The sequence below is a fragment of the Neomonachus schauinslandi genome, chromosome 7 (assembly GCF_002201575.2).
Source record: "Neomonachus schauinslandi chromosome 7, ASM220157v2, whole genome shotgun sequence".
Lineage (NCBI taxonomy): Eukaryota > Metazoa > Chordata > Mammalia > Carnivora > Phocidae > Neomonachus > Neomonachus schauinslandi.
Genome location: NC_058409.1, coordinates 97,695,808 through 97,839,986, shown reverse-complemented (window position 1 = coordinate 97,839,986; position 144,179 = coordinate 97,695,808). Strand labels below are relative to the sequence as shown.

Below are 144,179 nucleotides of genomic sequence, written 5' to 3'. Positions count from 1 at the left end.
AAGACATTTTTCAGAAAGCTCTGTCAAATTATTAAGTGATAAGAATGTTGGTAGAGAAAATAAATTCCTTTAGACATCTTACAGAAACTAAAGAATTAAGGAATGCTTTTTTTTTCACCCCATCTCCTCAAGGGCTGTTTTGGTTTTGATGTTCCAACACCATATTGGAAAACATTTAAACTGTGAATATAATTCTGAAAACACTTTGAGCCGTGACGATATCTGTCCTGGGCAGCCTTGTATCAAGCTGGCAAAACAGATCTTGGAAAAATAGGGAAGTATTTTTGTTATCAGAATGCTTTATATGCAATTCCCCAGAAACAGCTCAAAAAGATAGATCCTCTTTTCTAAAGGGTTGTTGTTTTAGCACTTCCCAACTTATAAAGGTTGGAATTTCCCACTGGCTCAGAGGAGAGATTTGTATCAGTTATTTTAGATTCACTTAATAGCGCATTTGTGTTTGAGATGAAGTGTGAGTCCCATCAGACAAGTAAGATTGTTCTTAAAAATTGGCCTCCTTCTCCCTCCCCGCACGTATACTCGGATCTAAAGTAGAGTCTTCTAAGTGTCCCTCCACAGCGAGGCATGACAGCCTATCTTAAAACAGCAGCTATGGCCGTTGTTTCTCTTTGTAGAGAACACGGCTGGATGTACAGCAAGTGGACCTGTGAAGACCAGTGATTTTTCAGTTCTTTAAGTGAAGCCTTGACTTTATCCCCCCCCACCCCCTCCCCCGCACTGTACCGGTAGAGATGGAAGTGAGGGTGAGGAAAGAGGTAACACATGGAAAGGTACCAACAAGGTTTGTACAAAATACAGTAACACTTGCCTAATCACACCCTCCCGCCTGTCACCTTTATTGTTTTTTTTTTAATGTAATGTATGGTGATTAACATAACATAATAAAAAAAAACACTGATGAGAAAAATTAAAGAAAACTTAAATAAATGAAGATCTATACCACAAAAAAAAAATTAAAGATTTTATTTTAGAGAGAGGCACAGCGAGAGAGGGAACACAAGCAGGGGGAGTGGGAGAGGGAGAAGCAGGCTTCCCGCGGAGCAGGGAGCCCGATGCGGGGCTTGAGCCCAGGATCCTGGGATCATGACCTGAGCTGAAGGCAGATGCTTAACTGACTGAGCCACCCAGGCACCCTGATAGTTGGTGGTTTCCTACAAAACGAAATCTACTCTTACCACACCATTCAGCAATTGCTTTCCTTGGTATTTACCCAAAGGAGTTGAAACTTACGTCCACACAAACACCTACACATGAATGTTTATAGAAGCTTTATTCGTAATTGCCAAAACTTGCAAGCAACCAAGATGTCCCTCAGTGGGTAAAAGGATAAACTATGGTATACTGAGACAATGGGATATTACGCAGTAGCAAAAAGAAATGAGGTATCAAGCCATGAAAAAACATGAAGGAACCTTAAAGTACATATTACTAAGTGAAAGAAGTCAATCTGAAAATGCTACATACTCTGTGATTCTAACTATATGACATTCTGGAAAAGGCAAAAACTACATAGGAAAAAAATCAGCAGTTGCCAAGCTTAACGTGGGCAGGGAGGGATGAATAGATAGAGCACAGATTCGTTGGGCAGTGAAAATATTCTGTGTGATACCATAATGAACAAGTCACTATACATTTGTCCGAGCCCATAGAAAGATACAACATCAAGAGTGAACCCTAAGGTAAACTATGGGCTTTGGGCGGCTATGATGTGTCAATCAATGTAGGTTTATCAATTATAACAAATGTAGCACTCTCATGGGAGATGCTGATAATGAGGAGGCTATGCAGGTTTGTGGTAGGGGGTATACAGGAAAAACTCTGTATCATCCCCTCTATTTCGCAGTGAACCTTAAACAGCTCTAAAAAAAAAAAAGTCAATTAAAAAAAAACAATAGGGATGCCTGAGTGGCTGTCGTTAAGCATCTGCTGTCAGTGTTCTGGATTTTGACCATGGTAAATAGTTGTGTGGTGGTATCATGTTCTACCTCGTTTTGCTCTTAGGTTTTACCTTCTCTGCTAGCTTACATGCTTCTTGAAGGCAAGGGATATGCATGTCTTTTTACCTTCAACCACTCCTTGTGTAATCACTTGCATGTAAAGTCACTCAGAAGTGTGCCAAAAGATTGAAGATGCTGAATGTGTTTGACTTGGTTAAGAGTTCAACTAGAAGAAGGGAAGAACTATCACTTACTGAATAAATTTGTCAGGCATTTGAAATACTTGCACTTTTCCTGTTAATCTTCACAATAGTCCTATTGAGAAAGACAAAATTATTCCCATTTTCCCCAAAATGGAGAAACTGAGGCTTAAAATAGTAAGTGAATTACTCACCATCAGTAGAGTCAGCTAGACCCGTGGTTCTAAACTGGATCCATCTGGCCTAAAGCTGATTTCATGAGGATGGGCTGCGTCTACAGTTAGAGCCAAGATCCCAATCTTAGAAGCCCATGGGCCAAGTAGACAGGGGAGGATGCTGATGGTGGGAAGGAGTTGGAGTAAAGAAGTGGGCAGCCTCTACTTACTTCTAGCCAACTATTAAACAACATTTTTAGAAACAGAGAATCCATAAATCTGCATTTTTGGGGGGGGTTGCAAAATTTTCGAAGTTTTATATTTTGGCACCTAATTTAATAATAATACTTATAAAAGTTAATATAGGTCTGTGGGCCAGATTTAGGCCACAGAGGAAAAGTTTCTAGCTGTTGTATTAAAGAAGAGTTTTAAAAAGTTGCAACTCTTTCTCCCCAAGTATGTATTGTAATCCCAAATGATGTAAAATACTGCCTGTCAAGAAAAATTTAGAGAGCTATCATTAATAGTTCACTCTTTTGTTGGTATGTAAAATGTTTATGGATACTACTTGTTAAGAAGTACTTACCTAGGGGCACCTGGGTGGCTCAGTCGTTAAGCATCTGCCTTCAGCTCAGGTCATGATCCCAGGGTCCTGGGATCGAGCCCCGCATCGGGCTCCCTGCTCGGCGGGAGGCCTGCTTCTCCCTCTCCCACTCCCCCTGCTTGTGTTCCCTCTCTCGCTGTCTCTCTCTCTGTCAAATAAATAAATTAAAAAAAAAAAAAGAAGTACTTACCTATCTACTATTCAGTGTGGAGCCCAGCTAGTGAATGAAGATGGTTATTATTTTATTCCACTTGATATGAAGTTCTGATCTAGAACTTCATGAAAATAGCAAAAACATTTATTGAGCTGTGAACTGATGCTGCATACTGAACTATCCACGATTTTCTAAGTATTTTATGCAAATATATGCACTCTCCCACAAGAAATTACAAATGACATGCATATGTAATCACATATAGCTTTGGTGTTAATTACTAGTTGCCCATTATGAGTATGTAGATGATGCCCTTTGTCAGAAGCAGCTAGAGTAGTCCCTTGTTCTTCCTCTTGGCCCTTTCTATCTATTGTTATCCTGATCCAGGTCACAAGCCTGTGTTGTCTTTGTCACTGGCCAGGGTAGTCTAGTCTCTCCTTTGACATAAATGTTGTTATGATAATCACAGAATACTCTATCTTCTGCTGCATCTCTTGAAGTTTGCATCTGCACAGAGTTTAGTTGAATTTTTATTGCTTTAACAATTTTTGTTCCTAGCAACTCTTTCAGGATGTGATATAGGGAGGTAAAGCCCCCTCACAGTCAATGTTTGAATGCCTCTAAATGTTGCCATTTGGTACTCCCTTGGAAAGATAGATTTGATGAGCCTCCATGATTTCTATGTAGAAAAAAAGAATGTCTTCTAGAATGTTGCTAAGGCTCAAATGTCTGTTCTTCAGTGATCATGCCCCACCTTTCATTGTAAATATGTCTACTTTCCTACTGCAACTATATTTCTTGTCCCTGGATTTTTCAAATTTTCCTGCTCTTTTAAAGTGGGGCATGTTCTTTTACTTTATCCTGCTTCCCTCTCTTCTTCTCTCCCTGTTTTACTCTTCCAGGGAAATCACTTTAATTAATTTAACTTATTTTAGAATTTAACATCATGCCTCTACATAACACGCTTTTACTGCTTTTTGTAGATTTTAAAATTTTAAGTGTTACCTATGCAATTTCAGATAAGAGAGGATTTAGCTCTATTTCATGCTTGATCCCTACCACAAAACAAAATCTTCCCATTTCCCTGTTTAATTGAAATTTGTTAGATTGGTATTCCTATAGTCAGTGTCTATATTATTATGGCTTTATTAGCACTATTCACAATCAAGTCATGAAGTATGCTATTATGTACTTTTTCTAATGTTCTGAAATTTCACACTGATGTGTTTTAGTGTATATATATTTTCATCCATTTTTTTTTTTAAAGATTTTATTTCTTTGACAGAGAGAGACACAGTGAGAGAGGGAACACAAGCAGGGGGAGTGGGAGAGGGAGAAGCAGGCTTCCCGCAGAGCAGGGAGCCCGACGCGGGGCTCGATCCCAGGACCCTGGGATCATGACCTGAGCCGAAGGCAGACGCTTAACGACTGAGCCACCCAGGTGCCCCTATTTTCATCCATTTTGCTGGTAACTTAATGTGCCTCTTAAATTTGGAGCTTATGTTAATAATAATAATAATAGTTCTTGTTTGGATGGTTCATTTATATATATTTCCTTCACTCTCTAATTCATCTTATGATATTGGATCTCCTGGACTATATCTCTAATGTTATTATCTTTTCTCTCCTATTTTCAATTTTTGCATCTTTATGTTCTGATTTTCTGAGAGGTCTCTTCTCTTCCCTCCCCTTCTCTCCTCTTATGCTCACTTTGAGTTTAGTTTGCTCTTTTATTTTCTAGTTTCTTAAAGTGGAAAGTTAGGTTGCTGACTTAAGATCTTTCTTCTGTTTTAATATAGGTTTTTACAGTTATAAATTTCCTTCCTAGGAATACTTCAGCTTCATCCCATAAATTTTAGTATGTTGTGTTTTTGTTTTCATTCATTTTAATGTATTTTCTCATTTTTCTTGTGATTTCTGTTAACCCATTTGTTATTTAGGACTTTATTGTGTGATTTCCACATATTTGTGAATTTCTCCAATGTCCTTCTGTTATTGATTTCTAATTACATTTCAGTGTGGTTGGAGAACACATTTTGTATGATATAAATCCTTATAAACATACTGAAACTTGTTTTATGGTCTAACACATGGTATATCCTGGGGAATATTCCACCTGCCCTTAATAATTATATTTTTCTCTTGTTGGGTGGAGAGTTCTATAGATCTCAGTGAGGTCTAGCTGGTTTATAGTGTTGTTCACCTCTTCTGTTTTCTTTTTGATATTTTGTCTTGTTATCCTACCCATTACTGAAGGTTGGGTTTTGAAGTCTGCAAGTATTTTTGTTGAATTGTGTATTTCTCATTTTAGTTATGTAAGTTTTGATTATATTTATTTTGGTGTTTTGTTAGTTGAGTATGTTTATAATCATGTTTTCTTGATGGATTGACTTTTTTATCATTATAAAATGTCTTTGTCTTTAGTAACAATTTTGTTTTAAGTTTTATTTGTTTGATATGAGTATCACTCTAACTTCTTTTGGTTACTCTTTGCATGGTATATCTTTTACTGTCCTTTTACTTTCCACCTATTTGTGTCTTTGATTCTAAAGTGTATCTCTTGTATCTCTTCATCTGTCAATCTCTGCCTTTTGATTGGAGTGTTTAATACATTTACATTTAATGCAGTCACTGCTAAGGAAGGATTTATGTCTGCAAGTTTGCTATTTATATCTCTATGTCTTTTGTCTTTTTGTTTCTCTATTCCTCCATTGCTGTTTTGCTTTGTGTTAAGTAGGTATTTCCTAGTATACCATTTGAACTCCATACGGCTGCTGGTTTCCATAGCTACTGTGTTTGTTAAACTGTTGGTTTTCAAAGCTATTGCAGAACTAGGGAGAGAGTGTTGGGAATAGGTAAGTTAGAATACCACAAACTTCATTGTCCTATGAGACTCAGATGTTTTCCCTGAATAAACACTCCTTGAATAGTTTTATGTCATTGGTTAATTTCCAAAGTTCAGAATAAGTTTGTTTTGACAATTTTTGCTAGTGTTCCATTGGTTTTTATGGGGGAGTAGATTATCAGGTATCCTTTTTCCACCATTACAGAAGTGCTCTCGGAGATTTCTTGAAGTCTATTTTCCATTCTTTCTTTTGGCCAAATTTATTCCCTGAGTACTATTTTTTTTTTTTTTAAATAAATGTCTGCTCTTGTTTCTTGGACACAATGGCCAGGATATTTTATCTCTCTGAGGATATTATTAAAAGTTAAAAAATTTTTTGCCCTACATTATCTCCATTTCTTCCAATTTGTTTTAATTTCTTCATTTTGTCCTCTCTTCTATGTTAGAACTCTCTTCAGACAACAATGGCAAATTTAGTAGCAAACATTTATTGAGCACCTACTACTATGTGGTCATCACTCTTCTAGTGGATTATACATATTAACTTACTTAATATGTATTACCTTATTTCATTCTTCTCACATTAAATATCACAGGTGACTATTGTCATTTCCTCACTTTTACAGATGAGAAGCTGAGCTATAAAGACGGTAAATAGCTTGCCTAAAGTTACATAGTATAAAATTGCAGAGTTGGAATTCAGGTGTAGTCTGACTTCTACACCCTCTTTCTCAAATAACTCATCCTTGGGTTATCTGCTTCTATGTACCAGTGGAATTGTGAACATTTTGATCATATGGGTGGGCCTTGCTGACTGTGTGGCTATCACCTGTGGGGTAAATTGGATGCTTCTTGGCTTTTCTCATTCCTACTTTCTATTGCTAGATTTTACTTGTCTGCTAGTCAGTTATCACTAGTCCATTAGCTTTTTTTTTTAAGATTTTATTTTATTAATTGACAGAGAGAGAGAACGTGTGAGAGGGAACACAGCAGGGGGAGTGGGAGAGGGAGAAGCAGACTTCCTGTGGAGCAAGGAGCCCAATGTGGTAGTCCATTAGCTTTTTATCCTCCAATTTTTTTTTCTGTTTTTGTTCTCATTTTTTTTTCTTTTTGCATCTGTGAGTTTATGCCTCAGAGAGGTAAAAGTTTTACTATCATCTTAGTAGGGCTTTGGGAAGAAGCAGAACTAAATGCATGCTTTTAATACACTGCCCTTTTAATGTATATATATATTTATATATATTAATATATGTATATATATTTAAATCTGTTATGTGAAGTTCTTGGAGGTCTTCCTTCTGTTTATCTGCTGATTTAACATGAATACTAGATTTTTCCTATTCTGCTCTATAATTTTGTTTTGCATGTACATCCTCAGTGGAAGCTTTATCTATGAGGTTTCTGTGTGGTTTGGGCTGACTTTTTCTCCATCTAGATGTTTCTCATTTACTCCTGCCAGGTGCTCCAGGATGTCTTTTTATGTTAATTTCATGCTATAGGAATACAGGACTCTGCAAAGAGAGTGTAAAATAAAACTGAAACTCATGGGAAGATGGGCTTCCAGTTAAGAATTTTTAGGGGATTTCCCCCCACTCCTCATGCCTGAAATGTAGAACTACAACAGCCTCCTTGTTACCTTTCTGTGCCAGTGAGCATATAGAACACCATTTCACTAAAAATGCAGTCCTCCAAAGATCCTAGATTAAGGATGAGGGTCTCATTTCCAACTCTCTGCTAATTATAGGTTGCAGGTCTTATGTACTATGTGTGTAGCTATTAAAATCAGAGCCCCTAGGCTGAGACCAGACCAATCCCTTCCTCAATCATCAAACTAGGACACCATGATAATATCTCACTGAGTTTCCTTTCATCTTCATTTTTGACCCCTGGGGATTTCTCTTACTTTTATTTGAGTTCAAACATGTGTTTAGAAGGATACTTGTGATATTTTAATCAGAATATCTATATGTTTTATAGCAGAAAGTTACACGTTATCTGATCTGATATTGTTGCCTGAAGTCCTAAAATTAACTTTTCTTGCTGAATTATTTCATGTATACTCCATGAATGTTATCCTCACTTTGAAAATATATGTAATTTTTCCCATGGCATTGCCGCTAAATCAAGGAATGTATTTTTTCCCCAGCTTTATTGGGATATAATTGACATATAACATTGTGTAAATTTAAGGTACATATGTGTCAAATTGATACATTTATAAATTGCAAAATGATCACCAACCACTATAGTGTTAGCTAACACACCCATCACATCACATAATTACCATGTCTTTTGTGGTGAGAACATTTAAGATCTACTCTCTTGGCAACTTTCAAGTATGTAACACAGTATTATTAACTATAATCACTATGCTGGACATTAGATCCCCAGAATTTATTCATCTTATAACTCGAAGTTTATACTTTTTACCAACATCTCCCCATTGCCCTACCACCCAGGCTCTGGTAACCACCATTATAGTCTCTGTTTCTATGAGCTTACCTTTTTTAGATTCCACTTATAAGTAATATATAATATATTTTTTTTCTGTGTGATTTATTACACTTAGCATAATAAGGTCCTTCCATGTTCTTGCAAAAGACAGGGTTTCCTTCTTTCTCACAGGTGAATAATACTCCATTGTATGTGTACCACATCTTTTTTATCCATTCATCCATTGATAGATATTTAGGTTGTTTCCATATCTTGCCTATTGTGAATAATGCTGTATCGATCACGGGTAGATATCTCTTCAATTCTTTCGGATAAATACTCAGAATGAGCTTGCTGGATCATGTGGTAGTTACATTTTCAATTTTTTTGAGGATTCTTCATACTGTTTTCTGTAGTGGCTGCACCAATTTACATTTCCACCAACAGTGTTCGGAGTTTCCCTTTTTTCCACATCCTTGCCAACACTTGTTCTATCTTGTTGTTCTGAGGCTATCCATTCTAACAGGTGTGAGATGATATTTCACTGTGGTTTTGATTTGTATTTCTGTGATGATTAGTGATATTGAGTGCCTTTCATGTTAAAGAATATATTTTTAAAGTGGCCTAATGGAATTTGAGACTGGACCAGTAGAGGTAATAGTTTCTATTCTGTGACTGTAAGACCTAACTAGAACATGGCATTGTGTTCTAGATACTGCACTTTCCAGAATAATAGACTTGTGGTGTGTTATGACAGGGACAGTTAGCATGGCAAAACATCCTCTTATAAGGATACTTGTGATTGCATTTAGAACCCACCTGGATAATCCAGGACAATCTCACTATCTCAAGATCCTTAATGTAATCATATCTGCAAAGTTCTATTTTGCCATATAAGATAATATTCACAGATTCCAGGGATTGGGGCATGGATATCTTCAGCCTACCACAGCAATCCTTGGGAACATCAAACTATCTTCTTTGCTCTAAGAACACTTTCTACAACATCTTGGGCAAGTGTCCTCCAGCCTCCCCTTGAGTAATGTCAGTGTGAGAGAGCTAATATCATCGGCCATTAGATTGTACTAAATAACTTTTAACCCTTTCCTATTTTCAAGAATCCATGGTTTTGGAGTTTTTGTTTTTACGTTCCTTTTGCAATCTCATTTATATTTGCTTACTTTCCATTTGTGCAATCTATATAAAAAAAAGAGTGTGCTAAGTTCAGGTGAATTTACCCAATCTATGCCTGAACAGTTATTGATGTTTCATAGTGACCTATAACATTTAAAGTAAGGAAAGTATATTAATCAAAATTTTATGTTTGCAAGTGTTAAAAAAATAACTGACTAAAGCAGTGACAGGAATTTACTGGCTTATGTACCAGAGAAATCCTGGAATAAATGTAGCTTCAGTGGGATCCAGGTACACAGATGGTGTCTTGGTTGCTCAGAAGTTGGTCTCTTCATCTCTTAGTTCTGTTTTTTTTTTTATTTTTTTATTTAGCAAGCTAATGCTAGGATGACAAGATGATCACCAATGACCCGGGCAACCTTGCTATCTTCTTAGACACCAGTGGAAAGAGCTCCATTAAAAAAATAATTTCTAATATTTTCATCATTGGGCTGGCCCAACCTTGAATCAAACCAGCCCCAATGACACTGCAGGGATATACAGTAAGGAGTCTCCCATGAAATATTAAAAAAGCCACTATCAGCAAAAAGGAAATACTTGTTGGTCAGGCTACAAAAACAGATGTACTATGTAAAACATCACATGTAATATGCAAAACATTACATATGCTATATGTAATCATAGTTTCAGCTGTACGTTTTGCTGGAGGCTTATGGAATCAATCCCAGTGCTCTATAGCTGTGTGTCAGGCTCTGTGTACATTTGTGTTTGTTTATATTTTAGATAAAATTTACCAGATGGGAGAAATCCATTGGTGTTGCCTAGCTGGCCTGGTGGAAGTGATCAGAGGATGTGGGTAAATTCATCTTTGAAAAAATGAATTAAATATGTACAGTAAATGGTTTAATGCCCAGCGGGAAAGTGGTGCCTAAGCATTGGGGAAGAAAGCAAAGCCAGCAGAGCAGCAAGCCTCCTGCAGTCACTCCTATGGTCAGGTCTGAGAGGTGGCGATAGCCAGGAGGCTAGCAGAGTGCTTTGTAGCACAGAGCTTGTCTGAGTGTGCAATATGTTACCTACAGCTGGGTCTGGCATAATCATCCCTGACTAACGGGAGGTGAGAGGAGGGGGTTCAAGTGCTGAATAAATAAATTACTTAATTACATATTATCAGAGAGAAGAACAGATGGTCAGCTTAGCCCATCTTCTGATGCCTTTGGCTTCAGAATGGAGAGTAGATCTCATGAGACTGGAGCAGGTTAGGCTCTTGATTCTGTTTATCTGCCAGTCCTACCAGAGGTTCATGGTGTTCAGGACTAAGCAGGCCCCATTTCCCCAAAGCTGAAGGGGACTGGGTGCTCCAGTGTCCACTCTAAACTAAAGTTGGGCAGGCCGAAACTAGTTAGCATTTTCCACTTTGTTCACTTTGGCACCAGATGGAGGTGTAAATGCATTTCACTTCCTGTAAAATGGTTGAAAAGTGATTTTCAATTGAGGATCTAATAAAATACGAAGGGCATCGTTGAGCATTTACTAAATGTGCTCAGGAGTATCTCCTTTTACTTCAGACCATACACTTGTTTTCCTTGGCTTTTGATGTCCCCATAGAAAATCCACTTTTTTCTGTGTACTGATTGCTCCAGTGTCAGAGGGAAGGGTAGCTGAAGTTGTATTCTGGAAGCACCACATTTGTTTTCAAATGCCTCAGTTTGGCATGGAAGGGTCTTCAGAGCAGGGGTTCCCAAATGCTGGTTTGGGGATGGTTGCCAGGTTGGCTGCATCAAAATCACCTATGATGTTTATTGAAGCTATTTGCTCTTTAGCTCCAAGCATAGAGATTCTGATTCATTAGGTCTTGGACAGGCTCTGGGAATCTGTTTCTAACTAGCTCTACAAATGATTATGAATTAAGTTTGGAGATCAGTGTATCAGTTGGGTAGAAGGAAACAGTAAACTCAAAGGGGTTATTAACAAAATTTTGATAATGGCTTATTTACAAATGTGTGGGCAAGTTTAAGAGGAACTTTTAAGAGATAGCGAGGCGTCTACAGCTAGCAGTCGTGGGAAATAGGTGCAAGAGGAGGAAAAAGTTATCAGACCCTGATGAGATTTGTAGGTGTAAGAGAGGACCTCTGGACAGGAACAGTGGACAGCCATTGTCAGTCCATGGTCTAGCAGGGAGAATAAAACCTCTCTCTCCTTTGCCCCTTGATCTCTTCCTGGTGCTTTTGGCCAAACCAGAAGGACCAGGGAGTCCAGGCAATGTGGTCTATAAAAGTTGGACTCCTGAGACACCAAACAAAATGGAGAAGGCTGGAGAGTGGACCTGGAGGGGCAAATAAAGAATATCTAGCACATGCTGGTACAGATGACATTTTCTAGTTACACATTTGTGTCAATATGTGAATGGCAAATATGAAGATATGTTTTGTTTTACAGACATGCTTTTTCTCTTTGTATAAAGAGAAGATCTCTTTTGGAAGATCATAACTGTCTACCTGGTTGTCAACTTTACATTTAGTAATATAGTTTTAGGATGCTCTATTTTCTATTGTTAAGTAATTATGTATCTATCATTCCATATTCTTGAGGTTACTTATACTTTATAGGAAGCTGTTTATATTTGTAACCAACAAGATCTTCATGCTGAGTATATCTCTTTAAAGAAATCACATTGTTGGGCGCCTGGGTGGCTCAGTTGGTTAAGCGACTGCCTTCAGCTCAGGTCATGATCCCAGGGTCCTAGGATCGAGTCCCGCATCGGGCTCCCTGCTCTGCGGGGAGCCTGCTTCTCCCTCTCCCACTCCCCCTGCTTGTGTTCCCTCTCTCGCTGTGTCTCTCTCTGTCAAATAAATAAACAAAATCTTAAAAAAAAAAAAAGAAATCACATTGTTATACTTCCTAAAAGACTGAATTCAGTTGTATTGCTTTCTTTTGGTTTTATTTCAAACATTTATTTCACTGTATTTTAAGCATACATTTAATGCTCATTTGTAATTATAACTCCACATCAGAAGGACTGGATTAATTTTGATTTTAGTATGTTGCCTATGAAGATTTGAGCACATTTTAAAATATAGCAGTAAAAGAAACTTATAGAAACTGTTCATGGAATCTCTCTGGAGATTTTTTCTGTAGCTTCTGTTTTAAGACTCCAGCCCCTTCCCCCAGTGAAGAAGTTTTGGCATTTAGAGTCCCCCTTCATGATAGGAACTAACAGCTCAAAAACAAAGATTTGCATTACAGAGATTCATTAGACCACGGGCATGGTAAAGAGGACAGTCCTGGTCTCACATCAAGGGAGTAATATGCATACCAATTGCCAGCATCTTTTAGTACCTACTGCATCCTAAGCACATTACATGCCGTATTAGTCCTTCCAGTTGCTCAGGCAGAAAGCTTGGAGTAAACTTTGAGTCCTTTTCCCCCACATATCTATATAAATCTGTCAACAACTCCAGAAGTCACTACTTTCAAAATATGTCCAGAATCTGGTCACTTCTCACCACCTGCAATGCAGGGCATTGGTTCAAGTCACCATCATCTCTCCCCTGGATTAGTGTAGTCACCTCCTAAATGCTTTGCCTGTGTCTCTCCCTTCTCCCTTCCATCTTTTTTTTTTTTTTAAAGATTTTATTTATTTATTTGAGAGAGAGAGAATGAGAGAGAGCAAGCACATGAGAGGGGGGAGGGTCAGAGGGAGAAGCAGACTCCCTGCCGAGTAGGGAGCCCGATGCGGAACTCGATCCAGGGACTCCAGGATCATGACCTGAGCCGAAGGCAGTCGCTTAACCAACTGAGCCACCCAGGCGCCCCCATCTTTTTTTTTTTAATAGAGCTAGCAGAGAAAGCCCTGTAAAAGATCAGATCATATAGCTCCTCTATTTATAACCCTCCAGTGGCTTCCATCTCGCTCAGAGGAAAAGCCAAAGCCATTACCAAAGCTTTAGAAGACTGAATCGTCTCTTTTCCTCAGCTCTCTCTTTGACCTCATCTCCTTTCACTCTCCCCTTCTCTCATTATATTCCAGCGACAACATGCTCCTGCTTCCCAACCTTTGCATAAGCCATTGCTTCTGCCTACTGTGTTCTTCCTCCAGTTTTTTGCCTGGCTTACGCTCTCATTTCATTCAGGTCTCTTAAAACATGACCTTCTTGGGATGCCTGGGTGGCTCAGTCAGTTAAGCGGCTGCCTTCGGCCCGGGTCATGATCCCAGGGTCATGGGATCGAGTCCTGCATCGGACTCCTTGCTCAGCAGGGAGCCTGCTTCTCCCTCTCTCTCCCTCTGCTTGTGCTCTCTCTGTCAAATAAATAAAATCTTTAAAAAACCAAAAAAACAAAAAAACATGACCTTCTAAGAGAAGCCTTCACTGAACACCATATATATATATATATAGGGCCCACCATCACTCTCTTCACTGCGTTATTTTTCCTCTTCGCGCGTATCACCACCTGACATATTTACATGTTTGTTTCATCCCCATGAGAATGAAAGCTTCTTAAGGGCCAAGATCATGGAGTTCACTGCTGTATCTCCGGCCTCTATTTTAGTACACAGCACATAGATGGTGCTCATCAAATATTGGTAAATAAATGAGTGGATTTATGAGTAAATCAGTTATTCTTTTTTTAAATTTTTTTATTTTTTTTATTTTTTAAAGATTTTATTTATTTGTTTGAGAGAGAGAGACACAGCGAGAGAGGGAACACAAGCAGGGGAAGTGGGAGAGGGAGAAGCAGGCCCCCCGCGGAGCAGGGAGCCCGATGTGAGACTCGGTCCCAGGACTCTGGGATCATGACCTGAGCCGAAGGCAGACGCTTAATGACTGAGCCACCCAGGCACCCCAAATCAGTTATTCTTAAGAAGTGTATGATCCAGCATTTAGCAAAAATAACTCATAAAATTTTCATTTTAAGTAATATTGTATTGAGTACTCATCTGATAAGCATTTTATCAGCCTTATTGCCAATGAAGGATGTTTTGGTTTACTGCAAAGGAGGGATACGCATATCACACACACACAAACACACACATATATATATACACATACATATATACATGAATGTGAATATATATATGAGTGTGTATGCTCGTATGTGTATGAGAGTGTGTAGAAGAATGTGTGTGTGTATGTGTGTGCACGAGTATGAGTGTGTTTTTATATAAAATTTTTTTGGCCCAGGAAGGAGATGGCTTACTACTCAATATCTCACTGGAAAATCTCCATCTTCTGCCTAGGAGATGATGCCAGAGGCAGACATGGAAATAGGAGACAGTGAGGCCCTGCACATGGATGAAGAGACCTGACTGTGGAGTGTTAGAGAAATTTACTAAAGGATTGGACAGTATTCTTCAGGGTCTTTGTGAAGCCTTGGACTTCCTAACTGCCAGTGCAATGTGGTATCACAAAGATAATAGCCTTTATCAGAAGTTCAGTTTTCTGAACTACCTTGGAAAGTAGTAGCTTAATAAACCTGAGTGGTCAACATTTGTGGTCCTCTTCAAATGTTGGGTACTTCCAGGACCCTTTGAAATATATGTTTTTTGAATTTAGTTTTGCTGGAAAAATCTGCATCCAATTTGAATGAAATTGAATATGTTTCAGGGCTCAAGCAGCATGTCTTCCATCTGAAGCAAAATGGAGATGAATTTCAATTAGATGTTTCCATTATAATCTGTCTCCACCTGTAGTTTTCATCAAAAATTGCTAGGAAGTGTTGTATAATGTATGATCAGGATTTGCCCACTGGAAGCAGTGTCCCATTATCTTAGTAAAAAAGCACAAAATAATTAGTCTGATGCATATAGATAGCAGCTTCTTACAGCGAGTGACTTTAATTGTGGTGAGTAATATATATGGAGTTTGGAGTATTATGTATTTCCCTCCCAAGAAGACACCAGTTACTAATTCAGTTGACAAAGTAACAATGTTTCAGAAGATTTAATGCGAACTGAACATCGTAGTCAATAGCCACTGTAAAATGTCCATTTTATGGCCTTATTTTTGCCTGAGCTTAATTTATGGTAATTTGGTAGTTGCATATAGCCTGGAAGGATGCTGTTGGCTTGAGTTAGTACTTGGGTATTGCATAAATCATAGCTGAATGTGTTGGCTTCATCTAATGTTCTTCTTTCTCCTACAATTGGAATCCTTCTTATCTTGTCATTTCTCTCTCCTCATTCCTACCTGCAAATTCGTGGGGCTTTGAGAGCTCAGTATTTAGGATATCACTTCTTCATAGTGTGGCATCTTCCAAATGCCAGATAGAGTGTTTCTGGGCTTCACAGGGAGGGAATTTAGCAAATCTTTTTTTGTGGGATGGAGTATTTGTACCATCTCACCTTAAGTGCTTTAAAGGAAGATATAATTCTCTCACCCTCCTATTTGCCTCTAAACTCTTTGCTAATATAAAAGGTGAGGTTTAAAAGTATTATATTATCTGAACTAGTTTTTTTTTTTCAGGGAAGGATTATATTAGTTTTATTTTATTTTGTTTTTTAATCTGAAACATAGAATGAATAAGCCAGCATCCTCTAGGCCCACAGGTAATCTACCTGGGGACCTAAGCAATATGAATCATCTAAGTATATGGGAGTTTAGGTGACTGGTCTTCAAAGAAATATATTGGATGTTTCAGAATTCATGAGACAATTGCCTATCTTCTCCTGTTCTTTTATACTTGTTCACAAAGATTTTGAATTTTTAGTTGTGACTAGTCATTTTCAAAAGTGATTAAAAATTTTAAGTAAATAAATGTCACATGTATAATTGTGAGCAATCTTATTCAAAATGTTGTGGGAAACTATATTTGAAAATGTAGGTTCTTGGGGCACCTGGGTGGCTCAGTCATTAAGCGTCTGCCTTCGGCTCAGGTCATGATCCTGGGGTCCTGGGATCAAGCCCCACATTGGGCTCCCTGCTCGGCGGGAAGCCTGCTTCTCTCTCTCCCACCCTCTCTGCTTGTGTTCCCTTTCTCGCTGTGTCTCTCTCTGTCAAATAAATAAATAAAATCTTTAAAAAAAAAAAGAAAATGTAGGTTCTCTCAAATCCATAAAGTCATAATATAAATATTGCCATCTATTCTTAAGTTGGATAACAATATTCTTCTAATTTAGTTACACAACTTTCTTCCTTTGCTTATCTTATAATCATAATAGTTAGCATCTGTCTATAAATAGCAAAAAACCTTTTTATGCATTACCACTTTTAACTCACATATCAATCCCATGTTGTAAACATTATTATCCACAATTTAAATGAAGAAACAAGTAATTTTAAAATGGTATATTTTCTAATTATAAAATGACAAATGTTTATCATAGGAAATCTCTGAAGTATCAAAAGTATACAGTTGTTGTTAGTAAGACTGACCAAACAAAAATATAGAAAAGATACAAATTACCAATATCAAGAATAAAATAAGTGGGTATCACAGATGAACATAGGGGAAAGGAAGGAAAAATAAAATAAGATGAAAACAGAGAGGGAGGCAAATCATAAGAGACTTAACTATAAGAAACAAACTGAGGGTAGCTGGAGGGGAGGTGGGCGGGGAGATGGGGTAATTGGGTGATGGGCATTAAGGAGGGCATGTGAAGTAATGAGCACTGGGTGTTGTAGGCAACTGATGAATCACTAAATTCTACCTCTGAAATTAAAAAAAAAGTGGGTATCACTACAGACTCCACAGACATTAAAAGGACATTAAAGAAATCTTATACACAACTCTATGCACATGAATTCAATATTCAAAAATAGGTAAAATGTACTAATTCCTTAAAAAATACAAATTACCAAACTCACTGAAGATGAAATAGGTAACTTGAATAGTCCTATCACTATTAAAAACTTGAATACATAGTTAAAAATCTGTAAAAGGAATCTATGGCCCAGGTGGTTTCATTGGTGAATTCTAGTAAACATGTAAAGAATTAACATAAATTTTATACGGTTTCTTTTTCCTTTGCCAAAAGTATAAATACATAGATCAATGGACTGGAAGAGAGTCCAGAAATAGATCAACCCAAGTTAAGTTATGTTCCCCCCTCCTTGAGGGAAGAATATGCAAATAAATCATTTGAAATTCTTCTGTGTGGAAGATTTAGCTCTTCTCCCTCTTTATTTATTAATTAATTTATTTCGATCAGTATGGACCCATGGATATTTATTTTATGGTTTATAATCCAATACTATTTTATCTTGTTGCTCAAATTCTTCCAAGTTGGAACATTGGGATCTCTTTCAGTTGGCTCCTGTTTCACTTTCATGTGCCCTGATGGTGTTTTTTGTTTTTGAAAGTATTTCCTTAATTCCTGGCACTACAAGATGCTCCTGGCATATCTTGTGTATTTCCTGATAGGCACCTCTTCTATATTTTCTATTCCAGTCCTAAAATTCCCCTTTCCCCCATTCTCCAAGAAGACCTGGTTCTTTTTCTTGGATAATAGTATTAGAAACCAAGACCTGGGCATTAGGTTTGTTCACTGCTACTGAGATGTCACTGACTCTAGGCCCTCTAAGTTGTTGGATCAAGGAAATATATGTGTGTATACTGTGTCTATACATATGTCTGTAAATATTTCAGCATGTAATCATTTTAACTTATATTAAGCTAAACATGAGTTAATAACGATGTCTCCAACTCTAATTCCATTACCATATGGATCATTCTAGCTCCGTCTCTTGCTTATCTGTAAACTCCCACTCCAATAATGAGAACTCTGGCTCCCATCATTCACCATTTATATACTTAATTATTTAATTCCAGTATACATGTATAGCTGAGTTAGATTTCTTTATCTTTTCTTGTATGGGAAAAACTTTATCAACTAGAACATAGTGTTTACACTTAATCTTAACCAAAATGATGAGAAGTGATTGAGCATAGCATTTCAGTAGAGTTTCTTTTACATTTAATTTCATAAACTCCACTAATTTCCAAAGTTACTTGGGTCAGCATTACCTCTTCCAGTGAGGTTTTTTTATACATCCGTAATACAGTCACATTCTGTATTCCATCCTGGGATCCCATGTCATCCTAAGTAATTTTTAAAATTTTGCATACATTCAGGTCCATTCTAAATTTTTATAAATTGAATAGCTTTGACAGATGCATAGTGTCGTATGTCAGGAATTTTGTATCATACAGCATAGTTACACCCCTCCCTAAAAATCCCCCGTGCTTCAACTCTCCCTTCTGAACCCCTGGCAACCCCTGATCTTTTTACTGTGTCTATGGTTTTGCCTTGCCCAGAATGCCATATACTTGTAATCAGATGGTATGTAGTCTTTTCAGACTAGCTTCTTTCACTTAAAGATATGCATTTATGATTCATCCATATCTTTTCACGACTTGATAGCCCATTCCTTTTTGCTCCTAAATAATATTCCATTATATATTTACCATTTGATTTTTACAAAGGTGCCTGAGTGATTCAATGGAAAAAGTATCGTCATTTTGACAGTGTTGGAACTATTTGAGCCCGTTTACAAAACATGACACTTAATCTTATCCTTACACCTTATATAAAAATCAACTCAAAATGAATTGCAAATCTAATTTTAAAATTATAAAACTTTTAGAAGAAAATATTCATGACCTGGGGTTAAGCCAGAGTAGTTTTAGAAGGAATTCCAAGAGCAAGATCCATAAAAGAAATTGATAAATTGGAATTCATCAAAATTGAATACCTTTGCCCTGCAACAGACTATTAAGGGAGTAAAAAGATAAACTGCAGACTGGGAGAAAACATTTGCAAACCACATGTCCAACAAAGGACTTGTATCCAAAAAAATATAAAAACTCTCAAAACTCCATAGTGAAGAAACAAGCAAACTAATTTAAAAATTGGGAAATACTTAGGTACTTCACAAAGAATATATACAGATGGCCCATGAAAAGATGTTCAACACCATTAACCAGCGGGGAAATGAAAATATGTGGTCTGGCTCCTTAATACTTCTCTGAGTTCCTCTCCCATGTTTTCCTGCCTCACTTGCTCCACATTAAGCCACACACATATCTTTGCTGTTTCTAGAATGTCCCAGATACAGTCCTGACCTCTACCTGAAATGCACTTCCCCCAAATATTCACAATGCTAGCTCTCTCAACTTTTTTAAGCTTTGCTAAATGTCACCACCCTAATGAGGTTTACTATCTCCATCGTGTCTAAATTGCATTCCCTGTCCCTGCACTCTCAACTCCTTTCTGTTTTACTTTTTCTTTTTTTTTTTTAAAGATTTTATTTATTTATTTGAGAGAGCGAGAATGAGAGAGAGTACATGAGAGGGGGGAGGGTCAGAGAGAGAAGCAGGCTCCTCGCTGAGCAGGGAGCCCGATGCGGGACTCGATCCCGGGACTCCAGGATCATGACCTGAGCCGAAGGCAGTCGCTTAACCAACTGAGCCACCCAGGCGCCCTGTTTTACTTTTTCATAGCATTTGTCATCTTTCAACAGCTCGTATAATGTACTGATTATATTTATTATTTATTGATTACCTTTATCTACTAACATCTAAATTTTATGGAGACAGGGATTCCAGTGGCTTGCATACAGATTAACAATAAATATGTATTGCTTTTATTAAAGAAATAAAGTTGTTGCCCACCATTTGATAGAATTTTGATATTGTGATTTGAATATCAAACATCATTTCTATGTGCTTTATTTTTTTTATGTTATGTTAATCACCATACATTACATTATTAGTTTTTGATGTAGTGTTCCATTATTCATTGTTTGCGTATAACACCCAGTGCTCCATGCAGTACGTGCCCTCTTTAATACCCATCACCAGGCTAACCCATCCCTCCACCCCCCTCCCCTCTAGAACCCTCAGTTTGTTTCTCAGAGTCCATAGTCTCTCATGGTTCGTCTCCCCCTCCGATTTCCTTATTAATTTAGAGGTTAGTTGTAGGGGGTAATTGTGTATAATACTATTACATTTTCCTGTATCTGCATTAGAATGACATGATGATTTCACAGAGAATCCCTACTACAAAGACTTATGACTGAGTGCTTTCTCAATGTTGCTTTGTCTTTCTGTCTTTCTATATCTTTCTTTTTTTTGGTTTCCTTTTTTGCTTTCTATATCTTTCTGTCTTTCCTTCTTTCTTGTTATTTTTTCATGGGAATTTATAATTTGGGTAGATTGGTGGTATTCTTTTATTCTTTTTCCTCAAGTATGAAGTAATGCTTTTTTAAAAGCTTGGGAGTTTATGGTAGTGTTATTAAATACATTTATAAAAATAGTTTATTTTTTTGTAGGAAGGCATGATGTTGCAACAGAGCAAGGCTTTGCCTTTTTATTTACTTAAAATATGGAATTGGTACCAAGGAATCCAAGTAGAACCTATCACAAGTAAACAAGTAGATATTCACTTTCACTAAACAAATAAGGTACGCTCATGGAAGCAGTAGATTGACTAGTTGCATTTTTACCTTTTTTTTTTTTAAAGATTTTATTTATTTATTTGACAGAGAGAGACAGCAAGAGAGGGAACACAAGCAGCAGGCAGAGGGAGAGGGAGAAGCAGGCTTCCCACTGAGCAGAGAGCCCACATGGGGCTCGATCCCAGGACCCTGGGATCATGACCTGAGCCAAAGGCAGATGCTTAATGACTGAGCCACCCAGGCGCTCCGCATTTTTACCTTTTGTTTATGTCCACAGTCAAGCTCTTTGGATATACCTTCAATGAGAAGAAAGACCAAAGTTTTTGGTTTTGCAAAGTGTTGCTCAAAACATGGATTATGGATGTCTCAGCTCTTCGTTCAGTTCTTAGCTCAAACTCATGCTTGAAAGAACTGATGTTATTATTTCTCCTATATAAAATGAAACAAATGGCGTAGGTTTAAAAAACGTATACAGGCAGACTTTATATTAAGAGCTGTCTAGGTTTAAATGGTTATCTGTTCTTTGACAAATCGGTCCAGAAAGCAGTAGAATGAGCACTAGCTTTGGAACCAGAAAGTGCTGGGATTCAAGAAGTGAGAAAAGCAAATTCCCTGGCTTCCTAGTGAGTACAGCCTAGTGGAGGGAGATGGGTATTTAATAAAATAATCAATCTCAGTGACATGTAACTACAAACCAGAAGAGCTTCAAAAGTAGAGTAAAAGGAACGATAGTGAGGATTAGAGAGTGGTGGACCTGTCTGAGAAGCACAAGGCATGTATCCCTAGATGTTTGAGTTTATATGAAAGCTGAAAGTTTAGTAGGTGAAATAAGATGTGGTTGGGAAGAATTTCCAGTCTGAGACAACAGTTTTAAAAAAATCCCCAAGGCAGAAAGAACCATGGCATGTTGGCAGAACAGAATAAAGGCCAATAGGACTAAAGTATGGAGAATGGGGTAGGGTGGAGGAACACTGTTCTTAGATAAGAGCTAGGCAAAGGCTAGATCAGGCGTCACCTTAAGGTGCCAATAGGAATCTTGACCTCTACTAAATAGTTTCTAACAGCTTTGGGAAATCATAAAAAGGTTTTATACAAAACTCAGGTGTTTAGAATTCAGTTTCAGAATGTCACTTCACATGCCCAAATGTGGAAAATCAACTGGGGTAAAGGGAACTGGACTGGAAATAGGTTAGTTAGGAGGCCCATTTAGTATTAGTAATAATCAGGTGAGTGATAGTTTGGACTAAAGCGGTTTCCACTAGATCAGTCAGGAGGCTCCTGTAGTAATATAGGCAGGAGATGAGGGTGATTTGGACTAGAGTGGTTGTGCAGGGGTTGAAGAGGGACAAATGCGTTCTCCATAGCTGTCTTGTTTCTTCAATGTCATATGGACCAGTATAGGTCATCCATGTAATTGATGCAATGGATTAACTGCCTAATGCCAGTTGATAGGATATTTGCAGGTGTGGCTATGGTTTAATGGATCTGTCTGGATGCAGTTTTTTTTTTTTTTTTAAAGGACTGAGATTTCCATCAGGATCGTCCTACAGTTTTAAGAAAGATGGCATGATGTTGTTGGGAATAACAGTACAGATAATCTGTCAAAGCTCTAAGAAAACACCAGGAGAGGAGGGTCCCTTGATTCAGGAACTGCTGCAATGGCTGGCAGCTAACACAGGAGCAGAAGGTAGGGAGGTGACAGACACGCAAGGCAGATGTTCTACTGAGCTCCTCCATCTGTATGGGGCTTTTTGGTTCTACCGCTCTTTCCCAGCTATGCAGGAAGCAAGTGCCAATGATGCATCTTCATTAGGATGAACAGGACTTTGGATAGAGGAAAAGCAATTGTCATTTGCTGAAAGCCCAGGGTCAATGAGAACCCAAATATGGTACTGATAGCATTGTGGGAAAGTGACAGGGCCATCATCTATTCAGCAAGTGTCTTCTTTTGAAAGAGGAATTATTGGCAATATGAAGGGAAACCATCTATCCCAACCTGCATCAACAATACAGGGATGAAATATGTCAGGAATAGCTATGCTTTGATTAGTCACTCTGTGCCAGACTCTCTATGATCTGCTTCCATTCCTTTCCCCTTATTTCTTAGATCTCATTTCCTCCCTAATCTCCCCATTGACCACTGTATACCAGCCACAATGACCTCCTCATTATTCCTTGAAGATCTCAAGAAGTTGCCATCTCTCTGGAATTTGCACTTCCTATTCTCTGTCTAGAATTCTCTGCATGTCTGCACATGGCTTATTCTGTCACTTTAATAGGTTTCCACTCATATTAATCTCCAAAGAGAGGTCTTGCCTGGCCACCCTATCCCCAATAGTACCTTTTGTCACTCTCTAGCCTTCCACACTACTTTTGTTTCTCTACAAAGTTCTCTGCACTGCCTAACTGTAAAGTGCACATATTTGCTTATCACATTGATTAGAATGGAAGCTCAGTGATGTGGAGATTTTGACAGTCTTCTTCACTGTGTTATCCTGAGTGTGTAGTACGATATCTGCACAGAGTAGGCCCTCAAGAAGTACTGGGAGGGATCACCAAATGGCTCTTATTTAGTATCCACAGCACAATCTGAGAAGTAGGTATTATTGTTACCTCATATGACAGAGGAGGAAACAAGATTAAGCATTTTATATGAAATAAAAAAGATGCTGATTTCAAAATATGATCTTTTTACTTAAACCATTTTGTCCCATTTTAATCTTTGATTTCCCTGAATCATATATGCTGAAGAGAAAGATCAGAAAATACTACTTACCTTTGTTAACAAAACTGTCCTTTGCCAGGCCAGGGAGCATAATACAAAGAGAGAGTGATGGTGTGGATAGCATCTAGTGATAATGAAAGTGGGAACAGATAGAAAAATTGTTATGGACTAAATATTTGTGTCCTGCCAAAATTCCTATGTTGAAACCCTAACCCAAATATGACAGTATAGGAGGTAGGGCCTTTGGGAGGTACTTAGGTTTAGATGAGGTCAGGAGGGTAGAGTCCTTATATGAGATTAAGAGCGCTTATAAGAAGAGACCAAACAGAGTGATCTCTCTCTCACCCTCTCTCTCTCTCTCTCCAGTGTGAAGACACAGCAAGAAGGCAGCAATCTGCAAGAGGGCTTTCACCAGGAACCAAATCTGCCTGTACCTTGATCTTGGATTTTTCTAGCCTCCAGAACTGTGAAAAATAATGTTTGTTGTTGAAGCCACCTAGTCTATTGTATTCTGTTGTAGCAACCCAACTTAAGACAAGAATATTCTCCAAGCATTTATGCTCAAGGTTGCCTCTTTTGCGGGTTTCACAAGAGAATTTATATATATATGTCTCAAAGAAAAGGCTTGGCATGATGCTTCTGAGGAGCAGATGATGACCTTTCTGGAAAGGACAAATGAGAGAAACTGAAGACAAATATCCAGGAGAGTCTCAGCCTCTAGCCAGGGTTCCCTAGGAAGGAAAGTTGTAACCTCTCAGTCTCCTGAAGATGAAGCTCTGAAACACCATTTCCTTATTTAGCATTCTGTGTGGCCAGAGGCAGAGAGTGGCAGCACTGATGAGGATTTAATGATGTGAGGTTATATTTGTATAAATAACTGTGGGAAATCCCAAAGTTTACAAGTGGTAATGACCACAGACTCCAGCTCCCTAAAGCCAGGTGTGCAGATGTCCTGATATCTTTTCGCACATGTCCTGATCTACCTCATGTTGAATGCTTTTGGTGAGTGCCATTATATTAAATTTCCTTCCTATTTCTCAATTCTGGGTTAGTTTGTATGGAAAACCAGACACTTTCCTCACAGAAAGAACTAAGCTGCTGAACTTCTTTGTGAACTTTTATTATGAGTATGTCCTTGAGTGGTTATTTTTTGTGTTACCAGCTGTGGAAATGTGTCTTGTTTTTGTTAACAAGCACATTACTCAATTATATGCATTTTCAATGATTTTGCCAACATAAAAAATTAGAACTGAGGACGTGATAAGCAATATGGCAAGCGCAAAATCAGGACATAGTAATAAGACTTGGATAAACTTGAATGCTGGGTTATTCTGGATAATTAAATTTTTAAACATTTTTGGTTAGCTGAGAGTTAGGCAACTTCTTCTTCTTTTTTTTCCCCGCAACTCTGGAAATCTTGAATAATGTGTGGGTTCACTCCCCTGTCATTAAAAACAGTATATTAAACCAAATGAGAGCCACTTTTAATTAAAAATCTAATAGTGCACTAGGTAAACCCTTCCAATTTATCAATTTTCATTGATTATTGTAGATAGAAGATTGGCCTAAACGTTGGTTGATTACCAACCATATCTAGAGTTCTTAAAAGTCACCTTTATAACTCTGAAAAACAAACTGAGGGTTCTAGAGGGGAGGGGGGTGGGAGGATGGGTTAGCCTGGTGATGGGTATTGAGGAGGGCACGTTCTGCGTGGAGCACTGGGTGTTATGCACAAACAATGAATCATGGAACACTACATCTAAAACTAATGATGTAATGTATGGGGATTAACATAACAATAAAAATTTTTTTTAAAAAGTCACCTTTATAAATAGGACTTTTCAAAGGCACAAGGATGTTATAGATGCTCCTTAACAAGTAAGGTGCCAGGGTGCCTGGGTGGCTCAGATGGTTAAGCGTCTGCCTTCAGCTCAGGTCATGATCTCAGGGTCCTGGGATCGAGTCCCGCATTGGGCTCCCTGCTCCTTGGGAGCCTGTTTCTCCCTCTGCCTTTCTCTCTCGCTCTGTCTCTCATAAAAAAAAAAAAAAATCTTAAAAAAACCCCCAAAAAACAAAAAAAACAAGTAAGGTGCCAGATTAAAATAGCCTATTTAAAGGGGAGGACTCTTCCAGTCAAATGGGAAAACCCTAGTGAGTGGAAAGTTTGGTAGTTTGAATTTCAAAACTCCACTATATTTTTATATTTTCTCCATGAAAGATTTATATTTCTCAGTTCCCTTCCTTTCTTTTTAAATATCAATTTAATATCTCCACAATCTTACAATATCTTGATTTGAGTGCTGTTCCCAAACTTCTTTTTTTTTTTTTAAAGATTTTATTTATTTATTTGAGAGAGAGAGAATGAGAGACAGACAGCATGAGAGGGAGGAGGGTCAGAGGGAGAAGCAGACTCCCTGCCGAGCAGAGAGCCCGATGCGGGACTCGATCCCGGGACTCCAGGATCATGACCTGAGCCGAAGGCAGTCGCTTAACCAACTGAGCCACTCAGGCGCCCTGTTCCCAAACTTCTAAAGTGTACTGGACCGTCAACTTTAATTGTAGTTGTTACATTGGCTCATTTGATTTAAGCAACTTTAAAATGTAATTGAAGTTTCTTCCCCCCTTTTTGAATGTGATAAAGAAAATAAAAATGATTGGTTTAGGAGAGGAAAAACAAGTGAAATATCCAAATAAAACAAAATACACAATTTATACTATTTATTATTGTGATCTTAATGTGTGTTACCATACTATTTTTATTTAACAAATCTTTATGTAGAGCTCACTATATTCCAGGCACTATTCTAAGGGCTACCTGGATATTAAGTCTCTTCATTAATCCTTGTAACACCCCTATGAAGTAGTTACTGTTATTCCTCTTTTACCCATCAGGAAATGAGACACAGAGAAGTTATACAACTTTTCCAAGGTCACAACACTATTAAATGAAAGAATTGTGATGTGAAACCCTCAGATTATGTGCTTTCAACTATTATACTATGCTGTCAGTCTTGGTTGCATGAAAGACAGAAGCGTTCAAAATGTCAACTTCCAGGACCCATCACTGTTTGGGGCTATTAATATCTGGAAATAAATGAATTTTATGACCTATCTCTCTTACCTCAGGAATATATAATGAATATTTTATAAGTATGCATTTATGCATGTCACATACACACACACACTACAATAAAAATACACTTCTAACTATGTCATAGTTCTGGCATTTCCTTATAATTTGTCCTCTCCAAAGATTTGGGCATTTCCAGATAATCCCAGAATATGCTAATGGAAATGTCCCAGCCCTCATCATTTTGTAGTTATTACTTTTTGTCCTGCTTCACCTTTGGGTGCTGATCATCTCTGTGTTCCATGCTTTTCCACATTCTACGCGAATCCATGATACACTCATGCATAACTTATATCATGGTTGATTTATGACAGTCAAAAATATTGAGTAGCCTGCAGTTACTCAACCTTCCCTCTGAAATAAAATCAGAAAAGTCAGAATTCTCATTATGACTCAGATGTGAATAAACATATAGCTTTTTTTTGTTTTCCAAAACCAATTTCATACTGCGCTCATGTTTTTCTTTTAGTTATTCCCTCTAGTAGAAGAAAAAAACTCCACAAACTTGCCAGTCACATGTTAACTGGGACTCTTCTAGTTTGAAACCATCTCTTGTAGATACAAAGGAGTCAATTCAGTGTTGGCACTAACCTCTTGGGGCTATTTGTCCCGGGCTGATTGCCATGGTGTTAAATTGCTGCTTTGGTCCCCCAAATGCTAGCATCCGCCTCGATCACCATGGATCCTATCCTTGTCTTTGGTTGTGAGGTCCCTCCTCTGTGAAGTCTCCTTGTCCTGAGCACTGCTCTTCTTCTGTTCCCCTAGACCTATTAATACCTAGAACAGAACGTTGCAGTAGGATCTTTCAAAGGCACAAGGATGTTATAGATGCTCCTTAACTAAGTAAGGTGCCAGATTAAAATAGCTCTTTAAAGGACAGAAATCTTTCAGTCAAATCAAAATTGTAGAAAGGTGTCAAAATACTGACAGGAGAGGATTTGGTGAAGAGATTTCCTTTAGAGAATGTTATGCCACACCCTGTATTAGTCAGGTTTCTCCAGGTAAACAAAACCAAGAGGATGTGTGTTTGTGTATGCACGTGTGTGTGTGAGTGTGTGTGTATGTGTGCGTGTGGATGAAGAGATTTATTTTAAGAAATTGGCTCATGCAACTGGGAGGGTTGTTAGGAGAGCCTACAACGGGGACCTCTGTGGACTTTGGGAACTCAGTCATGTCAGAAAGAGCTACAGAAGCCTAAGTAAAAGCAGAGAGAGCTCCTGGAAGACCGCATTTAGGGAATAACTACATGTCCACTAACAGCCGAACAGATAGTGCATCTTTTCCATGGAGCAAATGTGGGCCACATCCAGATCAGACCTGTCTCTGAACTGCTTTCGGTTCTACCCAGGGGGAGGGCAAAGGGCTTCCAATTGTGAAAGTCTGTGTATAGAGTGGCCACTGGAGAACCACACTGAAGGAGAAATCTCATCCATGTCATTGGAACTGCCCAGAAGGCAAGGAGGCTCTGAAAGGCCCACAAAAGTACCTAGTTTAAATATCTGCTAGGCTCAGAGGGCTTGATGTTGCTCTATGACTTTCATGCTACGTGGGATGTAGTGCTGTGATGTGCACTTACTTTGGCTCTTCTGAGATGCTTCTGGCTTCCTCAGCTATACCCGTGGAAATGGGGCACCCGCTCCCAGTGTTCTTAAATTCCAACAACACTATGTGGATATTTCTGTGCCTTTTCCACCCTGAAGGATGTAGGTGGCTGGGTTGTTCCCATCTTTCCCTTTCTTTCTTTTATTTCTTCCTTTCTTCCCAGCACTGGAAAGGTTCTCTGTTCATCCTCCTGTCTGGCAGGAATTTGTGCCTTATATTATGGTGTATTATTTTTCTACTCCTTATTAGTGGCATAATCTTAATGCAAGAAAAGGATGCAGGGAACCAAGTGTATTTTAGCGAAACCAAAAAAATATTTAGAGAGATTATCTTATGGCTGTTTCTTGTTCTGCTGCTATCAGTAGAATTTTATGGACTTACCTTGCTTATGGATGTTTGGGTAGAACCCTCACTGCACTAAGAACCTTAACTCAATTACGCAACCAATTTCTCCCTCTATCTAGCTACAGATCCCTTTTGTTCTCTTCCTTTTTTTATACTTAATAATCATAAGGTTACTTTTCCAGCCTGGATTAGAGAAGAATTATAATAACCCTATTTCAGTGTTTTACTCTCTTTCTTATAAGTTGTTTGTACAAGCCAGGATCAGTCATTGGATTCAAAGGAATGGATAAATTGGAAAATAACTATATTAAACTTTGTTTAAAGGTGCATGCAGGAAATAAAATCTTGAATTTTCTTTAGACGAAAAAATACATGAATATTCAATCATGGTGATTTCTAATAATTTCAGCATTTTGTCTCAATAGATGGTGGAGTGATTTTCTTTTTTCTAGTGGGGGGATAGAGGCATATTTTCAGTAAAGATTTTAATTGTGTAATTTGACTTTTTAAAAATAGGATGCTAAATGTAATGTCTGTATATGCATTTTCATTAAACATTCTTTTCAATCAGGTATATTAAAGATTCTTGTTTGGGTTAAGTCAGATTTGTCAGCTCTTCAATCAGTTTGTAGTACATTGTAAAAGAATATACTCAAAACAGAGCTAAGCTGTCAAGCTGTGACAACTTTGAATGAGGAAGATTTTCAAAAATTATGAGTGAGATATTTTAAATGTCTCCTTGACATCCACAGAACTATTCAAAATACTTCATCAGAGGCATGTGCTTTAAAAATGTACTTGAAAATTAATGTGAAGAGTGCAATTTGTCAGTCTTTGTCTTAGCAAACGCATCACTGACAGTCACAGAACACTGACAGTAATACAGCCCTGAATCTCTCTACCTAGGTACTGCTGGAATGGGGGAGAGATGGAGTGACCCATTCAAGGGGCAGTTAGAAGGGCCTCAAGCAAAGCAGAAACATAAGAGGCTTGGTGCCAAGTCCTGTTGATACCTGTTTGAGCCGGTGGCGAATGGCAAACTCCATTTGTCCTTTGCCAGGAGGATTTTGTGATTTAGTGATTCCTCAAAGGAGCCATTTCATCCTTAGCTGTGAGTCAGGGACATGAGCTATTTGTCCTGACCTCAGCTCATAATAAGGAAGGCTATGGCAAAGAGACAAAGCCTTGGTTATTTATTTTATTTTATTTTATTTTTTTAAAAGATTTTATTTATTCATTTGAGACAGAGAGCTACAGAGAGAGAGAGAGCATGAGCAGGGGAGAAGCAGAGGGAGAGGGAGAAGCAGGCTTCCCGCTGAGCCAGGAGCCAGACATGGGGCTCAATCCCAGGACCCTGGGATCATGACCTGAGCCGAAGGCAGACGCTTTCAACGACTGAGCCACTCAGGTGCCCCTGGCTATTTATTTTAAATAAGTCTCTTAAGGGGTGAAGAAAAATCACAGGCCTGGGGCTGTCCTAAGTTAGCTTCTTCTAAATTCAAGGAAACCTTTCCAACACCTGACCTGGAAGAACCCTCCAGGGACACCACTTAATTGGTGAAGGGGCTTAAGAATGGATCTCATCGAGCCATGGACCTTCATGTTTCTTTTCACTGCTTCTCAGTACCTGTCAAATGCATGTGTTGTATGCTTATCTGTTGCCAAAGTTTAAGAAATTCAGGTGGGGAAGGCATATGGTGCTGGATATTGAAGAGAAAAACTTCAAATAGATTTAAAGGTGATCCTGTCTTCCATTTGCATAGTGTCCTTGGTCTTTTAAGGTGTCTCCGAAGGGACATTCACAGTAAAGATTCATGGCAGTGTCACAGAACTCATACTTAGGAAGGTCAGGTTCCAAGAGCCAGAAGAAGCACAGGTGGCTGTTTTCTCTCTGAACACGGTGGCTTCTCTTCTGTGTGTCTGCCTCTCTCTCTCTCTCTCCCTACAGAGAAAAGGAGATGTTTCAAGAAAGGAGAATGCTTCTGAGGCATTGTCGTAGAACAATAGGGGCTGTGTAAATGGCCTTTGGGCTTAGTGACAATGGTGACCTTAAGGAGAGCTGTTTAAGTGGAGTGGGGAGGCAATAAGCCATGACGGAGTGGGTTGAGAAGTGTGTGAGAGGTAAGAATATGGTGGTGAGACATCTATTTGATACTTTACATATGCTTATTATTCCATAGCTAACCAACTAGGTTAAAAGGGTTTCAGAAAGTTTCAGTACTTTATTTATTTATTTTTAAAGATTATTTATTTATTTATTCGAGAAAGAGAGCACAAGCAGGGCGAGTGGCAGAGGGAGACGGAGAAGCAGACTCCCCGCTGAGCAGGGAGCCCAATGCGGGACTCGATCCCAGGACCCCGGGATCATGACCTGAGCCGAAGGCAGACGCTTAACCGACTGAGCCACCCAGGCGCCCCAAGGTTCAGTACTTTAAATGGGATTATACATCTAATGAGAGTGGCAGACACAGGATTCAAACATATAAATGTCTGCCCTGCAGCACTGTACTCTTAACTGCAGTTAATTTTTCTACCACTTTCATCAGGGCCATGGGTATGTGGTTACCCATGGAATAGAGAGCCGTCTTGGTCCCAGGGCATGTTGAGTACATTTGTGGCCACAGATACTGTACAGAAGAGATTATGTCACAACACAGGGAAGGAGTTTATGTTCTTAACCCACTTATTAAGCTAGACTTACTATCACATAATTGTCTAATTTGTTCCAACCTTCCAATATCACTTGCTGTAAATATACTATTTTGGTGGCCTACTGTCCCTTATCAGGGCACCTATAATGATACAGTATTTTGTTATTTGAATTGTACGTTCTATCTGTAGCATTTAGAATAAAAGAATAATAGAGACAATTAGTTCTGCTAAATGCATCTTGGAGCCATGTGTTAGCTTATCTATGGATTTTCTCCTTAGATGTTTAAATATTCCCCCTGCAATTTAGGTTTCATCAAACAAAGGAGATCTGATTTAAGATAATTCTCTTGGTAAGAAAGCAATTGCTGCCGCAATCTGCCATTCACCCAGAGCCATTGATCCCAGGATAAACATTCATTTATCAGAGAATTCAAAATAAAACACAACATTTGCTGTCGTTTACAACAAATTGATGGATAGAATTCTGCATTCTTTCTAGGTCCTCCTATCTAAGCATTGTTTCATTCATTTGGTGAAAATTACTGTAAAATATCAGTTTTTATCTCCTTTTGGCATTATTCTTAATTCAAACTACAAGCTGGTTATTTTTTTTAATAAAGCCGGCCCATTATCTTAACCTTGTTGTACTATTATGTTTATTTAAAATTGTCTTTTCAAAGCATTTTTATTAGGATATTTAAAAATGGCCTCTTTTATAAGCCACTCCATTGGTTGGGGCTGTTCAGTCGGCAGTGTGCTAGTAAGGTGCTTAGGAGGAGTTTAGGTATCTGGATTGTTCCTCTGGCCTTGTGTGGTGACTTTCTTGCAGCAACCATATAATCATCTTCTGAAAGCTTCAGTCCAGGTATAACGAGGTTGTGGCCATGAAGACATGCTTTTCATTAGACTTGTTATTGAGTTTTGCAATCTGCATATAGCGGGCAAAATGACCATGAGATGATAATTAAGTGGTACCTTTATTATTTCAGAGAGGAAAAATAGTTCACAATTCTGGTGATTGCAAAGCCTCCGAATTAGAGATTTTTTTAAGAAAACCAAAAAACATAAAACACTTGTGTGAACACAGATTCCCTCCTTTTATTTTTTAAATGTAGATGATATTTTTTTTTTCTTGAATAATGAGTATCTTGTAGGACAAGAGGCTCTTGACTGATGGTTGGCATTAAAATACTTGCTATCTAACAGCAGTATAAGCAGATTGTACAAAGGAGACCACTGTTTAATCACTGAAGTTCAAAACCAAGGTTTCTCTCTGCAAAGGGTGTTTGGTGCCTCGAAAAAATGCAACAGATGGGTACCTCAAATTTAAATTCTTTTGATAATGATTAAGGATTTTCTGCTTAAAAATGATGAAAATAAAACTTTCACTGACAGTCTTTGAAGATGACAGGAGAAGATCTATCAGGAAATTATAAATTTTTTGTGGGATTCATTTTAAAGTAAATGGTTTTTGCTTCTCTGTACTGTATGATCTGACTTTTCTGCATTTTAATAAGTTTTCACTTGAGCTCACATAAAACTCAGAAAGAAGCTATAGTTATAAATAAGAGTGTGTGTATTATTTCTTGTACTTTTACTAGATTGAAAAACTTGAAAAAAATTTTAATCTCTGGTGCAAAAAAATAGAGATGGTCGATGGTCTCAACTGAACTGTAACTGTTAAATTATTTATCTTTCTTCTCTTGGTCATTGTATAGAATATCACCACCTCAAACAAACAAAAACTACCCATGACCTATGTGACACAATTGTGCTGTTCATATAGTTGTCCGCTAGTTTTCTCATCTGCAATCTGGATGGGATTATGTAAAATTCCATAAACATCAATAATGAATATATTTTTAATATATTTTAATTTAATATATTACAATTTAATATATTTATTCTAATATAATTTAATATATTCATATTAATATTATTTATATTATATAATATACCATTATTTAATGTGTAAAATATATTTATATTATATTTATGTATTATAATTTAATATATTATAATTTAATGTAATTTAATTTAATATATTTTTATTACTATATTTAATATATTTTAATGTCTAACAAATTAATAATAAATAAATAATAAATAAATTCTTAAATTGCTTTCCCATACCATTCAGGAGTTGTTCTGAAAACTTTCCAATGTAGTAGGTCCTTCAAGCACTTCTGGGGAATTGCGATCCCATGGTTTTAATGTGGACAGGAAGGCTGTCTTGAAGATATTTATCTTTAATTAAGCTTAACATAGAGACTAACATGATGTTTATTGTGTCTCCTCATAAAATTTGCTGTTTTGGTAGTATACCAGTGCTTTGTTAATTTGATAGCCTCATATCTAATAAATTAATTCCATATCTTTATAGAATCTCAAAAAGCCATTGTGTACTATACTTTGCTAGTATGTGGAGGAAAACTTTTCACGTTATAAACTATCAACAGTTATTGATTGGACTAGAGAAGGTTGAGGAATTCTGGAGTGGCAAATTTGTACTAAGGACACATGAAACATCATACAGAATCATAGAAGATTTCTTAAGCTCCGGAAGGGACTTTTTATATCATCAGTATATTTTGTAGTTTGGATAGCATACTGAATACGGATGAAAAAAATCAATATTAAATGCATTTTATTTAAATTAAAAAATATACATCATATTCAAATGCAACAGCTCAATGGTTACACAGAACAATCTAAAAGTTGTTAATTCCACAGCATGAAGCCCTATATATGCAAAATGAGATGAAATCTACTATGTGCCAGAGCTCCAGATTGCTGGCTGCCTTTGCCTTCTGATATATGTGAAAGCTCAGTAAAATATGCGATGTGAGAAAAGAAATCAGTGGGTTTATATTATTATTTCTAGTAGAAAAGGCTTCATTTCTTTGTTTATTAAAAACTTGAGAGGTCCATTGTTCGTTTTTCTTTTCTTTTTATTTTATATTATAAAGTCCTCTTAGAATTTAGGGGTGTTTAAAAAAATTTTTTTAAATCATTACCTTTAAGGAACTAGTCATAAATCTACATATATTAGGCTTCTTAAAGCTGCATTTGCATAACTGATTTGAAAGTAACATTTGTTATAAGCTTAAGTCTTGATGCTATTATCCCATGGCAATTAATTCCAACCCCTGTGAAATGTCAAGGATGATCTGTTTATAGTGTGACCCTGGTTCTTTTCCCTTGCCAAAATAGAAGACATTGGATAAACACTTAGATTCTAAGAAGTTTAGGAATAGGCATTTAATATGCCTGATGGTTGGTTATTCTTTACCCTAGTCCCCATGGAATTAAAGGCATGCCCCAGCTACTGGGTGCCTCCACTCTTTTCTCCCTTTGGTACTTCCTATTGGCTGCTACTAAGGCTAAATCCTAAAGTGCTCATCTGTTTATGGATCTTCATTGCCTCAAATTTATATACTTAGGCCTTCCTCAACCACCCAATCTACAGCTGCAGCTTTTGTAACATATTTCTCAAATGGTATACTTTGTTTCATACTTATTTCATTTATCCTTACCTGATATTATATTGTTTGTTTGTTTCTACACAGAACAATTTTCATAGTTCCCCTACTAGAATGTAATGTCCACGAGGGCAGGAGCCTTGTTTCCTATCCTGAGGATTGTACCTGGCACATAGTAGGTGCTCAGTAAACATTTTTTTTAAACAAATGAATACATTTTCTTTTTCTTTTCTTTTTTTTTTAAGCTTTTATTTGTTTGACAGAGAGAGAGAGCGAGAGAGGGAACACAAGCAGGGGGAGTGGGAGAGGGAGAAGCAGGCTTCCCGCTGAGCAGGGAGCCCAATGCGGGGCTGGATCCCAGGACCCCGGGATCATGACCTGAGCTGAAGGCAGACACTTAACGACTGAGCCACCCAGGCGCCCTGAATACATTTTCTTTAAAGGCAAATTATATCTCAACATTCCCTTCTGCAGTCTTGTGGTTCTACTGTTGGACCATAGCAGTGTATGTTATTCCCCATTTATTATCCCAAATAAAATATTTTTCTGATTGGAGATGATGTGTGATATATTTATTGTCTACTTGGAGATCTCCTGGTTAAAGATGTATTTATGAGAAATAATCAATACAAATGACAATATTTGTGTTAAGCTCTTTTTTCCCCATGAAATAATTTCTTTAGAAATTTTGCTTCCTCTAATCTTTCCAATCTGCCATAAGATTATCTGTGAAATTGCTACAAGATTTGCTTGTGGTCTCAGGGTGTAGGGACTGCAGCATGAAAATTACACTAGAGTATTTTAGAAAAGTACATCGGGATTAATTTGTTGTTGTTTTTGTTCTGATCTATAAGCAGTTTAAATTCATAGTAGCCTCTGCTGTGTATGGGAGAGATCCACAGATAATATGTGCTTTTAATGATAAAGGTTCTCACAATTCTTTACATGAATGTACTGACAGAAAAGACAAAATTGCCTTTTTGCCACTTAGAAATGCAGGACAAAGCAGCTGACAAATGTCATCTGGAATTTTAGATCATACAAACATATACTCCCTGTGTCTGCAAGTGTATGCCTATATGATTTCAGCAGTTTCCTTCCAGTTTCTCCAAAAATAATGGGTTAGTTCACATAAAACAGTCTCAAGATTATTGATATAATCACAAATTGAAATGGGACCCTGAGCTCTCTGTTCACAGAAAAGCTTGCCTGGCTCTCTCTGTATTTGAAGTGATTAATGATGCTGCAGCATTATGGGAAAATGATATGTCTATAATTATATGAAACCACAAGAGGGAGAAACCCTTTCTGATACTGGTCTTTGAAGCCACCCAAGTTATCTGAGTTCGAGCCATTAGGGGGAAAAACAAGTCGAAAAAATAAGACAAATATAAGAAAAGAAGAGAAAATCAGAATATGTAGTAGTGATAAAGGTTTAGGCAAAGACTGTGTGTGAGAAAGAAAAAAAATCGGGTTTGGCCATGAAAAGCTAATTACAGGAGGAGATATTGTTTTAGCGGTTAAACAAGCCAATATAAAGTCATAGAACACTTACGTGTTCTCTGAGTAATTATCTTCCTATTGTTCCTATCATGTCACCCTCTTTTTAAATCTGTAATACAGAGATAGTATTTCTCACCATCTTTGTGGGCACAATGACACAAACAGACTTTACTAAAAAGCTAAAATGCTATGTAAATATTATACACAATGATAAGGACTAGGTCCCCATGGCTGTTCCCTATCCTCCCACCCCCATCCCCGGTATGTGTGTTCATGAAAACATAAGCCTCCTTAAAATTAGGATAATTTAAGGCTTATGTGAGTTTCAGAATCAGATTGAAATGTCAGAGGTATGTGGGGCTCCGTTTTCCTCCTCAGCCTCGGTCACCTGCTCTGAGAAGATGGACTGCCACGTCTGGCTGCCTGGAAACCGTTGGATTGGCATGCCTGCAGCCTGGCCAGAGGATGTGAATACAAACTGGCAGCCCAATTCCCTTCCTGACCACTTGGTGCCGCTCTAGCTTTAAGAACTGCTCAGCCGCTGCCAAATCCTGGGAAACCGCTTTCTCCTAGGTTGGCTTCTGGTTTCAAAGACAGTCATTGTTTTGAAGAAGGTCATTTGGAGAGTTCGATGGCTGATGTGATTAGAATGTGTACAGCGAGTCGCATTCCAGGTGCTTTGTGTGCTAACACTTAGGTGTTATTACCAGCATTAATTATCCAAGGGACATGTAGCAAACACAGGTGGGCCCTTGTTGGTTCATTAAAAAGGCAAGGCTCTGCAGAATGCAAACCACCAGGTAGCCACCCAGGCCTTTAACTTGGAGTTTAATTTGGGAATAGGCTGGCACCCATCATACCTAGTCTATTTATAGATTGGACGTTATAAAAAGAAAATGTGTTCAATATTAGCTCCTCCTGATATATGTTACACACACACACACACACACACACACACACACACACACCCCTATAGCGAAAATAGAAAGGACTTGAAAATGCTGTTAAGTATGCTTCCTGACATAATGATAGTTTAGGGTTTTTTTTTTTTTTTTGTCCATCTCCACCCTCTTTACTTGCATAACTTTTTATTTATCAATAAAAAGGACATTTTTCTTTACAGAAAGAACCATCTTTCACATAAGTTAACTGCCTCTAGTGTTATCCAAAACGTTACCCAAATGACATGTTATCCAAGTCACACATCTTCATCTATTTCCCCACCTCTTTTTTTCTTCTGGGACCAAAGAGGATTCGAGGAAGGAATCTGTGCAAAGGCATTTACAGCTTTGAGATGACTTTCTGAATTGGAGGACATTGCAGCATTTAGCTGAAGGTCCTGTGTTCTGTTTTAATGGGAGCCCAGGAGGGGGGCTTGCCCACTTCTAAAGATGCTATTGAGAGCAGTGCTTTTCTGACTCATTAATTTGGAAAGCCAAGAGAAGGCTGCCATTAAGAAATGTCTTTGCAATTAATTGCATGTAAAATCTCAAGTTTTTTTTTCTGACACAGTTGTAGAAGGTGCTTTGCCTTGTTTATGTCAGGGTACTACTGTGGCTTTAGCATGAGTGGAACTGGCCCTAGGAAAAATTGAGTGGCTGGCAGTCTGTTTCTGAGCCCCTTCTGATTTCATTGCTTATTCTTCCCTTCTCTGAACCTAAAACTTCTTTCCATTTCCCCTTAAACCTTATTAGTTTTTAATTTAACTGCCTCCGGCATTTGGCTTACCAACTTTGGGTTGTCCTTGGGTTTGGGAGTCTGGGAGCTCTGTTAAGATCTCGATTCTGCCATTTCCTTGTTGTGTAAATTTGAGCAAATTATTTAACTTTCTTGCATTTCATGTCCCCATCTGTAAGTAGGGCTATTTTGAGCAATAAATGAAACACCACTTATTAAGCTCTGTGTCTGGCATCAGAAGAGTCAAGCATTTAAGGTGCTTGTTAAAAATAAAGTTTTCTGAATATTATTCTAGACAACTGACTCAGAATCTTGAGGGAAAGGCCCAGGAATCTGTACTTTTAAGAGACCTCTTACACTCACAAAACCTCTGAGAATTCCTGGCTTAAGGAATAAATCTTCTGAAGAGTAACTGATGTTAGGAAGGTATAAGGGGAAATAGCATAACCAAAAGGAGGGGATGAGTAACTGAAGGACCCCGGGTTTAGCTGGGGAGAGATTTGATCAGGGCTGTCCTGAATCCTACACAGAATGGAAAACGTGGACCATTTATTCAGGATAAACGCTGAGGTTGCTGAGGTAAAGTATACAGCGCCTTTGTTCTAAAGTGAAGCTGCTAAATCCACCTACTTTACTACTGTAATTTGTCACTTTTTCCCAGCTTGGTTTTGTTTTGAGTATCCACATGTGTGTAATTGAGGCAGGGATTATTTCCCCTCTGCTTCTGCTCGTTAGCAGACTCTTGTTCACTAGACTGTAGGCTCTGCAAGGGTAGACACCATGATTTCATGCTCCTTTAGGGCTTTGGGGTCTAGTACAGAGCACATGTATAGGGTAGGCATCTGGTTAATGAGGACATGAGTTGGGTAGGAAATCAGTTTCTTAACCTAACACATACTAATTAACCTCCCCCTTTTCTCCTGTTCAAATTCACACACATACTTAAAGCTTAATCAGATTCAGGTTCTTTGAGTAATAGAATCATTTTGGGGGAGCGGACACTCTGATGAAACTAGGTCATATTAACTGAAAATTAGGGATGACCAAATATATGGAATACAGATTTTAAGGGAAATTAATTCAATATTGGCTTGCTGCTGCGGCCATCTTTCTAGTTCAGATCATCTAGGAGATTAAAGATCCACTGACCCAATACGAGCCTGATTTGCAGAGGTTATTGACCATGTGGGAAATTGAGCGATGGAAAGCAAGTTGCTGCCTGCTGGGCTTTGTTGTTGACCCTAATATGTAATGCCTGGTCAGAACATTTTAAGAAGTGACAATGGAAGGGTTGTTTTGGACATAGTTAATATTTCCTGGGGCATTCAGAGCTGTCTAATTTTTATCAAAATTCAATGTAATAGGAGAAATGCAGATTTCTGCGTCCTACTCCAGATCAAATCTACATATTGCAAGCAGGTGTGAAGAAGGGTGCAGGAGAAACTCAGGTGATTCAATTGAATTTTGTCTGGAAAAAGCGGTTCATGAGGTCCAGGCCATCCCAAGTTATCCCCACTCTGCCATTCTGGGCACTAAGGGGAACCATAGCTGATAACTGTAATGTATTTACTGCTCTCCATGTGCAGAACTCTGGTGTGGGAGTAAGCACATTCTTTGGTCTATATATCCTGCAGCCTTTGACTCCAGGCCTTAGCCTTGCCACTTCTTGTATAACCAAGGGCCACGTAACTTTTTGTTGTTGTTGTTGTTATTAGAGCAGTTTTAGGTTCACAGCAAAATTGAGGGGAAGTTTCAGAGATTTTTCACATACCCCTTGCTGGGCACATGAGCAGCCTGTCCCATTACCAACATCTACAACCAGAGTAGTATATTTGTTACAATGGATGAACCTACATTGACATATCATTATCACTGAAAGTCCATAGTTTACCTTGGAATCCACATAACTTTTTTAAAAGATTTTTAAAAATTTATTCAATTGAGAGAGAAAGAGAAAGAGAGAGCATGAGCAGGGGGAGGGGCAGAGGGAGAGGGAGAGGGAGAAGCAGCTCCCTGCTGAGCAGGGAGCCTGACGATGAAGGGCTTGATCCTAAGACCCTGGGATCTTGACCAGAGCCAAAGGCAGACACTTAACCGACTGAGCCACCCAGGTGCCCCCACATAACTTTTTTGAACCTCATTTGCTTCACCTGTAAAATGGTTTAATTGAGAAAACTTCTCTCATGTGCTTGGATGTTCCTGTCTCCATGTTTTAAGTAGGTAACAAGACAAGTTTTGTAGATTATTCTTGTTGTTAACTTTGAACTCCTTAGATTATATGGCTAGAAGCCCTACTTGTTCTTTTAGTTTAGAGTAGTGATTCTCAAAATGTCCCTAAGCCAGCAGTATCAGCATCCCTGGAGGAATCTTGTAGAAATGTCAATTCTTGGGCCTTACCCAAGATCTACTAAATCAAATGCTGGGGTGGAGTCCAGCAAGCTGTTTTAATCAGCCACTCAAACAGTTCTAATGCTGCAGTAGTCTGAGAGTCACTGGACTTTAGGGAAATGTTGCTCATTGGCTTAAAATTTTAATGAGCACTAATTTGGCTGAGTGGATAATCCTTCATACAGTGGCATTTAAGGAAAATAGAAAAAGGCCAGTCTGAGGCTCTGTGTGGTGAGGTGAGGGCAAGACAGTACCATGGATCAGCTACATCACAGTCACCTTTATTTTTTTGGCTAGGGCTCACCCTATGCATATGTTTAAAAAAAATTACTTAACCTCTGGCTTCACGGTCCTTGTTTGTACATTTGGGCAATGATGAGAATCTTATTTCACCTGATTGTTGTGGGGTTAAGTGAGGATGCAGATTGAGTGCCTCCTGCAGTCTGGTGTATGGTAGGTGTTCGGTGATGTTCCCTTTGCTGCGGTCCCTGAAGACAGTGCACCATGCGTGATTACACTAGCCTGTAAGGCCAGGGAGGGGCAGGACCTGCGTCTCCAATGGTCCTTGTTGGAAGTCCTAGCAACTTGCACAGTTTCTGGCTCAGAATTTGCTAAAAAATATTGGGTGTATAAACAAATATGAATGGGTCAATGCAAAAATAATGAATGAATACGGACAGTTTTATTTGATATGTTGGCTGATACAATATAAATGTGAGGACATTTTACTTTTTGAGACAAAGGTTAGATCGTAAGAAAATTAAGGGTCAATTCTGAGGTCCGGCTCAGAAGCACTCACACCTGGAGTCAGGTGGGGGCTGGAGGAAGGTAAGGGTGGAAATTTAGAACTCCCACTCCCAGCACAGCCAGGCTCTACGTGTGCACAACCACTCCGCTGCCCAATTTCCTCCTCCCAGCAATGGGGTTTGTCCTCCGGAGCACGAAATCCCCGGAGTTGGCCCCGCCCAGCATCCAGGAAGGGGCGGGCACGTGGGCGTGGCCTGTCCCCTTCCTTGTCCACGCCCCGTAAGCGGCCGCATCATGTGGGCCCTGGCGCAGTGACGCAGGGTATCCGTTGCATCTCCATAGCTGTGGAGGCCGAAGAGACAATGGGGTCCCTTCAGGAGTTCCCTGCACATCATGAGATGCTCCTGGATTTACTGCGTCAAGAGGGAGAGCAGGACCAGGTTACTGTATCATCGTGATTGTCAAGGGACACCGTTTTAAGGCCCATCAGGCTGTTTGGGCTGCTTGCAGTAAGTTCTAAAATTCTTTCAGAAGTTTACTCAGGAACCTTTGGCAGAGTTAGAAGGTGTTAGTAAAATGGCCTTTCGTCGTTTTATTGAGTTCACGTATGCGGCGAAATGATAGTAGGAGAAGAAGAAACCGTTGTATGGAAAGCAGCAGAGTTTATACAAATGCTGGAAACTCTCAAGGCCCTTGAAGTCAGACACAGGTGATTAGTGTTTTTTCACATTTCCAGTATGCAAGTATTTTTTGGAATAGAGTGTAAACTTTTTGAATGACTGAAAAAAATATCAGGGCCTTATTTTGTTTTGCTGGAATTGCATCATTGCTTATTTAAAACTGTGTATGAGAAGGTTCTTTTTACTTGTTAGAAAGCAGTAGTTACCTTACAGATTTTTTTGTTCTCAGCCTATTGAGGTATAATTTCATCTAATATAGGGGCGCCTGGGTGGCTCAGTCGGTTAAGCGTCTGCCTTCCTCTCAGGTCGTGATTCCGGAGTCTTGGGATCCATCGAGTCCCGCCTCGGGCTCCCTGCTCAGTGGAGAGTCTGCTTCTCTCTCTCTCTCTCTGCCTACCGCTCCCCCTGCTTGTGCTTTCTCTCTCTGTCAAATGAATAAATAAATCTTTAAAAATAATTTCATATAATACAAATCACCCATTTTAGTGTAGAGTTTGAATTTTGGTAACTGGATACTGTGGTGTAACTACCACCACAATCAAGATGTAGGAACATTTCATCACCCTTGTTTTCTTAGGACTCTGCAAGTTGACCCTGATCCCCATCCCCAGGTAACCACTGATCTGATTTTTATCGCTGTAATTTTATTTACAATGACGGCACTAAGTGGACACCTACAGTGTGTAGTCTTTTGTGTTTGACTTTTTTCACTTAGCATTATGTTACAGAGATTTGTCCATGTGGTGGCTATTACTGTTTTGTTCTTTTTATTGCTGAGTAGTATTCCATTGTATGAATATACCTACCTGTTGATGAACATTTAGGTTGTTTCCAGTTTTTGCTTTTACAAATAAAGTGGCTATGAACATTTGTGTACAGGAAAAAAATTTAAGGGCTGTACAAGCACTTTTCATATCATTAAGTATAAGGAGAATAGGGGCCTCTCCCTAAAATATAAGGGCAATTAAATTAGTATAGTTGTTAACAGTCTGTATTTCAAGCTGTGAAACATAATGTAGACATCTACTGCCAAAAATGTTTAGACAGACCAGAAGCCAGTATAGATCAATTTTGAAACACTTTTTGTCTCCTTTGGTTTCCTAGTGATCCATTCTTTTTTTTTTTTGACTCTCTTCAAACCAAGGTTGCCAAAAAAAAAAAAAAAAAAATCTGTAATGAAATTCTGCCTTACATTCACTTAGTCTCCTTTTCTTCTTTGTCTTCTATTTTCGTAACCATCCCATCTCTTATTTGACTTCTAACTCTATGCCAGCTGTACTAAACACCTTATCAACTTTATCAAATTAATATTCTTAACAACCATGTTGTTATCACCCCATTTTACAGATGGAAAGACTAAGACTTTGAAATTTAAGTAACATAAGCAATGCCAGGACTAGAAGTTAAGACTGATTTTTCAGCCTTGATCTTTCTACTGTAGCACCTGGTACAGAGAAACTTCTTTACATTTGTTTCTGGCTGGATGTGATTACCTGTTACTCCTACACTTAGTGATATAGGTGAGCTTACTGATTCTTAGAAGACTTGCAGGTAGTAAAAGAATGAAGAGAGAATTCCCAGCGCATGAGCCATTGGAGAAGGGAGGATAGCTTTTCTCTCCAACTAAGAAGTGGATGTTCAAGTATCAGGATGGAAAAAACTTAGGAGGGAAAGGCTTTGGTGATCTTAGATTTGGACGAAAAAGTGGTCTTAGTGCTCTTTGCTGCTTCCTTATTAACACTGGGTTGCTTCTATTCCAGGTTCCATGATTTGAGCTTCATTTTTTCCTGGCTTCTGACATTGGTTGCCTGTGCTCTCTCTTGCTTTCTCTTCATTTATAGAAACTTGAATTGTCTTTCAAGTTATTTCTGACCAGTCTAGGAACAGTGATCTCTCCTCTCAGTTCATGATTCTGTTTGACATTTATTAGGTTCTTAATTACATATTGCTTTATGGTAGCAATAAATTATCTAAATAAGAGCTATTTAAAATTGGATAAGTATACTGTTCCTCAACCACGATTGGATTGTAGAGGTCCCATTAAAAAATAGTAAGCATTTAAAATAACAATAAAAATGAAATAATAGCTAATATTTATTGAAAACATTTACTGTGTATCATTATTTCATCTGTTTTTCATATGAACTTTATGAGATGGATACTATTATTATTATTCATGCTTTATAAATGAGGAAATGGAGGTGTAGAGAGATTAATTTGCCTATGTTGATATAGCTGGAAAATATAGCCCAAAAGGGAAAATAAAAACATAATCTTACCATCCAACGATGACTACGTACTCTTAAATTTTAAATAGACTGAGGACAGAGACCCTTTTTTTTTTTATAAACTTAAAGTGCTTAACAAAGTGCTAGTCAAATAATAAATACTCAAGGTACCTTTATTGAATAATCAAGTGCATTCCACAAAAATACCATTGAATAAACTTAACAGAGGAGTTGAATCATATTTTCTTGCCTGTTTAATTCAGCTTTCCCTTTTCTTCTTACACAGCTCACTGTCCAATATGAAGTTTTCTACCCACTGATGTCAAAGACTGTTGTTATGGAGCAATTCTAATCATAAGAAAAATCACACTTCCCTAGCCCTGCCCTTTACCGTTTTAAAAGAAACCAGAAAGAATAAAGTCCCATACTTACATAAAGCTTCCAGGCTCTAACAAGTTGCACTTTTAGAAAAATATTACCCAACTTTAATCCCTTGTGGTTCTGTAATGTCCTCTGGAGAAAAATATCTTGAAACAGCTGTGGCTCTTTGTCTCTGAAAAAATTGTTCTCTTCTTTGGTCTGTGAAGGATTAATTTATAAGTTAATTTTTAAAAATCGTAGCTTTGACCAGATTTTCCTTTCCTGTTGAATTCTTGGTCTTTTATGATAAAAAGATTCATGCTTTTCTCTGGATCTTTCCCTTTCACTTTTCTTAGCCTTTCTTCAAAATGTTTGTTATGCCAGTAATCTTGACTGGGAGTGCCACAGAAAGTAGTGGCTGAGAGCTCCAGATTTTGGAATTTCAAATACCCATCACTTTTTAGCTCTGTGAGCTTGGGCAAGTTATGTAACTGCCTTGGGCAAGTTACATAATTGCCTCAGTTTTCTTATCTGGAAAATGGCAACAATAATATTATCTACCCTACAGGGTTATTCTGAGGATTTTATATAAAAGACACTGCGTATAAGATTCTTAGCGTACTGTCTGATTGATGTTTAAACACAAGAAAGGCTTTCTTTTCCCCAAAATATTATCCTCTAGAAGATTGAATGGCATTTAATAAAAAGTCCTTATGAAGCCTCTCATAAGGAATGCATTCTAAAGTAGTGTCAAAGTTTGTGGAAAACACGTAAGTCCTGATGACCTCAGTGAATGCTAGTTACTTAAAAAGATCATCTGACATCATAGCTTTAAAAAAGGAGCAAAAAAATTTAACACAGCCATAGGAATTGTTCCCAGAGGTTTGGCCTCAGACTTTTACTGTATATCACTGTAAACAAAACTTTTGAAGAGTCTTGAAGGGAGGAAAATTCTGTATTTGGGTTTGTGGACATTAGGAATATATTCCTACAGGATGGTAAGTGTAAGTGCCCTAATGTAATGTTGATGAGCACTGCAGGCATGGGTAGTATTGTTATTGATTGCATATATACAAATTCAGACAATTCAGGCGGAAGTGAACATGATGAGCTCTAGAAGACTGTTAAGGTATCTCAGTGTGAATTCATGGTTAATAAAGATGTGATGACAAGGATGCATTTGAAGAACTTTAATAAAATTATTTCAAGTAACATGAAGGTAGTAAAGTGGAGTAATTCTGAATTATATTTCATATAATATGTGATTTTAAGGCTGAGTATAAAAATTTGGAAAACAAGTCATTAGAAGTATATACTTAAGTCTTCTGCTTAATGGAAAAGTTTATATACTCAAATTGGCTAAAAACATTTTATGAATCTTTTTATTGAGAAAACGGGAAATTTTATGCTGCATCACCATCTATTTTGATAGATATGGTAATGAGTTCTAAAAAATAAGCCATAATAATATCAGTAACAATATTTTTTTAAAAAGACCCGATCTTCTTAAAGTAATCAACTTGATAATTTGAAATCGTTCATTCAGTTTTTTTTGTCCCTACAAGGACTTTTTTTCCTCTTAATTTACCATTACCCATTCTGTTAATCTTTTAAGTTCTTAAATCACATCTTCTTCCTTGGGCACTAGAGTCTACAGTGATGTCTTCCTCAAAACACAGACTGTGACTGAAATTAAAACTCTCAATGTTCATTTTCTTCCCATTTTAACCTGCCAATGTTAAGTACAAACATAATTATACACACACATATCCCTTCATATTGTAAAATTGAAAAAAACAGAATTCATGATGATTTATCTTATGGTAGAGTTTTATTCATAATTCTGTTTAGCATGTGCCAAGTACTGTTTTAAAAACCATACAGTCGTTTCCCATTTAGTCCTCACAACTGCTTTCTCAGATAGATGTTACTGTAACTCCTTTTTAAAGATGAACACCTGAGGCACAGAGTAGTTGAACAGTTTTCTCTAGGTCACATAGCTAATAAGCTACAGAGTCAGAATTTGAACTCTGAGTGTGACTTCAGAGTCCAGGCCTATAACGACTTTGATATAGCCCTACACTGGCTAGGTGCTCTTGTTTATGCTTACCTAAAGAAAATAATTTTTTTAATTATAAAAAAGTAATACCTGCTAATCATTAATGACAACAAAAATATATTAAGTTGTTAGAACCTCCAACAATGGTAAGATTGATAAAATTGATAATGATAGTCTCCCCTCACCTACCAGTTTCCAGAGAGATAGCTACCATTAAAGTTTGTTATATATTATTTCAGATAATATGTGTATATATAGTGACATCACAGTAAACATTTTTTAACTTGTGACTAACTTAATTATGTGTTATGGATGTCTTTCCATAAAAGGATGTGTGTCTATCTTAATTTATTTTACTGGCTACATAGTATGAATATACCATAATTTACTTGACAATTTTAAATCATTGATATTTAGATTATTTGTAATTGTGGGAAAATAGGAATCTATATGGAAATGAGTATCCTAGTCTTTCCTATCTCATTTTTCATTTTTCAGTTGAGGCACCAAACCTAGGTGTTGTCCTTGATACCTCTCTTTTTGTAATACCCCATGTCCAATTCATCAGCAAATCCTATTGATTTTATTTTTTAAATATATGTAGATAGTAGCCATTCACTACACCTCTTACCACCACCATTCAGTCCAGACCATCATTGCCTTTTATCTGGATTAATGTCATCATCTTCTAGCAGTCTCTCTACTTGTAAGAGTAATCTTTTAAAACGCAGGTAAAAATTACTCTGTTCAAAGCTCTTCAGTGACTCCGCCTCTAACTCATTATAATCCAAAGTGTTTGCTGTGGTCTTTAAGACCCCCCCACCCCACGAGCCGGCATCTTACTATTTTTCTGACCTTGACCTCTACTACTTTCTTTCCTATTCACTGCACACTAGCCATATTAAAATATTTGCTATCTCTTGAATGTAATAAGTATGGTTTCTTCTTAGGGTTTTTGCATTTGTTCTCACTGCCTAGAAACCTTTAGGCCTTCCCTCCTTACCCATATTTGTCTGACTTACTCCTGCATTTCTTCTTTAGATGTCTGTTCAAATGTTGCCTTATCATATTTGTCAAATGAGTGTTGAATGAACATACCTTTTTTAAAAATTTTTTTATTTTTTAAAATTTTATTATGTTATGTTAATCACCATACATTACATCATTAGTTTTTGATGTAGTGTTCCATGATTCATTGTTTGCATATAACACCCAGTGCTCCATTCAGTACGTGTCCTCTTTAATACCCATCACCAGGCTAACCCATCCCCCCACCCCCCTCCTCTCCAGAACCCTCAGTTTGTTTCTCAGAGTCCATAGTCTCTCACGGTTCATCTCCTCCTCCGATTTCTCCCCTTCATCTTTCCCTTCCTACTATCTTCTTTTTTTTTTTTTTTTTAACATATAATGTATTATTTGTTTCAGAGGTACAGGTCTGTGATTCAACAGTCTTACACAATTCAGAGTGTTCACCATAGCACATACCCTCCCAATGTCTATCACCCAGCCACCCCATCCCCCCCCCCCCCCACCACTCCAGCAACCCTCAGTTTGTTTCCTGAGATTAAGAATTCCTCATATCAGTGAGATCATATGATACATGAACATCTTTATCAACTTGAATAAGTGCTTGCGTAGAATAAATTTCTAGAACTGAGATTGCTTACTTTTGCACTGAGTGCAGTTCTTTTTAAAAAATCCTTTATTAGACTCCCCCCTCCATACCCATGCCTATTTATTTTGGTATTATCATGCCCCTCTTCAAAGTGGTTCTGTGGGTCTTTTGCTGCTCTTTCTACTGTGGAAGGCTGGCCTGCTTTCTCTCCCTCCTGGGAGCTCTGGAGGAAAAGCAGGCACTAGGCAGCTGGTCTGATCCCCATGGGCCTCTTCACAAGGCTGTGATTTCAGGAGTGACCTTGGGGTATGACTGATATGTCATTAAACAATTTAATAGATGAAAGAATTTCCTCTTCATCCTTCAGCCACATTTATTTTTCCCAAATGTCTGGCACTAAGTTGTAAATACTCAGTACCACAAAGAAAAGTTACAAAAAAGATCAATTAATTGTATGGCTTTAAAATTTCTAGTATATTGAAATTGGGTTAATCAGAGAGATATCCTATGATTTTAGTTGTGAAATAAAATCCCTGTCCATGTGTATCTTTAAAAAATTAAAGCACTTTTGCTTATCTTTACTACCTTCCTTTTAAGACAATAGTATAAACACTGTCAGTTGTCAAGTAATTTGTGATTTGCATTGTCTCCTGTGTCACTAGGATAACAAGGATAACATGAGTAATTGGAATCATAAAATTATGGACCTTTTGAATTCGAAGAGCTCATTTGTTTAATCCCCTGATTTTACGAAAAGGAAAACAGAAGTCTGTAGAGGTTGGGTGTCTTACTCAAGGTCACACAGCTAGTTAATGGTACAGGTGGGTCTTCTGACTCCCCAAATAGTGCTCAGTAGCATCCTTTGGACAGTGTCTCTGAACCAAGCTCTGTGCTAAATGAAGTTCTACCCAATAGATAATTCCTGTTCCTTCCAATTGTCCTGACACCCTGCAGTTTATTTAGATTACGTGATTTGGCCTCATATTTCTTCTGGAGTTAGTGGGATGAGGAACATCCTATTAGGGTGCTTAATTTTGTGCTAATGATCCTTCTTTCTGTCTGAAGTCTTCAGGTTACAGTTTCTTCAAAGGAACTCTGTGCCGCTTGTCCTTTTCTGCTTGCTGCATGATGTGCACATCAGTGCCTCCTGCAGCCTTCCACTTTTTAATTGCCTCTCCTTCCTAATGAAGCCTGTATCAGCTCCAGTGCTAATTGAACTTCGTCCTTCATTCAGACTGTGTTATTAAACAAATAGTCACAGTGTTTGGTCTCACTTTAATAGGAGCATTGATGTTTGCTTAACATCAAAAACTTATTAGTAATCCATTGAAAAGGCAATTAATGGAGGACATGTGGGTAAGGAAATTGAACTAGTCTGCGGCACAGGACAAAGAATGGCAAAGACACTCTGGCACTCTAAGGTTTAACTGTGTGTATCCTGGTGGTTGCACACTGATTGTTAACTTCTGGACTCATAACCCAAATCTGTGAAGTTATCATTTATATGAAGTTGCATTTACATGTCTGATATTAAACTGAAGGGCAAATTGATTGTCTCTTGATCCCATGCACCCCCCCTCTTTAAAGCACTTTTTCTGAGCCTTTTAGCATATAGAATTATATTTATCATTATAGAAAATACTGACAGGTAAAAAGAAGCAAATACCTCATCTGCAGTCTTATCACCCAGAAATAACCACTGGTAAGATTTTAGTGTATACTCTTCTGTGATTCATTTTAACATGTGTGTAAAGACATAAAATTGGATCACATACCATGCTGATCTATTTTTTCATTGGTAATATGTCCTGGATAATAAATCGAGATCTGTATGTCATGTTTAATGGCTTTGACATATCCTGGTGGATAGATAGGCTGTACGTTATTATATTGTTGAAGGCTTAGGAACTTAAAACATTTCTTTTATTTGTTTGTCTGCCCTAAATGAACATTGTTACTTGGATAAGTAATATTAATATTAGGAAATCAAATTGATATCCTTCTGTCTTATAAAACAGTCGTCCTCTGTTGTGTGAATATATGCAGTATTTGCTGTTATTAGACTACAGACTTACATCCTATATAATAACTTCTGTATTGTATGTCCTGTACTTGTAATTATGCCAATAAAATAAGGAAGAACAGGAGGCTAATCAAGAAATATTCTTAAGATAATGGCTTTAGGTGTAGGTTTCTTTCCACCTGTGAACTCATAAATGATAAGTGGATTCAAAGAGAAAACAAACTCTAAAAATATTAACCTGTTGGTATTTGGTAATTGAGTAAGGCATAGCAGACCAAATTCTTTTTATTATCCATGTTAAATAGTTATGAGGAGAGAAGAGCCAATAATGGGTTACTCCGTTTGTTCCACAGACCTTGGATATGACTGAAACTCCCATCTGCATTAATAAGATTCATGCATGGCTAGGTCCCCAGGCAATATTTAGTAAATGAATGGTGTTAGTGCCTGGCAGAGACCCTTTTAGAAAGTGCTGTTGTTGAGAGAACCTAAATAGATATATATACTCTGGTTTAGTGAGGATTATGATGCATAAAATGTTGGTAATAGGTTTAAAAGATTAGCATAGACTGACTTTCCATGACATCGTTTCTTATATATAAAAAATTAAATGTTATTTCTAATGTCATCATAAAAGTAAGGCTGGAGGATTATCGATTTTTGGAGGCTTTTACTAGATAGCTTGATAATTGACTCTCTTAAGTTTTTAGCACTTGGCCCTGGGTTTGCTGTTTACCTTGCTCAAGCAATTTGGTGTAATTAATTTTAATAGCTGTATTTACTTTTAGGGTTTATACTTTGGTGGGAAGATATCTCTAGTCAAAATCTCATAGAATTATTTTCTCTTTGAATTAAAAAATACAATAATTTAAAATAAGAATCTCCTCTATAAATTTAAATGAGGAGAGCAGAATGCACAATCTTTTAACATATTTACAACCCCTTGAGATGGAAATGTCTGTTGATGAGGATTGAAAAGAAACAAAAATGAAAGCAGTTGATTTGTTAGATGGTAAAGTTGATGCATGTTTTTAGGAAAGAATAAATAAAAATGGAGGAAAAGAGGGCTTTAGGGAAGATCTTTTTTTGAATGCTTCAAAAAAGCTGTGAGTTGATGCTCATCTATCAAAAAATTTGGCTGCAAAGTAGTCATTTATCATATTGACTGATAAAATGTAATCAGTCAGAAATCACAGGTTGTTCCATAGGCTTCTAAGACAAAAGGAAAGAAACAATGAGTGAAGGCTGTAAAATGTTTTGTTCTCTAGCATTCCTCCTCTTCCCTTCTGTTTGCATCCACAAGCTTGTTGGTAGTTGGCCTTTATGGGGTATGTTTTCATATGATATGGGATCTCTCACTATCTCTTAGGCCAACACCCTATTCCTTCTAATCCGATCATTTTAAGGCAGATACAAAAACACACAACAGTTTTGGTCAGAGGACTTTATTTTTTCTTGTTAAAAAGATTTTTCTTAAACATTTTTTCCTCCTAAATCTCAATTTTATTTGTAATTTATGCAGTCTGTTTCCTTATTGTTGGAATTGTTTAATATTTTTTTAACGATTTCTAAACTCTGAATTTTATATGCAGTGCATGTTGATTGAAAAAAATTGGAAATACAAATAAAGTAAAAACAAGAATAATCGACATTTCCCCCATTCAGAGATATGTCAATGTTAAATAGTTTTATTTAATTCCAGTCTTTTTTTTTTTTTTTCTTTCCATCATGGGTACGTGTATGTGTATTTTTACTACTATGATAGAATAATGCTGTGATAAACCCTTCTGTACATACATTTTCTATACAGTCCTGATTGTTTCCTTAGGATGAATTAAGAGTACGGTAAATTCCTCTGAAATTTAAAGTCACCATGGGGGATGGGGCTGGAGATAGGGATTTGGGGATATTGAAGCTGTTGGTTGGAGGAGGGCAGAAGCCATGCTCTTTAAGTATTTTCTTCCCTTCTAGTAATCTCTCCCAGCTGTGTGGGGATGCAGGGAATCGTTTCTGGCTAGATTATGGTTCTGAGGGCCCCTAGTTGATATTTTGGGTATATGGGAAGAAAAAATTAGGAAAGATTCTTACGCATGTAGGTCACTCCTTAAAAATGTAGAAGAATGAAAGGTTATTTGAGATTATTGTATGCTATAAATATTCTGATCTGTTATTTTGATTTTTTTTTCATTGGGGAAAATATGAATCACAGAGTATCTTGAGTATTCTTTCTTTAAAGGAGAACATGGTTCAATAATGGAGACTCACAAATGGAGGGATAAGAGAAATATGCAGTTTTCCTTTTGCAAAAATACTGAAGTGGAAAATAGAAAAGCTGAAATCAACAACAATAACAACAACAACAAAAAGCCACATCCATTTGGACTAAACTACATGTATATATAACACAACTTTCCAAGCATAAAAAGAAAACTCTAGCCAAGGGAATGAAAGAAATGCCTTTGAAAAACTGCTGAAATAGGTCTGTTGTTGAAATAGTTTTATTTCCCCTTTAGAAGATCTATTTACTACAATTCTGGGAATGAGAAGGATGATTTTGAATAAAGAATCGAGCCATTTAAGATACTGTGCACAGTACCAGAATTTATGAAGACTGGTTCGAATTAAAACTAAATGTCACCAGCGAATAGAAGCTAACGGAAATGTACATTTCATTTATTGTATTGGGAATTGGGGAGGGGAGCAGGAATGGGCTTACTCTTACAGGACTTTTTTTATATGGCACTAATTTTATGGGGAGGACTTAGACCTTATAAAAGAATGTATTTCTCTCAAATCTTCTTAGCTGTTGAGATTAATTCATTAATTGGCAAGAGTTGGAATCATACCTCCTACTTGGATCTAGCATGAGGGAGAAAATTCAAATGTTTAATGTAATCATTCATGTGGCAGATTTGTATTACGCACCTAATCTTTGCCAGGTGTTGCTTCTGCCACTGTTGAGTACATTGGTAAAGCAGACAGGTCCTTATCTTTGGAATCTTCTAAAATTGGGGGAAGGGTAATACATAGCAGGAGAGAGATGAGTGCTCTGCCAACAATTAAAATTAGGCGATTGGGAGATGGTGGGGGGCACATTTCAGGTTGATTGGTCAGGGAAGTCCTCTGTGCCACATTTGAGAGGGCCTTCCAAGATAATTCTGCAAGCCTGCTCCTTTCTTCCTGCAGTTTGGAGTATCTGTCTTTCCTCTTTCTGTGTCCTTTACCTTCTTGTAGAGGACTTTACTATTATGATTTGCTTTGAAGAACTGTAAAACTGAAATAAAGATGCAATCTAAAAAAAGAGCTGTAAATGCATTTTTTTATAAATCAGAGGCTCAGGTGCGCCATCATTTTTCCAGCTCCAAGAAAATCATAAATTATTTTTTATTAGAGGGAATTACTGCAGCTCCAGATCTTAATGATTGCTGAACAGGAGCTCTTTTTTTTTCCCCCTAAATATCAAGTAGCTGCCAGTTTTAATTTTCTTTTAGAATTTACTCATTCAAAACATTGTTTTAGCTGTTGAACAAAACTGTCTCTTATATCCAAGGGACAGTGCCAGAGTATGAAATGTGCATCTTGGTTTGATTTCTTCCCCTCCAGTCTGATACATAAGTAAAAACCAGCCTTGCATTTTATGATTAGAGGGCTAGTGTTCAGTATTAATAACTATGGAAAGAATCAAATTCCAGCATTACCCTTTAGTATCTCCATGCCCAGAAATTGTATAATTAGGAATTTGAGAAAGTTGACCATGTTCCTGGGATCTTTACTTGATGGTACCAAGTGGTTCTTTAGAACAGATTATTAGTGCAATAAATCTGACACCTAGGATTTCAAGGACCAATAAAATGGGAAAAAATTAACAAATATGTATTCAGCATTGTTATATGTCAGACACTGTTTTAGGGGATGGAGAAACAGTAGTAAATAAAAAGAGAAAAGAAATAGGCAGAAATTGCTGCCATCATGTAGAGTACATTCAGATGGGGAGAGGTATTAGACAATCCATAAACAAATAATGCCAGATGGTGATAGATACTAAGAAGAATTGCAGAGAAGGGATAAAGGGACAGTCAGGGTGGGGGTGAGGCTTACAATTTTAGAAAGAAAAAAGATTGGCTTGGGAAAATTCTCACTGACCTGGTAACTTTTGAGTATAGAGGGGAAGGAGGTGAGAGAGCAAGCCAATGTGAATGTCTGAGTAGGTGAAGCAGCAAGTGCAAAGGCCCTGAGGCACGTGCATACTTAGCATGGTCTAGGAGCAGTAGGGAAACCATTGTAGCTAGAGTAAGGGGAGAGGAAGGAAGAGTTATAGGAGATACGCTGAGAGAAGATTAGGGAACCAGATCACATAGATTGTTATAATCCATTATAAAGACCCTTTGGCTTTTAGTTGGAATCAAGGGAGGAGTTATTTCAGAATTGTGACCACAGGAATATTGTGATTTGACCTCACAAGAACACACTAAAGGAAAGCAAGGGAGGAAGTAGAGTCTAGACCAATTAGGAGACCGTTTCAATAATTCAGGCAAGAGGAGATGGTGGTTTGGACTAGAGCAGTAGCTGTAAAGGCAGTGTAAAGTTGTCTGATTCTTCATGTTTTGAAATTAGAGCCAACAGGTTTTACTCTCAGGATGAATGAGGGGTGTAAGATAATGTGAAGAGTTGTGGATGAGTCCAAGGTTTTTGGCTGGAGCAATTGGAAGGATAAAGTTGCTATTTGCAGAGAGTGGGAGGATGGTGGCTGGCAAGGGTGCAGGTTTTGGGGGAGGATCAGGAGCTTGGTTTTGTATATATTGGGTTTGAGATTCTTGCCCATTAGATATCCAATAGAGATAATAAGCAAGATACTGGGAATGGGTGGCTCAGGTTGGAGGTATAAATTTGGGAGCAATCAGAGCCAGATTATGTGTTCTCTCTTTTGTGCACACTGCCTTCTGTGCTGTGCAGTTTGTGACTTGCATAAAAATTATGTTTGCAATACCCTAGAATTGTAACCTGGGTTAAAGCGAGGCCTCTCAAATTGTATCTCTTGCTTAATTCTGAATTGGAAGTGATTCTGTGTTTAGTTTTGGTTTTATTAATACCCCCCCCCCCACCCCAGTCACAACTAAGTAGCTTCTTCTTCTTCTGTAAAGGATGTGGGTGAGGGGCAAAGGGTCAGAAGGTGATATCTCAACCACAGGAAGGGGATACCTTTTTGAAATTCTTCTGAAAGGAGGCTTTTTTTGAGAGACTTTTTGTTACTTTTCCAATTAACCCATTTTAGAGTTGATTATGATTTTAAGCTTCATGATGGAATAATCTGTTACATTTATATGGTGCCCTCATCTCTTTCCAAGTACTTTGTGAACATTTGTTAATTGCTTTCCCTATTACCCCAGGAGGCAGGTGGAGACATATTTGCATTCATTGTAGGATGTGACTGCCCATCAAACACCTGGCCAGTCAGGGATAGAAGGATTCATAATGCAAGTAATGATGATGACTTATCTCCATTAATTATTATTATTTTAGTACCTGCAGCGTTCTCATAAAAGAGCCCCAAATGAAAGAGGTGTTTTCTTTCTTTTCTTTCCCTAGAGATCACAACTGATACCACAAACTTGATGAACAGATGGGAGATATTAAGTACCAAGAAGATAAATGAGGAGGTGGGCTGAAGTTGCCTTAAACACTTCTAATTATGGAACAGAGGACTGCTACCCCAGAGGACTTTAAAGCAGTACTCAGTAATCTGGTAGAGTAATAGTAGGATTACTTGACTGACTTGTTCATTCAACTTTTTATTTTCTTTTTTTAAAACTTCACTCACTGACAAATTTATTGATATGTCCTCTATGACAGACATTTCACAGGCTCGAAGGGATAGAGCAGTGTATAAAAGAGACGAATGTGGGGCACCTGGATGGCTCAATTGGTTAAGTGTCCAACTTTTGATTTTGGCTCAGGTCATGATCTCAGGGTTGTGAGATCAAGCCCCATGTTGGGCTCCACGCTGGGCACAGAGCCTGGTTAAGACTCTATCTCTCCCTCTGCCCCCTCCTCCCTAAAACAAAACGAAGCAAAACAAAAAAGGAGACTAACCTTTCCAGGGGTGGGGAAAATGAAATTAATATTTATTGAATGCTTACCATGTGCTAAACCCTCTTCTTTGACTACAGTTAACAAATCATTCAGTAATAATAACCCTATTATTATCCACATTTTACAGAGAATAAAATTAAGATACAGAGAGAATAAGTTACTTGCTAGAAGGCGGAGTTAGGACATGGTAGGGCTTTAGTCCAAAGAGAACCACTGTGCTTTAGTGTTGTTTTCTACATGAAGTATTGGAGATGAAGGGGGTTGCTGGTATGAGCAATTCACCATCACTACTTAAAATGGTAAGATCCAACATATTGATCTTAAATTTTTAGGAGCCAAAATGCATGCATCCAGAATTATGTCACAGGTCAGAGAAAAAAAAATGGTCTCACATTGTTTTTCTCCCAAGTTTTTGCCTTGGGCAAGTAGGACTTGGGTTATTCCATTCTCACATATTCTCTTTCCTGTTCATCTGTATTTAATGAAGACTTGTTCTTTGAGATAGGTCTTATTTCTAGGATACGTGGAGGTGATAATTCAGGGCCGGCCTTGGCAAAATTGTAAAGTATGTTGAGTTAGAAATCTTAGATATTCTCAGTCTTGCACTATCTTCTGACCCTCTTTTTACTTACTCATACAACTCTTTCCCCATTTTTTTTCCTACAAATAAAATGAGTAAAAATGACTTAAATTTAACCCTTTCTTTCCACACAATAGCTTTACTTTTATGTATTTCAAGAGGGATTCTACTTTTTATGATGAAATGTCATGCAAACATTAAATTATAGTCAAAGGCCTTAGAGGACGTTCAGAATACTTTTTAATATCTTCAAAGAATTAAGTATGATGCAGTGGAAAGAAAACAGCTTTCATGTTGGATAGACTTGGGTATTAATTCTCACTCAGTCATTTACAAAATGTGGGATGCTGGGCAAGATATTTCAGTCACTGGAGCCTCATTTTTATAATCTTTTTTTTTTTTTTAAAGATTTTATTTATTTATTTGACAGAGAGAGACCAGCGAGAGAGGGAACACAAGCAGGGGGAGAGGGAGAAGCAGGCTGCCCGCAGAGCAGGGAGTCCGATGCGGGGCTCGATCCCAGGACCCTGGGATCATGACCTGAGCCGAAGGCAGACGCTTAACGACTGAGCCACCCAGGCGCCCCTCATTTTTATAATCTTAATAGCATGACATAATTTCTAATATATGTGAAGTGACTTTTTCTGTTTAGTGTTTGATAGGTGCTTAATAAATGGTTGCTGTTTGCTAATTTTCATTCAACTGATGTTTAAATACTTATGTATGGGCTAGGTACTGGGAAGAGAAATTATGGTGCAAGGCAAATATTGTGCATACTAATAAAAAAAAAGATAATGAAACCTAGTATCACTTTGAGCCTCAGTCATTGGAGTAGGTGCCCTCCCTTCTTTCTCTTCCTCCCCTACTCCCTGCCTTTTCACTGGTGAGTACTCTGATAACTTAAACACTCTTCTTAGTGCCCATCAGAGCCCTTATTTGATAAGAATTATCTCTACCTGTCATTTTTCTCTTTGTTCTAAGCTTCAAGAGACTGGCCATGAATGTTACTCCTTCTCTTCCTGTGGGTTCCTCATTGCTGCTGCTTTCCTGCTGTGCTCCTCTGTCAGGTGAGGAATTTGGGCATTTTGATTGCAGTGCCTAGACTTTTAACGTCTGTCCTGCACTGCCTCCCTGAAATAGTGATGACCTGAATCATTCTCTAGTGGGAGTAGAGTAGAGGAGTGGATTCCAAAACTAAGTATTAGTAGGAAGCAAAGGAGAGGAAATTGTTTTGCAAAGTCTAAACTAGCAAGAAGAGCAGTGTCATTAACCAAAGTGATGAGTCCAGAAGGAGGGAGAAGAGAAAGGTGACAGGTCGGGACAATAGGAAGATGGTTTCATCTTTAGACTTACCAAGTTGACATATTTGGTATTTATCAAAAAAAGGTATTCTGTAGTTATGTTAATAGAGATTTTTGGAAGCAGAAACATGGTTGTATATATTTCTCAGAGTATACTTTTACTTACCATAGTACACAGTGACTGAATGAAAGTTGAATAGATCAGGAAAGAGACTAGAATATGATAGAGGAGTATGGGTTGGGAAGAGAGAAGTGAGATATGGATCAGAGAGTTTTCTGCATGTGATGGTATTTAAAGCTATGAGACTGGATTAAAATATCAAGAAATGGAAAGAGGTTAGGTGGAGAAGTGAAGAGAACAGAGAAGAGCATCAGGAACTCACATTTAGTGAAGGAGCTGCAGGAGGACCTGCATTGAATCAGACACACAGGAGAATAATGGTCTCATGAGGTAAGAGAGTTATGGAAGTTAAGTTATCAAGACTATGAATGGCTGCATAGGGATTGAAGAGAAGGAGGTTTGAGAAATAGATTTAGGATTCTTTGTGATGAAGTGGTCATTAAAAACCTTCAGGGGAGTGGTTTGGGCATGATAGTTGCCATACATTGCTGTGGATTAAGTGGTAGGGTCAAGTATGAGCTATTCTTTCAAGCTTTTGGATGGTGAAGAGAGGAAGGGAGGCAGAAAGCAAAAGTAGACTTGAGTGATGGGGCTCATGGTAGGTAGATTAAGAAACAACTTTAGGTTGGAAGAGAAGGTGTAAGTGGGAAGAGAGAGAGAAAAAAGCTTTAGTCTTTTTAGAAAATACTGGTAGTTCTTCTAAGACTAGTGAGAAGAACATAGATTAGTTATGGATAAATGCTGAGGTGGTTGAAATAATGTTTAGGATTTAAGGAGGAGCTAAGACTTGATACAGGCATTTTGGGGGCTGTTAGTTTATGTTTGAATAGTAATCGTTCCAGATGAGGATAGGAGATATTTGTACTGGAACACATCACCTACATTTCACAGTTTTCTCCAGTAATGCTGATGGGCATGTATGTCTATAACATTAAAGTTTTAACAGTTTAATTGATAATAGGATCTTCAGTATAGAAATTTGTGGCTTTATTTCTGAATGTATCATTGTTATTACCTTAAATATATAGAATTGATTTTCTATTTTCTATGTCTATTCACACACTATTTTAATCACATTTTGTGATAAAAAATAGGTTTTTAAGAACTGAAAGTATTTAAGGGACATACTATATAACTCATTAGGTTGATTTCAACTTATTAGCAGCTAACAGTTTTATATCCCTTGTGTTTTATTGAGAATATGACCCTTCTTAGGATGATGAGATAATCCTATTTCTATAGCTCTGTCTCTAGAGAGATAGGTAGAGAGCTGATATTTAGGAAAGCCCAGTTATTTTTCATGTGGCTTTAGTTTCTTCTCATGTCGTAGGGCTTAATAATCTCTGTCTCATGTGTCTTTCAAAACATATGTGAGAAATCAGAATTAAAAACATTCTTTGAATACTTAAAATGCATAAAGGTCTGTTTTTAATATGTTAGTCATAGGCCCTGGAGAAACCCCATTGGTTTATTTGGAAGATCAATATTTTACAAGTTTTAAACTGTGTTATTTCTAAGACTTGATATTTTAGTTTAAAAAGAAAGATTTTAAAGAAGCTATTAATTTAGTATTTGGTATATTTAAGTACTAAATATAAATTTAACATTCTGTGTTTACCATGCTATCCATTATCTAGGTAGATGATAGAGTGATAGTTTTAAAAGTATTTACCAAGACTCTACTATATGTCAGGTGTTTCATGCTATATTTGGAAATGAGATTGGGAAATAAAATTAATTGTGAAATGATCAAAATACTAATGTGTGTAGCTCAGATATATATGTAGAGTTTAAGAGAAGGGAAAATCCATATGGGTTGTCATAGTTTGAGACAACTCCCTTAAAAAGGAGGCTCAAGGTACATCCTGAACGATGGGAAGAATTTGAGGTTAAGTGGAAAGGTAAATACGAAGTTTCCACTAGAAATTGTCCATGGTATTATTTATTTTAACTTGAAATTACACATTGTTTAAAACAAATTATGTCTCAGACTTTAATCATTAGCTGTCATGCCAATATCAGCATTCAGACCGACTTCCACATACATATACAGCTCTGCACACATAGTTCATAGGTAGTGAAGTGCTGAAAAGTTCAGGAGGAGGCAGCTTTAGTTAGACTTGTATGATGGGGGGCCTACTTCAGCTCTAGTTGGGAGGGAGTGACCCAGGGAAATTCCTTTTATTTCTCCAAGTAATAAAAAACGCTATCTTTGAGGGACTAAGATAAACTATTAACTTACAGTACAGTAAAAACAATCAACTAGTTGAATTGGATGATACAAAAGCTTTGTTTGAATGGTTAATTTACACAGTGGTGAGGGCATTGGCCCAGTGGAAGAGGACCAAGTCTCCCAAAGCATGTTGTTTCTGGAAGAAGGGAAGGGTACTAGGAAGACACAACAGCAAATATCCACTACTCTGTATTTGAAGACTATGTTCATTGTATCCCCTGATATTCCCTACATAATTTTTCCTTCTGAGTTTGGTACTTGTAAAAATGCTTTGTTCTGCAAGTCACAGAATATTCAAATTTTAACAGCATGCCTATTGCATTAACAAAAGTACACAGAGAGGCTGCTTTGATAGCTCATTGATGTCAGTAAAGGGGCTTTATATCTTTTTTGCATCTTCTCTATAATTCCCCAGTTCCTTTCTGAGGTATATTACCTCCTGGTCACAAATGGCTGCCAAATGTACAGAAATAAAGTCCTGACCACGTTCAAGGTAGGAAGTAGAGGATCTGCCAGAATGGCAAGGGAGACAGATTGCCTTATGTTCTCCTGGCTTTTTGTTAGGCACAAAACACTCAGGAACTCTAGAACATTTAGTTTATTTTTTAAATATTTATTTATTTTTAAATATTTATTTATTTATTTTAGACAGACCATGAGTAGGAGGGACAGAGGGAGAGGGATAGAGAGTCTCATGCAGGCTCCATGCCAAGCGTGAAGCCCCATGAGGGGCTTGATCCCATCATCTTGGATTGGATCACGACCTGAGCCGAAACCAAGAGTCCAATGCTTAACTGACTGTGCCACCCAGGCACCCCTTATTTTATTTTATTTTTTTTAAATTTATTTATTTGGGGGAGAGAGAATGAGAGAGAGAGAGCCTGAGAGGGGGGAGGGTCAGAGGAAGAAGCAGACTCCCCGCTGAGAAGGGAGTCTGATGAAGGACATCCCGGGACTCCAGGATCATGACCTGAGCCAAAGGCAGTCGCTTAACCAACTGAGCCACTCAGGCGCCCAGGGTTATTTTATTTTTAAAAATCAGCTTTATTGAGTTATAATTTAGCAAATTTAAGGGTGCAAATTAAATTTTGACAGTGTGTATAGTCATGTAATGAACACCATAATCATGACACAGAATCTTTACATCACGCCAAAAAGTTGAGATGTTTCTTCTTAATGGATCCAGGTAGAGTACAGTTTTTTAACTGGCAGTCTTAAAATCCTCTGTCCTTGATGATATTTTCATAATCCTGATCCTGAGATCTTAATGAAAGCTGACATTATAGTGATAGGTAATGTTTATTAAGTGTTTCCGTGTGCTAGTTACTACACTATTTGACATATTTAACTGTTTTTAACCTCCATATATATTTGACATACATAGTTTAATTCTTGAAACAACAGGATGGGATAGGCTCTATCAACAGGACTGCTTCTAGTCTATACGGTGCCTTTGTGTGAAGTAGAAAAAGAAAGCCCCTCTAAACTGAACCCCTTTATGGAGTATGTCAGCCTTGCATCTGGATGAGCCAGCCTTGTCAGTTGTTTCCATTTTATGATATGAAAACGTCAGCTTTGAGGAGTGAGTTGACCTGTTCATAGTTATATAGCTGGGGGAATATCTTGGCTTTTGACAATAGGATTTTATTCACTAACAACTTTGGTAGGTTTAGTCATTGACTAAACAATTCCTTGAATTTCCTTGTCAAGTTTTGCTTCCTTCCTGTTATCTGTTTATGCATTCTCATATACTTATTCAGGTTTATCTCTCATTGATTTATTCACGTATAGTAATTTTCTCAGTTATTACACTATTAACAATTATTGCAATTACTGTTTGTTCATGGAACCTTGTATAATTATATTTATCTTTTTAGTGGAAATTAGGTTTAGATGATAATTATTACATTAATTTTTAATTGACTGGTTATTAGCAAACTGTATGAATGAGTTTATTCGTATTCAGACACATAAAAAGCTCATATGTATGAGGTTTTTGTTTCTGATAAAATCATTCTTCATAAAAAAAATCTCAAACCTCTTTGAATAATTATGTATCTTGTTTTATGAGTCATGGAAGGTTATTAGGTTCTATTAAATTGCTTGATGATGCCATAATTTAAAATGACAAATCTGGTTTACATTATATGTCTTGTACAATTTTTATATAATTTTATGATTTTAAAGCTGTCATGGAAAATCCCAGGGGAAATATCTTTGGGAATTGCAAAACAATTGTTTTGAAATAAATTGTTTAGTTGTCAGTCTGTACTGTATTTTGTGAATGTAATTTGTAATTGGAATTTTCTTCTTTTTCCTGTCATTGAGAGCAAGTAAGTTAAAATCAGATGTTCATTTCTTGCTATTTAAGTCCATGGTTTACTCATTTTGTCTCCTGAAAAATAGGTATAATTAGATCTCTTGCATAATTTACTAAATATTCTATAAAATGCCATATACAGATTAGTAAAAAACTAGAAATGTTGACAGAAAAAACTCCCAATTAGAAAATGATTGATTAGTTTGTTAAGGTTGATACAGTATTAGTGTCATTAATATTCAGATTCTAAGACTGTAAAGCAAGTAACTTAACCTGGAGTGTCTACTGTGTGTTAAAATCAAAGAGCCTGCCGGTTCTTTAGATACACTACTTTTTGGAGTAAACTTGTGTCACTATTTCTTCAATTTTGTTTTTGTTTCTCAAAGATAATGCTTCTCCATGAAATATCACAAGAGCTCTTTCAAGGGAAAGAAGATTTGTTGTTGTTGTTGTTGTTACATGCCAATTCAAGGTATAAATCTGGGACAGCACATTACTTTAGAGCAGTGGTTCTCAAAGTGTGGTTCTCAGATCAGTAGCATCTGCATCACCTGAAATCTGGTTTGAAATGTGAATTCTAGGGCTCCATCCCTAGATGATCTGCTGGATCAGAAACTCTGGGATGAGCCCAGGGATCTGTCTGTGCTTTACGAATTTCCCAAGGGATTCTGATGCATGCTAGGATTTGAGAACTACTGTTTTAAAGTAAATTTAGTGTAGCCAAATTACCTAGGTTGTATTAATTATTTAAAATATTTTACTCCTGGGAGTAGAACTGCTAAGTCACAGGGTATGGACATCCTCAACTTTACTAGGTAATGCTAAATAGTTTTATAAACACTTTTTGGGGTGCCTGGGTGGCTCAGTCAGGTGTCTGCCTTCAGCTCAGGTCATGTTCCTGGGGTCCTGGGATCAAACCCTGCATTGGGGTTCCCTTCTTAGCAGGGAGCCTGCTTCTCTCTGCTCCTCCCCTGCTTGTGCTCTTTAGATAAATAAATATTTTTTTTTTTTTAAAGAAAACAGATAAGATACTGGACAAGAGGAGAGTAAGGTAGGGTTGGATAACTGATCACCTTCCAAATTCCAAGGGAAGCTTATTAAAATACTGATTAACAAAGCATAAAGTTAAATATACATGTTAAACTTTAATATTTTAGTGAAAGCTCTAAAAAAAGTAGAGTGCCCATTTTTCACACCAGTTTTTTATATTTTTTAAGATTTTATTTATTTATTTGACAGACAGAGACATAGCGAGAGAGGGAACACAAGCGGGGGGAGCGGCAGGCAGAGGGAGAAGCAGGCTTCCTGCTGAGCAGGGATCCTGATGTGGGGCTCGATCCCAGGATCCTGGGATCATGACCTGAGCCAAAGGCAGATGCTTAACGACGGAGCCACCCAGGCGCCCCTCACACCAGTTTTTAAGTAATTTTAGTATCATCTCAGAACATGACAGAACTATCACTGCATTTAATAAGGAAATTTTTTACCTTAATAAGGAAATTTTTTACCTTATTCAATTACCTTATTCAATATGTTACTATACACATATACAAATACCTAAAATTAATAAGACTGGCAATACCAAGTGTTGATGAGAATGTGAAGTAATTGGAATTCTCATACATGGCTGGTGGTAACACAAAAATATACAACTACTTTGAAAACCGTTTGGCAGTTTTTGTAAAGTTAAACATAAATTTACCTCTCCTAGATATTTTCCTAAGATAAACATATGTCCACAAAATGACTTAAATACAAATGTTCATAGCAGCTTTATCCACAATGGTCAGAAAACTGGAAACAGTTCATCATCAGGTAAGTAGATACCCACATTGTAGAATAGCCACACAACAGAAGGGAATAGGACTCAGCAGAAAAGAAAAAAAGAAACCAACTACTGCTATATACAACAACACCGATAAATCTCAGATACATTTTGCTGCATGAAAGAAGCCAGATGCAAAATCATACATACTGTATGGTTCCATTTATAGGAGATTCTAGAAAAGATAAAACTAATCTCTAGTGGGCGCCTGGGTGGCTCAGTCGGTTAAGCGACTGCCTTCGGCTCAGGTCATGATCCTGGAGTCCCGGGATCGAGTCCCGCATGGGGCTCCCTGCTCGGCGGGGAGCCTGCTTCTCCCTCTGACCCTCCCCCCTCCCATGTGCTCTCTCTCTCTCATTCTCTCTGTCTCAAATAAATAAATAAAATCTTAAAAAAAAAAAAAAAACCCAAACTAATCTCTAGTTATAGAACAGATCTGTGGTTGAGCTGGAGGGACTAACAGCAAAGAGACACAAGGGAATTTTGTGAGGTGATGAAAATGTTCTACATCTTGATTATGGTGGTGGTTAAATAAGTGTACACTTTTGTCAAAACCCAAACTGCATACTTTAAATGGGTATATTTTCTTTTATGTGAATTATACCACAACAAAATGTATGTAGGTATGTGTATATATAATTTTAATATGAATTAAAAACTTAAATTTTTTTTTAAGATTTTATTTATTTATTTGAGAGAGAGAATGGGTGAGAGAGAGAGAGAATGAGTGCACAAGCCGGCGGGGAGAGGCAGAGGGACAAGCAGACTCCCCACTGCGCATGGAGCCTGATTCAGGGCTCGATCCCAGGACCCTGGGATCATGACCCGAGCCAAAGGCAGACACTTAACTGACTGACCCACCCAGGCATCTCTAAAAACTTAAATGTTAAAGACAAAACATTAAACACCTTCTGGGAGAAAAATACCAGAAAATAGTTCTGTGTTTTCTGGGTAGAAAAGCATTTTTTAAACAAATCATAGAAATAAAAATTACAAGTGAAAAGATGAATGAATTTGACTACATTAAAATTATGAGCTCCCTTTCTTCTAAGATGCATCAGAGTGATAAGAAAAATTATAACCAACAAAAAGATATTTGAAATATAAAATTAGAAAATATTAGTATCCAGAATATTTTAAAACTGTGAATCAAAAAAGACAACCCAGTCAAGTAATGGGCAAAGATAAAAATAAGCAATTCACTTAAGTGCAAACATGACTGGTCAATAAATATATAAAATGATGTTAAAACTAATTAGAGATATTCAAATTAAATCTAAGACTTGATACCATTTCACATCTACCAGATTTGTAGAAATTAATGTGCCTGACAAAGTTAGGTACAAGGACAGTAAGACTTACAGTAAGACTGGTGACATGATAATCTCAATGGGAACAAATGTTTATTAATTTTTTTTTTTTTAGATTTTATTTATTTATTTGACAGAGCTGGACATAGGGCTTGATCCCATGACAGAGCTGGGATCATGCATGACCTGAGCCAAAGGCAGATGCTTAACCGACTGAGCCACCCAGGTGTCCCTATTTTCTTTTAAAAAAATTCTTAGTCATAAATTTTAAAAAGCGATCTTTTTTTTTTTTTTTAGTAAAAGGTGAAAGATTTAAAAAGCAATCTTTTTTTAAAAAAATATTTTATCTAGAATTTTAAGTGGTCTGGTGTTAGTAGTTGAAGTCCTTTTGTTTTGCTTTTAAGGTTTATTCTCCCTCTGAGTAAAAAAGAAGTATATTCCCATGGAAGAGAATTGCAAAAATATATAAAAGTATGAAGGAGAAAATAAGATATCTCATGTAATCTTACTTCCCAGACACAACTATAATCTGGATTTTTGTTTCTCTATTTGATTTTCAAAATTATACATATAAATATATGGAAATAACATATTTTAGGATAATTTAGCATTAAAAATGTTTAGCTCTTCTCAGTCCCCATTCTTTTTTTTTTTTTTAAGATTTTTATTTATTTATCTGAGAGAGAGAGACAGCGAGAGAGGGAACACAAGCAGAGGGGGAGTGGGAGAGGGAGAAGAAGGCTTCCCACTGAACAGGGAGCCTGATGTTGGGCTCGATCCCAGGACCCTGGGACCATGACCTGAGCCCAAGCCAGATGCTTAACCGACTGAGCCACCCAGGCGCTCCTCAATCCCCATTTTTTCATATATCCTTTAACATTAAGTATATAGTGTGTTCTAGAACCCTTTTAAGAGTTTTGTTTGACTAGTGTTAAATTATAAAAATAAAACCTACTAAAAGGTAGGTTTTATTAAATGCAATGTAAATTGCATTTACATTGTTGTGACTGTATATTTGAGAATAATTTTATGAAAATATTTTAAAACAGAAGTACAATAAAATATATGTAACTATAATCACAATTAAGAAAATGTGTTCTAAAGTATAGCAAGATTGAAATATTATTTGACCTGAGTACCATGTTTGATCTTGCTCTGAGTCAAGGATGTTAAATTGTATTAATGTTTTGCTTTCTCTGTTTTTATGGAAACCCTATAGTGAGGTAAGTAGTGCAAACTGAATTCATCTATTTTCATGTTTTTCCTGACAAAATTTATGTTTTCATCACGAAAGCAGAAGCTTCAAATTTATTTTCTGATATTTAAATTCCCTAGTTAAGGTCAGAGACAAGATTTAAAATGTCTAATCTTGGGGCGCCTGAGTGGCTCAGTCGTTAAGCATCTGCCTTCAGCTCAGGTCATGATCCCAGGGTCCTGGGATCGAGCCCCGCATTGGGCTGCCTGCTCTCAGTGGGAGATTGCTTCTCCTTCTCCCACTCCCCCTGCTTGTGTTCCCTCTCTTGCTGTCTCTCTCTGTCAAATAAATAAATAAAATCTTTAAAAAAAAAAAAAAAAGTCTAATCTCTTAGGGCTTAAAAATACAAGCAATTATGGTATGTTGGATTTATTACTTTTGTAGATTAAAATCAATGGGATTTTAGCAATTAATGACAGAATTGCATATAATGGTTTTAGGGTATAAATAGTCTTAGTAAGCCATCTGTAGCAGTTTTTAATTCTCAACATAATTGCATAGAGTAGTTTATGTTTTCTAAGGAAAAGTCTCTAGACAAACTGTGCCTTATTTTACTTCTATTTTAGGCTTATCCCCTGAATGAATCTGGTATCTGTGAGCTATTCCTCTTTGGAGATTTGGGAGTTTGCAGAAGTAGAGAGATAATAAAATCATGATTTGAAAAACTGCGTACTATTTAGAGATGGCAGCTTTTTTCTAAGCCACTATCAGTTCTTCTTTTGCATGTGGTGGGTGGGGGAGAAGGGAGAAATAACATTCTCCCCTTCTGTTTAGATGTGCAAGTTTATCATTTGGGCCTAAGAATGTCCAACCTGGAAATCAGATGGGTGGAATGGAATCTGTCAGTTGGCATTTAGTTATAGGATGCAGATGGTCATTTCTAATATGTGGATATGTGCCTGAGGATGAGGCCCATAGATCATTTTGTTTTTCTTAGTGTGAACTTCAGGTGCAAGAATTGAGTTAATCTTTTTTTTTTTTTTTTAAAGATTTTATTTATTTATTTGAGAGAGAGAGAATGAGAGACAGATAGCAAGAGAGGGAAGAGGGTCAGAGGGAGAAGCAGACCCCCCGCCGAGCAGGGAGCCCGATGTGGGACTCGATCCCAGGACTCCAGGATCATGACCTGAGCCGAAGGCAGTCGCTTAACCAACTGAGCCACCCAGGCGCCCGAATTGAGTTAATCTTAATCATTCATGGCAATCTCATCACTACTTAATATCTTTTGTCTTCTTTTGTGATCTCCCCCCTTTATCTTCATTACTTACAATCATTTCACTGTGTCTATAAGCACCCATTTTTTTGAATTTAACATATGCCTTTTTAAAAAAAGATTTAAATTCATTTGAGAGAGAGAGAGAGAGCACAAGCAGAGGGAGAGGCAGAGTGAGAGGGAGAAGCAGACTCCCCGCTGAGCGGGGAGCCCGACGTGGGGCTCGATCCCAGGACCTGGAGATTATGACCTGAGCCGAAGGCAGACGCTTAACCATCTGAGCCACCCAGGTGCCCCTAACATATGCCTTTTTAATCTTATGTTCATATTCCATAACAAACATGCTGCTATTTGTGTGTGTGTGTGTGTGTGTGTGTGAGTTTCTAGTTTATGTAGATGGTGTTATGCTATACAGTGCACTCCTAATTTTCCCCTTCAGCATTTAAAAAATATTTTGTTATTAAAGTATATTGTTTTTTTGTTTTCATCATACACATTTATTACATTTCATTTACCCATTCTTTTATTGATGGAAACCTTAGAGCCTCCGCCATCTTGGTATGAGAAACAGTGCTTCAACAATTATCTCTGTAGGTGTTCGCTTGAGGACAGGGTTGGGTGTCAGGATGTATTCATACCTAATGTTCTTCCACCAACAGTTCATGAGGCTTTTACCAATTGGTATTATCTGATCTTTTAAATTTTACTATTCAAATGTAGCTGAAGTGTCATCTCACCCTTTTAATTTGCATTTCTCTGATTATTAATGAGGTCAAACATCGTATGCTTATTAGCCATTGAAGGTTTTCCTTTTTATAAATTGTATTCATAGTCTTGCCCATTTTACCTATAGATTTCCAGTTTTGGGGGGATGATTTATAGGGATTCCCTGTACATTATTATAATTAATCCTTGACTGTCTTTATTGGGAATACCTTCCCTCAATCTGTCATTCATAATTTGTGAAATTCTCATTGAACAGGAATATTTTATGAAATTTACATTAAAATTAATTTTTTTCTTATGGCATGAAATTTTGACTATTTTAAAAAATGATTTCCTACTCTACCCCCATGGTCTCAAATACCAAATCCTACATCTTTTTTCTTTAGCTTTATATTTTTGCATTGCTCTTGTCTCTACACTGAGGCACTGTCCCATACAATTTACCCCAGAATGCATCCCAAACCTACTAATTTATGATATCTATTACAAAGCTCCTCTATTCTTTTCCAATGGCCTAATTGTCTGTTCTTGCGCTCATTAATTACTGTCTGTCTGTCTCTCTGCATATCTATCTGTCTCATCTCTCTGTCATTTATCTTTATCTCTTTGGCTTTATAATATTTGCTAGAGCAAGTCCTCCATTTTTTTCTTATTTTTCTAAATTGTCCTACCTACTTACGATTCTGTTTTTCATTATAAATTATAGAAAGCACCTAACAAATTGCATTCAGTTTTACTCAGTATTTCTTGGCATGACATGAAATTTGTATAGTAGTCTGGGGGACAGTTGGTATCTTTTAACTATTTGTTTCATCCATGAACATAATATGACTTTTTACTCAGTTTTTTTTTTTTTTTAAAGATTTTATTTATTTATTTGACAGAGACACAGTGAGAGAGGGAACACAAGCAGGGGGAGCAGGAGCGGGAGAGGGAGAAGCAGGCTTCCCGCGGAGCAGGGAGCCCGATGCGGGGCTGGATCCCAGGACCCCGGGACCATGACCTGAGCCGAAGGCAGACGCTTAACGACTGAGCCACCCAGGCGCCCTTTACTCAGTTTTAAACATTTTTAATAGAGTTGTTATTTTTTCCTGCAAATGTCCTTTTACTTTAGGGTATTGCCTAGATAATTGATAGGTACTTTGTAAAGGCTGTTGCTAGTATCTTGTTTTCTTTACATTAGTTAGTTATTGTTACAGACCTATCTGTATTTTCATGGTAATATTTTATTTGCAACCTTTTCTCAACTCTTAGTTATAAAAGTATTTTGTTGATTTTCTTGGGTTGGCAATGCAAGAGATAATATTATTTGTAAAAAATAGCATTTTGATTTTCTTTAAAATCCTCGTACTTCTGTTTCTTTTCTTTGGCTTATGACATTGACTTATGGCTTTTTTATGGTTTATGGCCTTTAATATATGTTTAAGAGTGACAGTGTTTCTGATATTATAGGGAATATGTCTAAACTTGTGCCATTGATTATGTGTTTTCTGTGGAATTTGGGCAGATATATATCAAGTTAAGAAAGGCCTCTTCTGTTTCTGGTTTACTAAATTTTTTTTTCCTTTTTAATGATCTATTGAGATTTGTGTAATGCCTGTTCTGCATCTATTGAAATGATCAGGTCTTTTTTTCTGTTTTAGTCCATTAATGTACATTATGGTGATTAGATCTTTTGATGTTATAGTTGCTACATTCCTGTGATAAACCCTGTTTGGTCATGATATAGAGTAGTTAGTTTATATTTTATTTAGGATTTTAGGATCTATGTTTATATGTTGAAATGATCCTATAATGTCATTTCTTGTATCCAGATTGGGTTTTAGGTTAATACTTAGCTTTGCAGTATAATCAGGGAGTTTACGTTCTTTTTATACTGTCTAGAATTTCTTTTCTTTTTTTATAAGTTTTTTATTTTGATTTCAGTATAGTTAACAACCGTGTTCTATTAGTTTCAGCCACTGTGGAAAACAGTATGGAGGTTCCTCAGAAGGTTAAAAATAGAACTACTTTACGATCCTGTAATCACACTACAGGGTATTTACTTCCTAGAATTTCATGAATGAGTTCATCATTGCTTTCAATGCATCAGACAGTGGGCTGAGGGGTTACTCTCGATTAGCAGGGAACCCATTGACACTTTTCTGTCTGTTACAGTGTTGTGCTGAAAATATTTAACAACAGGCTGGGGCAAAGGAGGGGGAGCTTACTGATTTAAGTGTTTGCCAATTTCAGTGGTGTAAATATTGCCACCATGTTTGATTTAAAGCTACCAATATGAAGTCTTCATATTTGAAGTTGTGAAGAAATATGCATAATCAGCTCCTGTGAACTGGCACAGGCTGGTTCCAGCATACCACTAGTCTGTCACCACATCTGACTATGACAACCTTCAGAGAGTAATGGCAGCTGCTTCATTTCTGCCTTCCAAATCTTTTACACATTTCTCTTTTGGCCAGCTTAAACTCAACTATTCAGGGAAGATGATTCTGGGACTCTTATTTCTAGCTTAACACATCATATTTAGCTTAACTTAAAATAAACTGCCATAGGGGTGCCTGCCTGGCTCAGTCAGTAGAGTGTTGGAACTCCTGATCTCAGGGTTGTGAAGCCTACTTAAAAAAATAAATAAGTAAAATAAACTGCCATAACTACCACTTTTAAGTTATATGATGGCTGTTGGTCTGCTCAACTTTCCTATTTTGATATTTTATATATTTCCAAAATATATATTTTCTGTCTAGGTTTCAATTTGTTACCCTATAGTTTTCCATAGCATTTAAAAATTTTTAAATACTGTCATATTGTAATTTACCCACTTTAATTCTAATATACACATTTTTAATTCTTTTTCTTGATTTGTCTTTCCAGAGGTTTGTTAACTTACTAGCTTTTGGCTTTACCAACCATCTCTATTTCATTGATCTCTTTTTTTTTTTTTTTAAGATTTTATTTTTAAGTAATCTCTCTACCCAATGTGGGGCTCGAACTCACAACCCTGAGATCAAGAGTCGCATGCTCCCCCAACTGAGCCAGCCGGGCACCCCTCTATTTCATTGATTTCTATCCTTATCTTTATTATTTCTTTCCTTCTGTTATTCCTTCTTTTATGACTTTTTTCTTGTTTTATTTTTTAATTTTTTTTAAATTTTATTATGTTATGTTAATCACCATACATCACATCATTAGTTTTTGATGTAGCATTCCATGATTCATTGTTTGCGTATAACAAACAGTGCTCCATTCAGTACGTGCCCTCTTTAATACCCATCACCAGGCTAACCCATCCCCCTACCCCCATCCCTTCTAGAACCCTCAGTTTGTTTCTCAGAGTTCATAGTCTCTCATGGTTCGTCTCCCCCTTTGATTCCCCCCTTTCATTTTTCCCTTCCTACTATTTTCTTTTTAAACATATAATGTATTATTTGTTTCAGAGGTACAGGTCTGTGATTCAACAGTCTTACACAATTCACAGTGCTCACCATAGCATGTTTTTTTCTTGTTTTAATCTTTTACTCCTATAGCCTGTTTATACTATCCCTTTTTTGTCCCTTAGGATTTTTTCCCCTTAAGGTGTGTGGTTAAGGTGTGTGTTGTTTTATATAAATTTGTTTCCCTGATTTTATTTAGTTTTATAGTTAGTTACTTGATGTATCCAACTTTATTCTTTTTGTTTCTTTTTATCAGAGTTCATTTGCATTTATTATGAATAACAAGAGGTTGGATTTATTTCTGCAATTTCATTTAACAAGTAAGTCTGTCTTTTTACAAACATTACAAGGACTTAAAGATACTTCAACATATACTGCCCACTCTCAATTAATATATTATTTATCAAGTATTTTACTTCTGTGTTGTTTTTCCAGCCACACGTAGATGACATCATCATCATCACTACCTCTTAGAATAAATTTTTATCCATAGTTACTACCCCCCCCTTTTTTTTTTAACATTTCTTCTTAGATTTTCGACTTTTCTCTAGCAGTCTTTGTTGTGTTTCTCAAACACAAGTATTATTATCCTAAAGCAACCTTAAATGTTCTCATCTAAATGTTTTCTCTCCTCTGCTTTCCCCATTTTTTCTGGAATACAAAATTTGTGTTGGAATTTACACCTTATCTTCTCTCTTCTAACTTTTTATTTTGTTTCTCTTTGACTCTGTGTACTTCATTCTGAGTTAGTTCTTCAGTTCTGTCTTTTTTAGTTCATAAATCACCTCTTCAGAGGTGTCTGTTTAACTGATCCAATGTATTTTAAATTTTACTTATATTTTCTGTTTCTGACACTTCTCTTTGATTCTTTTTCAAGTGTTCTTGATGTTTTTAATAGTCTTTTTTTCCTCTGCTTCCAATTCCCTTTTTTTAGTTCCTTAAACACATTATTCTTTTCTTTTTAAAGATTTATTTATTTGAGAGAGAGAGAAAGAGAATGTGTGAGTGAGCACGGGGGGAGGGGCAGAGAGAGAATCTCAAGCTCACTCCCTCCTGAGCATGGAGCCTTATGTGGGCTTGATCCCATGACCCTGAGATCATGACCTAAGCCAAAATCAAGAGTGCGACGTTCAACCAACTGGGCCACCCAAACGCCCCTAAACATTCTTAATTTATATTTTAGATCATATGATTCCAGTCTTGACAGTCTTCAAATGTATGCTTTCATTTAATCCTCACCACAATTATGTCACTCTATAACACTCCATATTCTTACTTCTGGATAAGGAAACTGGGGCTGGGAATACCAAATAATCCATCCAAATCACAGATTTAATAAGTGTGTAGGCTGAGATTTTAATGATGGTCTGTTTGACCTCAGAAATGCCATTGATGTGATCAAACTTCATTTTACCATTCACTATTTATTGGGCTACTGATATATGTTCCATTAGATAGCATACTAGACTCTGAGTGCATTGAGGATGGGAATAATGTAACCTAATATTCAATACTGTATCGCAAACATTTGTTGCAGAGCAGAAAAAAATGGACAAACTCAGTTAATATTTGTAGGATTACATAGTTATTGCCATAGGATTTCATTACTGCATCTCTTATGAGTGCAGATGCAGTAAGTTTAGAGGATCAATATATTTGCCTCAGTAACCCCAGACTGCCTCTGTAGTAGGATGTGAGGGCTAGTTCTGTATTATCTTTGTTGTCTATACTTATATTTACTTCCATTCCACCACTTTAGGTGGTAGTGGTGGATTGTGGGTATCTTCCTGTACCTTTGCTTATTTGGACTTTTGTCTTAATTTATTCACTAATGCTAGTCTCTTTTTTCCAGTCCATCCTGAATACCACCAACACATTCTTTCTGAAGTAGGCTCTTATTATAAAATTGCTTGACTCAGAAACTTTCAGTATTACCTCTCTCTTTCCTTTAGTACATTATTTAAACTCTTCTCTGTGGCATTCACACCAGTCTTCAGTATGGGCCCAACCTTCATTTTCAGGCTTATCTTCCACTACTTCCCCACATAAAAACAATAGTTATTAATAACAGTTAATGCACTTTCTATGTGCCTGGTGTCATCTTAAGAGCTTGACATATATTATGTCATGTAATCTTTGAAACAAATCTAGGGATATGTACCAGTATCCTTATTTTATAGATGAGGACACTGAGGTTTAGAGGGCTTTAATTTGTGCAAGTTCAGACAGCCTAACAAGGGGTGAAGCTGTAATTTGAATCCAGATAGCCTTTCTCCAAAGATGATACTGCAGATCACCACTTTGCATTGTAAATCAAGCACATTGCTTACCTGTACCCTATTCTGAAACCAAAATCAAGCTTTTGTTGTGTCCCAAACCTACATTATACTGTTTTGCTTCTATTCTTTTGTTTACACTCTTCTGCAATGCCTCATGGGTCACATGTTACAGTCTACCATGGGCCCAACTTAAATTTCATTTCTTGCAGATCTTCCCTTATTTCTCAACTCCTAAGGTACTGCATGTGCTCTTCCTTATAGCACTGTTGCAGACATATTTATTACCGTGGTCTTTATCTGTGCTCTTTCTCCCTGGTTCAGGGATCAGTTTTTGGAGGGTAGATGATGTCTTTATTTCTTCTGCAAGAACTTGTGTGGGGATTCGTATGAGCAGAAGTTTAGATGCTGCTTCTGCCACTTGGTAGGTGTGTGATCTTGAGCAACCTGCTTAATGCTCAGTGTGGTGTCTGTTTCCTCTCTTGTAAAATGAAGATGACAGCCTACTTCACAGGGCTATAAGGAGAGAGAAATAAGGTAACACACGTAAAGGTGCTGGCACTTAAGTGGTGTTCATCCATTGCTATATCCTGTTCTCTTCCCACTTCATACGAGTGCAGGACCTTGAATATATTGCGTATTTGGTAGAAGATGTTGAAAGTGTGAATGAATGCCCATTGTGTCTGTCATTGGTGGACTTTACCAGTGTGTTCTGCAATTATCTTCTTTGATTGGGATTTTCTTGATGTTGCCCCCTCCTCCTCTCAAATAAAAGCTGCCAGCCTCATGGTATATTTTTCAGGTTATCTTACTTTTTTAGGTAATAGTGGCTTTAATTGGTTCAAGAGATAAACTAATCCTTTCTATTGAATTAGTTGTCTTATGTTTCTTTCTTTGAGGACAAGTAAGTCTTAATCCATTTCAGTGCAGAGACTCCTATAAATAATGAATCCTTTGTGGGAGTTTCTTGTTGGGTTTAAAGAGAGTTACTTTGGATATATGGGCTTTTTTTTTTAAGGATCCACCATGGCTGCTGTTCTCCTTATTCATGGGACTAAGCCTACTTCCATTTTTCCTCCTGTTGCTATGAGCAATGGTATAGGGTTTGTCATTTAGATAACAGGGGAATTTGAAACAGAATTTCTTCATTGCTGAGATCACTTTCAACATAACAAATGAGAAGTGAAAGCCTCTTTCCTTTGTGGGTGTCATATGGAATCAGTATGATCAGCAGATCACAACGGGTCCTGCCACACTGGATATAGGTTTCCATCTTTCCACTCAGTATCATTGCCTGCCTGCTGTCTGAGCAAGATTCAAGGAAATTTGTTTTGTTTTGTTTTTCAAGGAAGTTTTCTTGTTGTTAGCCTCTGAAGTAAATCCAGGATCCTTCAGGATATTCTTCATAGACATTATTCCATGTCTGTTTTTGTTTAGAAGATGGATTGAAATTTTTTTTTTTGGAGTCCACATATGGGCTCCAAAATAAAATGTTTTAAAAGGCATTGAGTATGTGTGTGTGTGTGTGTGTGTATATATATATATGTATGTATATGTAGCCTCTAAAGACCTAATTTTATTTGCATATTAGTTTTCTTATACTCTGCTTATCTGACCCAGATTTAATAATAAGAACAGCTTTTACGAATGAATACCCTTAGAAAAAGAAAACGAAACTATCATTTTGGATGCTTTGTAATAGCTACACAATGCATACTTTTTCTACAAATGTTATCAAGTGAAGCAGTCTTTTATACAAAGCAAAATAAAGCTGTTGCTGTAATTAGTGTGAACATTCCAAACAAAACAAGGCTAATTACTGGATGGACAAAAAAAAAGTGAATTTTGTGAAATAGGCCATCTTCCTTACAAGGTAGGTTTTTCTTTCTTTCTTTTTTTTTTTCCCTTTCTGTTCCTTCAACTCTGGAGAATAGGAATTTTGATGACATTAACACAGCTTATTAATGATCATTGTAAGTCACTCCATCCACCTAATTAAATCATCAGTTACAATTGGTTACAAGGGAGTATAATTTAAATGGAACTGTTCTGGCAAACTAGATGCCACTTCACTCCTAAATATTTAATATTCCCTGTGGTTAGATTAATCGGAAGGTTTAAGGAGCCATTTAGCCAGGTCTTTCAAAGGCAAGTGACAGACATTTTTGACGCCTTTTTGGAAAAGGACAAATTAATTATAAATAAATTTCTGCTTAAACTCTTGTGTCATTGGGTATCATGCAGACTGAGAAATTATAATTAAAACAGTTTTTAAATTTCATTAGTAAGATAGCTGAGCCTCTGAAGGAAAATTGATTTAAGTACTTTATTAAGACCAGGAAGTAGAGTTAAAAAAATATACATCTGGTTGCATTAAAATAGTTCAGAAACTAGATAAGAGGCATAAATATTTTATCACTCAAGAAGTCTGTTAACTGAGCATTTACTATGTAATAGCACTAAGGTAGGTTGTGGGGATTTAGTTAACAAAATGGAATGATCCCTGCAATATTATAGCAGGAAACAGATCTTAATAATTACAAGTGTAATGAGTGCTACAAAGAAGAAAAAGGAATTGACAAATTTTTTTAAAAAGATTTATTTATTTCAGTGAGAGAGAGAGAGAGAGAGAACACAGCGGGGAGGGGCAGAGGAAGGGGAGAGAGAAACCCACACAGAGCTGGATGTGGGGCCTGATCTCAGAACCCTGAGATCAGACCTGAGCCGAAACCAAGAGTCAGACGCTTAACTGACTGCCCCACGCAGGTGCCCCTACAAAATTTTTAATTTGACACTTACCTATTCTAGGTCCTAAAAGGGAGAAAAGCCATGTAAAATTATGCCCGCCTTTCTTCTACTACTTGCCCTTTTTTTAATAAGTACTTGTTTGCCAAGTGGCTAGGTATAATTTTCGTATTTTTTTTTTCTTGATTTTATCCCTTTAGACAAGTTTGAATTATGTTTCCTCTATGGACTTGTGGGAAACAAAAGTATTGGTGTCCACTTCCTGGCACTTAAACAAGAAAAGGGCATACAGATTCTGCAGTGTCTGCTACCAGTAACAGTCCTTACTTGTAGTTGTTAGGGTCAATTTCATAGTTTCAGCAGACTGGAAGCTTCCACCTCAAATGGCCCCTAGGCTCTTAATTTGTTATTTCCATTGCTTCTCTAGTTGCAAACCGGAGCAAAGGAGCTTTTGGGCTCTAGGTGGGGGAAAAACTTGGTTGGCATCAAAAGTGAAACTGAGGAGGGAATAGGAAGTTAACATTTTATAACATTAGTACCTCTTCTTTACCTCTTGTTGAATTTCTCACTGTTTGCATTATGAATGGGGGCTATTTTTCTGTTGATTCCTAGCGAATTCAAAGAAAGATTAGATATGCCACTCTGCTCTTTCTGGATGGCTTTTGTTATGAGATAGGTCTTGTGGATTGCCTCAGACAGAAAAGAAAGTATCAGATAAGTGAAAATTGGGGAGAGTTTTTCTGGCAGTAGAACAGCATGTCCAGAATTTTAGGAACTGTCATCCTTGAAGATTGAAAAGAAGTCCAATATGGTTAGAAGGGAGAAAAAGTTGTTTGAGATGAGCTTGGGGAAGTAAGATAAGCTTTATTTTTCCTTGCTTTGGACAAATGTAGAGATTATAGGTTCATGGTTGCCAAAAAATATCCCTTTTAATAAGTTTTTCAAAAAAAGTTTTAAATTTTAGAATAGTTTTAGATTTGTAGAAGTTTGCAAAGATTGTACAGAGTTCTGCCTCATACCCACTTTCCCCTATTATTAACATGTTATACATTGGTATGGTGAATTTGTTACAATTAATAAATCAATATTGATATATTATTACTCATTAAATTTATAGTTTATTCAGATTTTCTTAGTTTTTACTAATGCTCTTTTTTCTTGTTCCAGTATCCTATCAAGGATACCATATTGTATTTAGTGTTATGTCTCTTTAGTTCCTTCTGGTTTTGACAGTTTCTCAGACTTTTTTTGTTTTGATGACCTTGACAGTTTTGAGGAGCACTGATTAGGTACTTTGTAGATTGTCCCTCAAATGGAATTTGTCTGGTGCTTTTCTCATGATTGGACTAGAGTTATGGGTTCTGGGGAAGAAGAGTACAGAGACTATAAAGTGCCATTCTCATTACATTATGAAAAGGCACATACTTTGAACATGACTTTTCACTGCTGATATTATCTTTTATCTTCTGGCTAAAATAGTGTCTGTCAGGTTTCTCCATTGTGTAGTTACTCTTTTCCCCCCTTTACATACTGTCCTCTTTGGAAAGTAGCCTACACTTGAGAAATGGGAGTTATGCTTTACTTTATGAGGGTAGAATATCGTACATAAGGTATTTAGAATTCTTCTGCATGGAAGATTTATTCCTTTCCCCCCATTTATTTGACTTTATTTATAAATTTTGTTGCTCAAACTTTTCCAGCTTTGACCATTGGGAGCCCTTTCAGTTGGCTTCTGTCCTTTGACTTGCCCTTATTATTATGTTCTTTTGTTTTTACTTTTGTTTGTTTGTTTGCTTTTAGCACTTTATCTTCTGGCACTGTAAGATTCTTCAGGCTCATCTTGTGTATTCCCTACTTTGGCTCTTGAGGCAGTCATTTCTCCAAGGATTGTTTGTTCCATTTTTTGAAGAATGGCATTAGAAACAAAGATCTGAGCCTTAGATTCACTCATTGCTACAGGGATGTTCTTGCTTCTAGGCCTTCTTAGCTGACAGAGTAAGAAAATAATATGTGTATATACTAACTGTGTATACATACATATCTGTAAGTACTTCTATATGTATCTATTAATATTATGTCAAGGTAAACATGTTAATACTGAGGTCTCCAACTGCAATCCATTACTACATGATCATTCTGGTCTCTATTTGTAACCTCGCATTTGTACAGTGACAGACTTGGCTTCTACCATGTGCCATCTATTTACTGAATTGTTCAATTCCAGTATACATGCATGGTGGTTTAAGAATCATCCCTGCTGTCCCCCCTCTCCTGTTTTCTTGATGCAGAGGACATGTATTTGAAGGTGGCTTGAGTTGAATCTTCAAACGCCTGCCTCCCTTCTTTCCTTCCTTTTCTCCATCCACTCATCCATCCATTCATTTGCCCATTTATCCAGTAAATACATACTTATAGAGCTAAGTAAAGCACATTGACTCTAAGAGACAGTGTTGCAAATGGTAGATTTGGGTAAACTAGTGCTATTTATTATAGTAGACTATTTCTTAACCTGATTCTATTAGCTGACTTGCCAGATTAGTCTGACTTCCATTCTTGTAATATTCACTGTAAGTTCTTTTGCTTCCTGAAGGCTCTCAGGAAGCCGTCAATTCTTTATTATACTTGTGTCTATTTACTCCCACCACTTGAATTTTGTACAATAAAAGACAGTTGTTTTTATTTCTAAATCTGTTTGACATTTTTCATTTTATTGTAATTATATAATTTAACAAATATTACACAAATTAATTAAATTAGACAGTAAGAGTTAAAAACTACATTGGATATTTTATAAAATCTCAAGAGAATATATAAAGAGGTCTATTAAATTGGGGTGGGCAAGATGACTACAGAATATTGGGAAAATTTATTAAAAATCTAGAAGTGTTCTATGCCGGCAGTGCTACACAAGTGTTTTCAAGTTCTCATACAATTTTAAAGAAACAAATACAAGGAAACAAAGGTGATGTGCTATGGGAGCCGTTTATGAAGGAAAGACCATGTGCATTTCAGTTGTTTGTAGACTCACACCAAAGAAAAGGTGTTGGTTCTTTACCAAAGATTCACAATTAATGTATGTGTATAAGCTAAGTTAACATAATAATCCTTTACTTTACTGACTTTTTGTGATTTATTTCTCAACATTTATCCCAACTGCTTTGGAGGAGAGGGTTACCACTACAGTTTTATTCTTGAGGTATGTTTGAATGTAATAGACTTTTGTGGCTTAGTTGCAAAAAACAGTCACCACTAAAAATTTGTATTCAGAATTATAAACAATAGTGGTGAACATTTGAGTTAGCACCTTTGCAATTTGTGCTGGACATCTTGCATCTGCTCCTTTCAATCCACTCTCCAAGTTTCGTTCCTCTGTGTCTAGGAGACTAATCTATAGAGATTATATCAGTAGTGATCCCTTGCCCTCTGGCTTCCAGCTGGATTAGGCTAATGTAGTCTTTCTGTAGGAGACTGGAGAGCTGGAGAAGAATGAGGCCTGAGGAGTGGTTCTTCTGGCTTCCTTCTTGCAAGGTCGCCTTCAGCTAGGTATGTCCCCCAAATACAGGTCACTCAAGAAGGATTCTGCTACATCACCCTCTTTTCTTCCAGGTTTTGGCAACTGCTCCCAATCCTTCTTTGACCTGAGGGTGGTAATATCTCCATCTGCTTTTAGATCCAGGTTTAGATCCAGTAGTAGATCCAGGTTACTACTCTTCTCCTTCTGTATATCCACATCTCTGTGCAGCAACCCTTTATAAATAAATATTCTTCAAATTATTCTGAGCTCATCCATAATGCATATACTGTAGTCTGAAATACAATATAATGAAAAATAGGTAGGAATTGGTGGGAGTAGGCATTGGAAAAAGTAGTTCAATTAATCATTGAACTTTTCTCAATTTTTGTTTCTTCTTAACCTACCAAAGGATCTAAGAGAAGTATTATACATTTGGAAGGGGAAATGCAACTCTTCCTCTCCTAAGTCTTCATTCAGGTAGGGAAATTAAAGAGAACTAGCATTTGTTGATCACATACCAGGCATTGTATCAAGCATCTTGTTTCACTCTTACAAAACCCCATGATATGTGGTGTTAGTCCTATCTCACCATTGGTGAAACTGAGACTCAAAGCTACTAGGCTAGTCATACAACTAAACTATCAGTTGTCTTAATTTATGGCTGTATCTCCAGTACAGCTCAATGTTCAGCAGAGGTTGGTGTTTATTAATGTTTGCAGGAAGAATGGGTATGGGGAAAGGTAGAGAAAGGGAGGCAGCTTTTGGATCCAGGTCTCAGTGACTTCAAAACACACTGTACTGTAGTTAAGAAAACAGTAATTTTAATTTTTTTAAATTTAACATTAAGTAAATGATCTAAAATCCTTTTTATGGTTTTATCAAGGTATACTTAATATATATTAGTTTCAAGTATATAGCACATTGATTCAGTATTTGAATACATTGTGAAATGATTGCCACAATAAGTCTAACTAGACTTATCTCTCATCATACAGAGTTACAGAATATTTTTCTTGTGATGAGAACTTTTAAGATTTACTCTCTTACAACTTTCAAATGTGCAATACAGTGTTATTAACTATAGTTGTCATGCTGTACCTTATATCCTCATGACTTACTTATTTTATAACTGGAATTTTGTATCTTCTGGCTCCCTTCACCCATTTCTCCCACCCCAGTTCCCTGCTTGTAGGAACTACCAATCTGTTCTCTGTCATATTATAATCCTCACAGTCTAGAGTGATGTTGCTAGTAGAGCCCAAGAAATGGTTGGACCTACTTAGTGTTCTTGACTTACATGAACTTTTTTTTTTAAGATTTATTTATTTGAGAGAGAGTACAAGCAAGGGGAGGGGCGGAGGGAGAGGGAGAGAAAAAGTCTCAAGCAGACTCCCCGCTGAGCACAGAACCCGTCGTCGCAGGGCTGATCCCAGGACCCGGAGATCACTACCTGAGCCAAAACCAAGAGTCGGACACTTAAACCAGGCGCCCCTCAACTTAAATAATAGACATCACATTTTCCTTAATATACATTTCTTGATCTGTTTTTCTTGAATAGATTTATGTTTTTTTGTTTTTTTTTCTGGTTGGGGAGGAGGTAGTGATTTTCCTGTTATTACATCCTTTGTGAAGTAACGCTTTTATTTTTCAAGCACTTAAGCCATTTACATTTCAATATTGTTTTTTTTTTTCTTTAGCATTTTGAAATTAAATGACTCTATTACCTTATACATACCTTTGATTTAAAAAGTTTTGGTCAAGTCCTTTTACAGCATTGCAAAGCAAGTCAAGTTGTGCAGGCAATGCTCACATGGCAATCTCTTCATCTGTCTAGATGGTTACAATATGGAGAAATAAGATGAGCATCACATTGTTTGCTGCTGAGGGCATTTGAAGTGGATGACTTCTAGGATTTGGCTTGTTGCTTATGTTAATAGACAAAATTACTATCATGTAGAGGTTAGTCATTTTCTTTAACACCATGTATGTATAAAACACACGTGTGAGTAGACGTGTATGTATATGTGTGTGTATGTGTGTATTTGTATTTCATCCTGTTACTGTTAAGTCACTTGCCGAAAAGTAATTTCATCTCTCTTGTGCAGGTGCTGTGGTAGCCTGGGTAAAGATAAACCAAGGTGGGTTCAAAGGACCTTTGTTGGTGAATGTGAAAATCTAATGGATCAACTGTAATGACTATCCTGCCCTTTTTATTCTGAATTTTACTTGGGCCAAGGACTTGGGAGCTTGATAGCAGTTAGAAACTTCAGACAGATCTTATAAGTGTTGGGTCTGTAGGGAAGTTCCAAGCCAAACACCATAAACATTGACAAATTTATGTTTTAGTTCTGTTGCATTTACATGATGGATTGTGAAAAAAAAAGGGTATGAATGTGATAGTTTAGTTTCATATTAATCAGATACTGTTTTATTGCCATTACAAAAACTTCTGGGGTCATGATCCTGGGGGTCTGTGATTCAGAGTCTCATAAATATGATTTTATAATGTCTGTGTGAAATTATTAATATTAATTGCTTGTGGTTTTCCCTTGGTGTTAAATTCTTCATTGCTATTTGTGGTTTATTCTGAATTCTGTGGTTAGATTTCGTGGTGTTCCTGAGATTGTGCACTGAGATGGATTTTTGAGTTGCTGTGTCCCATATTGAGAGGCATACTGGCTTTGCCTCTGAGCAATTGTCCAGAAACAGAAATGCTTAGTATTTAATTTTTTCCCCTTGTGCCCATAAATTTTCCTCTCTGGGGATTTCTTGGGCCACTTTCTTAACCTAAGGCTCAGTTTCTTTCTGTAAAGCAAAGATAATAGCAGTACCTACTTTGTAGGGTTGTTGTGAAGATTAAATACGCTAATGTTTGTAAGGGAATGAATCTGATGTGTGGCATTTAGTAAGTGCTAAATAAATGTCATCCACAAAAGCCATTGGTACTCTCAGAATTAGATGATAGGCTATAGCAAAACTCATTGTCATTTTAATTTGCCAATGTGAGCATTTGTGTTTCTGTACCTTTTTTTTTTTTTTTTTTCACTCAGACATGCTTAGCCCTAGACATCAGCATCAGGTAATAAATAGCAACCCTGAAAGGTCTATTAATTTTTAGAGGCCATGTATGCACCACTGAGTAAACTGGCTCTCTTTGGCTCTCTGAATGATATCCTTGGGGAGGTAACACTTTCTTTCCAAAAGGAAAAAGTGGTTTATTCCTTTCTCACTACTATTTTCAGACCCATTAAACTCTAAGTAATGGTAAGGCTTCCATGATGGCTTTGAGGAATACAATATACTTTCTATTTTCCCTCCAAAGTGCCTATTACAGGTCTATCACTGGGTTGTTTGTTCTTTGATTTCATCAAAGAGACTAATTCCATCGAGGCTAACAAAGTCCTCTTTCTCTCATAGTGTCTTTCTGTTACCTCACTTAACATTTACTGTTTATAAAAAAGTTAAATCACGAAAGTGTTTAATAAAATAGTTAAATATAAGAATTAGATAAGATGAAAAGCATAGCATCTGTCAAAGGCTTAAAGGGCATGTTGGATTTTTTTTTTTTTCCAGTGTATACAGCTAGAAGAAATACCAATTTTCAGGATAACTCCTGGATTGTGATTAGGAAGGAGGAGGAGAGAAAGGGAAGGGAACTGTCCTTCAGGTGGAATGAATTTTCAGGATATCTAGTCTGCCATATTGCTGGCAATGAAATGTATGAAAACAAAAAGGCAAGTTATGCCTTATGAATTTTAGTAACTAAGATTAAATACTAAACATGGGCTGTAGTCTGTCTGCCTGTTTATTTTCATGGGTAATATTTCTTTCTTACTTCACCTGTCACTTCACCTGTGAAATGATGGGAGAACCTTTTCACAAATTCACAGCTCTTTAAAAGGACAGGTGTGTTGACCACAGCTAGTAAAGGCTAGCATTTAGTGGTTCACCTTGCCCCCATTTGTGTTGGTCACTGATTTTCGACAAGTGGACAATTGTCTGGTAATTAATGAATTCACACTCAGATTTCTAGGTAGAGTTTTACCAGTGACCTTCATCTTAGAGCTCTTTTGTATGAAAACTTCAGGATTAATATGATGCTTGCACTGAACCCTGGGTGGAAGAGGGACTTACTTTGGGTCTACTAAAACTTCTGAATGATACCGAGGGAGGTCACTTGTCAATGCTGATTATGATTTTACTTACAAAAACTTTGATTTACAGTAAAACGTGCTAAATCTTGGAGAACCCAACCCTTTAAAGACTGCTGCAAGTAGAGGATATTGTGACATGTCTGCAGAAGGTTTTGCTCAAGGTCCTCCATTACTCTGGAAAATGCTTATTTTATTTTATTTTGGTCTTTTCTAGTTACACCTGATCTTGGTGAGGTTTCTTTTTCTCTGCTCCTGGCCAGGCTGCCATGCTCTACATCATTAACCCTAAACTCTGGGGAACTGATCCCCTGGAAGCCTCTTTGATATTAGATTAGATTCCTTCCAGGCTGCATTTAATTGACTGAGTTCCTAGGGGGAATAGCTGGTTCCTGTTTCCTCTGTCTGTTTTACTTGGCCACTCTTCTTTAGTAGCTGGCTTGCAAATTCACTGTGCCTCCGTGAAGAAGGAAGTGTGACAGATGAAACAAATGCCTATGATTCTGAATTCTCCTTCCCCCTCCTTCTAGTAACATGTCTACAGTTAGACCTGTCAATGAGCATCTTTGTTCTTTTTGAATCCTCTTCCTCCAAGTAATAAGAAAATGACTTCTTTCTTTTCTCTTATGTCCTTTGCATTGCACCTTATCTATTTTTCTGAAAATGAAAGAAGAGAATACTGGTAATTAGAACATCAGTTCTTTTTCCTTAGCTCAGATGTCTTCACTTCTGTTTTTAAACTTTTAAAATCTTTTCCTTTTTTTTTTTTTTAGATGTATATTTCTTTTCTTTTTTTTTTTTTTAAAGATTTTCTTTATTTTATTTATTTGACAGAGAGAGCAGGAACACAAGCAGGGGGAGCGGGAGAGGGAGAAGCAGGCTTCCCGCCGAGCAGGGAGCCCGATGTGGGACTCGATCCCAGGACCCTGGGATCATGACCTGAGCTGAATGCAGACGCTTAACTACTGAGCCACCCAGGCACCTGGAAATCTTTTCCTTTTTTAGATGACTCTAATATTGTTAACATTTTTGCTGATCTTTCGTTTTCTTGCAGTGATCAAAAAATTAAAACCGGGCGCCTGGGTGGCTCAGTTGGTTAGGCGACTGCCTTCGGCTCAGGTCATGATCCTGGAGTCCCGGGATCGAGTCCCGCATCGGGCTCCCTGCTCGGCAGGGAGTCTGCTTCTCCCTCTCCCACTCCCCGTTTGTGTTCCCTCTCTCGCTGTGTCTTTCTCTGTCAAATAAATAAATAAAATCTTTAAAAAAAAAAAAAAAATTAAAACCACCTTGTTTTCTCCCAAATTTAAAAATAATATGTGCTCAATCTCAAAAATTCAAACATTATAGAAATGTATAATAAGGAAAATAAAAAATACCCATAATAATAACACTCTTTTCCTCCCCCAAAACTTAATCTTTATTTTTTGATGTCTAATTCTCCTGATTTATGTGTGTGTACACATATTATATATTATAGGATATATATTATATATACAATGTTGATTTTTAATGGTAATACTATCACCTTCCAACAAATTAAAATAAGTCTGGGGGAGTGGGTAGTTAAAATTCATGCTTACTTCTCCTCTAAGACATATCTGGAGGCCCTTAAGCAAACACCCTGGAGTCTAGTTTGAATTGAAGATTTATAATTGGTTGAAATATTTAAAATGTGGTTGAGTCACTGAAACCCCTCTTTCTAAGTCCCTTCCATCACCCAGTAGAGCTCTGAAATGTTATACATGTTCCCTGATGTCACCAGCTGCTGATGTCAGCCTCTTTATTCTCCGCCCTTGGCCTTCATTCTGTCTGGTGTGTCTCCCTTTGATATGATAGTTCAGGGTTAAGACCAAACTGATTGTTGAGTTTGGACTTTACTACATCTGTGGCCCTGAGAACATGTCTTGATCTACAAAATGGGAAGAATGTCAGTTATTATGGTTAATTTTTGAATTTCTCACTGTGTCTGAATAATCACAATTGAGAGTTTATGAGAGACCCATTTGCAAAGCACTAGTTCGCCTTCTCCTTAAGAAAGAAACAAGCTTTGAGGTAGGGATAAGCTGGGCAATGATTAGATGTACCTCTCAACTCCCCAAACTGTGTTCACCCTAAAACCAAACTGTTTAAGCTCACTTTGCCTCCCCACCATGCCCAATGTTACAATAAATTTTGTAATTTGTTTTTTCTCCTGATAAAATGAATTAGTTATACTTCAGGCCCAGGGCTTTTGATGGTGACTTTGCAGATATACCAATGAATTAAAAATAATTTTGTGTCAGTCAATAACTGCCAGAGTGATGCTTTTAAGTTTTTTTCCTGAATCTCTAAGTAAGATAAAGTAGCTGAGCCAATAATAACAGCCTCTCTTTTTCTTGGGTCTTGGCATGAAATAACCCCATGAGGAATTTTCCTTACACTTCATTCTGGTGTGTAATCCTTGGAGGAAAGGCACAGGGAGAAGCTGGTCCTGCTCAAGTGAACATAAATTGTGAGAGGATCTTTAAATTCTCTGAACTCTAGATACAGACTAGAGCTGTTGAAATTCATCTATGACATCAAGAAAAAGCCCCAAGACCTAGTAGGATCTTGATATCATTTGGATCCCAAATCTGCTCAAGTCCTGTAGCTCCTCCAGGGATGGGAAAGATGTTTCTAGAAGAATCATAACATCAGGCACACTGTAAGCTACATCTATCCCAAAGCATGACATGCATGATTCTTGAAACCAAGGATGGACAAATAGATGAAGGGGGCTTGGAGATTGGTGATTACCATCTTTTTTCTCCTTTGTTCTAACATAGCAAATAAATGAGCTCTGTGTGTATGTGTCCCATTTCAAAACTGCATAATTTGCATAAGCCATGTGGGGTAGCTAAGAAAAGTTAAGAGAGGTGGGAAATGAATGGAATTAGCCCACACAAGTCGTTCTACAACACCTGTAGTACTGTGTACCTGCAAACACTTACAAAAATGATTGCTGTCATGGTGGTAGATGGTTCTGGCACCTTTCAGAGGCTTCTTGTTTCTTTATTCATATCCTTTTCCTGATTCTAATGGATCCCTGTCACTCCATTACACTATAAGTTATCATCATCTTCATCTGTGGTGACCTCTTTATTCCCAAAGCTAATGATACCGAGTCCCTGAGGTGGGGAGGAGAGGAATGCTCTATTCACAAGAATTAACCCTTTTAATTTGGCTCTTTGAAAGTTGCAATGTTTGATTTGCTTTTTAAATTTCTAATTGCCCCAACCTTGAAAAAAATTGAGAATAAATCTTTTTAGGGACTCTGTTGGAGGGTAACTCAAATAGCATTCACCCAATTTCATATTTAAAATTCTTTCCCTCTTTATGCTAATCAGAGACTCAGGATTGGGTTAAACACTTTAGTTCTTTTTATTTTTAGATGACTTTATAACTTACTAAAATATATTTATGTCATGTCTATTTTATGCCAGGTATTCTTTTAACATTGAGAAAATATAATTTCTATGTGCTAATGAAGTGCTTGTATCAGTGGGAGAAATAGGAAATAGAGTTCCAAGTGGAGGACAGAAAGTATAGGACCAAGCCAGGAATAAGTCTAGAAGGCCAGGGAGACTGGAGAAGAGTGAATAGCGAGCAGGGTGGCCCAGAAGAAACCAGATTGTATAGAGCTCTGTAGGCCATGGCAAAGAGTGTGGATTCTAAATCTACTGAGGACCATTCCTGTTTAAGAACTATCCCAAAGTTATCAGGACTTGTCTCATTGTCACTTCTCCCTGGAGATCTTTCAGGGCTTCTCATACACCATATTGCATTCATTGTAAGATGAAATTTTTAAAAATATTTTTTATATCTCTGAATTTGGGATATGACCAGCGATCGAGAATGTCTTAGCATAGTGTCATAGTTTATTTGATATCATTTGTCTTTCCTGGTGGTAAATAAAATAATGGGGCATCTTATAATTGGTGATGTCTTTGGTTTGGTGAAATATGGTATGTCTAGGTTTCTAAAATGATTTACCGTTGACCTCTTTTTCATCTCCCTAGCTTCATAGTGACCTGATAGAATAGCGGCACCATCAGAAGCTTTTAAGTATTAAGGCATTTTCTTACAGTGAGAATGGATGCCTTTTAACCATACACACTTGAGAATTAGTCCTCCTAATTGTGCATTTTCATGATGATTGACTGGAAATAGGAATGTAGCTTATAGCTCTGGGACAGAGTTTGTCACATGCAGAGCTAACTGGGCCACAAAGTAAATGAATCCACTATCTTGACTTTGTTGCTAGTTTGCACTAACTGAGCTAAGCAAATAATAATAAACGATCTGTGGATTTGGCATGTTTTCTGAATTTGTGTTTAACTTTGATGATTCTTGCATTTCCTTTTGAGGTTTTTATTTTTTTATTTTATTTATTTATTTTTTTAAGATTTTATTTATTTGACAGAGAGAGATAGCGAGAGCAGGAACACAAGCAGGGGGAAGTGGGAGAAGCAGGCTTCTTGCCGAGCAGGGAGCCCGATGTAGGGCTTGATCCCAGGGCCTGGGATTATGACCTGAGCCCGAAGGCAGATGCTTAATGATTGAGCCACGCAGGCGCCCCTCCCTCTTGAGGTTTTTAAACTGTGTACGGGATCCCTTTTTTTTTGGTGACTGGACCCATGGAGTTCCCCTATTAAAATAATTGGTTGCTTTCTTTCTCTGCTACAGATTCTGAGCTCCCTGAGGGCAGGGACTATACCATTCATTTCTGTATTTTTAGTGCCTACTAGAATGCCTTGCTCATGGTAGGTATTCAATAAAAAATGATTAAGTGGATGAAAGGACTCACAGTTCACGACTTCATGTAGCTTATGGTCTGAGGAATAGCTTGCTTCTTAACTTACTGAAAACTTAAAGAGATTCCTAGTTTAGTAGGGCCACACATGTGTGCTGCAACTCACACATAAAAATAAAGTGGCTCTCTTTATGATATATATAATTGATCTCATCTTATTCTTGGACTCCCATTTCTGTTGACAACAGAAAATATTTAAACTTCATGTTTAAAATTAATCTCTTCCAGTATAAAACAGTCTTTGGGTAAATAGCTCAAAGTTCAGGAACTTATCAAGTCTATTCCTTTCTTTTTTTTAAAGGTTTTTTATTTATTCATTTTGAGAGAGACAGCGAGAGCACAAGCAGGGGAGAGGGGCAGAGGGAGAGGGAGGGGCAGGTTCCCCACTGAGCAGGGAGCCTGACACAGGGCTCTATCCCAGGACCCTGAGATCATGACCTGAGCCGTGTTTTTTGGGGGGACCGACATCATATTCGTCCCAAACTGCCATGGTGTGAGGAATCCCAAGCCAAACAAAGAAGCCATGCATGTGTTTCCAGCTGACATGAACTACAGCTGACTTCTCTAGTTGATAGCTACCACTGACAGCCAGACATCTGAGTGAGTCTTCAAATGCTTCTAGATCTCATCTCTGAAGTCTTCCAGCAGAGACTTCAGCCAACAGGTAGCAGAGCCAAGTTGGCCATGTTGTGTCCTAAGTTTCTGACCCACAGAATACATGAACATAACAAATGGTTGTTTTAGGCCACTGAATTTTGGTATAATTTGCTATGTAATTCTAGTTATACAGCCCTTTCTCCCCCCTCTTTCTTCTCCCTCCCTCTCTTCCTTCAAAATACAAATTTCTTCAAAGATTCAGAATATTTGAAAGATAATCTTAAAAACAAGGGGTATTACTTCAGGACCATAATTAATGAGTATTTTAGTCATGGGGTATTTTGAAAATGTGTGTTATGAAAAAGCATTCACTTTTTTTTAAAAGACTTTTGTTAGAGCCAAATTATATGAAATTTTTTGTTTTTTTTTTAAGCTCAGGACAGTACCACCAGCCTCACCCCAGGCCAGAAGCAATTTTCATTAGAGAAAAAAATGCTTTTCATTTCCTCAAATGGTAATATGTGCACCCAAGTAAGTACAAAGTTGAAAGTCAAAAGTTGTGATACAGCTGGCTGCATTACTTGATCTCTATCTTTATGTTAGTCGCATGATTATTGGAGTTCGTTGTCACAGCAGGGCGGGGAAAGGACATGGCAGCATCAAAAGGAAATTACATTTGCTAAAAAATATGGGTGAAAATGTCTTCAGCAATTACCACAGGTCATCTGTGCTGCACACAGCAAATGGCAGAGAAAAAGGGCTTCCTGTGGGAAGGAGCAGAGAGGAGGATTAGAATTGGGCTATTGTGCTGTGCAGAATCAAAAGAGACCCCCTGTGATGCAGGCTTGGAGTAAACAGCGATATTAGTATAATGGGCTGTAATAAATTACTAGTGGTTTTAAGATTTCTGTTTCATTCTTTCAGGTCAGCAAAAATGCCATTGTCTTTCCTTGCTTTGTGTCATCTGCCACTACCCTTTTAGACCCAGATGATTCCCATTCTATTCCAGCTGGCTGCCTTTAGATTTTTGAATTAGCACTCAATATATTTTAATTCAGTTTGGAAACTAATGGATGCCTGAACTTATTTAGTCCATCCATTCAAGCATCTTGAAGTGCAATTCTGATTGAGGCAATTTTTCTAATTACAATTTTAATTCTTCATTTTTCTATCTCTCAAAAAAATTAAACTCTGCTCTATTGGTGACTGTAAAACTCTAGGTAAGCAGTATAGGGAAGTAGAATCTAAGTGGTTCTTCTAAATTTTTTTCTGGTCAAGTGGAAAGATAAGTATTAAATAATGTTAGATTTATGTCAATTGTAACAGTCTTGTGTATAACTCAGCTTCTTTTTACCCAGATTTTAGGGGTGGTGTGGAGGTCAAATTGTGATTCTCCATCAGAAAAAATGAAATAAAGACCTAAATTGACAGGGTTAACCAATCAGAGAGGTGTTTCTCTTGTAACCTAGTTTCCAGGGGTTTTAAAAGAGTTCAGATATTTGCATTTTAAGGACAAATTCAGCATCTTTCTGCTTCAATAAGCTAAGTATATATTCTCCATGTCCCTTTGTTTTGCTTTTTGAAAAGCTCGCTCTTCACAGTGGGTGAGAATGCTGGAAGCCAGAACAGAAAGTGAGTTACCGCTCTTTCCTCCTCCTCCTCCTCTTCCTCCTCCTCCTCCTCCTCCTCCTCCTCCACCACCACCACCACCACCACCACCACCACCGAATGTTATTTTCCTGTGTTAGCAAGGATAAAGTATCTGGACAGCCTTTTAGTTGAGCAATGTTTAATCAACTAGAGTATATGGTGGTAGCTCTTTTCTGGTCTGTTCATCAAGCTTTTCCATCTCTCCTTTTTGGGTAGTTTACCAAGCTTGGCCCTTGAATAGAGGAGTGGCTGGAATTATGGTCAGGGTTTGGTTCTTTTATCTATCTCCCTTGCAACAGAAATTAGTCCTAAGCATGGACTCATGAACCATGCAAAGACCAGCAGAGTTTTTAAATGATAATTGGTACACAGACACTGGGACAGAGAGGCTCACATTTTCTGATAAGAGTACTTGTTTTGGTTGTGGTTCCCATGTTTTCTGCCATTCTAATTTTAGAAAAAGTGACACATAAATGCAAAGAGAAACAGTGTTGCAGTGATGGACGATGGATAAGAGAGAACATGTGTATCCAACAGACGATGGATAAGAGAGAACATGTGTATCTCAACAGCTTTTTTTCCTCCAGGTCCTAGATTTCTGCAGCCTTTCCATTAATTTCATAATGTACTCCAGTATTCAGCTACATTACCAACATGTTTCTCTTGTGCAAAGGTTCTGTGACCTGTAACGAAGTCATTTTTAAATTGCCTTGCACAGGAAGGGATGTGCATTACCTTCTGTCATGAGAGATACATGGGACTGGCCATTCCTATTACCTTTTTTTAATACTCTTATCCTCTTTCTAGAAATTAATTCAGGAGATCTTTTTTAACAACCTACTGTGTATTGTTTATTGAGATTGTGAAGACCATAAGAAAAGAATTCTACTCTTAATGAGCACACAGACTCTTTAGGGAGACCGACATGTAGATAATCACAAAATAGGCCATATTACCTAAAATATTCTGCAGAGCACTGGCCCTACAAATTATTTTGTGAAGAATGGGATTCCTGGCTCCAAGACTTTCATGACTGTACAAATTTGAAAAATATATTAAACTATAATCTCTTTTTAAGTTTCACAGTACATATATGATCTCAGAAATATTACAGAAATGCTATCTCTTTAGCTAAATATTTCACAACTTAATGAAAATGAAAACCCTTGGTACCTAAATGACCTATTGATATTCCATGCGACTAGAACTCCTCAGAAAGTATTTGAATAGAGATAGTTATGGGAGAGTGGAGATGGGAGAATTAATTCGCCTTTGGAGGGGATGGAAATGGCTTCAGAGAGGAGGTAAGAATTTGAATTGGGAATTAATGAGTGAGTTCACCAGCTTAGTAAAGGGAAAAGGTATTGTGAAAAAAGTTACAAGATGTGAAGAGGCAGAGATATAAAAATAAAACTATGGTTTACTGGGAATATATAACATCCCACGGGACTCCAAAGGGTATAGAACAGAATAATAACCAGACAGAGATAAGAAAGGAAAAGAAGATTGGGAAATGTAGAGTGTCAAGACAGTTGGAACTCATGCTGTAGTGAAGAGCTACTGAACATTCTTCTGTGGGGCATGCATTTTATTTCAGTCATAGCCCTTAAAATTTTGGGAAAAAAAATTTTTTTTATTATCTAGGGCATTTTTCCCTACTGAAGTATTTAAAATTTTGCTTATTGGCAGAGTGAACAGACTAAAATGGAGGGATCTGGTTTAGAGAGAATGAGTTTTTTTTGTTTTTTTTTTTAAGATTTATTTATTTGAGAGAACTAGAGAGAGAGAGCGTGCAGTGGGGAGGGGCAAAGGGAGACTGAGAGCAAGAATCTCAAGCAGACTCCCCGCTGAGCACAGAGCCCTATTAGGGGCTTGAGATTCATGATCTGAGCCAAAATTAAGAGTCAAACGCTTAACCAACTGAGGCACCCGGGCACCCCTGAGTTTTGTTTTCTTCTAGTCTCTAAAAGTTTATCCCTCCAATATTCTATCTTATTTATATAAAACCTGGTTTTAAATTGGAACATGCTTGGTGATAAACAATTAATACCTTCTGGTGTGAACCATTAAGGATATTTGCATTTTAATAAGCTCTATTTAAGATAAAAATGATTCTCAAGTCCCCTCCATTCCATTATACCAGTTTAAATTCCTCTGAAACTGATTTAGAATTCCATCTCCTCCCTAACATCTTTCTCATCAAGTCTACCCACGCATTCATTTAATAAGTGTTGTCTGAGTGCTTGATGTCTGTTAGAATCTGTTGGGTCCTAAAAATATACAGTGGGAGAGCTCCCAGTCTCAGTGATCTCTGAGTCTAATGGAGAGACAGAGAAGCAGACAGAATTCCAATATGATATATGATTAGGGTAGATATAATAACCAGAGGAGTAGTTAGGTAGAATACCTACTAGGTTTGTGGTATACATCTCTTCCTTCTGTTTGTGTGAGGGGTCAGAGAGGGCTTCATGGAAGAAATGACATCTAAAGCTGAATGCAGAAGGATGAACAGGAATAATCCAGGCATAAGAAAATGAATGAGCATGAGGTCATTCTGAGCAGAGAGAAGAGAATATACTAAAGACTGGACAGGAGACCTAAGTGTTCAGTTTGGCCTTGAATACAGGGAGGATTTGAAGGAGATTAAGACTGAAGAGGCAGGCAGAGAACGAAGGACTCTCATATTATTTAAAGTCATTTGATTTTTATCCTGAAGTCTATGGGGCATCATCAAAGTGGTTTAAGCACGGATTTGATTTGTATTAAAAAACACTAATCCAGGATAAGTATTGGGGGTGGGGGCAAGGAAGGAAGCTTCAAAGCCTCCTGACGTAGTCAGGGCTAGAGATGTTGGTGCCCCCACCCAGGGGAGAGGCAGTGGTGATGGAAGGAATGAGTTGAAGAGAGATGGAGAAGGGGGAGAAGATGGGATTTGGTGTTTGATTGGATATAGATATGAAGGGGAGGGAGGTGTGGAGATCTGAGAGGATTTTTTATCATGTAAAGTTAGTAGTCTTTGAATTTATTGAGTGTCTGATAAGTAAAAATATTTGTCTCATAGTTACTCATCCTCTCTTTTTGTTTGTCTTCTTTTACCATCTAAGCATAAGCCTCATAGGGGACAAGTTTGTGTTATATGTAGCATCACAGAAAGCACATAGTGGATGCTAAAAAGAAAAATTGTGAATACTTACATTTTTTTCTGAAGAAAGAATTACATTTGCTTTCATCTTTTTTGTTGGAGTAAAAGCATTAAGTGTTATTTGCCACATTTTTTTCTATTTAAGTACAAATTAATAGCATTTAATCAGATTATTGAACTTCTTTATTACTTTATCTGGATGTTTTAAAAGTATTTTTGGTTATTCCATTTTCTCTTCCAGTTGCCCTCTACTGTCAGAGTGCTTTTTCTCCTCTCACTAATCATTGCTATCATCTCTGGCAGTTAGCACTGATATTCTCACTTCTAGGTTAACTTTGTCTTGTGGAAACAAACTAGGTGTGGAGTATCTGATCTGGGCCTTCTAAAATATAAATGACCAAAGGGAGGAATGCTTTTGGCATATAAATACACCCTAGCCACAGCACCACTGAGCTTTGCACACTCATTAATCAGAACAGGGAGTCTTGGAACCTTCATTGCTGGCTGCTTCCAAAGTATATGCCTTGTTCTGAAAGTCTAGCTAAGCAGAGATCCTGGGGTGTGGGCAGAAGTGGGAAAGAAAGACCTGCCATTTGTTTGGTACTTGCTATGTGGCAATCAATGTGCCAGCCACCTGCTGGATTAGATGTCTATTTCCACTTTATAAATGAGTAAACTGATGCTTAGAAATTTATCCATCCTGCTCAAAGCCAGACAAATAGCAAAAGAAACAGGTAGGACTGAAACCCAGGTCTATCCATCACTAGTTGCTGCCTTTATTCTTTGCAGTTGTTAAAGTAATCAGGTTAGGCCCAAGACAGAGTTGTTCATGCTAAACCCCATGCCAGCAAACCACAATTTAACTAAATTTCTATGCTCTGCTCTCCCAGAAAAGGAAGGCCTAGGCTAACCAATGAACACTTGCCTCCTCAGCCCAAGTTACCTGACCCGGTTCCAAGACTTCCCTTTGCTCTATATAAGGAAAGTAGCCCTACTTTAATCAGCACAAATGCCTAATATAACTTCCTTGTTCCATGTCACCTTGGTCGATAAAAATCTCTCACCTTTTCAGAGCTCCTTTCTATCTGCTAAATTTGATGCTGCCTGATTCATGAATTGCTGAATAAAGCCAGTAAGATGTTTAAAATTTACTCAGTTGAATTTTGTTCTTTAACATAGTTGATGGGTAAAAACATGATGCAGATATTTATAGTACTGTGAGTTTGTGAGCAGCCCTGTGGTGAGGAAAAGGAGAAGATTGAATTGTCCCTTATACTGTTACGGACATTTGGAGACTGTGATTGTGGTTCTATCTCTGTTGCTTTCCTGGTCTCTTGATTTTGAGCAGTTCATGAAACTAACTTGGGCTTTCCTTAGGGCTGCTGTTTCTGATTGTAGAGTTGCTGCACTGGGCTGAGAGGATGACTATGATTCTCAGTTCTGAAACAAGGCTGCATTTGCCCGGAGGTGCATACCGGCTAGCCGACTAGGTAAAATCCTCAATGAGGAATACTTATCTTTTAGATTAAGTTTAAAAACCAGTTGTATTCCCAGTAACATCTTATAGAACTCTCTTGCCACTTTCTTGGACCAGTGTCCTCAGTGAGGAAATGTTCTTCGAGATATTATGACAGCGAGAATGAGTACTACATCTTTGAATTTTATAGAATGAAGATTTGATTCCTAGCTCAACCACTTCCTAATTTTATGACCTTGGGCAGGTCATAAACCTGAAATCCTTTGTGAAATGGAGGTGATGATAATGCCTACCTCACAGGCTTGTGAAGTTTAAATGATTTAATAGATGTAAAGTTTTCGGCAGCATCTGACAGAGCTCACATTTACTGAGTACTTACCACTGTGACTTATTTATCTTTTGTATCTCTCTGTCTGCCTCCCCAAAAGAGCTTGACTTGAAAACAGTAAATAAATGGTCAGTTTTGACTTTTCACCATTGGGTATGGTATGTGATTTCCCTGTAATATTTTTTTCTGTTAGCAGGACTTTTTATCATTCAGCCCAAATTGACTTAAGCAGAAAAAAAAAAAAGTTGGGGGTGGTGGCGCAGATTGCTGTTACATACAACTAATCCAGAGCTTCAAACGATGTTAGAGGGACTTTCTTTCCATTAAGTAATTCTGTTTTCCTCTCTATTGGCTTCATGATTAGGCGGGCTTTTTCTACTCTGTAGACCCATTAGCTCCTGGCTCACATCCTCTTGTTAATCTTCAAATCCAGCAGAAGTCTTATTTTTTCTTCCCAAGCAATCTAACAGAAGTCCCTGAACTGAGTCTGTTTGCCTTCTTGGAACATGTGTTTATCCCTGAATCAGACTCCGTGGCCACAGTGGGAATGCTTTGATTGGCCAGGTCTGCTGGGACATCTGCTTTTTCCTGGAGCTGGGGGAGGGGATGGAGTCATATAACGTTCAGAATGGGGGACGGGTAGTTCCTCAAAGGAAAATCAGGGTGCTGTTGTCAGAAACATGTTCATCATATTCCCCCTGCCCTTTTATTTTACTTTTGGCTTTTGAAATCTATGAAAAAAATGGACCATTTTACAATAATAATCCTTTAACCTGTGTGGTAAATTGATATACAATCTAGTTTGGATAATATATAAAGTAGTAGACGAAACAGTGATTTGGGATTTTTCTAATTGTACATCTGCCTTAAATGAGTTGTGTGACCACTGACAAACACTTGTCTTAAAATTGAGGAGGCTGGGATAAATCTTTAAGTATGCTTTCAGCTCTAATGTTCTATGATGTTCATGAAATTATACCCATTATTGCCAGTCACTGTTAACTTTTTCTTTTTTTCCATCTGAAAGAGGAGAATGGTATATGTATGCCTTGACAAACTTTGAAATATCGTAAAATCTTTGATCTGTCACTTAAAAAAAAAAAAGAACACTGATAAAAGATGCCAGCTTTTCTGTAAATTCTCCTAGAATAAAACCCCCAGTTCCTTAATAGAACATGTTATATTAGAAGAAAGTCAGGTTTTATCTTTTGCTCCCATCTTTCACCTCTGTTCCCCCTTGCCTTCATGTACAAGGAACAGGAGAAAGGAACTAATATTTGACTAGGATAGAGTTACTCTCAGGGTGACCTTGGAAGTTACATACTGAAGATGCAGAGCCATGCACCTTGGCTTTCTGAATGATTGTATGATATGTGACCTCTCCTGCCTCTCCACACATCATCAGTCCCCACCCATGATTTGAATCTGCCATGGACAGTTATATGAGCATGAAATAATCCTCTGTTGTATTGTGACACTAGGCATTTGGTTTAATTTCCTACTGCAGCCCAATACAGCCTAATACAAAGTGTTTTGGATTTTGGACGGGGATAATACCGGTTTGACATCACAAACTACAGCTGTACGTGTTAGCACACACTGTGTTTGTTTTATTTTCATTGAATTTCTTGCCAATTAATTTTATAAAATGCAAATTTCTTAAAAAATTAGAAGAATTTAGCATTTCTTCCGCAAAATTAGAGGAACTGACAATGCTGAGACTTCATTTCCCTGTGAAGGTAGTTTTCTGGAGCAGAGTAGCAGTTGCCCTTATCCATGCCCCTATGGGGCTGAGCTCTCAAGTTTTCTACACTCTCCACCATTGCTTTATAGTCCCTGACCTGGCTGGCTTCACTCATTGATTTTTCTTGACCTCTGTAGGTATTTGGATTTATATCCCTAATCTAAAGGATGAGCCACTCCACCAAATGCTCAGAGGTTGACACTAAAACATAGTGACCATGAATACAAAAACTCGGGAACCTGCCTCGCTTAGGAATAAATTCTGCTGTGGTATTTTAAAAGTTATATGTATAAAACTTGGTGGTTGGGGAGAAAACAGTCCTAATGCTCAGAAGCAGCTACGTTATAGAATTCGGTGTGGGTCCTTTCCCAGAATTTTCTGTCAGAGAATTTGAAAATGGGAAATGTGAGTGGTGATAAAGAAATTTGTGGTCCCAGCCAAGCTAAATCTGAGCAATCTGCCTCATGCTGTAGGCAGGACAAAAGTCAAGGTGTGTGGTGGGCCTTCACTGAGAGGGAATTTCTATCGCATGATTACATAGCAGGGACAAGTGCCAAGCAGCATGTGTTAACTTCTGTACTTTTCCTGTGTGGAGGAAAATAATGCTCTGTCCTGCTGTTCCTGGCACACTGAGCTTCAGTTCTTCTTAATTTAAATCCTATTAAATGTTTGGAGAAAAGACTGTGGAAACCTTCAGTCATTTGCCATCAAGAGTATCAAGATGGTAGGGAAGCACTAGGAGAAGAGCCCCTTGGGCATACCACCTTTCTACCCAGCTGCCTGCAAGAAACATTTACTTTTTCTCAAACAGAGAGAGCATCTAAATAGTAGTGGAGGGGGCAGTGGAGATTATTCAGAAGAGGCAGCAGGAAGACAATAACCTTATATATGTTCTGTTGTTGTTTAGATATGATCTTCTGGTCGGAAAGTACTCAGAATTCTGCCTTCTCTGTCTTTCTCCTGTCTCCTTGTCACCTAGACCACTCTACAGCACAATTCCCAGTCTCCCTGTCCAGCCTGGCTGTGGGGCTGCTCCCTTGGCTGTACCACAGAATATCCTGCCAGGCCCGCAGTATACGCTTGTTTGTGTTTGTGTGCACTTCTCACTTATTACTCTCTTAAATTCAATTAGTGCCCTCATGCCATGGGAGGCCAGCGTGCTCTCTGAGAGCAAGAAGGAAACAGCCCCTGAGCTTGTCTGTGGCTCTGTCTTGGCATATTCACGGAGTCCTTACCTCCTTCCCAATTTAAATTCAGTTCACAGTTAGGGTCACAAATCAGCAGTTGTTAGAATGTATTATGAAGAAATAAACATTTATCAAATTGCTTTTCGAGAAGGTGAATAATTTAGCAAAAGAAAAAAAAGTACCACCACCATCACAATAAAATTGTGCTGCTGCTGACTGACAATTTATTTTATTCCTCTGAGATGCTAGGAGCTGAAGCATGCTGAGTGAATATTGATTAGCTGGATGCAGATAAATGAATTCTTTGTGATTCTTGGGTTACTAACTTGTTGCCAATTAAGAGCCAAAAGTACCATTTAAATGCTCCCACAGTAGTAGTACAGACCCTAGGATTTGCTGATGACCAGTGTTGCTGGCTTGTTATTGCCAGCTTACTCTTTAATCACCATAGAACCACGAGTTTTTGCCGGAGTACTCAAGAGAGGCTTTTCTCTTTAGTCTGTTTGTGTGAGGCTGGATTCCTTCCTGGGGAATGTTTTTCCAAATATGTATTATTATTGTGTTTCCTAATCTTTATTGAGTGCTTGAACTGGGTAGGCACCGTAGTATCTTTTTTATATAACTGATGTAATTTGGTCCTCTTAACAATGGGCTATGGTAGATTTTATTATTTTCCTTTTACTCATTGAGAAACTGATGCTCAGAGAGGGAAATTCGCCTGCCCAGGGTCATTCAGCCTGTGAGTGGTAAAGGAAAGGCTTGTATACACTCATTCTAATTGCAAAATTGTTCATACAACTGTATTCCCTATTATTTAAAACACGAGCCACTCATGACTGGCTCTAAAACTATCTTCAATGAAAGTTCATGATTTAGTGAGTCCATTAACAGCATCTCTCTTTTCAACAAATGGGAAATAAGTAGGACTTTTTCTAAACCTAAACAGAATCAGTAGCCTCTAGAAATTCACATAGGGAGACCTTCACATGTGAACAGAACCAGGCTGCTTATTTAACATTACATCTAACTCATTGGTTGCACATTAAGCACCTACTATGAATTCATGTGTGAGGGTGAAGGCAGGATATTCAGAGGTTGTGGGCATGGCATCAATTGCACGGTGTTGAAGTTGGAATATAGAATCCATCACTTATTAGATATCTAACTTTGGTTAAGTGTCCTCAACTGCCAGCCTAAGTCTCCTGAAGTCAGTGGGGTTGATGGTACTGACTGTGCCAGATATTTGCCTATTTGCTCTCAGAGGCATTCTTCAGCCTTCCACTGCTCTGCCCAAAATCACAGTGGGGACTGACCCCTGCAAGCTCCCTTGTTAGTAGGCTTGTTCTGGGGTTGGCCCATGGGAAGCACTGGTGGGAGAGCAGAGGTTTGGAGGAAGGGAAAAGTGAGAGTGTTTCTACCTCCCTCTGCTTCTTTGAGTCCCTGTAGCAGCTGCTGCTTCTCTTCCACGGCTCCTGTTCCCCCCTTGACAAGTCAGTTATGGCTTCAGCTTCCATCACTGGTGTTGACCCGTGGATTCTAGTGACATGCCTTCTTCCTTGTCTCTCTGGCCCTAAGGTAATAGCTTCCTGTTTTGGCTAAATTCTTGGTAGCCTTAACATCCCTGTTAGGCTTTGCAACTCTCTTACCACCTTTGTTAAGTTATTTTCTAGGTCAAATACACTTGATTTGAAACACGTAGAGTGGTTTTTGTTTTCCTGACTAGATTGTGACTAATAAATCTGCTCTTTAGCACTCCTAGGATTAAGTAAAGAATGCATTTAAAGCACCTAGCATATAAGAGATGCTTAGTAAGCCTCAAAATGCTTAGGGATACAGGGATAGTAAGGAAGGTAAAAAAATAATAGAATTAAGACAAAGGAGATTTGTAACTGAGATAGTAGAAAGTGCTTTAGGTGAGAGCCTGGACACTGGCTTTTTTTTTTTTTTTAATTTCTGCCTCTGCATTTAGCTATCTATGAGAGATTAGGGACCTTAAGTCCTAAGGCCTTAGCTTACCTATGTGTTCAGTAAGACATTTGGAAAATAAAAGATTTCTCAGCAACAAAAAGATAGTCAGATGAGGATAAATGGTAAAGATCAGGGAGAACTTCATGAAGGAGGGGCAATTTGTCCGAGTCCTGAAGGATGACTAACCCAGAGGCACAGCCGGACTTGAAAGCTGGTCGGAGTATAAACATTCTAGGTAAGGGCATTAGAAAATACCACATTACAAGGCCACACAGCTCTTTTTTTTTTTTTTTAATTTTATTTTATTATGTTATATTAATCACCATACATTACCTCATTAGTTTTTGATGTAGTGTTCCATGATTCATTGTTTGCGTATAACACCCAGTGCTCCATTCAGTACGTGCCCTCTTTAATACCCATCACCAGGCTAACCCATCCCCCCATCCCCCTCCCCTCTAGAACCCTCAAGTTGTTTCTCAGAGTCCATAGTCTCTCATGGTTCGTCTCCCCCTCCGATTCCCCCCCTTCATTTTTCCTATCCTACTATCTTTTTTTTTTTTTAACATATAATGTATTATTTGTTTCAGAGGTACAGGTCTGTGATTCATCAGTCTTTTTTTTTTTTTTTTAAAGATTTTATTTATTTTTTTGACAGAGAGAGAGATAGCGAGAGCAGGAACATAAGCAGGGGGAGTGGGAGAGGGAGAAGCAGGCCTCCCGCCGAGCAAGGAGCCCGATGTGGGACTCGATCCCAGGACCCTGGGATCATGACCTGAGCCGAAGGCAGACGCTTAATGACTGAGCCACTCAGGTGCCCTGTGATTCATCAGTCTTACACAATTCACAGTGCTCACCATAGCACATACTCTCCCCAATGTCTATCACCCAGCCACCCCATCCCTCCCACCCCCCACCACTCCAGCAACCCTCAGTTTGTTTCCTGAGATTAAGAATTCCTCATATCAGTGAGATCATATGATACATGTCTTTCTCTGATTGACTTATTTTGCTTAGCATAATACCCTCTAGTTCCATCCATGTCATTGCAAATGGCAAGATTTTGTCTTTTTTTTTTTTTAAAGATTTTATTTATTTATTTGAGAGAGAGAGAGAGAAACAGCATGAGAGGGGATAGGGTCAGAGGGAGAAGCAGGCTCCCCGCCGAGCCGGGAGCCCGATGTGGGACTCGATCCCAGGACTCCGGGATCATGACCTGAGCCGAAGGCAGTCGCTTAACCAACTGAGCCACCCAGGCGCCCGATTTTGTCTTTTTTTGATGGCTGCAGGAAACGACAGATGTTGGCGAGGATGTGGAGAAAGGGGAAGCCTCCTACACTGTTGGTGGGAATGCAAGCTGGTGCAGCCACTCTGGAAAACAGTATGGAGGTGCCACACAGCTCTTGACAGGTGCCAAGGAGGAGCAAGTCCATTGCAGATGTTTAAAAATCATCAATCAGGAGACAAGGAATAAGATGTGATAACATCCCCCAATTCCTCTCATACCCTTTCCTTATCTTTCGCTTGTCACAAGCCCTAATCTTAGGAGTTGCTAACAAGAAATAACCATGAGGATTTCCAGCAAGTTGACTTCTTTGATTTCTTTGTTAGGAAACTTGTCCTGTACTTCTGCTACTTATTGGATAGTTTGGCATTCCAAAAGGACTCTCAAAAGAGATCATTCTTTGTATCCTGAATCAAATGGGAGTCTTGGTGGGTCATTGGATATTCAGACTTCTAGGTTGTATTTGTAACCTAAAGGGGACCCATGATAATAGCCTTTGCAGATATTCACAGAACCTTTTTAGTTAAGCAAGAAACTACAGTTGTCCCTCCTCAGCTGTGGTTTCTCTTTCTGTGGTTTCAGTTATCCACGGTCAGCTGTAATCTGGTTTGGAAGTAGATGATCCTCCTTCTGATGCATTGTCAGAAGGTCAGTAATAGTCTAATGCTATGTCACAATGCCCACATCATTTACCTCACTTCATTTCATTATATGGGCATTTTGTCATCTCATATCACAAGAAGGGTGAGTACAGTAGAATAAGATATTTTAAGGGAGCAAGAGACTATCTTCACATAACTTTTATTATAATATATTATTATAATTGTTCTATGTTATTATTGTAATCTCTTATTATTCCTTAATTTATAAATTAAACTTTATGATAGGTATGTATGTGTAGGAAAAACCAGTATGTAGAGTGGCCTGTACTCTTTGGGGTTTCGGGCATTCAACGGGGGTCTTAGGACATATCTTCCATGGATTAGCAGGGACTCTTGTATAAGCAGACATGTTTGGATTCGTGGGATAGAGATCTTCCTCTGGTGTTTTGACTTATTTTAATGTCCTGAGATGTATTTGAGTAAAAAACTCCAAACAACTCACAAGTCGAGAGATTGGCCTAGGATAGTTGTTTGGAAAACTCTTCCTGTATTATCTTGGATGAATTAAAAATTTTGGTATTTGCAGTGGCCGTAGGCTAAGAAAATATATATGTGGTTGCAGAACATTTTTGCATCTGCAAGTGAAACCTGTCAGGTGTTGGATGCTGGTGTTTTCCCCTGTGGGCGTTCTCTCATGGTATTAATGAGGAAGGAGTTAAGTTAGAATGAGTGGGACTGAAGAAATGAGAACACACATTTCCAAAGAGCTGTTGGCACTTTTCCATTTGAGCTTCCACTGCCAGATAACTTGGCAGGCACCAGCAACAGCTACTGCAGGACCAGAAAGTTACATGAATACCAGAGGGAAAAAACTGATTTGCTCACTAGGAGGCTCTATTAAGTGAACATCTGTTAACTGTAAAAATCCCATGCACCAAATGGGAAAATATAATGAAATTCAGAGTTTATGAGCAAATTAAAATCATAAAATACCAGTGTGTAGAAATCACTGTGTGTTTCACTATTCTGAAATTTACATGGAAACTTGGAACAAGGCAAAACAAAGTGGAAACACTTAAGATTATTTACTGTGGGTATAGAATAGAATTATCCTTTGCTTTGGGAGAAAGCAGGCAGTTGGGAGGAAAATGTGCTCTGTGAGGAAGTTCATATGAAAAGCTCCCCAGCTAATAACTGTTGACACAGTAAAAGATTGTGGCTCTGCAGTAGGAGGGTTCTTGTCAGAACAAGGAAAGTCTGGGACTTGGCTCTATCCTTTGCAGAGTTGGGGACTGTTAGAGATTTGTGCTGTCCAGATGCTACTGAAATCCTAAAGGAGGGAAGGGAAGGAGCAGGGAATGTATGGTTTTTCCATATGGTGTGTGCCCAAGAAAAATGCATTAGTAATGTGGTGTGTGGAGGAATTACATTTAAAATGCTCATATCCTTTGGTGCATTGAATACAAAGAACAATGCCGGGGCAAGCTTCACATTGGGAATTTTGTGCATGCCCACAGTTGTGGAAATTCCGTTAGCTGTTTCCTTGGTTGTTTTGAATTGTAACCATCCTAGACTAGGTAACAAGAGAAAAACACAGGTTAACTAGAAAGAACAGATCTATGTCAAAGATAGTGTGAGGTCAGTTTAATTTCAATACTACATAAATCCCTGTGGCCCCTTGGGTGTTTGTTATATTAATGGCTTTGAACATTTTAGCAGTGGCATTGGAGTTATTTAATCTTGTGATTATCTTCGCTGATTTCCTATGGGAGCAAAGGAGGGGTAGGGAGTTAACAAGGGGATGTGAAGCATAACAGAGGGGTCAAAGGTACGCAGCACAAGAGAAAAATTTTGATTATTGTCAGGTGCATATAAATGGAATGGGCTTCTGGAAAAATGTGCTTTGCCCCACGTTTTGCTGAGCTCTAATTGGAGACCTAGCTTCCCTAATTGTGTGGTGAGGTCTAGTTACTGTAGTTAAGAGGGAAGCTGTATATCAGAGGGCAGAGGGTAAAGCTTTTAAATAAGGCTTCTTTCCCAAATGCCTAAGCAAGAAATTGGAACAAATATACTGTAGAGCTAAAAAGTCTTAAAGTGCCTCTTAAATCTTTACTACAATTACCATAATATAGAATAATAGAGCTGATACTATTTTTAAAAGCTTTTGAAGGTTGCAAGTAGCAGCCATAAATTGTGGGCTGCAGAAAATCTGTAACTGTAGTTTTTCAGAGGCTTTTTATTTTAATGAAAGAGAAAAGGTTTTAATAAAACCGGAGAGAACTAATAGGAGACATTGAGAGGTAATGGGAATGTCTACTTAGCTCTAAAAGTGCAAAGGAGTCTAAATGATTGGCGAGTGTGTGCTTATTTAAAAAAAAAAATCAGATTCTCTTTCATGGCCACATTTGGGGACATTCAGGTAAGTTTGATTTATTAAGTCAACAAGGTGGAGGTAGCCAAGCATGAGAGCAAGAAATAATCTGACACTAGCTGAAATGTAAGTAGTTTGGAGAAAATGAGGCAGATATTCTGGCTCCTTTTTGAAGGAAAGCACAAAATGCCGTTAGGATACTTTGCTGTGAAGAGAAACTGAGTACCAATGACCTGATTGGCCTGGAGAAAATTGTTTCCAAGTCTGTTGAGATTTGTTATGGGTGGGAGTTCTGGAAGAAAAACTTTTAGTCATGATAGGATGTTTACAGATGGCTTCCCTCCCCTACACATTTCTACAAATAGAAGAAATAAGGGAGGGAATAAAGAAACCTCACGCAATACATTTTCCTGCCTCTACATTTTTTGCTGTCATCACAGCAAGTTGAGCTGGTAAGACACCATTTGAGGCTCCATGTACCAAATTTCCTTAACAAACCCATTTGCTAGTAATAACATTGTTCTCTCAACTGTCAACTTATCATTGACTTTCAGTTGATGTATTATGGGTACATCAGGCATTAATCACTGATATCAGAAAGGAGTGTTGTTCTTGATTAGGTATCTAATTGTGATACATAGTGAGAGTGGTGGTGCTGGTGGTTCTGCTGGTGCTGGTTATGATGATGGTGGTGGTTGGGGCAGGGAGCACCCACCCAGAGCATCTCAGGTAGCAGGAGATATTAATTTACCTGAAAAAAGTGACTTCTAAGTGGAGTTTTGTTGGGATGAGTTGGATAGGGATGAAAGGAGGGTGGGGAGAGGGTGATAGTGAGGAAGGAAGAAGGATGGAGGGCTAAGACATGGCATGTGTGGTTGGGAAAAGAAACATTTGAGGTGGAAAGGTGAGGAGAAGTCAGATCATAAAGGTGGTGAACTGATGATGCCCAGGAAGGTGCCTGATGCCCAGGATCTTTTAAGAAATATTTACTGGAAGAGTTAGTATCTGGCCAGTTGTTGGGTTTTAATTACTAAATATAGTAATCAGAAGCATCTCAGTTTCATCCAAGTTTTGCCATTTTCATTTTTACTGATAATGTTAAAGTATACATATATTTCTTTCTTTTACTCATGCTATTCTTTATCCACATATTTTTTTCCAAACCATCTTTTTAGACAGTACCGGCACTATCTTTTCCACAGAGCTTTCTCTGGTATTCCCTATAGGATGTAAATATTCTCTCATCTTCTATGATGGACTCTTGGTATCATTCGTGCGTCTTTTCTCTTATGATCTTGTTAGTGCAGTTATTTATGATTCTCTCTTTTCCCTTATGTGATTTTAATCTCTGTGAGAGAAGATAATTGGATTTTTTTATTTCTCCAACTACCTAGCACAAGATTGAAGCTTAATATATATTTATTTAAATAAATAAAAATTGGTTAGTAGATCTCATCAAAGGATCTTGTATAAGGAGGGTCCCTGTTTTTTCCCCCTGTTTTCTCATTTCTGTTAATTGCATGCTATTATTTTGAAAAAAGTACATTAGTAACTCACTCACCTAGCATGTATTTATGTGAACATCTGTGTGTCTGTGCTGAGATACAAAGATGAGTAAGAGTAAGATGTGGTCTGTGGACTCTAAGGTCCCACATTTAAGCAAGACAAGAAAGAGGGGCATTTAATAATTAAAATGAGAAGCACTAAAAAAAGAGACATGTACGGTGTGTTTTCGGAAGACAAAGAAAGGACTAAATCTGCCTGGAAAAGACATCATAGCAGATGCACAGGTATTTGTGACTCACTATTTCTTGTATTATCCCTTTATTTATGAACTCCAAAGTTAAAGGGCAAACAGTATTTTTTTTTAAATTTTATTTTATTATGTTATGTTAATCACCATACATTACCTCATTAGTTTTTGATGTAGTGTTCCATGATTCATTGTTTGCATGTAACACCCAGTGCTCCATTCAGTACGTGCCCTCTTTAATACCCATCACCAGGCTAACCCATCCCCCCATCCCCCTCCCCTCTAGAACCCTCAAGTTGTTTCTCAGAGTCCATAGTCTCTCATGGTTCGTCTCCCCCTCCGATTACCCCCCCTTCATTTTACCCTTCCTACTATCTTCTTTCTTTTCTTTTCTTTTTTTTTTTTTTTAACATATAATGTATTATTTGTTTCAGACATACAGGTCTGTGATTCATCAGTGTTACATAATTCATAGCCCTCACCATGGCACATACCCTCCCCAGTGTCTATTACCCAGCCACCCCATCCCTCCCACTCCCCACCACTCCAGCAACCTTCAGTTTGTTTCCTGAGATTAAGAATTCCTCATATCAGTGAGATCATATGATACATGTTTTTCTCTGATTGACTTATTTCGCTCAGCATAATACCCTCCAGTTCCATCCACGTTGTTGCAAATGGCAAGATTTTGATTTTTCCTTGATGGCTGCATAATATTCCATTGTATATATATGCCACATCTTCTTTATCCATTCATCTGTCGATGGACATCTTGGCTCTTTCCACAGTTTGGCTATTGTGGACATTGCTGCTGTAAACATTGGGGTGCACGTACCCCTTCAGATCTCTACATTTGTATCTTTGGGGTAAAAACCCAGTAGTGCAATTGCTGGGTCGTAGGGTAGCTCTATTTTCAACTTTTTGAGGAACCTCCCTACTGTTTTCCAGAGTGGCTGCACCAGCTTGCATTCCCACCAACAGTGGAGGAGGGTTGTCCTTTCTCCGCATCCCCGCCAACATCTGTCGTTTCCTGACTTGTTAATTTTAGCCATTCTGACTGGTGTGAGGTGGTATCTCATTGAGGTTTTGATTTGGATTTCCCTGATGCAGAGCGATGTTGAGCACTTTTTCATGTGTCTGTTGGCCATTCGGATGTCTTCTTTGGAAAAATGTCTGTTCATATCTTCTGCCCATTTCTTGATTGGATTATTTGTTCTTTGGGTGTTGAGTTTGATAAGTTCTTTATAGATTTTGGATACTAGCCCTTTATCTGATATGTCATTTGCAAATATCTTCTCCCATTCTGTTGGTTGTCTTTTGGTTTTGTTGACTGTTTCTTTTGTGGTGCAAAAGCTTTTTATCTTGATGAACTCCCAGTAGTTCATTTTTGCCCTTGCTTCCCTTGCCTTTGGTGATGTTTCTAGGAAGAAATTGCTGCGGCTGAGGTTGAAGAGGTTGCTGCCTGTGTTCTCCTCTAGGATTTTGATGGACTCCTGTCTCACATTGAGGTCTTTCAACCATTTTGAGAGAGAGAGGGAGAGAAAGCGCCGGGGAGGAGCAGAGGGAGAGGGACAAGCAGACTCTGTGCTGAGCATGGAGCCCGATGTGGGGCCAAATCCCACAACCCTGAGATCATGACCTGACTGAAATCAAGACTCAGACACATAACTGACTGAGCCATCCAGGCGCCCCAAGAAATGTTAATAGGTTTTTAACTTATTCTTCCTACCCTCAGTATTTTTATTATTTTGTAAAACCCAATTTGTACACCTCTGGACTAGAGAATAAATCCCATATTCTATTGTATATAGAGTTCAAAGCCTTCTGAGATCTCACTTCTATTTGATGGCTCACCTGTAATTTTCTATCTTGTAGATTTTTTCATATTATTCATTCTACATAGAATACTCTTCTCCCTCCTTTCCTCGGTTTTTCCTCATCTGGTTTTCAAAATTCCACTCATCCTTCAAGTCATAAGACCTGACTGAATAGCAAATGTTGGTTGATTGGAAGATCTTCTGTTCATTTCTTTTGGTGTACCTTTCTTTTCTTTTCTTTTTTTTTAAGATTTTTATTTATTTATTTGTCAGAGAGATAGAGAGCACAAACAAGGGAAGCAGCAGGCAGAGGGAGAAGCAGGCTCCCTGCTGAGCAAGGAGCCCGATGCGGGACTTGATGCCAGGACCCTGGGGTCATGACCTGAACCAAAGGCAGACATTTAACCGACTGAGCCACCCAGGCGTCCCATTGGTGTACCTTTCTTAACTTGTAATTATATATCCATGTATTTGTTGACCTGTTTATTTGTATTTATGACTAGACCAAGACCCACAAATGGGGACTGCCACCATTAAATATATGTTTGCACCTAGGTCAATGACTAGCATAAAATAAGTGCTTTATAACCGTTTATCAGATGATTCATCATCCCACCTAGCTGTAATTAATATTTTCCTTTTCTGTTCTCAAAATCTGTATTTATATAGAGTAGGTACTCAATAACTGTTGAATTAGAATAAGGTTCAGTAAGTAGCTCAGGCTTTTTGTTGTTTTTTGTTTTTTGTTTTTTGCTTTGTTGTTAGATCTGACCCAGTGGTAAAGGCGCAAGTGGAATTTTGATTGCTGGAGTGTCGTATAGTTGCGATGGAAAGTTATTTGGAAGTGTGCCTGATGCTGAGCATCAAATCTTTAGTTGTTCACTTACCACTGTCATGTCTGTATATGTTATTTCACAGCAATGTGCAAATTGCTTATGACTGTACCCAGTAGAATGGTACTCTATCTGAGCTCATTTGCAGCAGTTTAAAAACAAACTCAGAGCCCAATATCACAACTGTTTTCTTCCTTTTTGATCTTACCTCATTAGGGGGACAGGGTAAGGGTTGTATAATGTGCTGAAATCTGTCAATACTTTGTGTTTCTTATTCATTAAAACCTTCAGATGCTGTTTTCCTAGTGGCTCCATTTACCAGGGAGGGCGAGGAGAAAAACACTAAACAGGTGTTCTTGACTTGAAAAACAGCAATTTCAAGCAACTCACAAGGGGGGAAGTTGGAAATTTTCAGATTCTGAAGTTGTCACTGGGAGATAAATTTGGGTTACACATTCGCCTCTCATAAACAGACTTTCTTTAACGTAATTTCTGCAGTGCATGAGACACCTGATTTCTCTGGGGGCAGACATGCTTCACGGAGCAATCGTGCTGCAAAGAGATAGTGTATATTTTCCTAGCCTTCTTCCAAATGCACAAAAATGAGCTGGAGGAGTAATATGCTGAGCTGCTAATATGGAATTCTAGCTTCCCCTGGCAGGCAGTAGAATACCTATGGTAAATATTTGGCTTGATTGATGGGAAAGTGTCTGAATTTTGAGTAACCTAAATTCAAGCTTAAATGTTTCTGTAATACCATAAGAAGATTATTTGTCAAATAAACAATGAGGTACATTAGGTATCGTATACAGAAGATTGCATAGTACTGTGTTTGCTTCTGAGGTAGCAGCTATCTGAAGCAAGGGGAAAGTTGAAAGAGATAATTCTTATAGCACTTTTTCTTAAAACGTGGTCCCCAAGCCAGTTGCATTAGCACTACATGGTAGCTTATTAGAAATGCGTATTCCTGGGGTGCCTGGGTGGCTTAGTGGGTTAAGCTTTCCGCTCAGGTCTTGATCCCAGGATTCTGGGATTGAGCCCTGCGTCACTTCCCTGCTCAGTGTGGAGTCTGTTTCTCCCTCTATTGCTCCCCCAGCTTGTGCTCGCTCCCTCTCTCTCTCAAGTAAAATAAAATCTTAAGAAAAATGCATATTCCTGAGCCACAGTCTAGAAATATTGAATCAGAAATTCTGGGAATGGAGTCTAGCAATCTGTTTTAGCAAGTGCTTCAGGGAATTTTGATACATGCAAAAGTTGGAGAACCATTGTTCTGCCAGCATTTGATCCATTAATTCATTCAACAAATATGTATTGGGTATCTAATAAATTCTAGACTTTCTTTTTAGGCACTAATAGTACCGCAGCGTGAACAAATAGTCAAACTCTTGTTTTCTTGCAGCTTATAGTCTGGTGAGCAATCTGGGAAAGTCAAAGGAAACGAGGAATTAATGAGTTTGTGTATATTATTTTGGGTTCTGCAGGATGCCCTTTTTAGTGACCATGATGTTTGAGGCAGGCTTGACAGAATTTGCAGTGTAAGCATTTGGGAACTGAAATGAACTTCATTTTATAGGTTAACTACTTTCCCTTTCATGGCCAGCTCTCCTGGGACTGGTTTAAAAATCTCTATCTAGATGTTCAAGATCCATGACTTACCTAAATGGGTAGCTGATCTATTTGTTAATTATCTCTCTGTGCTTGGCTTTCTACTCTGGGCAGTATGAATTGACTGGCATGATTTCCAACATCTGGGCTCTTACTTTACATAGGATTATCATTGAACCAAATGGTATAAAGGACATACAACAGACATATAGCAGTTAATAGAAGGATGCCTTAGATTATTAAATAAGTATGAGTAAACATTCTTATCATGAAAAATTGGAGGAATAGTGGGTCCTGAGCATTTGGTATTAGGTAGGCAGGAACCAGTAGGAATTCGTTACCTTTCGTCAAAAGTTTTTTTTCCCCAACTTTGAAGATTTTCATAATAAAACATGCAAATAAGTCAAAAGACAAGTACAATGAACACCTATATAATATCCTTTAAGATTTACCATCTATACTTCCTCTTTCTCTCTCTCCCTACATACACACACACAGTTTTGCCATCCCATTTGAAAGCTTAAGTTGCACAGATTAAAAAATTTCACTCATTAACAATTCTGTCTGGATCTCTTAAGACTAAAGACATTTGCCTAAGTTACTACAATGTCATTATCATTCCTAAGAAAATAACAGTTCCATAAATCAGAATCTCCCCACTTTCTTTTCTCCACAACATTGACTTATTGAAGAGTTCAAGTCAATTGCTATGTATTATCTTCCAGATTCTTGATTTGCCTTGATTTCCTCTTGGTGTTATTTAATGTGTACCTCTATTCTCTGAATTTACTGTGCACCAAAATTTAGGTCTAGAGGCTTGATTGGATTTCATCTAATGGTTGTTTGAATGTCTGTAATGTGCCAGTCACAGCTCACTGAGCTAAACAGACAGTCTTGCTCACATGAAGCTCAAATTCTATTTAGGGAAGACATATATTAAACAGACATATTAGAAACCTATATAAAGATAATTTCCTTTAATGGTAAATGCTTTGATGAAAATTAAATATGATGATGTGACAGTGACTTAGTAACAGTTGGTGACAGGGGATAACCATGCAAGACCGCTTTGTGGAGACGATATTTGAGCTGTGATCTGAATGGAAATAACAGGAAGTGGGGGAGAGGGGCAAAGAATGTCAATTTGCTAAACCCACTGAAGGAAACAGAGATTTCCTGGAGGATGCTGAATTTCATGAGGTTGTTGAATGAAGGAAGGGAAATCTTTGGAAATATTTGACAATTTTAGGAGGATAATCATATGAGTCATTGGACAGGGGTTCGTGAGAAGTCTTGATCAATCAGATAATAATTCCAGTGAATTGTGGAGCCTATTCCCTTTTGTTAGTAACTGCACATATATACCTGGCTGGCTGCAGTGATGCCAACACAATGGACACAAAGAGAAAGTAAAAAAAGTCATCAGGAAACATAATTCAAATTTGTTGAGTACTGTTGATAATGTTTATCCTTGCAAGTTCCTGAAATGCCATACAGAACTACATTGGGACTTGTATGCCAGAAAAATCCAGTGTTGCACTGTGGATAGTAGGGAAGGTTGGAATTATTCTTAGTTCTTCTGCCGTGTTTATCATTCTTCCTTTCTCTTCAAAATGTGTGTCCTTCTATTATTCAGGTCTGTTTTTATGACTTGCTGGAGTCCACTCTGGATGCATTTATGAATGTAACTGTATTAAACATATGCAGATAAATATGAGTAATGACATTTATAGTGAATACAGAGGGGAACTGAAGAAGGTGTTTTTCTGAACAGTTTTCATTTGGCTTCTTGGCAGAAAAGCAGTATAAAACTGGGTATTCAAGTGCCCTTGTATGCCATAATAGTGCAGTGCATAATTGTCTCAGATGAAATATCCACCTACCTACATAGTACACATCTAGTAGGAGATATCTGGTCCATGGTTGATTTCTTAGCTAGCATTTGACATGGCCCATGGGTGAGGTTTTTGACACCTTTCAGAGAGATTAAAGGAAATGCTATCTCCAGAAGTACATCGAGAGGGAGCCGACTAAGCTCTGGCTGTTGAAAAGAGAATCCTCAGAGAGAGAAACGCTGGAGCAACTGACATTCCTCATAGCTGTTCCTCATAACTGTTCCTCACAATAGGCCTCAGTCTGCCCGTCTGTGAAACCCATCTGTGAAATGTATTTATCGAAAATGCTTGATGAATTGATGTGTCAGGAAAAACAACTAAAAAAGAAGACATTCACTAATCATGTAGTATTTCTAGGGATTTGTAATCAATGCTTATGGTTCTGTGCAAGTTGAATTTTGTTTTTGATTTATGTCTTTCTCAGCAAAATGCTGTATGTGTGCATGCATGTAGGTACTTGTGCTTACCCTTGAGAAGGACCAAAGAGGATGAATACATTATTCCATTATAATACAAACACATTTCAGAAGAATTTACATACTTTCAAAAGGCCATAGTATGAAGCATTGCTGTCCAATAAAATTTCAGGGATTATGGAAATATTCTATATATGCATTGTCCTGTACAGTAGCCACTATTCACATGTGGCTGTGGAGCACTTGAAATGTGGCTGGTATGAAGGAGGAACTGAATTTTTAACTTAATTTAATTAATTTAAATAGCCACATATAGTTGGTGCCTAACATTTTAGACAGAATAGGTTTAAAGAGCTGTTGAAATGCTTTTAAAAGTCAGCAACTGGGGCGCCTGGGTGGCTCAGTCGTTAAGCATCTACCCTTGGCTCGGGTCATGGTCCCATGGTCCTGGGATCAAGCCCCACATCGGGCTCCCTGCTCTGCAGGAAGCCTGCTTCTCCCTCTCCCACTCCCCCTGCTTGTGTTCCCTCTCTTGCTATGTCTCTGTCAAATAAAATCTTAAAAAAATAAAATAAAAGTCAGCAACTGGTTATTCAGTCTGCCAGCTTGATTTTTTTATTCTTGGATTCTGGTTATTAGTATATTTTCTTGTGTTTAAATGTGCACCAGTTCCCACTCCGCTGCCACTTCCTTTGCCCTCCTGGTTTTACACACACCCACACCCACACCCCCCCCCCCACACACTTCCTTATTGCTAAGCATTACATTTGTTTTATATCCACAGTTCTTGAGGCAGTGCTATGTACATATTATGCTGCATCAAAGTTTTCAGCATTTGTTCTCCTTTAAAATTGAGAACAGGTTGTTAACCCTGATTTAGATTCTCAGAGGTAATTGATGTCTTCCATGGTGGCCAAACCCTACTCCTTAACCTTCTGGTACTATCTCCACCATTATCAGCCCTTGCCTTAAGATTGCTCTTTAGCCTCTTTGTTGCTGCAATATCTTGAGTGTCTTTTTCCATTGGTCTTTTTCTCTTTTTTCCAGTGTCCTTCAACATTATGGATATTTCCTACAGCTCAGATTTACTCTCCTGGATTCAGCCAAAAGCTCTGATTAAGTTTTTTTTAAGGAAATATATCTAATCCTGATATCTTCAGTGGTCTGTCTGAAAATCTCACACTTTCTCCTTGAATTTTCTTGTTTGATGTGTAAAAATCCAAGTTTAATATTAAAACTACTTATAATTTGATTAATAATCAAAATTAACCCCCCATTCTGTGTTGAAAATGCACCACTATGTTTCCTGTTACCCAAAGTTGAAGGCTTGGTCATCCTTGCTTTCCACATTTTTTTATTCTCCCTCTCAATTAGGTCAACATATGCTGGCAATTCTTCCTTTTTTTTTTAATAAAATATGTAATGTTTCATGAATTTGCATGTCATCCTTGCTGAGCAGCCATGCTAATCTCTGTATCATTCTAATTTTAGTGTGTACTCCTGAAGCAAGTACAGTTTTTCCTTCCTAATGGATGTTGGGTTATAACTAGTTTCCTTTTCCACTGCCCATATCTTGGCTTAGGTCTTCTTTGGCTTTTGTGTGAATTATTTCAGTCCCCTAATTGGACTGAATTACCTTCAGTCTCAATTGAGGTTGTACTAACTATTCTATTTCTATCTTATCTGCTTTTTCTGCATGATCCTACCCTCTGGGTATGTTAGTTTAACCCACTCTTGCAGAATCATTCTTACTTTTCCAACAATATGCTTTTGCTTAATACTACTAGCTCTGCCAAAAGTTGAATTTTCTTATTTGTGTATTTAGATCCTCCTTGCCTACGTCTTTTAAGGTTTGTTCTGTTTTTCATACATTATTTACCATGCATGCTTTTGCAGGCATGAGCTTCGGGCTTAACTCATAATAAGAGAATCTCTGCTTTCAGGGAGCATAATAACATTGTAATGGGGAATCTGACAAGTAAATAAGCAGTTATGGTACAGTATGATAAACTTTCATCTCATCATCATCTAGAAACCATCCCAAACCACTTGCTTCTCTGAACTCATAGAGATTATTCCTTGGCCACTTAATTACATTACTCATTTTTGTCTTGTCACCTGTTGATTTTACTATTATGTTTTAATCTTATTTCCTCTGTTAGATTATAAACTCCTTGAGGGCAGAGAATAGATCATACCACTGAATATACCTTATAGCCCCTACCCCATAATATTTCATATAAAAAGTACATATTAAGTACCTGGGAATTTATAAGAGAGCTGAATTTTACCTTTGGGAATCTTTGCACTACATAGCCATCTTTCTGTCTATATAAAATTACAGAAATGTGGGGAGAGACCGTGAGGTTTGTTTGTACTCACTTTATATTGAATGATGGTTTTAACCCTGGAAATTGAATTTCTTATGCTATGTAAAGCATCATCTGTATTACAAAATGTTAGGTGCTTATACTTAAGATTTCTCCGATACAAAATACTTAATAAAAATGAAGTATATAAATTAGAATTGTATTTTCAAACTAGTATGAAATTTATGAAATATATGTTAATACTCAGAAGCCAAGAGTAAAATATTATAATTGTTAGGCTGTAAAACCAGATGTTGATTTTGTAAAAAAAAAAAAAAAATAGTTTTGGGGGCGCCTGGGTGGCTCAGTTGTTAAGCGTCTGCCTTCATTCAGCTCAGGTCATGATCCCAGGGTCCTGGGATCGAGCCCAGCATCGGGCTCCCTGCTCCGTGGGGAAGCCTGCTTCTCCCTCTCCCACTCCCCCTGCTTGTGTTCCCTCTCTCGCTGTGTCTCTCTCTGTCAAATAAATAAATAAAATCTTAAAAAAAAATTTTTTTATTAATGTATTTGGACTTATGAAACCCTAATTGGATGAAGCAGATTTTTGTAACAGAGTAATCTTTAAAAGTAAATGTAAGTAAATTATAGCCTTTCAACATTTTCATCAATTAAAAAAATTATTGGATTTTAATCTAATTCTGGTTATTTCCAGATGTTGATTATAATACTTACTGGTAAGTTAACTTTCCATAGGAACTTTTCCTCTTTGCTTTTGGTCAATTTTAAAAATAACTTCATTAAAGCATAATTGACTTAAACCACATATTTAAAGTATAAAACTTGATACCTTGGGATGTATACATATATACATATATATATATGCGCCAGAGAAGCCATCACAACTGAGATAATGAAAATATTCATCACTCTTAAAAATTTCCTCATTCCTGTAATTCCTCTAACCCCTCTCCTTTTCCCCACACCCCCAAAGGCAGACATGAATCTGTTTTCTGTCAGTATATATTTGCCTTTTTAGAAGTTTATGTAAATGAAATCATATAGTATATGCACTTTCTTGTCTGGTTTCTTTCCTTAGCATATTTGTTTTAAGATTTATCCATATTATAGTGTTAACACTAGTTAACTACTTTTTATTGTTGAGTAGAAACACATCTGATTTTTATATATCAGTTGTGTGTCCTGCAACTTTACAGAATTTGTTGACTAGGTCTACCAGTTGTTTTGATGGAGTCTTTATGATGTATATAATATCATATTTACAAATAGAGACAGTTTTACTTCTTCTTTTCCAATTTGGATTCCTTTTGTTTCTTTTTCTTACCTAATTATTCTGGCTGGGACTTCAGTACTATGTTGAATTGCTTAGTTTTCAATGTATAGATCTTTTTACACCTTTGGTCATATTTATCCTTAAATAGTCCATACTTTTTATGCTATTGTAAATGGTATTTTTTAAATGTCAGATTCTGATCATTTGTTGATAGTATATAAAAATACAATTGGTTTTTACATATTGATCTTTTATCCTGCACTTCAATAAACTCATAAATTTATTAGTTGTAGTAGCTTTTTGTAGATTTCATTAGATATTTTTGTATATGTGATCATGTTGACTGAATAGTTTTATTTGTTTTTTTTCCATAATCTTGATGCTTTTATTTCTTTCCTTTCCCTGACTGCACTGTCTAGAACCCCTAGTACACTGATGAATAGAAATAATGAGAATGGACATCCTTGTCTTATTCCTCATCTGAGGAGGAGAGCATTTGGTCTTTCACTATTAAGTGTAATGTTAGCTGCAGGTTATTTGTAGTTGCTCTTGAAAATGTGGAGGAAGTTGTCTGTTCAGTTTTTATTTGAAGTGGATGTTGGGTTTTGCCAAATGATTTTTCTGCATCAGTTGTTAAGATCATGTGTTCTTATTGTTGTTCTTCATAAGGTTAATATGGTAGGTTACGTTGATTGATTTGTGAACATTAAGAGTAGTGCATTTGGTCATGTCTGTTACTCTTTTTATATATTGTGGGAATTGATATACTGTGTTGAGGATTTTTGCGTCTATGATCGTGAGAGATATTGGTCTATAATTTCCTTTTCTTAAAATGTCTTTCAGGTTTTGGTATCAGGGAGTACTGACCTCATAATGTGAGCTGTGAAGATTCCTTCTTGTTTAATTTTTTGAAGGTTTTATGGAGAATTTTTATTGTTTGTTCCTTAATTTCTTGGTACAGTTTACCAAAGAAGCTATCTGTGACTAGTGTTTACTGTCTGGGTAGATTTTTAACTACAGATTAAATTTCTTTAACAGATTACTGAAGTCATCTATTCTTGAGTGAGTTTTGTTAGTTTTGTTAGATACTTTCATCACTTACATACAACACACAGTGCTCATCACAAGTGCCCTTCTTAATCTCCATCACCCATTTAACCCATCCCTCCACTCACCTCCCCTCTTGGTAACCATCAGTATGTTCTCTATAGTTACAAGTCTGTTTTGTGGTTTATCTCTTTTTTTCTTTGTTCATTTGTTTTTTTTCTTAAATTCCATATATGAGTGAAATCATATGGTATTTGTCTGTCTCTGACTGGCTTATTTTATTTAGCATTATACTCTAGGTCCATCCATGTTGTTTCAAATGGCAAGATTTCATTCTTACGGCTGAATTCCATTGTATGTATGTATGTATGTATGTATGTGTGTGTGTGTGTGTGTGTATCTCACATCTTCTTTATCCATTCATCTATTGATGGATACTTGGGCTGCTTCTATAACTTGGCTGTTGTAAATAATGCTGCAGTTAACATAGGAGTGCATATATCCTTTAGAATTAGTGTTTTTGTATTCTTTGGGTAAATACCCAGTAGTGTGATCATAGGGTAGCTCTATTTTTAATTTTTTAAGGAACCTCCATCCTGTCTTCCTCACTGGCTGCACCAGTTTGTGTTCCCATCAAGAGTGCACAAGTGTTCCTTTCTCTCCACATCCTTGCCACACTTGTTGTTTCTTGTGTTTTTTATTTTAGCCATTCTGACAGGTATGATGTGATAGCTCATTGTAGTTTTGATTTGCATTTCCCTGATGATCAGTAATGTTGAGCATCTTTTCATGTGCCTGTTGGTTATCTGTATGTCTTCTTTGGAGAAATATCTGTGTGTCTCTTCTGCCCATTTTTTTTTAAAGATTTTATTTATTTATTTGACAGAGAGAGAGAGAGCACATGCAGGGGGAGCAGCAGGCAGAGGGAGAGGGAGAAGCAGGCTCACCGAGCAGGGAGCCCAATACGGGGCTCAGTCCCAGGACCCTGGGATCATGACCTGAGCCAAAGGCAGACTCTTAACGACTAAGCCACCCAGGCACCCCTCTTCTGCCCATTTTTTAATTGGATTATTTGTTTTTGGGTGTTGAGTTTTATAAGTTCCTTAAATATTTTGGATACTAACCCTTCATCGGATATGTCATTTGTAAATATTTCGTCCCACTCAGCAGGTTGTCTTAGGTTTGTTGCTTGTTTCCTTTGCTGTGCAAAAGCTTCTTATTTTGATGTAGTTCCAATAGTTTATTTTTGCTTTTGTTTCCCTTGCCTCAGGAGACCTATCTAGAAAAATGTTGCTGTGGCTGATGTCAGAGAAATTACTGTCTGTACTCTCTTCTCAGATTTTTATGGTTTCAGGTCTCACATTTAGATCATTAATCCATTTTAGGTTCATTTTTGTGTGTGGTTCAAGAAAGTGGTCCAGTTTCATTCTTTTGCATGCATCTGTCCAGTTTTCCCAGCACTATTTGTTGAAGAGACTGTCTTTTTCCTATTGGATAGTCTTGTTTCCTTTGTTGAAGATTAATTGACCATATAATTGTGGGTTTATTTCTGGGTTCTCTGTTCTGTTCTTTTGATCTCTGTGTCTATTTTTGCACCAGTACAATATTATTTTGATTATTACAGCTTTGTAATGTAACTTGAAGTTCAGAATTGTGATGCCTTCAGCTTAGCTTTGCTTTTCTTTTATGATTGCTTTAGCTATCCAGGGTCTTATGTGGTTCCATACAAATTCTAAGATTGTTCACTCTAGTTCTGTGAAAAATGCTGTTGGTATTTTGATAGGGATTTGCATTAAATCTGTAGATTGCTTTGGGCAGTAGGGACATTTTAACAGTATTTGTTCTTCCAGTCTATGAGCATGGAATATCATTCTATTTGTTTGTGTTGTCTTCAATTTCTTTCATCAGCATTTTATAGCTTCCAGAATATAGGTCTTTCACCTCTTTGGTTAAGTTTATTCCTAGATATTTTATTATTTTTGGTGTAATTGTAAATAGGATTGTTTTCTTAATTTCTCCTTCTGCCACTTCATTATTAGTATATAGAAATGCAGTAGATTTTGTATATTGATTTTATATCTGGTGCTTTTAACTTATTAATGTCTTTTTAAAAAATATTTATTTATTTGAGAGAGAGAGACAGAGGGGAGAGTGCATACAGGGGGAGGGGCAGAGGGAGAGGGAGAGGGAGAGAGAGAATCTCAAGCAGACTCTGCTCTAAGCATAGAGCCTGATGCGGGGCTTGATCTCAACGACCATCAGCCAAAAATCAAGAGTCAGACACTTAGCTGTCTGAGCCACCCAGGTGCCCCTAACTTATTAGTGTCTTTATATTTGAAGTGCATTTCCTATAAGAAGCACATAATTGAGTTTTGCTTTGGTCTCCAATCTGACAAAACTTGCCTTTTAATTGGAGTATTTAGGACATTTATACCTTCTTTTTTGGGGGGGGGCATTTATACCTTATGTTATTGTTGATAAAGTTTAAATAAAGATTTTATTTATTTATTTGAGAGAGAGAGAATGAGAGAGAGCACATGAGAGGGGGGAGGGTCAGAGGGAGAAGCAGACTCCCTGCCGAGCAGGGAGCCCGATGCGGGACTCGATCCAGGGACTCCAGGATCATGACCTGAGCCGAAGGCAGTCGCTTAACGAACTGAGCCACCCAGGCGCCCTAAATGTACCAGTTTTTAAAAGATTTTATTTATTTATTTATTTGACAGAGAGGGGGAGAGAGAGAGGGCACAAGCTGGGGGAGCAGCAGAAAGAGTGGGAGAAGCAGACTCCCTGCTGAGCAGGGAGCCCAACTTGGGGCTCCATCCCAGGACCCCAGGATCATGACCTGAGCTGAAGGCAGATGCTTAACTGACTGAGCCACCCAGGCGCCCCTAAATGTACCGTCTTCCCCTTGTCCCACCTATTCTTTCTTTCCCTATATAGAATGTATGATTCTCACTTGTCTCCTTTGTTGACGTATTAGCTATGGTTCTTTGCTTTATTATTTTAATGGTTACTTTAGGATTTATGATATCCATATTTAATCACAGTCTACCTTCAAGTGATATTATACCACTTCACATATAATATAGGAACCTTATAATAGTGTATTTCCATTTTTGATTCCCAGCCTTTGCGATATTTTTGGTCATATCTTTTACTTTTTTAGTATATTATTAATCCCATGCTGCATTGGTAAATATTATTTTTGTTTAGGCAGTCAGTTATTCTCTATATAGATAATAATAGGCGATTGCCTGTTTATCCATGTAGCTATCATTTCTGGTATTTTTCATTCATTTGTGTAGTAGATTCTCCTTCCATCTGGTATCATTTACCAGTATATCTGCCTGAAAGATTTTCTTTAACATTTCTTCTAGTACAGTTTTGTTGGTGATAAATTCTTTCAACTGTTGTATGTCTGAAAAAGTCTTCGTTTGCTTTTTTAAAAAATTAAATAGACTTTACTATTTAGAACAGTTTTAGGTTCACAACAAAATTGAGAGGAAGGTTCAGGGTTTCTCATATACCTCTTGCACTAAATGTGTAGAGGGATACATGTCCTACAAGTAATGAACCTATATTGACACATCATTATCACCCAGAATCCTTAGTTTACATTAGGGTTCACTCTTGATGTTGCAGATTCTGTGGGCTTAGACAAATGTGTAATGACATGGTGTGTAATGACATGTATCCATCATTTGCAGTATCATGCAGAGTAGTTTCACTGCCCTAGAAATCCTGTGTCCTGCATATTTACCCCTCCATTCCCCAACCCCTGCCTACCACCTATCTTTTTACTGTCTCCATATTTTGCCTTTTTCAAAATGTCATGTAGTTGGAATCTTGCAGTATGTAGGCTTTTCAGACTGGTTTCTTTCACTTAGTAAGATGCATTTAAGGTCTTTCATGCATTTTCATTGCTTGATAGCTCATTTCTTTTCTTTCTTTCTTTTTTTTTTTTTTAAGATTTTATTTATTTATTTGACAGAGAGAAAGAGCACAAGCAGGGGGAGCAGCAGGCAGAGGGAGGAGCAGGCTCCCTGTAGAGCAAGGAGCCTGATGCAGGACTCAGCCCTAGCATCCTGGGATCATGACCTGAGCCAAAGGCAGACGCTTAACTGACTGAGCCACCTGGGCATCCCAGCTCATTTCTTTTTAGCACTGAGTAATATTCCATTATCTGGATATACCATAGTTTATTTATCCTTCCATCTACTGAAGGACATAATGGTTGCTTCCAAGTTTTGAATAAAACTGTTGTAAATATACATGTGCAAGTTTTTGTGTGGACATAAGATTTTACCTTCTTTGAGTGTGATTGTTCTTCATATTCAGAGGCTGTGGCCATTTTATAGGAGATGCCCCAACTTGTACCTTTGATCCACCTTTTCCAGTCCTAGCCTCCTGCTATCTTACTGCTGGGGTCTAATCTCTTGATTATTCTATCTCTTATCCAGTGTTGACATTTATTAAATACTGTTTAATACGATTTTAAGGTTGATTCATCTTGTCTTTGGATTATGGATTGAAAGTTTTAAACTGTAATGTATATAATTTTCTAAAAGCCTATAACTTCTTAACTATAATTACCAAGTGTTTTTAGCCATTTATTTTATTCCTTAATTTCACACTTTGGGACTCTCACAGATCATCAGTATAATGGAAGTGAGAAATAATTTTGGTTAAATATATTTTTTCTGTTTGTATCTTTAAGAAATAATACTATGACTATACATTTATTATTTTAATGTCTTAAAATCTCTTAAAATATATTTGACTATATTTGCCTACTTTGCCTATATTTGCTTAATAAGGATCTCTGAATTCTAAAAACTAAATGTATCACATATCAAACATACAGAAACATGCAGAAAGCTCACTTTTATTGAACTGGATTTCTTAAACATGAAGGATTTTAAGGCTGAGTTATATGGATTTAGTTATTACATATAATAAAATGTGGTTATCATGTGGACTAACTTTACTAGCCATTATAAATATATGAGGAATTACATGGCAGAAAGTTTTGGGATTATTTTCAATTTGCCAGTATAGGAAAAATTCTTAAGGCTGACCTGATGGCAGTATGTCCAATTGGATAGGATGACTGTGGAAAATTCTGCCTTGAACAGAACTACGGTAATCATGCCATATGAGGTTGATAATCATCTTATCTTCCATAATTATAAATCTTTGGTTGTCTGAAAGGTACTTTGCAAAATCCAAATTTCACCACCTGTTATCCCTGATGGCTAAGATTATTAATTATTTTTATTCTTCCTCCCCGCCCGCCCCTGCTTTGCTATATTTGTGTATAATGCACATTGGAGTTTTTCTGTAGATTTTTTAAAAAATAATTTAAAACCCTTTGGCTTACAGAATCTGTTTTCTAAATTTGCAATTGATATATTAATATAGTTCAACTAACTATAGACTTTTGCTTTAGAAGATTTTAAATACGATCATTTCATTAATCAAAGGATGATTTGGGTAAGTTTATCATTGGTTTAAATGGAGAAATAGCAGAGATATATAAACAGGACATACTTTATTAATTACTGGCAATGGCCCCATCCTGTCTTTCCTATCACCAGTAGTTAACGTACATTAAATGTGGCACTTCAGATTGCCATATCTTTAAAGAGAATTAACTTCTACAGGACCTAAATTTCAAGGGCTTGGTGACAGTAGTTTATTTTGCTGTCAGCAAGATAAGTATCTCAGCATTCCAGACCCCATAGAATTCCTATAGCCATTGCTGGGAGCTGACTATATTGACATCTGGTCACTTGGCAGTTACGGCCTTCGCATGAGAAGCTGCTGTCCAAGGTGATTGGTATTTCTTTCTCACGCATTCTAAAACAAGGAATACCAGGGCTGATTCAGAGCTCCTGTCAAATTCTCTAGACTCTTGACATGTGACCATTGGTCAATAGTTTCAAGTTAGCATTTTCAGTGTACCTCCAGACTTCAAGTTTTTCTGTGGGGCTTCTAGAGCTGGAAAGGTGGCCTGGAGGTGAGACGGTAGGGAGAAGGCAGACAATATTCTGTTAATAAACCTGAAAGTAATTGGGGTTGGTTTAAAAATTATTTTTGTAAGAAGCAAAATTGCCCATTCATCTGATTCTGTGATCTTGGGCCCAAGAAAAGTGGACAAAGAAACCTTGTTAAATTTGCATAGGAGTATAATTCTCACTTTTTTCTAGTAAACATTGGGAGTGTTTTTTGGGGGTTTTCACATCATATCTCACAAAGTCAAAAAACTAAGGAGGCTGATTGTTTATAAGCTAAGACTATAATCATCCATGGCATGAAAATTTCCTTGGGCTGTTTTTTTGACAGCAGTAAGATGAATAGTTTAATGATGTATACTAATTATAAATTACAAGTATGCCTTTGATTGCTGTCATAGAAATTATCTCATGTATTGGGGAGTCACAATAGATGTGTTCATGTAAATGAAAGACAGTTGATACAGGATTAGATTTTTTTAAAGATTTTATTTATTTATTTGAGAGAGAGGGAGAGTGCATTGGGGGAAGGAGCAGAGGGGGAGGGAGAGGAAGAGGAAAAAAATCTCAAGCAGACTGTGAGCTGAGCACGGAGCCGGACACGGCGCTTGATCTCACGACTCTGAAATCATGATCTGAGCCAAAACCAAGAGTCAGTGGCTTAATCGACTGAGCCACCCAGGCGCCCCTGCAGGATTAGATTTATTTAATGTTGTTTTAGGAGTAAAAACTAAGGTCATTGACTAAAACTTACAGAAATGGAAGGAAGGATTTACCAGGAAATGGAATTATTTAAAAAAACCATGGAATTAGCTCTCCCTCTAGGTAGTGAATTGCTTGTTGCTAAATTGGGTGGTCAGTATTGGGGCAGGTAACCTCTGATATCATTCTCATTTATTGAATATTTGATGTGTATCTACATTATAGTAACAAACTCATAAGCTTCCCGGGACAGATAAACTCAGCTTAAGGCAGTGGAATGGTGGTGCCAGTGGCAAACTGAAAATGCCTTCTGTGCTTAAACTTATTTAAATTCAAATAAAAATAAAGTCCATTTTGCTGGCCAAACAAAACTTGTCATTTGGCTAACCACTGCATCTATTGTAGTAGGCATATTCATATGCAGAATTTTTATTTTATCATTAAAATCAATACAACATTATTCTTATTTTATAAATAAAGGACCCGAGATTAAGGGAAGTTGGGTAATTCATCTATTTGATAGTTACTATTCAGTGGAAGAGTTTAGGATTAAACTCCCAAATACACTGTATCATGGTTAATTCATTTGATCTTCCTGATGACACAGACATCAGGAAGTTATATCATTTACCTAACGGTTCCAGGTAGTTTTTGAAAAAGCCCAAGCTGGTACAGTGACCACTCTCTTTATTCCAAGTCAGTTTGGATTCTTTCATTGACATCTTTTGATGCCAGTGCCATTGTATAGATGAGACAATGGGTCCTTGGGGAGGGTTAGTTATATATAATTTCAGGTTTCGTGTCACAAGGAAAATGAGAGAGGGAGACACAAATGAGTCAGATGCTTATTTAAATAAATAATATATAGTTGATCACAAATAAGGTATGGTGAGTGTAGTGGGTCAGTTAGTGTCCCCCCAAAATTCACATCCACCGAGAACCTCAGAATGTGACCTTATTTGGAAATAGGAACTTTGTAGTTATAATTAGTTAAGGATCTAGAAATATTAATGAGTTAAGCATCTAAGGATGAAATCATCCTAAAATTAGGGTGGGCCCTAAATCCGACTGTTACCCTTGTAAGAGCAGAGGACACAGAGACAGAGGACAGGCACAAAGGAGGTAGAGGTATAGAGAAGGCCATGTAAAACTGGAGGCAGATACTGGACTTAAGTGCTGCTGCAAGCCAGGTGATGCTAAGTGGTGCCAAGGATTTGTGACAGCCACCAGAAGCTAGGATAAAGGTAAGGGACAAATTGCTCCTGAGGGCCTCTGGAAAGAACTAACCTCGCTGATTCCTTGATTTCAGACTTGTAGCCTTCATAAATGTGAAAGAGTAGATTTCTATTGTTTTAAGCCACACAGTTTTGTGGTATTTGGTTATAACAGCCTCAGGAAACTAAATGGTGAGATACTTTAGATAAAATCTGCCTTTCCCACCCTCCCCCTCCCACTCACCCATATATGTGTATGCTTTATAGCTTTGGGTCCCTGAAAATAACACCACTAGAAATCTTTTGAAGTATATTCTTAATAGATTCCTATCAAAATAAAAATATGTTACCTGGGAAGAGTAACATATCAAGTATTAACGTAATAGAATTCTCTAAAAAAATGATTACTTTTAATATCTTAGTATAGAAGCTCTTATGCTGATTCAGACAGTATTTTAACTGGATCTGAATGAGGATATTTGAAGGTAAAAGTCAAGTGCTTCTGGCTATTAGTTTCTGAGAGTTGCAATTATTATAAATCATGGATATATCTTTAAAGCATATTTTATATCATATTAATGTACTGAAACTCATGGTGATATAGAATATTTGATTATAGTTTGCAGCCCAAAGGAAGGTATTTTAAAAGTAGTAGATTTAAATTTGGTATTGAATGTGTTCTCTATTTTTCAAGTATAGTAGGACTGCAAATTCTTGTGCTAGCTGAAAATCTGTGAAGATAATTAAGCCTATATTTCTTACCCCTTTAGGTTACTTGGAAGGGTAAATATTTTAATGGGTACAATTTCTATCTATTTTCTCTTCAGGTGCTTGTGTGCAGGCTTTATTAAGCATAAAGAAGTGAACCCAGTCTAAATTTATGACAAGTCTTTTTATTCATAATGGAATAAAGCATAATTTTTACTTCCTCTGCATAAAATGCGCATACATTGCCCACATAAATTTGAATTATTTTTCTCATTTTCTTAGAGATGGTGATTTCTTTTTTTTTTTTTAAATATTTTTATTTATTTATTTGAGAGAATGAGAGAGAGAGAGCATGAGAGGGGGGAGGGTCAGAGGGAGAAGCAGACTCCCTACCGAGCAGGGAGCCCGATGTGGGACTCCAGGATCATGACCTGAGCCGAAGGCAGTTGCTTAACCAACTGAGCCACCCAGGCGTCCCGAGATGGTGATTTCTTAAGAAGAATTCTAGCAAAACTTCTGAAGTGATAGTGAGAGAGGAGAACGAGGGGTGAATGATTAATTTAGGTGATATTTCATTTTTTTTTTAAGCCTAAGATTTATACTACCTCATTTGTACTATCAGTGCAGGGCTTTGAAATTACTTGTATTTTCTTGTTCTACCTCATTGGTTTCTGTAAATATTATTTATATATTACTTTAGATCACGATTTCTTAACATTGCACTATCGACATATTATACCAGGTAATTCTTTGTTTTGGGGCGCTGTCTTGTGCATTATAGGATATTTAGCAGCATTTCTGGTTTTACCCACTAGATGCCAGTAGCACTCCCTAATAGTGACAACCTGGAACCTCTCCACGTAATGCCAAATGTCCCCTGAGGAGCAGTATCACCCCTGATTGAGAAGCACTCAGGTTTGGGATTTGAGAATAGTTTGTTGCATCCTTTGATTTTCCTCATATCACTGATATTACAGATTATTGGAATTTTAGATTAATTCCAAAGCTTCATTATACAAATTCAGAATTTGACATTCAAAAAGCTATTACTTACCTTATTCAGCCACAGAATGGTAGCAATTTGTCTAAACTGTGTCACTCTATATCTTACAATCCTTGTTGCCTTCCCCCAATTTAGGATTCACTAATGCTATTATGCATTTTAATTTTTCTTTACTCTCATGTCTAAAAAATCTCTTCCATCTTTATCTACCTTTTTTCTGTAGTTCCTTCTTCATTATCTAGAGTTCCAGTGTCTCCACTCTGCTTCATGGATATTTCTAGTTAGTACAGTAGAAAAATTAATATGCTTTTTTTTGCATTTGCATCATAATTTAGGTGCATTAGATCTTTTTTTATATTTAATCATTTAATTCATTCCTTCATTTAGCAAGTATTTATTGAGTGTTTTCTAGAGTCAGGCCTTGTGCAAGATTCTGGGCATCTAGTAATGAGTGATACTGCTTGTAACTATTGAACCAAAGATAATTTTTTTTTATTTTTAAAAATATTCTATTTATTTATTTAACAGAGAGAGAGAGTAGAGCAGGAACACAAGCAGGGGGAGTGGGAGAGGGAGAAGCAGGCTTCCCGCCAAGAAGGGAGCCTGATGTGGGGGCTCGATCCCAGGACTCTGGGATCATGACCTGAGCTGAGGGCAGACACTTAACAACTGAGCCACCTAGGCGCCCCTGAACCAAAGATAATTTTTTAAAAAGATTTATTTATTTGAGAGAGAGCACAAGCGGAAGGGGCAGAGGGAGAGGTTAGAGAGAATCCGTGGCAGACTCCATGCTGAGCGCAGAGCCGGACATGGAGCTCAGTCCCAGGACACTGAGATCAGGACCTGAGCAAAACCAAGAGTCAGATGCTTAATCAGCTGAGCCACCCAGGTGCCCCCAACCAAAGATAACTTTTGATACAAACTTAAAATATCTTCGTAGGGCATTAATCAAACTTTTCTTGGCTTATGCTTTCCTATACCCCTCATTTGTTGAAATCTGGTTACGTCACCATTAGCAGGTCTGATATTTCTCTCCTTTCAGGTTCTCTATAGTTTTGTTTGACAAGCACTTTAAATATTTACTGTAAGACCTGTGGGGACCTACCTTCCCATCCATGAACACCCAATGATTATCTTCTCCCACTTCTTTAGAGGAACTACATGCTGTTCTCTTTTAAAAAGTGGAGTCTTATTTTGTCATTCCCTTACTTAACTATCTAGTCCTCTGGGGATTTGCTGTTGCATTGTTGGCTGACCATGATAAAATTTTTCAGTCTGTAATCTGAGCCACTTTACTGTGCAGAACAGTGCTGTATGATAGAAATAGTATGTGAACCACATAAGTGCTTTTAAATTGTTTAGTAGCCACATAAAACAGATAAAGAATTGAAATTAATTTTGATAATATATTCTACTTAATCTAATATAACTAAATCATCATTTTGACATATAATCAGTATAAAAATTGAGATACTTTATGTTTTTTATTTTGTATGAAATCTTTGAAATCCAATGTTTTTCTTGAATACTTGTGTTTTTTTGAGAGAGAGAGAGAGTGCACATGCACACGAGGGAGAGGAGGAGCCGAGGAGAGGGAGAGAATCTTAAACAGTCTCCATGCTCAGCACAGTTGGGCACCATTCCATGATCCTGAGATCATGACCTGAGCCATAAACGGGTTGAATGCTTAACAGACCGAGACACCCAGATGCCTCAAAATCCAGTGTTTATTTATACTTACATCACATGTCAGTTTAGACTAGTCATATCACAAGAATTAAAAAACCGCACCTGACTGTTGGATACCCTATTGGATGGCAAAGATTTAGAATATTAACTTTTCAGGTCCACCACACCCAAAGTGCAGAAAGTCCCAGCAAAGGAGTTCTAGTGTTGCCAAGACTGACATATCCTCCCACTACAGAGATATGTTATCATTCTGTTGTCTTTTAAGTTTTTTCATTTTGTCATTAAAAAATCCACTTGAGTGTGTGTTCCATGGAAAGGAAAGGGTTATTTCTGTTGGATTTCTCACTGTAGTGAATGTGATAGTCTGCGGTTTACACTATTATGTCCCTATAAAACATGCTGTACATCTCCTAACAAGACTGCCATTCATTTTTTCAATAAATCCCGCACAGGGGTATTAGGGTCTGTGAACTGACAATTGATTTACTGCCTGGAAAATTATTCTTTATTGATTTATATTACGTGGAGGCGACTGCAAATCTATAGTGTCTCTAATCAGAGAGAAAATGCTAAAGTTAGTGTCATTCTTATTGAGACAGGCAATTCCAAGTAGGCGAATAGGTTTAGCACCTCTAGGTGACATCTGCATATTATTCACTTATGAATTCCAGTAATCCATTAATTATATAATACATAAAGCAAGTGAGAGCAGGGTAATTAATTAAAAAAAAACCCCAAAGTGTCCTTTGTGCAAACAAGTATTTTAAATGTCAATTTGGCATTCTCTTTCTGTGTGGAATTGGATACCTTGGCTTGATTTTTTCTTAAAGATTCTGTATCATATCTAGATTGCTATCTATATGTTGAAAATGCAAGAGTGTCTTAAACGAGTAAAACCTTTGAAATAGAAAGTGCTCTAAGTTGATTAATCAAGTTAGGGAAGGTTTCTAAAAACTATTAACATGATTTACCTAATTTCTATGAGTTCCTTCAGGAAGCTCACTAAGGTTAGGAAGGGGCTGAGATCACCTGCCATCTTGCCCTGCCTTTGGGAGCTTCCTTTTGTAACCAGTTCTAATCAAGAGGCTTCTGTCTAGAACATAACCTGACTTTAATTAATTAATTTTTAAAAAGATGTATTTACTTTAGAGAGAGAGAATGGGGAGAGGGGCAGAGGGAGAGAGTGAGAGAGTCGTAAGCAGACTCTGCACTGAGCGCAGAGCCCAGCATGGGGCTTGATCAGAGGATCGATCGTGAGGTCATGACCTGAGCCAAAACTGAGTTGGACGCTCAGCTGACTGTGCCACTCAGGCGCCCCTAACTACCTGACTTTAATTGAAATCAAAAAGACAAAATACAGCAGCGTGTTAGATTACTGCTTGGGCAGAGGGCAATGGAATCTGTAGGATTGTTGCATACATATACCCTAGGTATGTGAATTGGCTTTGGAGGATCTACAGCTTTCCTGAAATTGTAGGCAAAACATTCTACGTGGTTTGAAGGTGCTTCCCCCACTACTCATCCCTCTGGGAGAGGGTCTGTATGTATATCAGAGTCTTAAATTTATCTAGTACCTTCAAAAAAAAAATCTCAGATATGCATAGCAGATTCACTATTGAATCCATAGCACCTTGCACAGCACTTAGCAATTAGCAGGTCTCTAAATATTTGTTGGATAAATGAACACTCTCAGGTTGTTTGAGCATGTCAGGTGAGTTTCCTGGAATACTGTAGTTTGTCTACGGGAATTTTTTTTACTTTGCTTAGTTTCTTGTAGTGCCCACAAAATGCAGTCACAACTTAATCAACAGTATTTATGTTTATAGGGAAGCAAAGATTGCTGTTTGGGATTTGGAGCTCAAGCTTTTGATCTGATTGTGCCAAGTGACATTTTTTCATTTCTTATAGCTTGTCTTTTTCCTACTCCCATTTTTCTGCTCTCCTCCCAAATCTCTTTCTCTTCTTTTGATGCACTCTAAATATGGGAGATCAAGTGGGAGCTTGGGAAGATTTCTGCCCTGAAATTTAATGGTGAAAGATACTGTTCTGACATCCATTCAAAGGCACTTTTTGATTCAGTGGGAAATTAAAATTCATTTATTTATTCAAAAGGCATATATTAGTTGTGAGCTACATTCTGTGTGTGGCCCTGGGGACACAGCTGCAGACACATACAGACCTTGTCCTTATGGTGCTTACAATTTAATATGGCAATAATTAATTAAAATACAGATTTTTAGCCAAAGGCTCAGTGTTTTGGTTTCATGTCAAGTGATTTTACCAGTGCAGTTTATTACCGTGATCTCTTTTGAACCAAGTGTATTTTAAGTTCTTTGTTGGTGCTTATGGGCTCATTGTGAGGCCCAGAGTGACATATAGAATCCCCAGGAGCAGAATCTGAACAGTTGAATTTGCTCTTTGCCTCCTGGCCCCTCCTTTGAGGCTCAGGGGAGTGGGTTAAAGCAGTTTTGAATATAAACAAAGCCAAACTACTCCTTCCTCCCTTTATTTTTCTGTCTCCTAACCTAAGACAGCAAAAACAAAAGCACTGTCTTCCCTATAAGTAATCTGTAATTCTGTACTTTTCTGCAATGAAGGACATGTTTGGATCTTTTATTTACCATACAATGTACCATTAGGTTTAGTATTTTTCCTCATTCTGTTACTTTTTTTAAAATCCAAAAGACAGAGATACGGGGTCTTTAAAAACTGAAAACTAGATATTTTTTGGTTGTTGTAGACAAGCAATTTAATGAAAATGCTACTGAAATGTTTTTCCTCTATGAAAACTAGTAAATCAATTACAAAAGCAATTTCCTTACACAGTATGATTTTATTGTGTTTGACCAGGGCATTTGATAAGTATTAGTTCTTGCTGAGAGCAAAGAGTAAATTTTATTTCAAGCTTTTCTTTCATGCAAACAGCGAGAGAAGTATCAGAAGGGCAGTTGGACACTGGTCTTACCTGGTGGTGTGCACAGAGGATGAGGGAATCTGTGGGCTGGCCTGACTTCTTCAGTGTCTACACTGAGAAATGCAAGAGAGGGACCTGTTTTCTAATAAAAATGGGGAGATGATGGCAAATTCTCATATCTGGGCATATTTCATACAAGTGCAGGTATTATGGTATTTCTTTTTACTTCTTCCTGAAAGACTTTTCTCCATTAAACAAACAGTATGCCCAACCCCAATTCAAACTAAACAAATAAATGTACAAGAGAGAGAGGAAAGATCTAGGTCTGATGTGTAAACATATTGGAGTGGAGGGTTAGCAGCTATGGATTTCATTGCCGTCCCTGAACTTGATATATAGATTGTCATTGGTCCAGTATATATAACGGGCAAAAAAAAAAAAAATGCTTGCAAACAATTTACTGTGTGCCTGTTACTGTCCTAGGATTCATGTGACACATGTAAACCCTCCGTTTGCCCCCCAATGTGTTTTATATCACTCACCGAAGATTGAGGATTTGCTGCATAGTGGTTACGAGTCTGAGTGTTGACCCAGTATCTCTAAGTCTGTTTTCTAAGCTGCAAAGTACTGACCATAATAGTATCTATGTCATTCTAACTTGTAGAGTTTTAATGAGAATTAAATGAGATAATGGTTGTGCTCAACAGATGTTGGCTACAGAAAGTGCTGGCATGAATGTGACATGGTATTTTATTTTGGGAATCTAATCAAAAGAGCTATAACAATTTTTTGATGACTTACTCTCTTGTTCTCCAGTCCATGCTCAGTCAGAAGGTGTTCCCTTCTCAAAGCTGCCTCAGTGCCTTCTATAATACCTTTAGTACATTATATTAAAATGATGCATTTAAATACCAGCCACTCCCATCTCCCAGCATGCAAGCCCTTCCATGGCATAGTCTATCACTTAATGTTTTTTCAGCACCTACTGCTATTCTTGGAACACAGAGAATTGAAAAATGTTCTTAAAACAAGGAACAGAAAGCAGGAAAAGGCCAAGAACTGAAGTGGTCCTTTGAAGATAGTGTGAGAAATTAAGTGCAAGAGATGAAGACATTTAAGATAGTGGCAACAGAGTAGAGGCCAGGGGTGGGGAAGAGGCGAGGAAGGAAAAAAGAGGGTGGACTTAGGGGTCAGTGAGGAGGGAACATATTTGAAAATAGGCTAAAAAAACAACATAACATCTGTGTTTTAGGAAGAGAGCTCAAAACAGACTGCGTATTTTCTTGATAAGATAGATCTTCAATGTCAGCTTGAGGATTTGGTAGGAATTTGGGTTTTGGGAGTAAATAGGAGTCCACATAATTGGTCAGTGTTTAGTGAATTATGCCATAAGCCTATGTGGGTTTCAATAAACTTAAAGCAGAACCCTAAACCTATGAAGGAATTTACAGTATAATTTGAGGCACAAGGCTTGAAATCTGATGTGTATAAGACAAGGAGAAGGGTTAGCAGTACCTGACAACAACCTTTCAGTCTGCGGTATTCCTAAGATTCATTCAATAAATATTCAGTGATGAGTTGTTGTTTTCCAGGCACGTTGCTAGGAGCTAGTCTTTCAACAGCAATCACAATAAAAATGGTCTCTGCTCTAAAGGAGCATTTGGTCTAGTAGGGGAGGCAGAAAATTATGTGCACAATATTTTGGTGTGAAACAAGCTATGGGATTATACAGGTAGGGCATCCAGTGTAAGGGGTCAGGGAAGATTTCCCCAAGGAGGTAATGCATAAGCTGATATCTGAAGGATGAGTAGGAAATAGCTACAGAAAAGGAGGAGAAAAGACTATTTTGTGTAGAGAAAGTGAAAAAATTTTCAGTGAGGTTGGAAAGTAAAATTCAGTGAGGTTGGAAGATATCAAGGAAACATCTAGGAGAATAATCAGGGCCCAATCATGCAGGTGCTAGTCAGCTAAATAATGAAGTCAGAATTGCATGTATAAAAACCTCTCTACATGTTTTGCAGAATGATTTGAGGGGCCAAGAGTAAATGCCAGGAGGGGGCGCCTGGGTGGCTCAGTCGTTAAGTGTCTGCCTTCGGCTCAGGTCATGATCCCAGGGTCCTGGGATCGAGTCCTGCATCAGGCTCCCTGCTCCGCGGGAGGCCTGCTTCTCCCTCTCCCACTCCTCCTGCTTGTATTCCCTCTCTCGCTGTGTCTCTCTCTGTCAAATAAATTAATTAAAAAAAAAAAAGAGTAAATGCCCGGAGGTCATTAAGAGGCTTTGGGGGTAATCCATGTGAGAGATAATTGTGGTCTGAGCTGGAGCAGTGAGAGTGGGGACCTAGAGATGAACATAAGAGATATTTAGGAGTAGATTTGACAGGTATGAATTGATTAGAGGTGTGGCATTAGGAAGTGGCAGAGATTTAAGTTTCATACTGATGTTTGGCTGTGCACCTCAGTGGGTAGAAGTACAGTTTTCTGAAATGGGGAGCTATGAGGAAGAACAATGTGGGTAATGTTTGATGTTGAGTACAGTTTTAGGTGCACTGAATTTGGAATGTCTTTGTGACATCCAAGTGGAGATTGATTATATGAAAATGGCAGTCAGGAGAGAGAAAAATGTGGACATACACAATCAGAAGTCATCAAGATATGGATATTGAAACAAGGGGAGGAGATAAACTGGCCCAGCAAGTACAAGTTAAGTGAAAAGGAGGCCTAACATAGAACTCTAAGGGATACCAATTATTTTCTTCTAAATCATCTCTACTGAAATATGATTTATATATAACAAAGTGCATGCATTTTAAGTAAACATTTCAGTGATATTGATACATGTATATACCCCTATAACCAATATATTAATCAAGATACAGAAAATATCTAGTGTGTTGAATCTGGCTTGCAAGTTCTGATTATTTAATTTTTAGGAGTTTTAGATGCTAGTTATTAAATATAAGCCATTAGTTTAAAATTATGTCATATGGTCTTATAGTTAAATAAATTATTTTAAAAACAAAACATACTCAAAATGTAACACTTAACAGTTATTTGCTATACTTAATACTTCCTATGATCTTGGGGTTATTTTCATGTGTTTTGTTTAAATGGAGGAAATACTGTATATTGGTTGTATTCAGTCATGTTATGTTGGTAACTTGAAATCAGCCATGGTGAGAATATTTACACCACAGAATTTGGCAAACACTGCAAATCAGGGATTGACTTATTTTTTAGTTGGTTGCTTCAGCAAAAGTAAGTAAAGAGTAAGATCCCAGTAATGTAGATTAAGTTAAAATGCCCTGTCTGTACCTGTTACTTTATGAGTAGCACAAGAAATTAGGGCTGTTTGAGGATATATTCTTCCTGTTGTTGAAAATTATTACCTGGTTCAGGAAAGAGATCACTCATGTCATTGATGAACAAGTTAGGTTCCAATATACATAGTGCTAAAGCTTAATAAATGTAATTGTAAGAGAATGAGAAAGAACGTGTCATGTATCAGATGTAATGAAAATAAATTTATTGGGAAAAGAATTAGAGAATTGGGATTGGAAAAGCAGAGGTAGGTTAGGCATGTAAGAGTTTGGGAAAAAGCAATCAAAGCATTCTGTGATAATTGGCTATGTGGAATTTATTATGTGCACATAATATGCTTTGCATATTTTATTATTTGTAAATTGTGTATTATATGATTTTTTGTATCAGTAAAACTTATAAAAATATATGTATGTATACATATACACATATGCTTTTTTCAGAGAGTTGGTTGGTTGTGAAGCATTTACTAGCACAGAACTGATCATACATTCTCTTCTAAAGTTCCTTCAGGCCCTTTGCTGCATATCCCCATCCTTGGCCCCAAGCAACCGTTGATTTGCTTTCTGTCACTGTAAGTAGGTTTTGCCTGTTCTAGTTTCATAAATGGAAAAATGGAATAAATGGAATAATACTTTTTGGTGTATTGCTTCTTTTGCTCAGCATGTTGCTGAGATTTATTCATATTGCATAAATCAGATATTAGTGATTTATTTCTTTTGATTGCTGGGTAGTATTCCATAGTCTGGTTGTACCATGATTAGTTTTTCATTCATGTGTTGATGACTTTTTTCTTCTTGTTCAGTATTTGGCTATTATGAATAAAGCTGCTATGAGTTTTTATGTACAAATCATTTTATGGACAGTGTTTTTATTTCTTTTTGGGTAAATGCCTATGAATAGAATTGCTAAGTCACATGTATGTTTTACTTCTAAGAAGCTGCTAAACTTTTGCAAGTAGCTGTACTATTTTACATTCCCCCCAAGTAGTATCTGAGAATTCCAGCTGCTCCACATCCTCACCAACACTGCACTGTGTTCTTTTTAATTTTAGCTATCCTAGTGTGTGCATTGGTACCTCACTGTAGTTTAATTTTTTATTTTTATTTTTTAAATCATAGGTCTCTTTTAAAAAATTTTTTATTGTTGGGGCGCCTGGGTGGCTCAGTTGGTTAAGCGACTGCCTTCGGCTCAGGTCATGATCCTGGAGTCCCGGGATCAAGTCCCGCATCGGGCTCCCTGCTCAGCAGGGAGTCTGCTTCTCCCTCTGACCCTCCCCCCTCTCATGTGCTTGCTCTCTCTCATTCTCTCTCTCTCAAATAAATAAATAAAATCTTTAAAAAAAATTATTGTTATGTTAATCACCATACATTACATCATTAGTTTTTGATGTAGTGTTCCATGATTCATTGTTTGCGTATAACACCCAGTGCTCCATTCAGTACGTGTGCTCTTTAATGCTCATTACCAGGCTAACCCATCCCCCCACCCCCTCCCCTCTAGAACCCTCAGTTTGTTTTTCAGAGTCCATAGTCTCTTGTGGTTTGTCTCCCCCTCCGATTTCCCCCCCTTCATTCTTCCCCTCCTGCTATCTTCTTCTTCTTCTTCTTCTTTTTTTTTTTTAACATATATTGTATTATTTGTTTCAGAGGTACAGATCTGTGATTCAACAGTGCACAATTCACAGCGCTCACCATAGCACATACCCTCCCCAAAGTCTATCACCCAGCCACCCCATCCCTCCCACCCCCCCACTCCAGCAACCCTCAGTTTGTTTCCTGAGATTAAGAATTCCTCATATCCTCACTGTAGTTTTAATTGGCACACCATTTTTGAAGAAATGAAAAAGTACAACAGAATATCTAGCAGAGTGAATTGTCAGGGAAGCCAAGAGACAAGAGCATTTTGAGAAACAGGGAACAATCTACATGTCATATGGTGTTAAGAGCTTAGAGACAAAGGGGTGCCCGGGTGGCTCAGTCGTTAAGCGTCTGCCTTCGGCTCGGGTCATGATCCCAGGGTCCTGGGTTTGAGCCCCATGTCGGGCTCCCTGCTCGGTAGGGAGCCTGCTTCTCCCTCTCGCCCTGCCTGCTTGTGCTCTCTCTCTCTCTGTCAAATAAAATCTTTTAAAAAAAAGAGCTTAGAGATAAGAATAGCAAAGTGACCATTGGATTTAAGAGCATAAGGTCATTTATTATTTTGGTATAAGTGATTGCAGTGAGAAAATGGAAATCACCCAGTGGAAATTCACACTACTTTCCACTCTTAAACCTAGAATCCTGTACTGCCCATGTCATGAAATTATCAAATATCATTCTTTATATGGCTCAAGCCCCAGCAGCAGATGAAGGGAAAACTCTTTTCCTGTGTAGAACTTTAGCCTGGTGCTGAACCCTCTCTTACAAGTATACATCCTCCTAGATTGACCTAGGAATAAAGTATTCTCATTGTCTGTTTCTAGACTGGCACATTGTTTTCCCTATGCAATGAATTATTAGAGGATAGATGAAGCTGCATCCTATCCCATTGTCTTTCTACCTTCTACATTGTCCCAAGAAGGTATGATAATGTATCTGAATTGTCTCCTGATTTCTTCTTATCTGGCACTAAGCAGAACTTTGCTCAGTGCCCACCACTTAGGTTTTGTTTAATCAGTAAAACTACAGTACCTCACTGTAGTTTTCAGACTACGGTGTGAAAGACTGTACAGACTATAGTATATATTACTATAACAATATATACTGAATAAATGAGTGAATGAATGAATAAAGGAGTGAATGAGTTACCACATAAAGAAGGATTCTTGGTTGAAGTCACCTGTTTTCAATTTCCATTCTTTTTTTCCCCTGCAATTATTCATATCTGCATGAAGGGGCCTGGTGGGTGGTAGTTGCTGACAAATAGTCTTGGAAGGAAAGTTGGGGGAGTGGGAGCTCTGAATTCTTGCTTGAGTTAAGCAAGACTTTGAATACAAAAAAGAGGAAAGTCATCTCTTCCATTTTGACTTAGAAAATTGCCAACATGTTAAAAAGACAAAATAAAAACTCTCATTATAAATTCTAAAGTGGATTCTGGAGTCTGGAAACAACACCCTGTTTTGTACATCCCTCTCTTAGGCCAGATTCTAGAAAGTGGTATGTTACTTGTTTGCATGTTTGCTTTTCACCTGAGGCTTTGAGCTCCTCCAGGGCAGAGATGCATCTTACTTATCTTTGTTCCTCCTGTTGCACATAACACTTAACAGGTACTTGATAGCTTTTTGTTGAAAGAATGAACCAATTCAGGGAGGTGATAAACTGGAGACAGGGTTTAAGAGACAGAAATGAAATAGAAAGTTTGGTTGGGAATTGATTGAGTTCCGATTAAGGCAAAAGCAGAAGACTTGAAGTTATAGCTTCAGATTTTAGCTGAACTCTTCAGCTTGCTTCATTGCAAAATAAATGTTTATAATAAGATGCGGCTTGTTTAGTAATGCATATTTGGGGGCTCTGGACAAAAGTGGTATGTAATTCAGGTTTCTGCCAAGGATATATAGTATCTGATGCCACAGAAGGACCAGGTCTCTTATGCAAAGTTTTTCTTAAAGCAGGGGGTGGTTGCCAAGTACTATGGGAAACTCATAACAAAGCATATAATCATTTTTTCCAGGGCTAATGTAGAAAGCTAAAAGAGAAAAAAGAAAAGAAAAGAAAAGAAAACTGAAAGAGAAGAGCTTTGAAAGGCATCATAATGGGGCTCCAGAGCTCAGTAAGCTCTTGGCAAGAGCTCTACTTCTCTCTCTTTCCCCCACGCTCCTCTTTCTTTGGAGTTAGAATTTGACTTAGAATCCACCAGAAATAATCCTGTATGCCCTTCATTCCTATATGCTTCAGCTCCTTCAAGAGGCCTAAGATTTCCCAGGTTATGTTTCATGACCTGGACTCTCCTCTTCATTTGGCTCTGCACATCCCCTGATCTGACTCCATCTTCCCCTTCTTTGGCTTGTTCTCTTCCTAAAAATGTGGTGTTTTTATCATTGTCATTTAGAGATCATTGTCTTTCTGTCTCTCCCCAAAGTCTCCAGTCTTGAAACCTGAGGAGTCAGACTACTGCTTACCCCTCCTTTGTTGCAGTCTTCATAGACACATCACTCCCTCATTTCATGAAGATTTTAGCTCCTAGTTCACTGTCACTTTCTCTAACACTTTCTCATCACCATTGTGACTGATTTTAGTTTCTGTGTTAGTAATTCTTTCAACTACCCTGATTTGTAAGTCATTTTCTTTGAAGAATCTTGTCCTCTACCTTAATACAGTCATATACTCCATTAGTTGAACCCCAGACTTTGAGATTCTCTAAAATTACACCCCTTCTATAATTTTAACCATCTCACTTTCCAACCACTACCTCTTATCTTCCTAGCTTACTTCCTCAAATATACTAGCAAACAATTCTTTCACTCCATTTGTTTTATGCTAATATCACGTTTTCACTGCTATTCTCTCCAACATACCTTACCTAGCTTGAGTTCTCTGGTCTAATTATGAAATGTCTTTGTTCAAACCTTGTACTAGTACTTAAGTATTTGATCATTGCTTGACCCCAAGTCTGATATATTCTTTTTTTTTTTTTTAAGATTACTTATTTATTTTAGAGAGAGAGACAGCACGAGTGGGAGGGGCAGAGGGAGAGAGAGAATCTCAAGCAGACTCCACGCTGAGCGTGGAGCCTGGTGCGGGGCTCGGTCCCAGGACCCTGAGATCATGACCTGAGCTGAAACCAAGCTCAACAGACTGCGCCACCCAGGCGCCCAAGTCTGATACATTCTTGTATCTGCTTATGAGGACTGGATTGCTCTTTACCCTAAGACAGTTTGACATAAGGTATTTATCTCATCTCTTTGAGAGTCACACCCTGTTTTATAACTGCACAAATGACCAGTCATGCTGAGATAATGACTAATCTTGAAATTAATGACCAATCCTAAGAAAGCCTTTCAATACTCTCTATAATCGAAAAGTGCCTTTCAGAATCTTGTCCTATTTGGATAGAAATTCCTTTTTCTTGCACTGTATCTATCTTCGGACTTCACACTCAGAGAAACTCACTGTCTACTCCGGAGTTACTTTCCCTTGTCCGGCAGAGCAGTCAGTTCATCTTTGATATTTTTGGTGTTTGATTATTCTTTAACAGCTCTGCCATTTTAACTACTTCCCTGCATGCACTCTCAACTACATTGCTCTTTCTTTCTCAGTTCCTTCACTGTATTTACCTGATAATACTTAACCCTGGTTAAATCCAACTCTCTACTTTGCTTCTGGACTTGCACAGTTGAACATGACTGGAGAAAAACAAAGCTATACTGAACAGTCTTCTTGAAATTAATGGACACTTTCTTCAAGTGTGCTCGTCTGCTGTTAAGCCACCCTATCTCATTTTCCTCAATTATTCTTTTACTCTCCTAGATGACTATTACCTTTTCTTCTCATCACCAAACTTTTTAACACATGCTTTCTTATCTTCTTTGATAACTTGGCTTCCTATTTCACTGAGAAAATAGAAGCACATGAAAGAAAACTTCTATGTGGTCTCACTCTGACATATTGCCAGTCTACTTGAAAACATACCCATGAAATCTGTGTTTCTCTCTAATGCCAAACTCAACACTTGTTCCCCCAAATCACCCTCCCACTCCATTTTTTACTGATTTATTCTTACAGCATGCAAGTAGGCTGTAATTTCTCACATCTGAAAAAAACATTTTATGACTTCACATTTTCCTGTAGCTTCTACCCTATTTCTGTGATCCTCTTTCCAGCAAAGTGCCTTGTGTCTGTTTGCTTGTTCCCATATTCTCTTGAACGTACTCAGAACAGTTTTTACCGCCACCTCTCCGCTGAAAACACTTGTCAGAAATCACCAATGACTTTCACGTGGCTAATCCAATGGTCACATGTCAGTCTTCTTTCTTGACCTCAGATGTAATACTTGGATTTGGGTTACTGTTTCCCTCCTAGAAGCTAGATATTTCCTTTTCATCTCTTTGCTAGTGTTTCCTCATCTCCCCATCTTAGTCCTTGGATCTCTCCTTCTCTATTTACTCTTACTCCAGAGTTATCTCATCCAGGCTCTTACTTTTAAAAACTTCTTTTTAAAAAAATGATGATTTCTACATTTGTATCTCCAGCCTGGACCAATATGAACTCATCTGGCTGCTCTCTCAACAGTTTCATGTGGATGACAATTTGGCATCTCACACTTAAAGTGCCCACAGTTTAACTGTCAGTTCTTCTCTCCATCCCAACCTGTTTTTTCTTGTCTTTTTCTTTAATATATATACCAAATTCTGATAATTTTGAACTACCTCTACTGCTTTCTTCCTTATTCAACAACTGTAATTTCTAACCTGGATTATTGGGATAGCCTTCTAACTGTTCTCTCTCCTATGCTAACATACTAACTATTTGCAATCCAGTAGTCAAAATGATTCTTTGAAACATGTCAGATCACTTTTTGATACCTGGCTCTTTGTGATTTCTTAGATATCATGTCCTGCAACTTTCTCCTATGCTTCCTAAACTTCAGCCATACTGGCCTTTTTCCTCTTTTCAAACATGTGAAGCACACACCTACCTGTCATTGCCCAACCTCACATATTCTTCCTTCTGCCTGAAACATTCTTTCTTCAATAGTCACTTGGCTTTCCCTTTCTTACTTGTGGTTCAGTATTTCTTGTTAGATAACCCTTCTTTTATTATTGCAAATAAACTCCCCCCGCAATTTTCTTCTTTCCCTTCCTTATCTTGCCTTAGTTTTCTCCTCATTTATCATTTATATTTTATATTTGCTCTTGTTTGTTTGTTTAACTTTTGTCTTCCAAGCAATAAACTTGGAGTTGTGAACTCTGGACCATTAGGGGCCTTGTTGTGTTTTGGTGGTCAGCACAAAGCAAGTGTTTATTACATATTTATTAAATTAATTAATATGAGGTTATTCTCTATGTTGGTTTCCTGATGTTGGCTTACAAAATGCTATTGTTTTTGCTATTGTGGCACACTTCTCTACCCTGCTAGTGCAGGTGGTATGCAAGAATGTGGCACGCGGGGCGCCTGGGTGGCTCAGTTGGTTAAGCGACTGCCTTCAGCTCAGGTCATGATCCTGGAGTCCCGGGATCGAGTCCCGCATCGGGCTCCCTGCTCGGCAGGGAGTCTGCTTCGTCCTCTGACCCTATCCCCTCTCAGGTGTTCTCTCTCTCTCATTCTCTCTCAAATAAATAAATAAAATCTTAAAAAAAAAAAAAAGAATGT

At 37.6% G+C, this 144,179-nt stretch overlaps 1 pseudogene; it reads right to left on the bottom strand.

Moving 5' to 3' along the window:
- Nucleotides 1-116,095: 116,095 nt before the first annotated feature.
- LOC123325384 lies at nt 116,096-116,195 on the bottom strand (annotated as a pseudogene).
- Between the last annotated feature and the right edge of the window lie 27,984 nt (nt 116,196-144,179).